Source organism: Strix uralensis, chromosome 3 (genome assembly GCF_047716275.1).
Source record: "Strix uralensis isolate ZFMK-TIS-50842 chromosome 3, bStrUra1, whole genome shotgun sequence".
NCBI lineage: Eukaryota > Metazoa > Chordata > Aves > Strigiformes > Strigidae > Strix > Strix uralensis.
This window is the reverse complement of record NC_133974.1, coordinates 97562464-97692819: the sequence shown is the minus strand read 5'-3', so window position 1 is coordinate 97692819 and position 130356 is coordinate 97562464. Positions and strand designations below refer to the sequence as shown.

General features: G+C 41.4%; 1 protein-coding gene across 1 annotated transcript; it reads right to left on the bottom strand.

The window, feature by feature from the left end:
• Positions 1-45830: 45830 nt before the first annotated feature.
• Positions 45831-126924, bottom strand: PLB1 (phospholipase B1). The gene is made up of 58 exons (XM_074864842.1): positions 126873-126924; positions 122514-122551; positions 121274-121337; positions 120732-120790; positions 119221-119261; positions 118316-118359; positions 117284-117371; positions 116693-116744; positions 115430-115516; positions 114884-114946; positions 113625-113707; positions 111064-111142; positions 110297-110401; positions 108680-108772; positions 102428-102496; positions 101528-101608; positions 100007-100073; positions 99226-99284; positions 98082-98155; positions 96704-96747; positions 95763-95871; positions 94780-94831; positions 92790-92870; positions 91406-91471; positions 90613-90713; positions 87755-87836; positions 87003-87107; positions 86251-86346; positions 85704-85775; positions 84997-85056; positions 84512-84572; positions 83738-83796; positions 81886-81953; positions 80805-80848; positions 79440-79548; positions 75648-75699; positions 75423-75503; positions 74259-74324; positions 73753-73853; positions 72781-72862; positions 72238-72342; positions 70571-70666; positions 69397-69468; positions 67472-67549; positions 65410-65470; positions 64674-64732; positions 62156-62214; positions 60912-60955; positions 59563-59662; positions 58146-58197; positions 56188-56268; positions 55014-55079; positions 54389-54483; positions 53133-53214; positions 51701-51805; positions 50516-50611; positions 46953-47027; positions 45831-46476 (listed from the first exon to the last, which is right to left on the bottom strand). The coding sequence occupies exons 1-58, from the start codon at positions 126919-126921 to the stop codon at positions 46255-46257; spliced, it is 4434 nt and encodes a 1477-aa protein (XP_074720943.1). The 5' UTR covers positions 126922-126924; the 3' UTR covers positions 45831-46254.
• Positions 126925-130356: the final 3432 nt, after the last annotated feature.

Genomic DNA, 130356 nt, shown 5'->3' with positions numbered 1-130356 from the left:
GCTGCGTGTAACCTGTGTGTCACCTCTTATTCTGCTGAAACAGCCTGTGAAAGCTCACAGTTTATTAAAAAAAAATCCGTCAGAATTGGAACAACAAGTGCTCTTTATAGCACAAATGCTGTTTATAGCCCTTTTCTAACACAGTTGTCAGAAGAACTCCTAAGCAACGTGGTTTATGTTTCATTGCGGCTGGACCTGCTAAGAGTACTTTTTTGGTGACTTCTGAAACGTTTGTTTTTTTAAGATGAGCTCTCTAAAGACGTGTTAGTTTACATACTTTTGTCAACATGCTTGCCTTGGATGGACAGAGAAGTGCTTTAAAATGTAGGTGGTGAAAACTTCTTGTGAACTGGGACAGCAGACAAATTACATATGTTGACAAAATTACAAAGTGCAGATGCTCTAGAAAAAACAGGCCACTTATATGCCTAAATATAGATGTTGATGTAGAAACTTCTCTCTCTGAGCTCGAACTTGAATTTTTCTATCGGTCCATACAAGCCAGCAAAATCCTGTCACCTTAAATAATTTCAAAACCCAGGTTTTTTATCTCTTGATTAGGAGAAAATGACTATGAGCAAAACAAAAGCAATTAGGACAAGGCGGGGCAATGATTAGGCGTCAGATGATGCTGGGTGTCCAGACAGTCAGGTAAAAGAACACCCTTTTGAAATACCTACACCATGATAATAAAGTTTCACTTGATACACTGAAAGAAGAGGAAGAAACTCCAGAAAAGAAAATTGATTTTGTATCTCCGTTTGTAGGGAGCATATATGGAAATGTAATTCCAACTCATCTGCTGAAAGCACGTACAGCTATCTTTTCTTATTTTTCAAATTCTGCTAGTAGTGAAAATCTAAAGTAAAAAAATCTTAAATATTTTTCTTTCATTTTTTGTCAAACTAGGAAAAATAATTATTCAGCTTTAAAAGGATCTTCCTTATCCCAGCTACTTTATTGCTGCCAAAACTAATAGATCCACAGTCCCTCCTGAGCTTTTAGGAATTGTCCCAGTTTCATTTCACACAACCGAACTGCCCTGAAGGTTATTTTAAGCCATCGCAACATCAGGTTCAGACATAATAATATTATCACAGAACATTCTGCATTGACAATGAAATGGGGATATGAAATTATCATCCACTGTAGCATAAAGGTAAAATTAATGTCTTCCAAAACTCCAGAAGATACTAAACTTTCAAATACACTGAGCAAAACGTAATTCCTTAACAACTGTTTTTACTAGGCATGTCAACATGTTCCAGAAACAATTCAGTGGCGTATCATAATAACAAAATAGTTTAGTAAGTGGAGATGCTGTGGAACAGAACAAGCTGCAAAAAACGTGTCACTTCTTTCCTTGTAGTTTCTGTGACAGTGTCTTATTTTATTTTACCACATCACATATGAACCCACATTGACCTGTATAACTTGTGTCACTGCACTATTGAGGATCTCTGGTAAATACATGAAGCTCATTTTTTCTACTCCATTTCACTACTTTTCTGTTTTCTCAGGTTTCTGAAAGATAATATCACAACGGGTCATACCATGAGGAAAGCCCACTGGTGCTGCCCTCAACGTCAGAAGTATGAGCCTTCACGGGATGCCTCACGGCTCCATCCCAGCTCATGCACGCCTTCCCTCCTTCTCCATCGCCCATGCGGTGGGAATGTGGCTGGGTGATGACCCAGCTCTATGTGGGTTGTCAAACGGGAGGATGGTCACCTCACTGCACTGCATAACCCCGTCAAGTTTGCTCCCCCCAGCCTTCATAGCTTGAGCAGGGAAACGAGGATGTGAGTTTCTCCCTCGGTGGGTAAAACGACAGTTCCTGTGGTTTATGTTGGCATAATCTCAGTACAGTAAAAAGAATTAAAAGATCAGAGAATGAGGCCCCTTGTCTTCTGTGATTCCAAAAGAAATAGTTAATGTGGACTGAATGCATTTTTGACCAAGGGGAGATGTTCAGTAATTTTTGGCCATTATACCATACACAAATAGAGGCCAAAGATAACTAACTGGTGATTCAAGTAGCAGGAGGAGCTGAACGTCGCTGATGCCTGTGGCAAATTCTCATTAATAATTCTCAACTTTCTAAACTTCCTTTCAGTTATTTTGAAATTTCCTCTTATGTCCACCAACATGGTTTTCCTTCTAACTTTCCCCTACTTGGTTTCAGTGTTATTTACCCTAAATACCCTGTGTGTCAACTTTCCTCTCCTTATCCGCATGCCATCTCAAGGTGTCCTTTAATTTGCACTGCTCTTCTGCTGAGTTTAGAAGATTTGAAGGACAGACGTTTCGAAAGAAGGTGGCAAAAAATTATATGTTAGTGTCATTCCCTGAACTGTGTCTCTCTAGACACAAGTTCTCACTTACACTGCTGCTGTGAATTTGAGGCTGTTGCATCTCCAGCTACAGAGCACTGTCTCAGCATCTCTGATGTTACCTACTATTTCCTAGTAACCTTATGTTGGTTCAGCCAGTACTTCTGCTACTCACTGCACTTTAAAGTTAGTGCACTACGTGCAGTTTTAAGTTATTTACTATGCCACTGTAACTTTCAAAAACCATGGCCCCAGCTACACTGCCCTCCTAGGTCTGTCATCAGTTACCTGCTAGACAGCACACGGCAGTCTTTGACAGCGTTATCCCATCACTGTAGCTTGTTCCTAATGTACTCTGTCACCTCTGCCTGCTGTAACTCAGGGCTGACTACAGCTGTTATGTGGATGGAAGGAGGAAGCCGGGAGGAGCCATGCGGTTAGTTTTCCAGCATGTAATTAGGAGCATATTCTGCCTGGGCAGCAATAGTTGAACAACCACTGCCTCCTCAGTGGCCTTCTTCAGTTTCTGACTTGAAACAGAAATCAGCGATCCAAATCAGTAATGTATTTTCTTAGGATAATTTGTTTACAAAATATTCACAGGTCCTGTTTCTTTAGTCAGAAATGGCAAGAATCTGTATCAAAGTAATCTCAAAATATACAATGACTGCAAATAAATTATCACTATTTTGTCCCAAAAGTTTAGATTCAGAGACAGGTGCAGAAAATCAAACAGATCCCACTCCATAGCACTTTATGACCCTTCTTCATTTCTCCGTATGTGCATTAAAGCTGGGTAAACAGTAGGTTTCATTATATCCTTTTAAGATTTAAAAAGCAAAAAATTACTCTTCTACGCCAAACTAAAAACCAAGACTTTCTCAAATTTCCTGACAAATTAAAGAAGGAGGAGAGTCCCAGACTAGCTGGTGGTTTGGGTTTGGAGGCATGTACCTAGGATATTGAAAACTCTTCTCTGAACTGCTGCATCCAAGGCAGGCCTCTTGGCATCACTGTTTGGAACTGCAACACTTTGTATAAATAATTAAATATCCACTGGGGCAGGGACTTGAGTCTGGATCTGTGTCGAGTGAATGTTCCTATCCTTCAACCATAGTGCTGGTCCACCTCTCTTGATGTAGCTATTATAGTCTGTAGAAATAGTTAAAAATTATTCCAACCAAAAGCGCAGGGTATTATTAAGGTAACACACTGTAAATATTCTACTTATATTTTACACTTATCTTTCCACTTCAAAGAGCTAATAGGTAAGTCAGATTCAGCCTCCCCAGACTCTTGTCATACATTTGCTCATCATTACCTGGGCAACTTTGGTGAGCTCTCAGTTTTAACTCTCACATTTATAAAATGGGGATAATAACATACATGAACCTTTCCAGGGAGTGAAGAGACATAACTGAAATATTTGAAACACATTATGAGATCTTTGGTTGATACACAAATGTATTTGCTATAATCATCAAAGCTTTAAGAATAGTATTTTTTGAAGAACAAGATTTTTTTGTAGATTAATACCGACCCTCGATTCCTGTGAATGTATTTATGCCCTCATTGCCTTTTATGCATACTTAAAAGACAGGGCAGGTCTAGATGTTCCCTTATTTTCTCTGGAATTAAAACAAGAAAACAGATTATTGATGTCAAGAACCAGTCCTGAAACAGTTTAAAAAAAATGGAATACAAATTTCAATCCAGTAAGTGTGACTTGGAAGTCTTATTTAGAAAAGAGCAGCTATCCCTACCCTATCCCTATAGCTCCCAGCTGGGTCAGAGAGCCTGGGCAAGATAAGCACTACCTGGAAGGCATGAGGGAACTTCCTGGGAGCCGCATGCAAAACAAGGACAAGGTGAGGCGTACCCAGTCGTACACATCACAGATTACTTCATCTCTTGGTGTCAGAACTGTTTAAAAGTGTGAGGAGGTTTTTTTTTTTTATTATATTTATTAGCATATGATACAATCTCAGTTCTCCCAGCAGCCTGTCCTACTGCCCACAAACTATCAGAAATACACAACACCTGCTGTGGCGTTATTCCCCAAGCGAGGAAGGGGGAAGGACTTCTGAGGCAAAACAAGGCAAATAATTTGGTCCTGCAGGATCTGCAGTTTAGGGAATGTCAATCAAGCTTACTATTCCTCTGCTTTGGAGAGAAAAATGTTCTTCTCCTCCTGTTTCCCAGGAAGGAACAGCTGTGAGAACTGAAAGTGTCTGCATCCATTTTCCTAAGTAAACACAGGAATATTTAGTTTCAGCAAAACCAGATGGTTTATGCCCTGTGAATATGCTGGCATTTGACACCAGCAGCCAGTGTTTCACAAAATGCGTGCAGAGCATTAGAAAGAATGCCTTTAAACTCAGGGACTCAACACAAAAAATGAAAGCTATGAAGGTAGTAATAACAGACTGACAAAAAACCCCCCAACCTTTATCCAGGGATCTCTGAATACTCTCTAAATATTATTAATCAGACTGCATAACAGTCCATGAAGTAATTAAATTTTGATAGACGTTTCTCAGAGAGGGTTACACTAAAGATGAGAAGGTAAATGAGTTCCTCCGGGTTATGCAGTGAGTCACAGTCTAGTCTCCTGCGTGCTCTGACCATCCACATGTCTATGTCTCTCTTCTTGCTAATGCATCTCTAGTGTGCTGTGTCCTCAGCCATATTCCCAGGACATGATTTTTAAATGTGAAACCATTACTGTTAATAGCACAGGGACAGGATTGCAGTGTATGCAGCATGCACTGCCATAGCTGGGACATCTGAGTGCTCTATGGGGAATTTATAATACGCTAAAGACATTTGTGAACAGCCCTCAAACCTCTTGCTAATGGCAGTTGCAATGGGTGTTAAGTGTCTGAAGATGCTTAATTATTGGGTGATTTTTATTGATTTGTGTTGTCATTGCTTAACATAACTCTGTAGTAACAAGGCATCTCTTTTCTACCAATCTGAAAGTGGTTTTCAACCACTCAATAATTAAACTATGTGATTCTGATAGGTACACTTTTTGTTGGACTACTGGGAGGCTGATGTGGTTCGCTCAAGATTACTCATAGCTTGGAGAGCGAGGCTACGGGGGCTTCAGGCCTTGCCGGTCACTGACGGCTGCAGCACGTGTTCCTGAGCCAAACCCAACCCTGCTGACTCCCCGTCATCTGCTGCATGTAAAAATAGGCTTGGGAAGGATTTCTTTTTCCTTGCAATTTCAGAGTGAACCTGCTCACAAAAGCACATCAGTTTTCTGGATCACTTAGTGAAATGCATATTTACTGTCAATCACTAGGTATTGCTCCAAAGTCCTACAGCTGTAAACCCTGAAGTGTGTCCTGGTTGCAGGACGCAGCAGAGATCTAAAATGTCTCCTCAGGTGTTGGTTTCCTTCGGTTTCCAGGAGAGAAGCTGTGTTGTGCTCTGGTTCATCCCATCGTCTGCATGACAGAGGGTGTGCCACTGAGCACACCTGCCCTGCAGTTGAGGCAATGCTATAATTTAATATACTTCATGATCAGCATTTTAAGAGTTTGAATTTGCTATTTCTCCATTATGTAGTTACATAATAATAATAATAATAATTTAACTAACACAATGTACGTGGAGTTTTGCTGTTGCTTCTTATGTAAATGAGAGATATTTAGCAATATGTTACAAAATGGAAACATGTATTTCAGACTGAGATGTAAGAGGTTACTTCAGAAAAAATAAAAAGGAGCTGTTGGGAAAACCTATTTTATAAAGAAAGAGCTATTTAGTTACAACTCTTTATCCCATGGCTTATTCACTAATGTGGAAACTGCAGAGCTTCAAGGTGTTTAAATTAAAACGAACAAACAAACAAACAAACCCCACAGTATTTTCTGCCTTTTCAGAGAAACTCAGATACTTAATTTAGATTCAACAACTGAAATGATATACAAGTGAGGATTTGAGCCTGAATTTAGATAAAGTAACATGAATCACTAACAAAACATTGAGGAAATATCTAATCCTTAGGTACAAAAGAACATTTATTTTAGTTGTTGATCTGCTCATAAGAAGCAGATACTCTCTATATTTAAAGTACACTCCAGAAGAATTAAAAAGAAATTTAAAGTCAAATTTAGGTATCAAAATGTGTCAGATACCTCGATTTCTACCAAATTGTAACACATGCTGCTCATTCTTGTTAACTTATATGGTATTTTTATTATCTATCAGGTTCCAAAAATAGTTCATCTGCATACAGTATGCTCAGAAGAGCAGGAGCTGGGAGAGACCACATCCCCGTGACTACTAGTGAAGGGTCACACTGACAGCTTAAGCCTAGAGTCAGTAAAACCTAGACTTACTCTGAAAGTTTGGGTGGGCTTGGCTAAGAGGAGGCCATTAGCTGTCATACATGACTTTTGGGGGTGTACACTGTGGCTTCCCCCAGCGTGTATCCTGGGTCTGTGGAGACACACACGGCTGGGGCTGGCTACACAGCGCTTTCTCGGTGGTGGAAATGCTGGTGGAAGGTGGTCTCTCCAAGCGCCCGCTGTCCCTCGCCGCTGTGATTTGCCATCCCTGCAGTCCTGCTGTTGTGTTTGTGGAACTGCACTGTGAGCCAGATGTCCGCAGTGATCCAGATGAATAACAACTCCCTCTGGATCTTCAGAAATCACTAGTTTTAACCCACGTTGCTTTGAGTGATCTGGTGTGTAGCACATCTCCCAAACACACGTGTCTCAGACTGGCTGAGAAGACCGAGGACCGTGGTACGAGGATGAAACAGGCAGTGGCAAACGGTGGAGGGGTACTGGCTGGGCAGCCTCCCAAAGTGATGGTGTGGCATAGCTGTACCTGGCAGTGGGCTAGCGGAGAGGCTGCAGCCCTGAGCTGCTGCTCTCACATCCTACTGAGTCATAGCATGGCTTCAGATAAGCCATGTGCTTTATCGTGCCTCAGCCTGCCATCTGCAAATCAGTGATAACAAAATTTAAATAATTCAGAAGCATGTAGCAAGGCTTAATTGGGGTTTGTAATAAGTTTTGGACTCCTTACATGCTACAGTAGTGCAGCGTTTAAGGTATCGTTGTTACAGAGCGTGTTGCTAGTAGTGCCGTCTTCCTTTAATATTCTCAGCAAACTCGCTCTCTTCCTACTTTCATTATCAGCGCTCGGCTTTGGTGTCATTGTGTTGCTTGGACACCTTCTAATTTAAATTTCATATTTTGATTCCTGGGTGATAACTTCAAACACCAATTTTCTTCTGCTATGCTATACAGCCTTTTTCTCATTTTAATGAAGCCTAGCAACCATAAATGTAAATTGGCAATAACTACAGCCCATTAGACTATTGAAATCCCTGAAGATTTGAATTATTCACTATTAACAGGACTTGTATAATTATAGGTTAAGATATCACTTAGGCATTTAGCATACATCAGCTCCACTGTTAATTTTTAGCTCTTGATCTGTATTAGTAACCTCAGCTTGCTAAATTAAAGGATATGCCTCCAATTAGCCTAAATTTAACATTCAAGAACACATCTCTGGTGGGATGATGCTTATAAGTTTAGAACATCCAGGCAATTTCAGCTGAGGCTCTATCACAAGTGGAAGAGAAAACATTTTCTTATAAACTTCCATGACTTTCACAGGGACAGAAGTAAAAGAACAAAGCTGCATTTTGTGCAAGGCCCAAAGCTAAAAGGGTGACAGGCGTTGTAGTCCTCTGCCCCTGTAGGGACCCCAGAAAAAGCCTGTACCCAGAGCAGAGGCAGTTGGGTCACTGAATGAGACCCCGAGAAACCAAAATACAGAGTCCGGAGCTGTCTGACTCAGGTGACAATAAAATATTGAGATAGGTAGGGATAGAAAAAGAGAGAGCAGTTTAGCAAAAATTAGCAAAAAAACCCCCACCAGTCAACCAACCAACCAACCGACCAACCAACCGATCTTACTTTCTATAAGGGCCTTGCCTGTGTTTTCCATAGCAGGCCTGGGTAGGACACTTCTGTTCGAACACAGTATGTGTTAGGTATGTACTACAGTGCAGACAGTTACGTCACTTGTGCAATGCATGGTCCTTTCAGAGTTCAGTGGTCTATAAACAATGTTCTCCACAAGATGAGTTTTGGAGTTAAGCAGTGTAAATCCCTCATTCAAAGCTGAGCTCCTTTTTGGGGCTATCCCCAGGAATTTCAAAAATTAATTACTTTCTTGAGCATCTTCTTTCCAATTAAATGATCAGAAAAGCTAGTGTGACAGATAGTTAAAATTTCATATACTCATCAATTAAAATATGAGCACTTCCTAATCAGAATAAACTAATCGGCTGGTTAGTGATCTTGACATCAGGCTTTCAGCAAACACTGGGTAGTTTTAACTGTTTCCTGGGGTCAGAAATACTGCTGCAGTATCTTTGATAAGACTCAGCATTGGTCTTTTTCTTCTGCGAGCAGTGAGTTGACTTTCTGTTTGCTAAAGTATAAATTAGGTCTTTTGTTTTCTCTCCCATTCCAGGAAGGACACATTCCCAGTAATCATCTGTGTATTTTTCATACCGTTTGATACCTGCTTTAGATGATTAGCTTGCTCTGCGTAATCCTAGGGAGTCACACTTCCACTTCTGGCAAGTCCTTTTAAAATATGTAGCTAGGAAATGGTTTAGACTTTTGTGCAGATGATTATGAGACCATTCACATATGCTGGTCAGAAATTGGAGTGTAATCTTTTTGGTCTTGGCCAGCACTGAGAAAAGATACACCTTTTCACAGTGTCTTCTCACACATGCATAAATTCAATAAAATAAATTTCAGTAAACATCAGTGAGCTTGTTAATGAAGAGAAATGTAGTACACTTGGTAGCTGTATAATTGTGTCATAAGTCTAATTCAAAAAAGTGTGTCCATAGGAAAACTCTGGGTGGTAAGAAATCCTCTTGCTGGGAAATCTTATAAACTTATAATGGCAACTATTACAGAGAAGGGAGAAAGCAGTAAACTGGAAAATGCTATTAAAAATTGTAGTAGAATCCAATTATTCAAAGCTTAGTCATGACTCTCATACAGCAAAACTTGTTGCGAATTATGGATTTTATTGGAAACAACTGGAATCGAAAGATTATACTTCTAATACCTGACTTTGTTGTACCCAGAACAAATGAAAAGAAAAAAGAACATTTTTAGCTCACAGCACACTGAGGATTTTTCCAGTTTTCTTTCACCTAGGAGATTGAACTCTATCCTATAAAACCTTTTGTCATGTAAAACAGTCACTGTAGTGTGTATATCTTCATAGTCAGACCTCCAAAAATACGTAGGTGCCTCAGTCTTAAACAGTTCTTTCTGGCAATACCAGATTCCAAAACCATGATGCCCACAGTCACCCTATCAGCCTCTGAGTGAAGGCTTTGGTTGGTAAATCTCAGATTTGTTATGTCCTCCACGTGCTTGCAGTCCTGTTTCTGAGCATGTCCAGGGGTGGTTCAGCACAGGCAGTGCTGATACCTCAACGTCTCTGTTTCATGAATTTATCATTCCTTTGTCTGTATTGCTTGTCCCTGATGCCAGGATTATTTGTGTCCTATATAAACAAGATGCCGTTTAATATAAAATTCATTAACAGCTCTGAAAGTAAGGACCAAGGCTTAGGTGCCCTACTGCATGGCATGTTGCCCTAACCTCTTCTCTAAGCTCCACAACTCTGGCAGCCCAGCTGCCTACAGGCCAGCTTTACTGACAGGAGGAAACGTTTCCCTCTTTCTCAGACTATGCCATATGTTGGGGATTACAGCATGCCCTGAGCTATAATGACAGCTATATGCCATCATATATCTCGATCCCAAATCCCATTTCCTGGCTGCATGCTTTAGCTGATAGGTCGTTCTACAAAACTGGCCATCACCATCACAGCTCTGTTTTAAAGAGTAAATCCTCCTCTTGCTAAACATTTAGCTAAGGAGAGGAGCTGATAACCAGCATGCAAAAGGAGCAAGACCCCCAGCCTCCTGAGCAGGACAAGAATTCAGCAAGGTGCCAAGTACCTGACTTAAGCTGGCCCTGTTTTGAGCTGGGGGAATGGACTCAACGACCCCCAGATCCCGTGGAGCCTAAATTGTTCTCTGTACACCTCTGCATAGTACTACCTACAGAATAATTCAAGGCAGCTCCTTGGTTAGCATGTGGGATTTTTCATCATTCTTTGAAGGATGCTTATTCTACTCCTTGGTTGTAGGGGATGTCTGTACTCCTGTCTCGAGTGCTCTGAATCACCCTACATGGGCAGGGACCTACTACTCAGCCCTCACAATGCCTTAGTAGAATGGCATAAGCAGGCAATCTGGCCTCATCCTCTGCCTCTCCTTGTGCAGGTTTATCTCTGAACCCTTGCAGATTTTTCTTTAAAGCTGCCAAATGTTTAAGGAGTTTTGATTTCTCTCATCTACTCTGGAATTTTACCTTTAATTACTTAGAACAAAGACTTTTCCCACTCTAATTAAACACCTTTTGCCTCAAGTGTTGGCTATCTGTGTCTTCACACGATCATTTACTTCAAAGATTTTAAAAGCTTTCCCTTGCTTGCTCCAGATGACTTGCTAGTGACAACATTCATGTATTTAGTTCTTTTCTCTCATTAAGTCTGTGGATTTCCCAAATATTTATGGAATGTGATTTTACAGTTTTTTCTTTTTTTTTTTGCCTTTCCCTTTTCAACCCAAATACAAGAAAAAGTACAAAATAGGTGTTTCCATGTTTGACTTGAATTTTTTGGGTGAGGGAAGAGTGGAAGGGGTAAACGCAGAGCTCATTAAAATAGCGATGGCAACAGTCAGAAATACGGCAGGTACAGCACTGCTCAGTTTCTGTAATCCTTGAAGTCTGACCTTCTGCCCAGCCTTCCTGGGTACATCTACACTGTGAATTGGAAGAATGAGCAAAGCTATCAACAACGCGAGCTGGTAAGGCTTCCTCACACAGCATCACATAGATGCAGTCTAGCCACACCAGCCCATCCTCAGGCAAGAAAAATATTTCCTGCGGCTGGTTATGGCAGCCAGAGCCGGCAGCACACGAAGGAGAACCTGCTGTATGCAGGGTGCAGCCTGCCTGGTGCCCAGTTAGTATTTCACACTGTTTTCTTAAATCCCCTTTGTCCCAGCTGCACCCATACATTGATTAGTAAGGAGGTTAGAGCTGGCAGGAGTTACGTGGGGAAGTGCAAGAAGTCGTACAAATGTGTAAGTAAAAGTAGGACAAGGACTAATTTTTGTCATGTTTTTGAACTTCCCAGGGTGTTGCTTTTCTCGTTATACCACCTCTGCTAGTGGGTGAATTGCATTGGTGCAGGCTTTCTCTAAAGGAGCAGGCCTGGTCCTCCCTCTCGGATGGGCTGGTGTCCTGCTACTGACTTCTGAACTGGGTGAGAGTCAGACCAGTGTGTGGCTGGGGAAGGGGAGGTTTTGGAAAACAAATTATACTTTGTTAAGTGGTTAGAAAACATACTGACTTAAATAAGCACCTAGCTCCTGTTTACACTTGAAAATTTTGTCATGCTGGTGTAGTTATGCCAGTAAACTCCTCCTACATAATTAGAGTACTTTTTCCCTGTAAAATGTATTCCAGTTTGGCAAGCGATATAAGCCATAACATCAAAACTACTTTATTTTGCTGGTATAATTATGTCTACGCTAGGGCTTTGTTGAAGTAGTTATGTCATAAAAATCACCCCCCACAACACAAAGCCTTCAAGTGTAAACTGAAATCTTAAACCTTGTCTACCCAGCCAGATATTACTGTGCTTTAATACAGTTATGGAAAATCAAAGTAGGTTTGTTAGAACGTGCTGACCACAACTGAATAGTCAGCAGAGACAAAGTTAAATCCCATTCGGCATCATTTAGCTAACCATGTATCCGGTGTGGTATAATCTAATTTGATTTTTGCATAGCTGTGGTTGAACAGGGACCATTCAACCTGTCTTAAACTATATCATGTATTAATAGGGCCAGGGTGAAATTTGCTTTATTTCAGCTTATTTTTCACTAGCTTTACCGACATATTTCTTCTGACATACATTACTTTGGTTGTCATCTCAGTTAAGTGTATTAAGAGTCATTCTTCCTTTTAGGTTTTTCATATTTGTTTTCCATCTTTTTGATACCATGAACTGTAAGCATATCTAAGGTACCAACGAGAAAGAAATGCCTGTCACTTTGATGGATATTCCACAGGACCTTTAAATACAGACTCCCTAAAATTTTTTGAGTTGTTTAAATTAAACTATTTGCAAGCATTAACATAGTAGATTATCAATACAAATGACATTAATATTTCTTCTTAGCTGAGCATCACTTTCTAAAGGATGTCATTAGGCACACTCAGATTAGTTTTCCCCAGTAGACTGTAATTCAGCCTTGCGTTTCTAATAGTCTACCACATTTTAATTATTTTTCTTTCATATGAGTGTTGCTAGGTTTCCTCAAAGATGCAAATGCTGCCCTTCAGAAAACAATGACACAAATGTTTATAATTGGCAAGGCTGAGACCTGAAGAAGTCACAGAAAGTTACTTATTAGAACCTGTGGAAAAACAATACTATCTTACACATACAGTGTGAGTTTCAGTCCCTGCAAATCCAAAGTCCATCTGTTAATGAAGGCCTGGAACCAGATTTGCCCTAGAATCAGTCACAGTTTGTTACTGAATTCAGAGGAAGTAGATTTAGGCCTACACTAAATAAAGGAGAAACCTTATTTATCTCTGAGATGCAATTAATTCTGCAGTGTGATGAGCTCTGCTTACTTTACAGATTTTGAGAATGCCCATGATCATGCGTTAAGTACTAGCTAACAGTGTGATAGCTGAACAGTTTATTGGCAGCAGCCAAAGCAGTAAATGCAGAAGCTACATCCTGATGATACCACTGGCAAATATGACTAGACAATGTAATTAACCAAGCTGGAATTAAATTAGGGCATTGTATCTTTATTACAGAAAATACCAGGGGATTCCTACTTGCCACAGATAGGGCTTGTGCCTCATCCCAGGCAGGTACTATTGCTCCTTATGCATTTGTACAGTGCCTGGCAAAGAGAGTCTGTCATGTTACTGTGACCTCTGTAGGACTTTATGTGAAAATAATCCTCTGAGAGATCACTGCCACCAGCATTGAAAGCTACAAAAAGGACAAGCTTAAAGGCCAAACCAGGGACCAGGTGTGCAGTGGAGCCTTCGATCATGGGATACTCAGCAGACACAGTGGCTGAGGTTTTCAGAGAACTGGGAGAGGTCAGACACTTTAATGTATTTTAGTATTGTTTTTTGACTGCAAGAACAGTGAAAGACTAGTGGCCGCTATTCCACTTCAGGCCACAGAACCTCATATGAAAATAATGACGTTCTTGCTTCGCTACTCAAGCAAACAGACCCAAGAGCATTTTTCTAAAACCAAACAAAAGTGATGCAAATGCAATTTTAATGCTGGCACTGAGCCAACATGTATACTGCACCCACTGCTTCTGCTTTGGTGGCAGGCTGAAATCAAAGTATATATAGGCCTACATAGCTGTTTGAGGTCAGTCCTGCCAGGCTAACAGTAGGGTTTTCTCCGACCATCTATTTACCATCTATCAGTGTCATCAATATCACCACAGTAGAATATCATCTCCTTTTTGCTATAAGCGTTTGTTGTTATCCCCTGCAGCACCAATTGATTTCCCAGTAGAGATAATGATAAATAACACCTATAGCAGTGATATAACGCACCTGCAATTTTCCAAGAGAGGATGTAAAGAATGATGCCTGTGAAAAGCAGGAACTTTCTTCTTCAAAGAATACTGTGTAATTTTGGTAAATAGTTTTAAAAAGTATAATTTAAGTGAAGAAGTGGGAACTAGGCAATTCAAAAGATTCATTAGTGGTTACATATCTTTCACCTCCAGGCTACTGCATGAGTCTAGACCAGGTGAGTAGTAACTGAAAGTTGTTACTACCTGGCAGCCAAGGGGAGAAGAGGAGGTGGTGCTTCCCACTTGGGTTTTTCATGAACTGCTGACAATACAAAGACCTAGGACTGAACAATGTACACAGATTAATCATCTCTTTCAACTCTAATCTGGGAATAATCCCTTTCGATCGGGGTGGAGAAGCAATTGCCCTGCATGGGAAGCTAGCCTCACTGTGGCCCTTTCTGTACCTGTAGTATGAAAAATGAGTACAGGCAGACCTGCAGCCAGTCCAAAGGACCCAAACGCTGACTAGTCATTGATTTCAGAGTAATTACCATCACGCTGCAGAGGAGTTGACCCAACAGGGTTTATATACATTGATGTCAGCCTGAAGATTTTTATGAGCACCACATATATTTCTTAAATATGACTACTGTAGATTAATTGTCCCATCTTTTAAAGTTATGAAATATGCTTCTCAAATTAACTCCCTTGGATTTTTTCCACTCTCTTACTATAACAGATTTCAAACTTCCACATTAATTTTACAGCACACAGGAGCAAAACACATAGGTTTTACAGTGCTTTATGGTATTTTTGCTGGAAAAGTACTTTTAAAGTTGGGGGGTTTTTTTCTCTCTCTCTTTTTTCTGTGCATGCATTCATTAATCCAGTCTCGAATTCTGATATTTTTGTCCTTCTCAACCTTTGGTAGAGATGAATAGGACATACCGCAGTACTCACAGAATAGCCATCTCACTGCAAACTTGTAATTGCCTCTATAAATCACATAACCTGTTCTCCTGCTAATGTGAGGTATGTGTTCCCAACAAATGATATACTGGGTATAATTGGTATTAAACTCTTAAGACAAAAACCTAAGAAAAATGACACCTGTTGGTACATATTACAAGACACAGACAGAACACCTTTTTTAACTATCTTGAAGGAAGAAGCACGGTTGCATTCTCATTGCATAATAACAGCCATTTCTACCGCTCTGTGGCACATGAACAACAATGAACAGACTGTGTGATTAATTAAATTAACTAATTAAAACCTTCTCCAACCTGATTGAGTATTTAGTTAGTCAAAGCAGTTGTTTACTTCCTATATGTCAAAGCAACAGGGGTTACTATAATTAATTAAAAGTAATAGTAAATAATTTGGACAGTAAAAGCTTTATGAATGTTTGTTGAATGTTTGAAGAACGGATTAAAAAAACCCGAACTCCTCTAAACGTGAACAAAACTCCATGTTTCCCTGCCCTTAGTTTCTGGATGCGAGCCGTAATGCCCCAGTGGTTCAGGTCTGCTCCAGTGTGGGTGAGAAGAGGGGACATGAAACTCGCATGACGAGGGCCACAAGCCAAACTCCCTGCTTGCAGCACACCTCTGAAACACACATGCTGGCAGAGTCACGGGGGTGTTTTCAGTGCTGTAGGGCACCCGAAGACAAGCTGGGGAAAGAGCCTGGGCAAACGGAGGATTTGCATCTCCCCATGGAGAATGTGGGGTGATGACAGACCTGACACGTTCCACAGCTTAAGGCTGGCTCGTGGTCTGCGCTGTGATCAACCCCAACAGCACAAGTCAGCACAGCAAACAGCACCATGTTTGCCTTTTGGTATCCTTAATCAAGATGCTCCAACATCCCTTTTCCATCTTTGCAACTGCCATTACTATTTCATATTAATGTAGTGCCACACATCTTTTCACCTGCCTAGAGCCTTTAACACACAAAACATACAAAATAAAAACCTGAAGTGTCTCATCCTAGCCACGGTGGTAAGCAGCTTCTCATCAATTACATGGTATTTTTTCAGCATAGAAATATTTATTTGGGGGAGAGGTACAGGGACCTATTGATCTACTGACTTCAGTGTTAAATAATCTGTCTGATCACACTTAACCTCCCTAAAGCTTCTTTATTGCTGACTACCCTACTTTTTCAGTAGCTTAGCAGCCTGGCCTCCTGATAGGGCATTTACTCAAGTAACTTGCAACTTCTCCAAATGGTGTTTTCTCTTGCAAATGCCCATCTTGTTGATGAGCAATTCCATGCTCATTAGTGACTCTGGCTTCACAGTAGACCAACTATATGCTCTGTGTACTTTAAGAAGATCTGGTGTTTTTGACTGGGGCTGTGAATAAAATTGACTGAAACATAGAACTGACTTTGGCTTCAGGGAAGAAAGTTCACTCAGGTAAAATTTTGATGATCATAATGGAGGGGAAAGTAAATTTTGCCTGGGTTGAATTTCAGTTTGGAAGAAAGGCAAATCAAGAACATGCAAAGGCTTGAAGAATAATTCCATAAACAGAAAAGGTACTTTATCTGATAAACGTTCACATTAATTTTTTTATCCAGTCTCATTCAAAAGAAGTTAATTTCTCTGATGCCAACAGATTGTGTTAAGATTAGTTCTGAACCCCTGGAGAAAGTTGTTGTGGTTGGCTGTCTCTGTTTCTGAGCCACAACTGAATCCACAATGAGGAGAGGAGGACAAAAGAGGGATTTTGCAGCACAACAGCACACAAGAGCCTACAATCCTGTGAGGGGACTGATGGAGGGGCAGGTCCCAGGAGAAGGGAAGGCATCTCCAGCTGCCTGTCAGGGGAGGTCTGAGATGGAGGAAGAGGTCCTTCTTTCAACGTTTGGTGTGAACAGAAGATCCTTACAGCCAGCTGGCCAAATGCTTATTGCAGAGAGCTTCTCTTCCAGAAAAACGGTCCTAGCTGTGGCCTTACCATAAAAGATACATGAAAAAATAACAAGAATAGTGGGGAACATACATGGGGATTAAAGAGGGAGAGCTGGGATATAATTCTGATTAGCCTGTCACTTTATTCTGTTTTTCCCTTTGCTCTTCCTGAAGTTCTCCACTATTTTTCCTTCTCCCTCTCTCTTATTCACACTGTGTTTGAGAAATCATTCCTCTCCATGGACTACAACAGGCTTTGGATCAAACCCTACAACACATTTGCAACTTGTTAAATTTTTAAATGGACTTGCTTCACAATCATTGTGCCATATTTTGCTTCTTCAGATGAAACAATGACAAAATTGGATCATTTGGCCTAATTCCAAAGAAGAGCTAATACTCTACCCTTGTCAGAACTAGTATGCCAGCTCACCTTTTTAGTCCTTTAGAAAGCTGGGCTCCTCTAAGCCCAAGTTTTCACTGCTGTTATGTGGCCAGATTTTACAATACAATAAATTGCTTGCTCCTAGAGAGAATCATGATCACAGAAATACAGTGAATTCTTTATTTTCTCTGGAAGATGTCTCTGAAAAAAAAAAAAAAACCATTTTATAGAACCTGATGTGACTGATTTAGTGTTATTTTATAGAAATATATGGATTCTCTATGACGGCTCACTTTTAAGAATGTTTACTTTTTGAATAGTGATCACTATAGAACTATCACTATGAATTCAGGCAAAGGAAGCTTGTGGTTCACAGTCCCCCTTGCCTACAGGAGTACTCATCCCCAGTACATTGAAAGCATTAGGTGAGTTTAAATTTATGGCTCATCAAAACCCATTCAACTTTTGGTAAGGAAAAGGTTTTTCTCTCTTGATTTAACCTAGTAAGTAACCATAAAGAAGCAAACAAGGGGGAAGAATGACTCGGAATAAGCTTATCTGCAGCAAACACTCAAAGATTGTTAAAATGCTGTGCCAGGATTATTGATCTGAAGATAAAGTTGGCATAAAGAAACAATATGCATGTCAATGTGGTGAACAGTGAGGTTAAAAAAATGAATTGAAGAACCTTGCCTGTATGTACAAGATGGTGGGCTAGTGTAGCCTCAAACCCATGAGTGTGAAAAAGATTTGAGGTTTAAGTGGATAATGAGTCCCTGAGCTAGTGCTTTGGACAAAGCCATTTAATCAATTAAATTAGAAAAATCCTAAGTTGTTTGTTTTGGATTGTTTTGTTGTTTTTTTTTTTTCCCTACAGAATCAATCAGTACTAAAACACTGAACCTACCTTTAGACACCAAAATTGCCTCAGTCTCAGAGAAACTAAGTGCCCACAACTGTAATGTATTGGCTACTTCTGTAGCTCTGCCAGGGAAACCTCATTGACAGGGGTTAGGCAAGGCTCCAGCTCAGTGGTTCTCAAGACAGGATTATAATAAATACACAGGGATTTCAATACCCCCTTCTTACTTTCCTTCCCCTTTTCTTATTGGCTTTGCTGTCAGAGACCTTCACCCTGTAACCCTTGTTACCTTGAACATAGACTTCAGAATAAATGCATCCAGCCCCCATGAATCCCAAGGGAACAGGATTCATTCCCTCCCCAGTGATAACAATCTTAAAGTAGGATTCTCTAGGACATTGCCAGAAAAACAAAACAACACAACATCAAATACCCTACAAAGGGCACACTGCAAGTGGATCGAGTGAGCAGGGGAACACACGTCAGCGACAAATGATTCTCGTGCCTATAACAATTCCTCCTAACTGTCTGCACATCTGTCATGCTGTCTCTCTCTTTATATTTGCTAGCAGCTTTATAAATATCTGGGCCACTAAGCAGATTTTCTCTTCAAAACCTGTGGCCCAAATTCTTAGGAACACATTATGGTCCCTAAAAGGACAGAGGAGTGTGTGTGCATGCACGTGTTTACATGTTTGTTTAAAAAGCAGAGCCGATGAGCTAAATTATGATGCCTTTGCATAAGAATCAGTGGAAATTTGCTTGAATAAGAGCAAGAGCACCTACAGATTTCTGTTTTTTTTCTGATCAGAAGCTGCTCTGCACTCAACGTACCTTATATTGGTTATTTTTGTCAAAAATATAAATAGTACAAGTTAGGGGTTTATGCCTAGAAGCCAGCAGCCGCGTCCTCTGCCTCCTCAGGTTCAGAATGCATCTTGTTACGGAAGACTGCAGCTCAGCTTTTTAATTGTTCAGCCATACAGAGGAGAATAAAAAATAGTTAAGTGTTTCTGAACCCTAGTCTTACATTGGCTGTCGGTTTTCTGAAGAGCATCTTTTTATCCTGGAATACAGTCCAAAACAGTAAGAAACTGCACAGCACAGCATCAGGTACAGGAGCATCTAAAACTGGATGGTTTTAGAAAGACAAACTGTGTATTTCAATTTGATTGAGAACATCCTATGGACGTTGGAGTGAAAGGTTTTCTTATATTGACAGCACAGGCTGGGAGCTCACTCTCCTGGTTCCATTCCCTGGCCTTAGCTAGCAACCCCTAGCACCACCTTGGACAGACTAATTACCTCCTGGTTACATTTAGGAAAATCAGGTGAATGGCTTTCCAACGCTTTTTTTGAGAATTCTCTATGATGTGAAATGATTAAATCAGGATTAATGGGGCTTCTAAAAATACATACTTGTTCAGCCACAGGTTGTTTGGTCCAATGCAGGAATTACCAGGTTAAATTATACAACGTAAGCAGGAGTTCAGTGTGGATGATCGTAACAGTCCCTGCTGGATTTAATCTCCATGAATTAACTCATGAGAGCTGATAAATGCAGTGGGACAGCTTGTGCGATTACCGATTCCAGCTCCTGCCCCCTCTTTTCAAAACATTTGTGAAGCAGGTCCCAAGCCATAGCCGTAGCGGTTTACAGCCCGCACTGCAGCCCTCATGGAGTGCACCATCAATACATTGCTGCTTGGATACAGGGCAATGAAAGGCAACAAAAGGGGCTACATATTTTATTATTCAAGAATATCTGCATTTTGGATATGAATGTAAGGATAAGCAAATCATCAGGATGGAAGCTGAAAATCAAGGGGGTCAGAACAGACATTTCCTGTCTCTATAATTTGGGACTTCTTGCGCTATTTTTTTTTTTCTTATTTGCTTTGAAGCCTCAGACACCGATCATTATTGAAGTCCAGATGAAAACCTTGAGACTAATGGCTCAAACCAGCAAGACAAACCCTATTATTTAAAATATGATACATTAGGAGAGATCTTTGTGTGTTGCTGACAGAGTATCTGACCTCGTTGAAAGAAACTTTTTTCAGTGTGAGCTTTTAGGCTCAACCATCTATCAAAAGTAGAGCACCCAATACTGTCTTAAGGCAGTGGTAAAGGTTTCATGCAACTTCAGTGACTGAACCCATCGGCACTGCTCTTATTCCATTCACCCAGCACAATGAGTCAACTGATCGCATTTAGGAATTTGCTGTACACCTGTAATTTATTATGCTGTCGTCTTGGGGAGAAGTGTTGTTGAAGAAGAATGACATAGTCCTTCCTTTATAATTTATTGTCCCAATAAAATTAATCACCCAACCTCCAGCTCCTAGAAAACTCCACAGAGGAAATCAAATTCTAAAGATGATCCATTCTTATCAGTGGCAAATGGAGTAAAAAGTGAATCATGGATGTCATGGTTTAACCCCAGCTGGCAGTTAAGCACCACACAGCTACTTGCTTGCTCTGCCCCTCCCCCCCACAAAGAATGGGGAGTGAGAAGCAGGGGAAAAAAAAGTAAAACTTGTGGGTTGAGATAAAGACAGTTTAATAGGACAGAAAAGGAAAATAAAATAATAATAAAATATAGAAAACAAGCGATGCACAATGCAATTGCTCACCACTTGCTGACCGATGCCTAACCAATTCCTAAGCCGCGGTGTCTCCCAGCCAACTCCACCCAGTTTACATACTGGGCATGACATCATATGGTATGGAATACCCCTTTCGCTCATTTGGGTCAGCTGTCCTTGCTGTGTCCCCTCCCAGCTTCTTGTGCACTCCCAGCCTTGCTGGCAGAGCAGTATGAGAAGCTGAAAAGTCCTTGACTTACTTAGTATAAATACTGCTTAGGAACAACTAAAGCATCAGTATGTTATCAATGTTATTCTCATCCTAAATGGAAAACACAGCACTGTACCAGCTACTAGGAAGAAAATTAACTTTATTCCAGCTGAAACCAGGACAACTGCACAGGCCTCGATGCAAAATACAAATGACCTTGGAGTGGCAAACTTTAAAAGGGACAGGTGCCATTATAGTGGGGGTCTGCTACAGGCCACATGACCAGAAAGATGCAGCAGATGAGGCCCTCTATAGACAGATAGGAGCAGCCTCACGTTCACAACCTCTGGTCCTCATGGGGGACTTTTAACCACCCTGATATCTGTTGGGAGGGACAACACAGCAGGGCATAAGCAATCCAGGAGGTTCCTGGAATGCATTGATGATAACTTCCTTCTCCAAGTGATAGAGGAGCCAACAAGGAGAGGCTATGCTGGATCTTGTTCTCACCAACAAGGAGGGGCTGGTGGGGAATGTGAAGCTCAAGGGCAGCCTTGGCTGCAGTGACCATGAAATGGTGGAATTCAGGACCCTTAGGGTAGCAAGGAGGGTGCACAGCAAGCTTGCTACCCCGGACTTCAAGAGAGCAGATTTCGGCCTCTTCAGGAATCTGCCTGGTGGAGTACCATGGGGAAGAGCCCTGGAGGGAAGAGGGGCCCAAGCAAGATGGTTAATATTCAAGGATTACCTCCTCCAAGCTCGGGAGCGATGCATCCTGACAAAGAGGAAGTTTGGTAAGAACACCAGGAGGCCTTCATGGATGAACAAGGAGCTCCTGGATAAGCTCAAACATAAAAAGGAGGCCTGCAGAGGGTGGAAGCAAGGACAGGTAGCTTGGGAGGAATACAGAGAAACTGTCCAAGCAGCCAGGGATCAGGTTAGGAAGGCCAAAGCCCTGTTAGAATTAAATCTTGCTAGGGATGTCGAAAGCAACAAGTAAAGCTTCTATAGATATGTCAGTGATAAAAGGAAGACTAGGGAAAGTGCGAGCCCGCTCCAGAAGGAAACGGGAAACCTGGTTACCCAGGATATGGAGAAGGCTTGGGAACTCAATAACTTTTTTGCCTCAGTCTTCAGTGACAAGTGCTCCAGCCACACCACCCAAGTAGCAGAAGGCAAAGGCAGGGCCCGGGAGAATGAAGAACCACCCACTGTAGGAGGTCAGGTTCGAGACCATCTAAGGAACCTGAAAGTGCAGAATTCCATGGGACCTGATCAGATGCCTCCATGGGTCCTGAGGGAGCTGGCAGCTGTAGTGGCTCAGCCACTATCCATCATATTCGAGAAGTCATGGCAGATCAGTGAAGTTCCCACTGACTGGAAAAGGGGAAACATGACTCCTGTTTTTAAAAAGGGAAAAGGAAGACCCAGGAAACCACAGGCCAGTCAGTCTCACCTCTGTGTCCAGCAAGATCATGGAGCAAATCCTCCTGGAAACTATACTAGGGCACATGGAAAACAAGGATGTGATCGGTAACAGCCATATGGCTTCACTAAGAGCAAATCATGCCTGACAAATCTGGTGGCCTTCTATGATGGGGTTACAGCATTGGTGAATAAGGGAAGAGCCACTAATGTCATCTACCTGGACTTGTGCAAAGCATTTGACACTGTCCCTCATGATATCCTTGTCTCTGAATTGGAGACAAATGGATTTGATGGATGGACCGCTTGGTGGATAAGGAATTGGCTGGATGGTCGCACTCAAAGAGTTGCCGTCAACAGCTCCATGTCCAAATGGAGAGTAGAGATGAATGGTGTTCCTCAGAGGTTGGTACTGGGTCCGGTGATGTTCAACATCTTTGTTGGCAATGCAGGCAGTGGGATTGAGCGCACCCTCAGCAAGGTTGCCAACAACACCAGAAGGACCTTGACAGGCTTGAGAAGTGAGCCTGTGCAAACCTCATGAAGTTCAACAAGGCCAAGTGCAAGGTCCTGCACATGGGTCGGGACAATCTCAAGCACAAAAACAGGCTGGGTGATGCATGGATTCAGAGCAGCCCTGCAGAGGAGGAGTCGGAGGTGTTGGTTGATGAGAAGCTCAACATGACCTGGCAATGTGCACTTGCAGCCCAGAAAGCCAACTGCATCCTGGGCTGCATCAAGAGAAGTGTGGCCAGCAGGTCGAGGGAGGTGATTCTTCCCTTTTACTCCCGTCTTGTGAGACCCCACCTGGAGTACTGTGTTGAGCTCTGGGGCCCCCAACATAAGGAAGACATGGACCTGCTCCAGCAAGTCCAAAGGAGGGCCACAAAGATAATCAGGGGGCTGGAGCACCTCTCCTGTGAAGACAGCCTGAGAGAGTTGGGGTTGTTCGGCCTGGAGAAGAGAAAGCTCCAGGGAGACCTTATAGCAGCCTTCCAGTACCTAAAAGGGGGGATGCAGGGAAAGCTGGAGAGGGACTTTTTACAAGGACATGTAGTGATAGGAAAAGGGATAATGGCTTTAAACTGAAATAGGGTAGATTTAGATTAAATGTAAGGAAGAAGTTCTTTACTGTGAGGGTGGTGAGACATGGGAACAGGTTGCCCAGAGAGATTGTGGCTGCCCCCTCCCTGGAAGTGTTCAAGGCCAGGTTGGACGGGGCTTTGAGCAACCTGGTCTAGTGGAAGGTGTCCCTGCCTGTGGCAGGGGGGTTGGAACTAGATGATATTTAAGGTCCCTTCCAACCCAAACCATTCTATAATTCTATGATTCTATTTTTCACAGAAGACTTGAAGATGAGTAGATGGAAAAGGTTGTATTGATTTGGAAGCACCCACACACTTAAGTATTTTTTGTTTTCATGTAATTTGCAGTTGTTCCAGGATGCAAGGAGTCATCTACCCAGGACAACTGTGATCTAAATAAGGGAGATACACAGTTGCATGCCAGTGACTTCTTTCACAGGACTGACAAGTCAGAAAATCCAATCCAGCATTTGCTTTGAGTTTGGCACCCATTAAAAAGCCACCTCCCAAGGAAATGTATGATACCAAGCCATGATCTTGCATGGAAGGTGGGGGGAAACTCTCAAAAAATTTCAGGGCATGCAATTGCTTTGCAACACAGGGCACCACTCCACCACCATGGCTATTGCAAGGAACCAGGTAAAAATGCAAGAGATTATGAAGGTTTTTAGGCTAGTGGGCAGAGCTGTGAATGAATGCCGGGGTGGTTTGTCCTAAGCCATTGTATCCATGAAGCTCGGTGTACAGGGGTAGGTTTGCCAGGACCTAGGAAGACTGTACTCGCCTTCCCATAGCACACACACTCTGTGACTCAACGGGAAAGTGGCTGCACAGCTGAACGGCTTCTCCCATCGCTCCATCAGGCAATGGTGTGCTTTACACTGATGTGCAAAGCCCATAACTCCTTCCGATATGGATTTTACTACTCCATTCAAGGGTTAGCAAAGTAAGACATGGAAACTCACAGAATCATAGAATCATCATCTAGGTTGGAAAAGACCTTGAAGATCATCTAGTCCAACCATTAACCTAACACTGACCATTCCCAACTACACCATATCCCTCAGCGCTATGTCAACCCCCCTCTTGAACACCTCCAGGGATGGGGACTCCACCACTGCCCTGGGCAGCCCATTCCAACGCCTAACAACCCATTCTGTAAAGAAATACTTCCTAATATCCAGTCTAAACCTTCCCTGGCACAACTTGAGGCCATTACCTCTTGTCTTATTATATATATATATATATATATGTTACTTCATTAAAGAGACTCATCCCGTTCTCTGCAACCTCCTTTCAGGTAGTTGTAGAGAGCAATGAGGTCTCCCCTCAGCCTCCTCTTCTCCAAACTAAACAACCCCAGTTCCCTCAGCTGCTCCTTTTAAGACCTGTGCTCCAGACCCTTCACCAGCTTCGTTGCCCTTCTCTGGACACGCTCGAGTAATTCAATGTCCTTTTTGTAGTGAGGGGCCCAAAACTGAACACAGGAATCGAGGTGTGGCCTCACCAGTGCCGAGTACAGGGGTAAGATCACTTCCCTGTCCCTGCTGGCCACGCTATTTCTGACACAAGCCAGGATGCCATTGGCCTTCTTGGCCACCTGGGCACTCTGCTGGCTCATGTTCAGCCGGCTGTCAATCAACACCCCCAGGTCCCTCTCTGACTGACAGCTCTCCAGCCACTCCTCCCCAAGCCTGTAGCGCTGCTGGGGGTTGTTGTGTCTGAAGTGCAGCACCCGGCATTTGGCCTTATTGAAACTCCTACAGTTGGCCTTAGCCCATCGCTCCAGCCTGTCCAGGTCTCTCTGCAGACCCTCCCTACCCTCGAGCCGATCAACACTCCCACCCAACTTGGTGTCATCTGCAAACTTACCGAGGGTGCACTCGGTCCCCTCGTCTAGATCATCAATAAAGATGTTAAACAGGAGTGGCCCCAAAACCGAGCCCTGGGGGACACCACTCGTGACTGGCCACCAGCCGGATTTAACTCCGTTCACCACCACTCTTTGGGCCTGGCCATCCAGCCAGTTTTTTACCCAGCAAAGCGTGTGCCCATCCAAGCCATGAGCAGCCAGTTTCGCCAGGAGAATGCTGTGGGAAACGGTGTCAAAGACCTTACTAAAGTCAAGGTAAACAACATCCACAGCCTTTCCCTCATCCAATAAGCAGGTCGCCCTGTCGTAGAAGGAGATCAGGTTTGTCAAGCAGGACCTGCCTTTCATAAACCCATGCTGACTGGGCCTGATCATCTGGTTGTCCCACATGTGTTATGTGATGGTACTCAGGATGAGCTGCTCCATCAGCTTCCCGGGCACCGACGTCAAGCTGACAGGCCTGTAATTTCCTGGATCATCCTTCCGACCCTTCTTATAGATGGGCGTCACATTGGCCAATTTCCAATCTGTCGGGACCTCCCCGGTCAGCCAGGACTGCTGGTAAATGATGGAAAGTGGCTTGGTGAGCACCCCAGCCAGGTCCTTCAGCATCCTTGGGTGTATCCCATCTGGTCCCATAGACTTGTGTATGTCTATGTGATGCAGTAGGTCACTATCTCCTCCTGGATTGTGGGGGGGTCATTCTCCCAGTCTCTGTCTTCTGGCTGAGGAGGCTGGATTCCCTCAGTACAACTAGTCTTGGTATTAAAGACTGAGGCAACAAACTAAACAGCCTTAAAAACTTTCCAGTGCCTCACAGTTAGTGTGAAAGAGTTCTGAAGAAAAAAAATGAGTGCCAGAAATTTGAACTCCCACTACCTGTTAGAGCCAAATCCAGACCAGCACTATAAGAGAAAGCTTAAGACTATTCAGCTGAGTGAACAGGGAATATAATTTTCGGAAGTCTTTAGAGTATATGAAGAAATCAATAGCACCATCCTAACTTTGCCACTAACTCGCTATGGTTAGGGCACTTAAACTCTCCATTCTCCCTTATTCCTGCCCATAAAGTGAAGACAATACTAATGACTGCTCTTATTACAGAAATACTGGAAGATTTAATGAGCTAATGTTTTTTCCAACGCTGGAAGTATGTAAAGTACTCAGCAAATGCTGAATGTTATCACCAGCGCTGGAGCAGTGGTGGATAGCAAGAGTGCCCACACTTATAGATAAGGAGGACATAGGAAAAAGATGTTTCATGAGAGATGGAACCAAAATTGAAACTGGTACAATTTCTACAAGCCAGTTATAGTATCATGATTGCATGGTCCAGCACTCACTTAAAAACCCAGACATTGTAGAGTCACACAAGCTATTTGTGGCTTTTCACAATCAAGAGAGTGACTCCCTCATCTCCACAAATACATCTCACTGTTGCTCCTACTGGTTCTTCACTTACAATTTGCCATTATGTAATTTAAATTCTCTATGCCAGGGACAATGAATTAATTCAAAGGTCTTATGGAGGAGAGATTTACAGACTTGGTTGATAAATGCTGTGCCTAGGCTGGCTTTCCACAGCAGATTAACAGATGAAAGCTACCAAAAATGATTATAAAGTACAGGGTAAAAAAACTCAGGTAGTATAAAAGTACCTTCAGTTGGCTGGGGATGACTTATACTTTGAGGATCTGGCCATAAACTAAGACGAATCTTGCCAACAGAGCTCTTCCTCAGCAACTGTCTATCTTACAGAAGCCAGTGCAATCCCAAGTAATTTTCTCTATTAAATCCCTCTTCTAGCTCAGGAGTCCTTCCTTTTACAGCATCACTGGAAAAGTGTGCCCAACAGTATCAGAACCACCTGTAAAAGTAATTTAACTTCCCAGATTGATGGTTAGTATTTCAATTTGTGCACTATGCTTATCAAAGAAGCTTGAGACCCAGCTACAATTCATAAGGAAACATATTTTTCAAAACCATCTGAGCTGACATGTTTACCAAAGAACACTATCTGACTCACTGAAATCAAGATCCTCTTCAGCAATGAAAACCATTGGAAAAATAGGCTTTGTGTTTTGCCCAGGACGTCAAATGATGAAACACAGACTGATAACCAGCAGCCTAAACCCACAGCATAGTAGGTACCAGCAGTTAGTTTTGTCCTTGTAGACATCTTAAACATGTTCATAGTTTTGCTCATTTCATTGATTCCATTAAGATCAGACTATTCACATCAGTAAACATACATATTTGGTCAAATAGGCTTTTATGATAAGATTTTGCCCTGCACTGGAGTTTGCAAAACAGCACTGCTACCAGAGCATGCAGCTCTCTGCCATCAGCTGCTACATATCTATTAATCCATTTTACCATATAACCTTTGCTCGCAGTGCTTGCATCTTCACTCTAGTCTGGATTAAAATTGTACATCATTCATACCCCTATGGCTGAAATCCCTTATGTGTTTACAGCAATTTAAAAAAAAAAATATAAGCATTAGTTGGAGAAAGGTGCAGTTGATGTGTTGGGGGTCCTTCCCCCTCCACATACACATCTGATGCTTTTATCTTGAAACACACCATTTGCTCACCCCAACACAAGTCCACTTTCCCCTGTCATATGTACTTTATTTTTGCATACCCCAGACCTGGCCCCCTCTCCCTGAGTGCTTCCCCACCTGCCTGCTGCCTCCTTCATCTGGCCCTCTACCTTCACCCCCAATACCTGTGTGCACACAGACATTACCTTTCTTCCTGATACCCCTATCATAACACACAGGCCCCCAGTAAGGTGGTAAGTGATGGCAACTGTCATGGGAAGGTGGCCAAGACACAGATAGAAATAGATGCTAGTGCTCCTCCACAATATGGCTCATGTTTATGGTTTGGGTTGTGGTCTCTAAGGAGCCCAGCAGAATAAAATTTTTTCTTGCTACTCAGTTCATTGTAGCATTTAATTTCATTAGGTTTATAGCTTTCATAAAAAAATGTATTGCTAAACCTAGATGAAAAAAAATATATAGTACATACAGAAAATATATCCTATAGGAACCTTTCAGCATCATTTCCAGGTACCATATTTTTCTGATTATAAAACCACCCCTTCGCATCCCCATCCGTGCCAGGTGACATGACACAAGCCCAACATAGTAACATCAAGGAATTGATCTGCTCCCATCTTTCCTGCCACCAGCTGTATTACAGTCATTTACTTAAAAGCAACTTTGGAATACAAGTATTTTGACCTCAAGTACTTTGAACCATCTCCAGGCAACCCTCCTTGCAGGATCAGGTGAATATAGTCCCATTTCCACCATGACATGAGGAATAATGTTATTTGATCTCAGTCTTTTTATCTTTCCTAATGCTTTTGTCTCTTTTGCCTACTCCTCCTGTTACCTGGTGTACAATATGTTCCTTAAGAGATCCAAGGTGCATTGTCTCAGGGAAATGGCAATTAATTATTAAACCTGTCTCTGTAACAGTCTTCCAGGTGTTGAGACAATCTGTAAGCTAAGCACTGATGTTTATCTCTGTAACACAGAACTACTGCATGAAACATGGCAGCCAAACTGCTGCACAAGCCTTTTTATTTTTTATTTTTTGGAATTTCCTTACAGTGGAAAAGTGTCTTTTTTGCAGAAAAAACAGAATTTCTCTGTAGTTAAATCCTCCCTTCTGTCCTCTTCTGGACAGGCATGTGTCACCATGCAAAACCTCACACTGATTTTAGTACTGTACTTATCACTTTTGCTGCATAAACAGTCAGGAGCTGGAAACCTTGAGCCAGGTTTAGATCCATCACCTGCCATTTGCATGCCAGTGGATTTCTTGCAGGGTTACACATGCCTACAGGTCATCTGGCTACTTTTAAGATTGTCCCTGGAAGGGGAAATGTGGTTGGCAAGGGCTGAGGATCTGCTGCTAGCAAAAAAAAACCCCAAATGGTAAGGTAAGATTTTTGTGCCCTGCAGTTGTCAGATGAACCTTTGGTGACTACATCTCCTGAGATTCACAAACCAGGAGAGCAGGCAGCCCGAGAAGATGGCTAAAACCCAACTGCACTATGTCAGTTTGGTGGACTCCAGTGAAACAGCACCAGTTGCCTTTCCTTCCTAGCAGGAACAATGAAGAAAGCCCAAATGTCCTTTCGAGCTCTATTGTGCCACTGTTTGAAATGAAACAGGTGCAAAATTAGTGCATTAAGACTGAACAAGATTTTACAAGGCAGTGGCAGAGAAATATACGGCGAAGTGCCAAAGCCAGCAGGATTACGGAAAGGTGCTGCCCTGAAAATGGCTTCATGGATGGGAAACATTCATTAGTACATTCTGCCTTTATTGCTATTACTATTATTGTTTTATGGTCTGTAGTAACACACTAAAAATCCCTCTAAGGGATCTAAAGCTATTGTCCCAATCACTGTGCAAATAACATAAAAAAAGCAAGTAATTCAGCAAGCACTAACACAAGAGTCCAGGTTTCTTACATCTTGTGGTCACTTGTAGGTACAAACTGAGGCACTTTTTTAATACTTATTAATGCATCCCCCCTTATGAATTTTGGTATCTAATAAGATGCTAATTTATCTGTTACCTTTCTTCCTGACACATGACTTCAGGGTTCCTCTCTGCTCCAGCTAGCTGCCTACTTGCACAAAACTTGTAGGAATTCAATTAGCTTTGAGCCCACTCTCCATCAGCCAAATTAAATCAACTGGTTTATTCAACAGTTATCTGAGGACGTACAGAGCATGATCACCTAAGTCTCATTTCCTGAGGAAACCAGACTTGCAATTCCTACTTCTAAAAGCTAATTACTTGCAATGGATGCATGAAATAAATGCGAAGATAGGAAGAGAAGAAGATGGCAGAAAGGCTGAAGATAGGTAATAAGAAACCAATCATGCTGTTGTGCAAGAAAATGAACATTAGTCACAATCCAATGCTGACAGCTGGCACCAGCTTTGCAATCTGGCAAGGCATCTAAAGGAAGCATAGGCAGTCAGGAGGAAGGTGGCAAGGTCGGGTTTTGTCCCAGATCTTCTCAAATGTGTAAGGCAGAGTGAAGGGAAACTCCACTTGAGGGAAAGTTAACTAGTAGGAGGTGGATGAACAAACATGGTTACGTCAAATAAGCAGGGACCAGCTGTTTACCCCCAGATTCAGCTGTGCTTATCCAAGGAGACTGACCTGTCTCCAGCCTTGCCCCTGTGGCTAGGAGTTCATCCCTATGCTACCCCAGGAGCTCGTCTTCCAGCTGAGCAGCTCATGAAAATACTCCTCCTGCTTCAGCCGAAGTGGAGCAAGGGGAAGCTTACCTTATAAATCCAGCTTGTTCTGACAGGAGCAGGTTGAGAGGTGCTCCTGTGGGCAGGTCAAGAGGGGCAGTAAGCCTTTTCAATGCCATAGCTGTTTGCAAAGGGGTGTCTGTCCATGTCCTCCACAGGGCAACTGATCTTGGGGAGGGACTGCGTTTTCAGGTGCCTTCTTTATGAAAGGGCAACACCTGGGTTTTCAGTGTGGGGAAGGGGAGGGGAGTCAGCTGTGTGTTGAGAGACAACATGTTTCTGTCACTGTCTGTGTGATGGGAGACATCTAGGCTCTCCACCTTCCCTCATGGGCAGGTACTGGAGGTTTGGATGGAAAGAAAACCTGAATTTAAAAAAATGTGCTTACTCTGTTGCATGTTTTGGCTGATGTGGGTCTAGTGAGAAGCAGCAGACTACAGGTGCTAGTGGCTGAGAGGTGGGATATGTAGGCTGTGATGACGAAGAAAGGCAGAGACAATACAAGGGAGTACCAGGTTCTGTGGAGGTAGGGCTACTCACCGGTTCCATTGTTTCATATATCCATAAGGCAATGTCGAATTTTACATTTGGTCATTTGGAGCCAAGCCTGGAATAGATAAATGTGAGAATTATTAGCTGAAGCTGTGACAAATCAGACATATGCTCGGCCTCTAGAAAACCTTCTGCTCCTCTACCTGCATCAAGAGCAGGAGATGGCAGACTTAGCAGCTCTCTCCTGGCAGAGGTACCTTGTTCCAGGAGGGTTTTTTTCCACTGGCTAAGCTCGATGCTTTAAGGCCCGTGAAGGCTTTAAAGCTACTTACAGATTGCAAAGTGACCTTTTTTAGGCTTCCAACACTGAGGCTGACTCATGTGAACTGAGAGACCCTGAACACAGAGAGCAAATTCTCTTTCATATTTCTCAACTGTCGCATAATCATTAGTTATAAATAATAAATGTCACATGGCTTGCAAAATATATATCCAACCTATTTAAGAATACTCAATGCTTATGATGAGCTTTTTATCTTAAACTATTTTTGGTCTCAACTGGTGTTTTCAGCCCTTGACTGCAGGACTACCTATGGGAGGGAAGGAGAAAGGTAAATACCATATATTATACTCCTAAATGTGAAGACAAGAGATGGGGGTAAGCAAAAGGTAGATCTTAGACAAGAACCCAGGAGGAATGAGGATGGACTCGTGCATGCAGCAGCCATCATGGTTGCAGTGCTTTGCAGAAAGGCTGTGCTTGCTGGCTGCCAGACATTAGGGCAGGAATATTCCCTGCAAGCTCCAGCCTTACCATCTGGCCCATAGCTCCGCTCCCAGCCCCTGGGAAAGGACAGGAGGCAGAGTGGATCCCCATTCTTTCCAGATGAGCCCCAACACTGACTGCTGTGCACGTCTGCAAGTCAGGCAGGGGATGCATAGCTTGGCTCCATGTGAACACAACACGATTTGTCTCTCCTCACCAGTTCACTAAACTCACATTTCCTAGGCCTCTGCTAGTGCAGTTCAGGCTGAAAAATCATCTTCGTAATGGCCGAGTTTGTTTGCTTTCTTTGAGGATGTTTATTTAATATCTCTTCACTAATGAGTCGGGCTTTTTCTATGATCCACAAGACATCAATATTGCATGTGCTCAGATACCTAAAGCACATATACTAAGCACTGTGTATTTCAAACAGCAAGTGTTTTGTTAACAACAGCTACTAAACAAGCTAGGGAGCAGCCTAAACTTCTCGAGTCAAAGCGAGATCAAAGCGTGCAAAGGTTAATTGGCAAAATGCCACAGGAGCCATTCTGCAGTGGGAATTTATCATTTACAAGCGTACCAGTAAAAGACTGCTTTAATCACTAGATTAGACTAAGTACTTGCAAATTTTCGTACACTAAACCACTATTTTTTTCTACTTTAGTACCAAAAAAACCTCCCTTCTTAAACACAGAAACACATGATCGGATTCCTATAAAAGTCTTTCCCCCCCAAGAAAAGCATTAATATTATAAATAACGCTACAGATATCTCTGGAGGATAAGGGGGAAGAATTCACCTCTTCCATTCCTCCTCCCTGCCCCACTTTGTGCTTCCCATAGCTATTTGCCTGGAGCCACTTGCCCCATTTGCCTGTACTGCCCTCTGGTTTATTTCCTCCCCTTCCTGTGAGAAAACAGGCATTGCCCCATGCTGACCCACAGCTCAAGGACCCTGAGGGTGTTCTCCAAACACAGAAATCCCCTGATGCCCTCCCTGGTGCCCCTGCATACCTCACTCGCCCAGTACCCTCTTTGGACAACGCCTTTGCAAAAATGGAGGGTGGTAGCATTGGGGGAGCCCCTCCAAACACATGTCCCCAATGCCAAGGACACACCACCCAGAGGGTCCCCCCACAGCCAGGGGAAGCTGCTGCAGGAGTGAGGCAGAGAGCCTGGCTCAAAGCCTGCTGAAAATGGTATGTTAAATATTCTATTGTGCACTTAAATGGTATTTATAGACACCATCAATCACACAGGTCCTAAATGCATTAAACTGAGATTCATTTAAAGACCAGTGTTCTTCCAGACTCCTAAAAACAGCTCAGAAAAATGAAATCATTATAGCCCTCACCTAAATCTTACAGCTTCAAGTAGGTTTCTGATGCTCAGCAGGGCTTGGTTTACACTCAGCCTCATCCCCCACTACTGGTATCCATCACAGAGGTGAGCACAAGCAACAGCAAATAAGCTCAGATTGACCTTTTGTATTACAGCAAGCAGGCCTCATGTTACCCTTACCTTCATAAAATCAAGATTCAGTTCAGAGCTAGTATAGAATAAGCTAGAATCAGCCCCAAAACCTGCAGAACTGGTAAAAATCAAAACACAGCACAGAGACACAGCCCCACCTCCAAGCCAAAGTGAACTGCTGACCTCTTGCACCGCTTTTAAACTCTAACCTCCATGCGGCTCTGACCATAATTGGGCACAGCTGGGCTCCCTCCGCTTGCCTCCAGCCAGGAGGAAGTCTGAAGCACCAAACAGAAAACATATGTGAACTACAGACCTTGCTAAATGAGCTGTTAGCAGCATTTTTCATTCCTGATGTGGTGGCATTTTAGGCAGCATTAGAGTGTTTGCAGGGGTGCAGTTTCTTGGGCAAACACTTGCTTTTTGGTTATTTGAACATAATTTATGCAGCTGGAGCAGATGTCCTATAGCCGAGGACAGAGGGATAGCAGCAGGCAGTACCGGTATACTAACATCATGAAGAGTGATAGACACAGTACCTCAAGCAGGCAGTGGATGCATGTATCATCATCCTGCTTTGAGTCTTAAGCCTAAAATGAGTTATTTAACCTCCAGCTTCAGGTTTTCCTGGCTACTCATGTTTTTATTTGCATTTATCAATTCATCAGTGATGCTTGCAAAAGTAAGGTAGCACTTACAAGCCATTCCCAAAGAGAAGAAGCATTTTACATTCCGAGTTTTACTAGAGCAATGGTACTAGAAGCAGAAATGAGGCACAAGTTAGTGCGACTTGTTGCAGGAATGCTGCTGCTTATTCCCTGCATAACTAACCTCCAAGGGCAGAGGAATATTGAACACCATGTAGTCCACTGATTTGCTTACACATGCAAAACCTCCACTGCAAATTTAAGCAACATCTATACCTATCATGCAACAGGGTAAACTGTGATGCAGCTTGCTTTTTCTTCATTACTATAATTAGGTTCTGTCTTTTTGTCCCTTTCTTTTTTTGGTGTTAACTGTTCTGCAGAAAGTCAAACCACAGGCAGCTTCTACAAACCAATCCAATTAGCTAAGATTGTGGGCAGATTAAGATTTAAGACTCCTCAGAGATGGCTGGATGGAAATCCTTTAAATTAGTTCTTATTCAAAAACGCACAAACAAGAATGGAGGATAGCAGCACGTTTAACTTGGGGACTGGTGGGTGGAGACCACCAGATAATTAAAGGTCTCTCCTTTTATTATCACCCTTAGAAAAGGGAGGGCCAGATAAGCCAGGATGTAACCCATTAATGACAAGGACATGTATGTAGGTCACTGTCATATGGAAAGATGCAGAGCAGAACCTGAGCAGCAAACTACACGCAGTGCCCCCAATCAAAGAAGAAACTGGGGACACCTTCAAAAAGAGCTCTGGCCACAGATCAGGGAACAGCAAGAAGCCCCCAGTCCAAAGGAAAACACTGTGCCCAGCTTTATTCTCCCTCTGGATGGACAGATGGCCATCTTGGCTGCTGTCAGGAGAGAGCGGATGAAAAAATCTTTGAGGAAGAATTCCTAGGATTTTGTAGGGCTAAAAATAGGAAGGGCAAACAGGTGCGGGGGATATGCAGACAGCTGCATGTACATTGTGAGTGATTTCTTCTGCTTGGTCCTGCTCTTACTTGTGTTCTTTCATCCAGAAAAAAGAGAGTCAAAGAAAGGAGAAGGGAACAAAGATTTCTCTCCTAAGGCACAAAACACAAATGAGGCAGACAGCAGGGTGGATGCAAAGGTTTCAGACATTCATTTCTGGGAACGGGTTAGGAGAGATCTGAATCCAGCTTCAGCAGGGTGACTCATCAGCTAGTCTGCATCTCCGGTTGAATAGCTTCTATAGCTCTTGGAAATAAAAGTTGCCAGCATATAAATGCCCATAAAGTGGGCACGGTAGACTTAGAAATGATTGTATGAGATCATCCTGGAGGATCAGCTACCCGTCGGGTGTCAGTAAGGGTCAGAAATGCTGACAGTCATTTCTCCGCTGCTTTCTAGTGATGACTGTTGAGATCCACGTGACTCCAGAAGGCACCATGGTTGTCTCCTGCTAGTCAGTTCCCTTGATTATATGGTGTCACAAAGCAGTAATATATGACTATTTCCCTGGACCATGAGGTGGGTATTTCAGGACACAGTATTTTAAATAACTATTTATACAGTAACAGCTCGCTGCAATGGAGTCATCAAGCGTTTCTGAGGTTACTTAGTACCACAGAAAAACAGAACAAGAAACCACCTGAGCTCCCTAAACTATGGCCTGGGTACCACAGGGTGCCACAAACCCCACAGAAGTGACAAGGGCTCAGCACAGCACTAGGAGCTGCTTTGGGTGCTAGCAACCCACATTTTGGCAAATCTTTGATCTGAACAGCTTGAATATTGGGGGAGGACCATAACACTGCAAACATCTCAATTGCATCAGGTCTTCGGGCATCATCGGAGTGGTACTGTTGTATCCGGTAGTTCTGCCACTACCAGCTCTGAGCAAAATGGTACCAGTTTATCAGGAATATTTGCCACCAACAGGGCTAACTAGAGGGTAACACCACTCATGTGTGAATGGTGACTTTGAAATGTGTCTTTTTTTCACAATGGAATAAAATCTGGATGTTGCAAAACCCTGAAAAATAATTGTTTAGGATCGATCATAATACAGAAGGAATTTTTTTAAATCTGTTTGTGGAGTTTTTGTGTTGTTATGAAAACAAAGATTTCACATGGAAAAAGGAAATGTTTTATTCTAAAAAGTCCCCAAAAGTGAAAGCAGGACACTTCAGCACCATTCCAAATTCGCAAATCATGTATTTCTTTGGAACTGTATTTTTCTTTACTGGACTGCAGTGCTGTAATTGGTTATTGCTTTTCTGTCCAATTCTAATCAGTATAGCAATATCCAACAAGGGTGTGCTGAAAAATTCTATCACATATATCAGCAAAAAATTATTTATAATGTATTTGTAATGACAAAAGACTGAGGTCACTAAATGTAGTTTATTTCACCCTGGGGGGCCAATATGGGAGAGCAGCAGAAGGCTGGTTAGTGGGCACCAGTTGAGCCTATGCTAGAAGAACTGCAGGAAGAGCTATACTATCAAATCTCTTCTAGTAAGCAGTGGCCAATATCAAAATATTAGATTAGGGGCAGGGTGGTCATTTTGAGAAACTTTGTGTTTTAAAATGGCTGGGCAAGCAGCAGGTTGAGAGAGAGCAGGAAAACAAAACCAGGGTTCCAGTATTAGCAAGTCAAATTGTGAACTGACGTCAGGAATGCTGTGATGATTAGATCATGAATTTCACAATATTTGGTGCCATTTTCTACAGCCCTTGCTTCTGCAGCTCTTTAATTACATGAAAATCCCTATTCTTGTTTAAAAGTAAAAGATGTTTCCAGCCTTGAAAGTTTAAAAAACATTAACCAAGCACTCCAAGTGAAAAAAGTAAATAAAAAAAGCACATGAAACTAATTATTAAAACCCCCCAAACTCTCAGGGTTTCCTAGCAGACAGCTCATGATGTGTGATGGTCTGAGTTGAGCTGATAGCTGCCAGCTGCTCAACTGAAGAAAATTTGGTTTTCTTGAGGGAGAGGTGACTAGGAGGGAGTATCTGTTTTTAAAAGATAAGAGAGTAAAATATGGTGTCTGTCTGGTTGGAAGGAAGAGCTGTAGTTTTCATGTGGTTTTTTGTGTGAGAGATGGAGCTAGGAGAAACACTAAAAGTGGATCCTAGCTAAATCTTTAATGACAATCTTTACACTTGCTCCTTACCTCTTTGTCTGTGCTTCTTAAATACCATTTCAGAAGTTTTCAAATACCTGGGAAATGCATCACTAACTGGGATGTATATACATGTGTGTGTTTTAAATGCCTGCAGGCCTTTAGCCACCTAAGGCCTTGTAAGAAGCAACAGCCACAACATGCAAGTTACAAAGTAAGAATGTAGCTGCCACAAACCCATCTCTAATCTTCCTTTAATTACACGGGTGAGCAGGGCCTTAACGCTGAGACAGCTCCACACTGCCGTGTGCTCCAGCAAGCATAAAGGAAGAAGCAGCAGCACCTGATGATACAGGACTGTACAGTACGGAGGGTGAAATGAAGGCTATAATTAGGAAACCACTTTATTGTGAAGCAAGTGGTCTAATGAAAGCAGCTGATGGGACCAGCTGACTGCATCTATATTGACAATAGCCTGCTAGCATCATTAGTATCTGTCATCCTTTCCCCACCCCTCTCCAGCACATCTCTGAACGTATAAAGTAAGGTAATCTCCCCGCACTATAGACCAAAATCCTTAGTTAAATTGCTCAGCTGAGATCTGTCCGAACTCATGCGTTATGATGGCCACTATGCCAGGCGGCAGAATTTCACCTCTGGGCACACCTATGGCAAACAGCCAAGAAAGGATGGCTGCATCCTACTCCTTCACGCATGCTCCCTCATGCACAAAGGACATAAACAATATACAGAAAATACAACTAGGCAGTAGTAGATGCAGAAGAGCAGACTAGGCTAAACCTCAGCAGAAAGTTGGATAACAACAAATGCAAGGCACTTACACAGAACTCTTCTCTTCACAGAGCTCAAAACACCCTTACACACTTCAGTGAATTCATCACTCCTGGCTCTTGTGAGGAAGGGGTCAAAGTCCAATTACGTGAGCCCAGCCAAGAAGACTGGCGTAGAGAAAGAGAGCAACGTGCTTGTTCAAGGCCTGACACATGAACAGAAAATGAGTCTGCTAATTTTCAGTGCTTAATTCTGAAAAATTTAGCTTACATGCCTCAAAAAGACCTTTGGAGGTCCCTAATCCATCTGTCCCTCATGTCTGGTACCCTATACTTTCTTCCTCTCCCAGACTATTTTGCACAGTTTGGCTTGGAGAAGCTAACAACTTCCCTGTGTATGCTGACTGGACTAGCCTCTTGCTTTTCAGCTTAGCTGTTAATGCAACTGGAAATACACACAGGAAGAAGCTTGCCCTTTTGCTGCCCTTGACGCACCTAGTCTGAGCCTACAGGATTTCAGATCTCCAGGGCTCTCTGTCTAGTAGCTTGTAAAAGCATTCTGAATTTACTACTCTTTTAACCAGCAAAGAAAATAAATCTTTCTTGCCATAAATGCTAATGTTGATGCACTGAGAAATTCAAAGGCAGGCTACAGAGAGAAACATTCCCCATGCGATGATTAAAGTGCCAGTTCATGAAAGCTGACGTCAGCGCGTGCTTTCAGGGTGGCAGAGCACTTTGCATTTATCCTCTCCTTGTTTGTGCTCCATCTGGATGGGCTCCAGTGGAAAAAAAAAAAAAAAAAAGAGAGAAAAGGAGAAGCTAATGCCTTTCTAATACATTTCTGAATTCCTTCAGTTTCATGCAGGGAGCAGGCTCTGAAGCACCTAACTTGTGCTTGACCAGTTCAATGAGATAAAAGAAACCGAAGGCAGCTGGTGCTCGTAGCCGGACTAAGTTATAATTAGATTGTCATAGCAAACAGTCAGTTGGGGCAGCTCCAAGGAGGACCGAAGGAGAGCACACTGGTAAGTAACATCATCTCAGGATTCAATAATTTGCAAAGGCAACACTGTTTCCCATCAAGTGGATTCATTTCTGCTCACAACTCCTTTCATATAAAGTCAGCATGGTTCAAAACCCAAAAAAGCTGCATGAGTAAGCTACAGGTTTCTGCTAAAAACGATCTGACTGGAGGACGCCCAAGAGCAGTTCCCCAACTCCATGGTATTGTTCCCAGGTTAGAGGATAGGCAGGGTGGATACTAGGCTTCCTACTGAAGCAGATCTCCCTTCCCTGGGATGGGGCAGCACAGGGAATGCTGCATGCTCCCCCCTTCCTCATGTCCCCTTAGAGCAGTGGCACCACCAGTTAGGTCAGAGCAGTTTGTTCAAAGTGTGAGCACTCCAGTGGAGATGCTGGCTGCTGGGAGGCAGCCTTATGTGGAAAGGAAAAATACCTTTCCCTGCCCCCCACCCCCCCTTCTTCTTTTTTCTTTTTCCTTTTTTTTTTTTTTTTGTTGTTTTTTTTGTTGTTGTTGTTGGTTTTTTTTTTTTCCTTCTAATTCTGGGCTGCTGTTGGAGTCAGTGCGAAACGCTTACCCTATCAATCTGGTCACACACAATGTTGCAACTGCGGCAATAATTACATTGCAGGGTTTCTCACTGAAGATGGCTACTGATAATTTGGTTTTAGAGCTACACACTGTTACTGTCAGGCAGCGTGGATGATGACTCTGCACGACAGTGGTTTTGGTCTGTGGTCACTCTCATAGCTGGCATGGTTACTTGGTACAAACAGCTTGTGTTGATCAATACAGGAGCTAAATCTGCAGTGAAGCTGCCTCTCAAGCACTGAAATAACAGCTTTGAATTTACTGGAACATGCCAATGCTTTAGAGTTAGTTCCCATTTCAAAAATCAAGATGGCAAGATAAAAGTTTAAAAGGTTCCAAATCAGTAATATTTTTCAACTACATGGTTTCAGCTGGAAAATAAGTCAAAAGGCAGGCATCCTGCACTTCTGAATATTCTGAAACTAAACTGTCTTTGAAATAACATTCTGAAATGAAAAAATTCACTTTAGGTCCACTTTTCCCCATCTTTTCCACCAAGTAAAAAATGAAAGACAGACAGACCAACGGTGCCAGGAAAAAATTTCCATTTCAGCAATGTAATTTCTTCTCAGTAGGATTTTTTTTTTTTCCTATTCTGAAGGACATACCTTCACCATCTAACAGGTCTGAGATCAGATCCCCGAAAGTCCTGACCCTTCCTACTCCGAGCAGTATGCAAGGATGCCTTCAGAGCTAGGCAAGGAGAGGGTGCAACCTGCAGCCTTGCATCTTGCAGGCTGGAGGTAGAACCCACGAGCTAATTACTGGGTGTGGGTAATGCAAGTGGGAGCATGATGGGAGAGCAGTGGATGTCTCTCTCCTCTCCATTCCCCACCCTACGATAATCACAGCCTGGGCCTCTGCCAAAGTGCTGCTGAGTGCTCAGCGCCCCTGTATGAATACTGAGCATCAGGGCAGACTGGATCCTCAGTGACCTGGGCGCCCCAGAGTTTGCTGCTCCCCACTTGTACAGACTGCCAATGTTTTGCTGTATCTGCATTCAAACTGAGGGAAAAAACAGGCATAAAATTGGCACAGCTACCAGTCTAGCGATGCTAGCGATTGTGTGATAAGTTGTATAGTGGTTGCACAACTGGGCTGTGTCTGTGGAGCCAGGACTTCTGGGTTTAATTTCCTGCTCAGTCACTGACTCGTCACATAGCCCAGGGCACATCACTTCACCTCTCTGCACATAAATTTAATCATCTTTAGTTGGGGGGTAATAAGACTATCGCACAGGAATGTTAGGACACAAATTACCCTCATAAATATCTGTAAAATGTTTTAAAGGATGCTTCAACAAAGGCATTGACTATTTCATTGTTGAATAAGTAACAGTCAGGGGAATGTCCTAATTGCCAGGCTGGCTTATTTACTTACCTTGTACTAGAGATTTCTGGCAGCTGTACCAAAAGGATGGCTCAGGTAGGGGAAAGGGTGAAGAGGTTGTTCAACTAGTGCAGCAGGAGCAGCAGCAAGAAAAGGTCAGCTCATGCCACAAAACAAGTACGTGATAGATAAATGTTATGCCAAAGGCTGAGGCATTTGCGTCATTTTCAGCCCAGATGCACAAAAAGCTTATGTAGATGATACAGTGATGGAATACGGATGTCTAATCCTGTTAAACATGGTCCAGGAAGTCCCATATCATTGCTTCAGAATGCATGGTCAACTCTGTTTTCAGATTTAAAAAGCATTTAGATACCTGAAGTTCGCTTTTGTACCTTCCCAGAGGTGTTATCTTCTTGCCTACACTGAGCATCTCCCTGTCTGTCCTCCACCTGAGGCTGTCTGGGATTCACAGCCTAGGTGTGTCAGCGCCTCAGATCCCCAGAGGGTCTGTGAGGAATACTCAGGGATGTTATATGATTCATCTAATCACTCAGTTTTGCTGTGGAACTTAAGGAGCTGCTGCACTCCAGGCCCTAGAGGCTGTATTTGCAGATAGGTGAGCTTTCAGAGGGTCCCAAAGTCTGCACTGAAATAATACAAGATGGTTGCTGAGAGAGCTAAGCAGAGAGCAAGGCTTAGAAATTTTCAGAAGATGCACCACTGATTTCTGCTGTCTAATCTATCCCACCTGTGTCCTCTCCACTTATTCCTAACTCCTGTGTTTTACTTGGATCTGAAAGACAATTCAGAGGATACCTGTAGGCAACCTGGCAAGTGCAGGTAAATCCCTGGTGGGTGGAGAGCTGCTCAACTGGCCAGTTTCTGTGACTTAACAGGAGGTACTGACTGCAAAACTGACTTGATGCAAGAGCACGGAGAGTACTTTGTGCTTCATCTGCCCACTGTGAAGCTGTTACACATATTTTTCTGAGACGCCCAAGGCCCAGCTCCCCTGCTGTTGTTAAATTGAACAGCAGCCCTGGCTGCTGGTTTACTTTGGGGATTATCTCCTCTCACAACCTAAGCCCATTGGGGCCCTCACGTGGTGCTTCCAGTCACCTAAGCAACATAAATGGTTTTAAGCTAAAGGGTTTTCCTTCATGGTTAATTTTTAACACTAAAAGGAATTTAAAAAAATCCTTGATGGTTACAATACAGACACTTTAAACCTATCAGGTCACTTCTGTTCTTCACAGCCACCATCATTTTACACCGATGAGAAAGCACTCTTAGATGTTTGGAAGCAGCTGGTTTCTCCAGCTGAAATAACTCATTCCAGGATCAGCCTGTGGATCAGTGTCAGAAATTCCCGACTGCCTCTCACTGAACCATGTCCCTGCAGCACCACTACTCTAAAAGCATTATTAAACCATCCTTGTAAGGAAACAGAAGGCCTGGAGAATACAAGCACTGAAAAATATTCATGGATGCCATACTCCATCCGACAGAGGACATGAGCACATTTCTGTACTTGACTTCTACAAATCCTGCTGAAAGCCTGCAATTAGGGAAAACCCACACAGTTCAGTGAATGAAGTTTTTTCAGTAAAATCCACATAACTTAATCTAGATATGACTGCATAATGAGTAGCAGTTACATAGGTCACAAATGGAAAGACATAAGGGAACTTCTTCCAGTCTCTAGCCAGTGAGTAGTTCCAACCACCCCTTAAATAAGCTTTCCTGTGTTTTGTTGGATTTCTTTCTAAAATTGCTCAAGCCATGGGCTCTCTGCCTTTTTCCTTGGGCGACCATTCTCTCTGATGATCAAAACAGAACAATTTTTGCACTAGGAGGTTCATCCAAAGCAGCTAAAGTTAGAAAGATTCCCCCCCCAGTCAGGTGAGGCAAACTGACCCTAGATGAAACTTTTTTATGCCATTTGACCTTATAAAGCAAAATGCAGACATTGTACCATGACAAGAGAGAGGTCCATCAGCAGCAACAAAGGAGACCAGAACTTGAACTCGACTGCTGCCAACAGTTGTCAGGTTCCATCACTTCCCTGTTTGAAGAACAGATTACTTCTCAAGACTAGGCAACAGTACAACATTTACCCCCAATGCCCTTCATAACCACCTGAGCGGGCAGCAAGGCCAGTACTCTCAAAGGCCCTTTGGACAGTGACTGCTCATGCGGCCTGAGCTGCAGCTCTTCTCCAGAGAAAGAACCCACAAAGCCTGTTTTCTTGGGATGTTAAGAAATCACTGTACACAGAAGAGATAGTTTTCTGTGTTGCACGAGACCGCCATTGGCCTAAGCAAAATCCTGGGCTAAGATGACATCCATTTCATGCATTTTTCTATACAGAATTGAAGTTCCTCCTAAGCCCCTCTGCTTTTGTGCATCAGTAGGCAATCTGGTCTACTCAGTGGTCCAGTGAGGAAAATGTCACGAAGGCATTTGAAACCAAGAGCACGTTATTAAAGAAAAAAGGGGGAATGGATAACTGACAGACAGAATGTACAGATTACTTTCTGATTTAATGTGACACTGAATGCAGTCAGACTAAGATCCAGACCTAATCATTTGTCATTCACTCCAGCTTAATGTTACCTCTGCTTAATGAGCACAGAGGGAACATGCAGCAGTAATATCTTCAGTGAAGTAATTTTGCTTATGGAGCAGCTGCAAACTGCATGATTCTTGATGTTTTTTTAAATGCTAGTGCAGTTTGTCACATACTTCAGTCTACACAAGAAAGATGCCAGAAGATATTTCCATAGACTAATTAAGCAGCCCACCAGCTCATGCTCCAGCTCCTATGTGCTCCTACTGTAGTAGTGCAGTAGAGCTACACCACAGCTACAGAAGCCAGGGGAAAAGTCTCCTGCTGCAGAAATAGCACAGGGCCAATAAAATTTAAGCTCAATGGCTTCTCAGTTCCCAAAAGTATCAGTAAAGGCAGCATACCTTTCAGAGCTGAATGCTATAAGGAACTGGGAATCTGCAGTCCAAAGTGGAATCACCCTGGCTCCTACACAAGAATTATTTACACTCTAGTATCCTTCAGGATGCTGGAGGATCAAAGAGCCATCTTTCCCCCCAGTTCCCAACTGGCTGCACCTCTTCTGTCTTGGCTTTCAGTAGTCCAGAACAAAATTTAGCTAAGTGGGGAAAGGGGATGTCTAGTTATTGTAGCAGGGGGCACCAGCATGAAATTCAAGATGCACTTGTACCCATCTCTAGACAGAACAAACCTGATGTGAGAATCTGCAATATTTTGTACTTCTAACTCATGCTCTAGCACCCCCCTCCGCCCCGCTTTCTGCATGCACACATGATTTAGAAAGGTAAATCAGCACTGAACTACTGTTTTGAGTTGCCTTTGAAATACCCAGTATTGATTAAATCTTCTGCAGAGAACTGTATCTTCTTACTCCTTCTCAAGCCAAGGGCTGTATGAGCAGTGTCTATCCAAGCTCCCAGGAGGGAAGAAGGACCAGAAGAACAACATTTAGGGATGAGAGGAGATTGTAGGCTTCACAATCCACTGGGATATTTGCTTAGGTTCCTCACTTGTGAGGCTTACATTTTACAAAGTGTCTGAGGTGAAGGTGCGGTAGAACAGACTGGAATACAGTAAATCTTGTCTCCTGCACTGCATGTTTGAGGCTGTGTTTGGTTCCATTTACTGAGCTAAATAAATACCGGCAGCTGGGATATCAGGTAGATAGTTAATGACCCACAGTGAAGACAGGGACAGAAAGAGCAGCAGAGATGCCTGTACTGCACTGAAACAAGATGCAGGTGCTTCTGTTTTGCATTCTAAATATATACCCACTTGGGGCTGCATGTAGAGTTCCCAGACACAGATCTATGGATAAGATTTAGGCAAACAGAAGTCCTACTAGTAATGGCCCAAGCTTTAAGTGCAGGTCAAAGGAGAGGTGAGTAGAGCTACAAACCCTGAAACCTGACTCTACAACTTGTATTTTACCCACTTCTTTTGATCTTAGCAAGGACAATGACAGGAATGAAATAGAAAAAGGAGGAGTCTGAATACCTTCTGTGTGCATAATGAGTAGGTTTAGGAACCCCAGAACACTTTATTCCCTGAAACATTTTAATTTTCTGTTCATTTGTATTTCTGGAGTGGAAATGCAGTGCACCTCACAAAAAAAAAAAAAAGAAAAATCACACCACTGCAAACCATGCTTTGCCTTCAAGTAAAAATCAAAATTTGAAGTATTTGATGTAGGAAATAACAAAGATATTGGAAAACAAGATCACAGGAAACCTGTGAAGTATCCTCTGTACTAGTAGATCATATGAATTGACCTACAACTATAAAAAAAGGAATGTCTAATTTCCAGGAATGACCTCTTCTGAACTCCTGATAAGAATTTTGAAAAAACTTAGCAAATTCTTCCTTGGAAACCAGCCATGGAGACTCCAGTCTGAGACCTGAACACACCACAGATCCTATGGGAAAGGTTCAGCCAGGCTAGGTTGCCAACCAGGTATCTCATTTTTGTTTGACCCCTTACTGCATGCTAGTGAAGAAATTCCTTCCCCACAGAGAGAGTCATTCTGGAACCAGCTGCTGTATAGCAGTGGGCAGGAGGATACAGGACTGCCCTGGGCTATTTAGCTCTGGAGGAGAAGTGATGCACATGACCCAGTTCCAGGTCCAGTCCCAGACAAATGGAGGCTGGAGTTCAAGGCAGTGGAGAAGGTGCAGTTATTCTAGCTGTGCTGCACAGCACTGCACCAGGGATGCCACCACATAGATGGATGGTCCAAGTTGCTCAGAGGTTGACTTAAAGTTGTTTCCACAGCATTGTACTTTCCTGTGTAGAACAACCTTAGCAACTTCAACTCAATGGTCTTGCTGGAATCGAACATATGAAATTGCAACTTTTCTTTTTTATTTCACCTTGTTATTGGGGAGTACCAGGTCATGATTATGGACTTGTATCTAACATTTTATATACAGTTTTATAAGAAAAAGGGCATATAGATGCACAATTAAGGTGCCAGATGCATGAACAAGTTTATCACTTCATGCAAGCAATTGACATCCTGAGTAATATTCATGAAATAGAGAATTGAATCCCAGAATGAAAAAGCTTTAACACTTCGGACATCATCCTCCACTTGACTGATCTGCAGAAGCTAACTCTACAGTACATTTCTGATCAAGATTATTGCGCCCAAAAATCTCTGGCTAACCAAGAAGCTTCATTTATATCCCAAAGTTTTTTTATTCTGCTACTCTCTGCATCTCACCAGAGAGCAGCCTCAGCAGAGACAGATGTTTGTTCCACTTGCTTTACAGAGATGTCGTTTTAATGTTCTTTTCTGTGTCAGTCTCAAGTTGGTGCCTCTTGGCTCTTCTTCCTGACACAAGCCAGATGAGTAAAGAACCTGCCAGGACTCCAGCTACTGCAGCCACAATGACAGCCCAGTAGGGGACTGAAAGTTCAGTTTTCTCCAAGTTGAGATCTGAATTTCTGAATCCACTGTTTCTCAGTGTAGAAAAAAAGGGTTTCTCCTACAAAGGGAGAGCAAAGGTTTTAGTGACCACAGACCACTCAACAGGCAGCATTCAGACAATAGGCCATCACCCCTTCCCAGAGAGGAACTGTCAATCTTAGACTATCAGCTGTTTCTGCCTTCTGTCTATTTTAGCTCAGACTCTTTCCTGCCCTATTGCCTGAAAGTTCCTAGAACAAGAAAAGGAGCCATCTCAGAGTGTGCTGGCATCATTTCCAAATTTGTTTGTTGCAGACAACTAAATGGAAATATGTAGACTCATTAAAACTGGCTTAAATGAGAGGCTTTCCACTGCAGTGAGGATAATTTTTTTTGCATTAAATTTTAAGTAGATTTCCCTGTGTGTAACAAAACAGAAGTATATTTTAGCTATTTAAAGCCTTCACAAAGATACTATTTTAAAGAATTTTACCAATAAGAAGAGAAAAATAGAAGTGGTTAATGGAGAGTATGGACATCTCGGCCTTTACTTACTGGGTTTGGACACTTGAGTTTTGATCTGTCATGGGTAAAGCTGTTGTAAGTCTGCTTTTCACCAACTGGCTCCAACTGAAGAAGAGAAAAGCAATAGTAAACATAACGATTTTTTTTCCTCCTCAGACTCTCCTGACTTGGGTGGTTACAACTTTTTATCCAATCTTTTGATGGTTGCAGCTATGAAGAAATGTGGTAGAAGGTGCATCACAGTTTCCAAACATTTTAACACTCATGAACTGAAGACATTGAGATTCTGATGTAGTGACTGCACAAAAACTCCCTCAGGAAGCAAGGAACATGAGAAGCCTTTCCTCCTTTTGCACTGAGTGGAGAAAATAACTCTGAATACCACATACTTTAAATATTCTGCTAAAACAAAGTGGTTCACTATACACCCAGTTCTCCCACGTACACATCTCAAATGACAGTATAAACTACAACGAAAAAAACCCCAACATATGACAGATGTTAGTCATGTACTTAGTACTGAAAGAAAGATGCTTAGGTGTCACGGTGATGGAATTGACTTCAGAAATGATGTAGAGTTATAGAGACGGGACAAGACAGTGTCAACCTTTGCAGTCTTCACTCAGACACGAAACTCCCTGGGAGTTTTAGCTGAGGCTAAGTTCACAAGATTGCAAGAAGCGAGTTAAATAGAGCTTTTTATACTATCAGTTGTCAGCTAAGTTGCAGTAGCTGACCATAGGCTCGCCCCAAGTCCATTTCAAACTCAAAATATGTCTAGGCTAATGGCATAGCACTTGTAGTTGGCTAGGCGTGCACATACCATCGGTTACCATAGTTGAGCTAACAAGTAGAGGCTTGCTCAGTCATGTTAACTGAAGCATTTACAACTGTGTATGGACATGCTTGAAGCAATGATTTCAGGACTGGCCCACGGAGAACTGCGGAGTTGTCATCCAGCACTTCTGGGAATACAGTATAGAGGAATGCTGTTGCTTCTGCTATTGTCCATATGTGCATTTACTGTCCTCAAGCGATTAAGAGAGTTTAAGTGATTACATTGAAGAGAAACAATACCACAACAAGCCCAACACAATGCAGAGAAAAATTCTATTCATGAGATTCCCATATGGAAGCACTGGGAATACTTTCTAGTTCAGTTTATAAAAAAGAAAAAAATAGAAAAAGAAAAAAAAAGAAGTAGAGCCTGAAAAATGAAAAGAGAGATATGAACCATGGCAAAATGTGACTAGAGAAGGAAAGAAAGCTAACAAGTGGAGAGAAGATGAGAAGCAAAAGAGAATGCCAAGTTGTACTGATTGTTGTGAGTCCTGGTGGACTCGTATATGAGTCCTAAATCACTTGGCCTGCCTGCCAGCTAACATTGGACTGAATTTGGTAGTTTTATTTCATCTTAAAGGGAACAGCTCAAATTATGATGTGGTTATTTGTAAGATGTGTGGCTCATATCCTGTAGCATTCTGTCTGGAGTACGACTGGTTATTTGTAGATAATTGTAATATTCCCTGTGCCAGGCCACTTGGTAAGGAGTCTGGCACAGAGCCCAGACAAAGGATGATAAGGTACAAAATTTTGTAGCCAGCCATGCTTGCTTCATCTCTATGTGATCTATTCCTCAGGAGCATTAGCTTCTGAGCTTTGAAGATGACCCTATCCCCATGTCTATGAGTGTACAGGGCAACTTCTGGAAGAAACATACAGCTATTCTAGAGCATGTGGCAAACATGGAGGCAGGACACAAGCTAAACACACCATCCATGTGCTCTTCTCCTGGGCCAGGGGACCAATGAGGTGGATTTGGCACCAGTGGGGGCCCCTTAAGACTTCAAAGTCCTCTGACTTCAGAGAGCAGGAGCATGCTTTGCTTTGCATGAAGCAAAAAGGGCAAAGAACATCATGATGAGGGAGAGGCTCCTTAAGCCATCCCCATCCCTGCATGCCCACGCAGTGGCCAGGCACAGGCTGGCCTTTTATGTGTACTGACAAGAATCCATGTCATTTGGCCATAAGCCTACAGCCTGCTGAGCTTTTCAGGGAACAGGGAAACAATACAGCCTTACAGTAAGCTTGCACAGCCTCGCCGTACATGGGCTGTGAGTGAAAAGCATGGATGTGTTACAAGAACTAGATTTAAATAGTAAGCAGTGAAATCTGCAGTTGGCATAGACCGACAGATTTCTATGGAAGGGAATAGTTGCACTTCACATCAGCAAGAACCTGATCCCCGTCACCCCAGTAGAAATCTTTGTGTCAGTATCCTTACATGCGTAGGAAATGAGTGACAGTCTGGACAGAATAAAACTCTGATGACATAGAAAAAGGACTGATGGTGATTCAGAAATGAGTAATGGCCAGCAGGAACACCACGTGGCAACAGAAACCCAATTTAAGGCTACCATATGTCCAGGTACTGTCTCTTTTTCTTCTCAAAACCTGAAGCCACGCTCAATTTGAATGTTTTCTACATTTGCCTGGGGTTTCTGGGCCACCATTAGCCCTGTTAGAGCTACTGCACATGGAAGCCTAACAGACTGCTGTCAGCTGGAGTCGTGGTCAGGGAAGCCTGACAGAAAACAGGCACATTTGCTGTGCATGCACAAATCAATTACTCAGAGCATGTGCATGCACTGTACAGCTACTGCTTTCTGTAACCCTGGACCTACAGCTCATATGCTATACTGGGCAGCTGCACAGATTTCTGCCCTGCATTTCCCAGTTCCAGTTCATTCTGGAGTATTGTGTAAGTTTCTTATCTTGCTCAAACTTTTTTAAACTGAAAAGAAATTCCCCTCCATATATGCTTGTTTCTTGTACAAACCAGGATACAGGATTTCTGCTACCACAAAGTGTTTGGGTACTGCTGTTTGAGACAAGAGGAGGAAATGTCACTGTGGCATGAAAATGCCATAGTCTTCCTTACACCATGGGAAACATCACAGTTCTGAAAGCAACTGTGACCTTGGAGTTATCAAGTCCAGCATATGCCTCTTCCAGCACTATTCAAAAGCTATCATTTCCCCCAAATGACAGAAGGAATATGACTGCAAGCAGAGGCATCATAGGTGTGATTTCAGCCCCCCATTAGTTTCAGTGAATCTACTAGAATTGCTTCAGATACTAGAGTGGGTGGTACAACATGTCCACACTATTAATGGCAGCAAAAATTCAATCACATGTATGTTTTCCTGATAAATCTAGCAGAATTCACTGAAGAAGGGCAAGCTCATTCAACAGACATTTTTAGGAAACCTACAGGACTGTTTAACTAGGCTGATTTTTTGCTTTAATGCAAGTTATTTACCAAATGAGAAGGGAATCTTTCATTACACTAAGACTCTCAGGATTTCATTTTGAAAGAGCAAGAGACTTACACTGTTTTATGCAACATGAATGCTTTGGATCGTGTTCCTAAGAAATGCAGGCTGAGAAGGGTCTCAGAGTTGAGCAGCCCCCCACTTGTTAGAATATCAATTTTATTTCTTGCTTACTGTTTTGTTTCAGACACCTTTCCCATGATTTTTTGTAGGGACTGCTACCACAAACACATAGGGATCTAGGTCACAACCTCTTACCATATTATTCCAGAGAGCCATGGCCATCTCAGCATAGCCTCTTACACTGAAATGAAAGCAGTCTGCCGCAAAGAAACTCAGATCTGGCTTGTCATTCTGTGATAAAAGCAAAAATGTATTTCTCAGCCCATTTCAGCCTTTGAGATCTGACATATTCTATCTAATAATGCACTGTACTTGGCATACCCACTTCACAAATTTGGTACCTTCCTAAAGGCAATATGCTTCTATTTTGACACTGCAAATGAAACTAAGGTACTCCTAACTGTGGGCTGGCTACTGCATCTTGAGACCTTCTGTGTAATGCAGCTTGCTCAACTTTAAACAGCGATTTTCATAACAAACTTAAATTTGTCATTAAACCAACAGTCATAACTCTTATGTGGACTCTGCCATTAACCCACACTCCACCTTGCACAGAACTGACAGAAAACTGGTTGCTTATTCTTGTCTGTTAAACTTCCACAACTCAGAATTACATCCTTTCAGGTGTTGAAATTTTGCTGAATTTCAGGCAGCATTAAAAACTGTGGCGTTACCCAGTTGTGAGAAATGTCTGTCTTAGGGAAAATTTGCCTCATCGATATCAATATGGTAACCATTCTTTGGACTTGAAGCTGCCAGAATGAAATGGGGGTGCTAAGACAAAAGAATCAGTATTATGCAAAACTGGGTGGTTTTGACCAGGATTCATGCTGAATATTTGTATCCCTAAATATACAGCATATATAATGCTAAGGCTGGAGAAGAGAGGGATAATCAGTGTTTGGCTTCAAAAGTTGCTTCCTGTTTCCAGGCTGGGATGAGCCAGGCATGCAAGTGCCAGTCTCTGTGTGAAGGAAACCTGAACGAACTCCATAACCTAGACCAGAAGAAAATTGTGGTGAATGCCAGCCAAGCCCCCAACAGGGGAAGCAAGAGGGGAACCAACATGCAGTTTAGATGAAGAAAGAGGGTGCTTAGGATTAATGTGTGCACACTACAAATTATTCCTAAAACCATTTTGATTCAGAGGCAGCACAGTCTTTCCTGTCTTTTCCTCTGTCACTCTTTTTGCAGGTTCTATCCTGTGCTGCTAAGACTGTCCAAAGAGAAGAAAACACAATTCTCATGGCATGGATCTTACTGACTTAGAGAAATCAAGATACTGGTCCCTACATAATAGGAAAGAAAACCAGAACTTACGCTATCCAGGGGTAACAAAGTGTTTCGGAAAAACGGCTGCATGACAACTGCAAAGTCCTCACGCTCTTCATACCGACCGCTGTTGATCAGCTGTAAGGCTTCAGCCTGTATGGAGTTTCACGGTTGGAAACAGAAAAGTTACTTACAAGGTTCATCTAACATTTGGCAGCTATCAAAAACATGCATATTACACTTCTTTCAATTTAGGAAGTCATAAATGATTAGTATAAATACAGCTGAATAGTATAAAGCAGTCCAGAGAACGGCTAAGAAAATAATTTGGTTCATGATGAGATTTTCATGAGGAAAATGCACAGAAGCTAGGATAATTTGAAATGTGAAGTTGTTTAATTTAAAAAAATCTTCATACCTTACTTACAAAATCAGTGCTGCACAATCACAGCGAAATTCAAATTCACAGAGAATTAAAAAAAGTAATAAGGCCAAAATTCTTAGAATTGACGAGTTCAGAAGGCCAACTTGAGCTGAAGTGACTTGATTTTTCAGAAAGGTATGCTTGAAGTAAAATAAAACTTAAGCATTGAAAAATCACCTGCTACTTGAGAACTATGGCAATAGACATTCACACAGATAATAAAAACATCTCCTTGTTACTTCCCAGCTCATGGGTATAAATTCTAATGCTCCTGGTCACATCTCAAAACCTTCCTAACCTAACTTCCTTAGTTAAGGAAAACGTCCCCCTGGGTCGGTTTATACAACTATTTTCCAAGATGGATTTTTTGAGCGTTGTCAGACTCATTGAACAACAACCACTGCTAGAGCCAGGAGGGAGGGCTGGAGAACATAATGTGAACTGATACAGTAATTCCTGTATTCAAAGGATGGAATGATCAAAGAACCTTCTGATCCAATAGCTATTTATAACCTTTGTTAAATTTGAGTGAATCTTATGCCTGAGGCTATGAAAAGTTACTCTCAGATAGCAAGTTGACCCATGGTAAGCTATCTGTGTGCACACTTTCAGCCCATGGCAAAAGAAAGGAATATCAGGTTGGTTTAGTTAATTTTCTCTGGTAAGAGTTTCCACAAAACAGCTGATGCAAGGTGATTTGTCATCCTTGCAGTGATGTTAATTCATGTGAGCTATTAGTTGGATTCATAACGGACAAACACGTATCAACAGAACAGCCATCATCAGGAATTCCTTTTCAGTTGTCAAAACAGCAACTGGAAGCAGAACTGGTCTCAATCTGCCTCCAGTTCAGAACTGACGTCAAATCATAAAGCAGTGTAGAAAGACTTGCTGCTAACTGGTTAGCTGGCTAGGGTTTTAGTTAGACTGTAGCCGAGCTGTTTCCTAGTCATCCCTCTCTGTCCTGCTGAGGATATGCATGAGAGGAAGGGCAGTAAGGGAAGCAGTATAAAAGGACACAAGGGAAGATGACCAGTTACAGAATCAAGGTATTACCTGAAAATCTCTGTTGACTCTCTTAATTTCTTGTAGTTCATCAGAATTTTCCTCAGGGTTTAAGAAACATGGGCAAACATTCCTTCAATGACAGAAATACTAGCATTAAAAGCCAACCTGAAATAGCCTATGCAGTTCTTCAGCAACATGTGTCTGTTTCAAGGAGCTCAGGATAGGTGCTCAAAGCTCACATGTTGAAGGAGAGTCACCTCGTTAGCTTACAAATGGACAGATACTTCAGAAAAAAAAATCCCTACTGATGTAGTTTTCAAAGTGAACACCTGTCACAGCTGGTAAGAGCTGCAGGATCCACAACTCTTGAGTTAGACCCAAATGTTTAGTATGCCACACATTAGCAGGAAATCACACATGTCTGAATAAAAAACCCCAACACCCTACACATAGGCTTACAGCAGATTTTCAGAAATCTGGGGGTTTAAAGATAGAAAAGACAAATTGTTTATGTAGTCTGCTGCCTTAGACCACTGTTTTAGTCTGTTACCCCTATATCAAGAGGTAATAACTTGTGCTTCACTGAAATGCATCCTCTAAGAACGTGCTTGGAATGAATATGAAGACATCAAGCAAGACAGTCAATTCATTATTTTCCCTTCTAGTGTGTTCCAATAGTTAATCACTTCTATTATTAAAAATCTGTGCCTAACTTCATTTGAATTCATTAGGCATCAGCTTCCAACCACTGGTCTTTGTTATACCTTTCTCTGCTAGACTAAAAAGCCTTTTCATGTCCATGCTGACTCCTGTAAAGGCACTGCTGCTTTCTAAAACAAGTCCCTCAATCTTCTTTGAATTAGGATTTTGGTCTCCTCCATTAGGTGTGAAAAGCAGTTCCTGGTTGTGCAACCTGCTGTATGCAGCCCAGACTGCACCACAGGTAATGCAGCACTGAATACAAGGAGAGGCATCAGGGATGTCAGCCTGTGCTGCTGAGCAGTGAATGGCTGGGTGAAAAAGGCTTTGAAGTTCAGTAGGATGGCAATTATATGGTGACCTGTGCTGTGACATGCTGCCTTAGAGCTGAGAAGACAGGCGACGACTCTGCTTTCTACAGGCGTATACCTTCTAGCTGAAGTATTGGAAGAAATAATAGAAAGTTGATGGGAACTAGCATCTCAGGTAAAGGCTGCGATGAAGGTAGCTTGGAAAGCTTGGTGTGGATGTCCTGCTGTAGAAGCAATATAGATTGATCCAAAAAAATAGCTCTTTAAAGGCAAAGACCTGTTTTGCTCACTTACTTTGATGTCAAAGCACACTCCGAAGAGCTTGCTGCAATCTGACGCAGTCCAGAAATCTCTAGTATCTCCACCATGTTGACAAAGACTCTTGGGAGCTGCAGAGATTATGATAACCAGACATACCAAATCACAGAACATGATACCACTACAAAGTGAGAAAGAAGTGCCATCCATAGGTCAGGGAGTCAGTGCAAACTGGCATGTGCAAGGATGATGTATAAAGGCAGGGAGAGGGAGACATACAGTGGATGTCAGCCAAAAAATTCCCAGCAGCTAGTACAAACTAGCTGAAACACTGCTTCACTCCCTGGGGCATTTCCACCTTCTCTAGGGTAAATGAAACCTTGTCCAGTTGGTTTAGCCATCAAAACTGGCAGGAAGGTTGTGCTATGTTTGGTCCACATCAAAAATACTGTGAAACACACAGTTTTCCTGAAACTGCAGCTCACTTTCTCAGAGTATTATCTAATACAGTTGTTGAAACGCAGTGCTGAGGAGCAGTCTGACTCCAGCTGTTTGGAAGATGACCTTGTACGAAACAGAATCACTGACAGTCTATCAGAGGTGAGAAAAACATTAGTGTGCTTGCCGGGATCATGCTTTCTAGGGTATCTTAAAAGCTTACCTCCTTATAGAAAATATCCAGAGTGTTCTGAAGGTGCTTTACATACTTTTGCACTGAATAGGTTTCCTGTGTAATTAGAAAAAAAATAAAACTTGGATCAGCTTTCTTTCAGGAACCAAGAAGTTTAACTGTTTCACCTGAACAAAGGAATCCACAGACTCTCTAGTTGCAAGGCAGTCCATGAAAAGATATACCAAATCAATGCTCCTTTTTGCCTTTATTGGCAGATATATTTTCAGATCAAGAGGCTTATTGCTACATGCACACATGTTATATAGTACTTGTGTTTCTATGCCACTAATATATTCCCTTAATCTCTGTAGAAAATCCTGAGGTATATAATAGTTCTTGGCAGAGTCTTTGCCTGATAAATGACTACATAAATCACATCTTTGGATTTCACATTGTCTTTTATGGGACCCAGACCAGACTAGTTTGTCTTATGAACAAAGAGATACTTTTTTTTTTTTTTTAAAAAAAAGTGCCAATCTGAAGAAATTGATATGGAGGCAGTGAGGCCCCACAAAACCTATAGGCAAAAATGACTTTGTGACTGTAGTTATAGAGGTGTAGCTGTGGGCACAAAGGCTCCAGGCAGCAACCTTTAAAGGGAAATGAACAAAACTGAGAGAACAGCCCCCGGTCATTTCAATGAGCTGGGGTCCAGACCCACAGTCTGTGCCACAGTAACTTTTCCAGAGGGGTAGACCACTCATAGCTAGATAAAAGACACCTTTTTTCACTATAAACTGATGTTATTTCTTTCAGTATCATTCTGAAGCAAGAATTAGGCATCCTCAGTAATCATTGCATGGAGATGCTTTCCAGAATAAAACTTCACTTGTGTCCCCATAACAACATGCCTAAGATACCATGCTGTCTTGATTGCTTTGTCCAGTTAAGCTGGGAGAGCTCTTCACTTTATCCTGGGTGTTTTGTTCAATGTGGGGCGGGTTGCTGGTGCTTAAGTAATGCATTACTCCAGAGCTACAGTGCCCCAATAGTAAAAGCTGTGCGCTTGTTTCTGATACAATACAGATGAAAGGAACAGAACCTCTAAGTGCTTTTTAAACAAAGAGGAACTTTGGCTCACTGAGAGGGAGAAAAGGTTACATTTCCAGGGCTGGTCACTTGCCAAGTGCCTGGGTGAGCATGCCTCATCAGAGATACAAACCTTGTCCAAGCAGTACTGGCATAGGTCGTTGCCTCCAACAAGGACAGTGATCAGCTTCCAATCTTCCTTGAAGTTAATTTTCTAGTGGCACATAAACAGATTGCAGTATCCATTGCTTAGGCATGCAGAGGTAACATTCACAAATGGGGCTAAAGGGGGTACAGACAGCATGGCAGAACAGAGAAAGGAGGCATGCTGAGTTAAGTTGGCAAAAGAAAAGCATCCGTCCAGGGGGAAAACGTGAACTGTTTGCTAGTCTAGCTGCAATTCACCTTGGCATTTGTAACGAAATTCCCTTCAGCAGACAAGATCTGTCAGGGTAGCTGAGCATGAAAATGCGTCTGTGGCAGCAAGTGTCCCTAAATGAATGTTAGCTTCAGGACAGCGATGGACAGGAGATTTGCCAGCCGCAGCTGAACACCGCAGGCAGCATGGGGATGAAGCAGTGTGGGAGTGGATGCTGGAGTGACTCATGGAGCTGTGGAACTGGAGCTGCTGGGGATCCCTGCCAGCTGGGCAAGTATTACCCCATGGCCAGGAGGGGCGAGGGGTGCCCCAGGGAACAGACAGCTGGATTAAAATAGAAGAGTCCAGGAGGCTGGTGACTTCACTGAGCTCATATAAGGGCAGCTGCAGCATCCACGTCACCACAAGCTAACAATAGGTGCTGCTGAGAGCTGGATCTCATCAAAACATTTTGTAATGTTCAGTACAAAGAAAGGAATCAAAGGCAACTATTTTTAGTGTGGTGCATTTACATAACAAACATCTGCGAAAGGATCCCACAAATAGAGGAAGGGCCTGGGAATCACCCACAGGTCTGAATTCTCCTCCTTAACCAGCACTTTGTTGGAAAGCCTTTTATGAAGGGGCAAAGTGTGGCAGGGACTTCCCCCTTCCCCTTTTTTAAAGATGCATAAAAAGCAGCAAATAAAACAAAGCTCTAGAGTCATGTACTATTTTATTGAAGAGCCATGCCAGCTCCCTTCGCTCTGCCAAACAATCAGTAATGCAGAGTAACTGACAGTGGGGCAAGCACTGCAGCATCCATCAAGAGTGCTGGCACGGAGAGACACATGCTTTGACAAATCCTGCTTATTCAGTACCTTCCTCTCTCATTCAGCCTGAGCCAAGGAGCACCAGGCACTCCCATTCCCTTACAGGGTGCTCTCCCTGAACCAACAGCTCACACCCAGACAGTCATCTGCTCAAATTCAGCCAACACTTGGAACAGGGCAGTCTTAGTTTTCTTCCAGATTTCCTCCCCCCACCCCAAACTGCAGCAACAACCACTGAGTTAAAAGCAAATCACACTTTTGATGCCCTTGGTAGCTCTCAGTGGAGCTAGCACAGCAGGCTGGTCCACAACGCTACCATTTCCCTAAAAGCTCATGGCATGACAGGGATTCTCCCAACCCTAAGGTTTCTGGCCACTGATTAATCACTTGCCTGTTCAGAACCAGAGTTTCAGAGGGCTTAATCTCCTGGGAAGACTTCAGTTGTCCTCCCTTCCTAGTATTGCCATTTTCCAAACTCAAGAGTGAATGATGTGATTCAGGTTGGTCACCAGGTGCCTGCTCCAGTGATTTTACACTCAGCCTTTATGACCTCTGCTTTGAATGCTGCTGCTCAACTAAGCAGTCCTGTGATCTCCCCAGAGGCTTTAAATGTCTCCTCTTCCTCACTAGCATCCTTACAGCTCCTGGCCACACTGTACCCTACATTAGTCTCTGCTTTGTGTGTTTGCACCTTACCTGCCTGGATTTGTACATGTTAATTATCATCTCCTAAAGGCTAATCCCTGGCACACACATTCATCTTGGAAAGCACACCAAGAGACAAGGACACTGACTTTTCTTCCATCAGTAAAGCACTCTTCGCTACTCAAGCATCCAGTCAACTGAAGTCATCTCCCAGAGACCACAGGAGCATTGAGGGGCAGACCAAGTTTCACTTACCGAGCTGCTTCTCATTAGCTCCACCAATTCATGTGCTTGGGCTGACATATTACTGCAGAGAGAGGACAGAAACATTTTAGATGCGTGCTCTGAAAGCACATCATATTCTTGCTCTCCGACTCCTCATTTGTGGGAATCTTACGATCAGCAGAAATGAGTACACAGAAAGTGATACCTCAAAAGCACGAGCATAGGAGGACCATGACCAGCAGCAATTGCATAAGTGAATAATCTGATCTGAAAGGGCTTCAGGTAGGGTGGTTGCCAAGTGGCAGGCAACTGGGATGAATTCTCATCTCACAGTTGGCTTAAGTGTGGGTTTTTTTGGAGAAACCCACTAATATCCAGATGCACAGAGACATTTAGTTGCATAACTCCCTTCAAAATCTAGTTGGGGGAGTTTGGTGCTTACACAGAAGCTGGGCACCTAACCAACCTTCCTGATCTGGCTTTAAATTCCTATGGCTTGTCTTATTGCTGCAAGATATTGCTTATACTGTGGAACTGCCAGCTTGGAGAGTTCAGCTCTAGGCAGGATGCAACATCCGCAGAGCAAAGCACAAACCATGCTGAGACACCAGCTGGAAACTTGAGCTCCTGATATTCTACCATGAGACTGTGCTTAAACTAATAAGCCCTGCCTCCCTCCAGCAGCTACACAAGTCTGGCTACATTAGTTTTACTCCCAGAACCATACCAATCACCCTGCATTGTTGGTCAGGGCACCCACAAATATTTAGTAGCTACACAGGCTTTGCCCGAAACTCTCTTGCAGTAAATTTAATGACTGTTAAGAGTGCCACAAAGTCTTGGAAACAAATTCCACAAGTATCCATAGAGCACACACAGCCTATGCAATACAAACTCTTACACATTTTGGTTCTTAACAGACTAGTAGAGCTTTTCTTCAGGAGGAGAAAGGAATTAAATCCCACCTGCTCATTCTGTTCTTTTTCTTTGCACTGCAAACATGGATAGTTTTTAATGCCATTAGGGTAGCAGTGGGCTTCTATTTGTTAGTTTGAGGCACACTCCCCAGAAATCAAGGAACAAAGGAGAGATGGTCATTAATTTTTTCTCATTACAGACCTGGCCTAATAGTGAATCAGGGACCTCCATACTGAAGGCTGAGCAGGAAAAGGTACTAGTAAAATTAGAAGTATAAGAAAGACATTGGTTCAGAAATTCTGGGTAGAGGTTAAATAGAGCAAGAAAGTTTCTCTTTGTCTCTAATTTAGAAAAAGATACAAATAAATCCCCCAAATACTAAATTTATATAAAGAACATCAGATCACAGAAACGTGCTCGGTACAAGTAGGTCACCAGTATTAACTCAACCTTACATGCGGTTCAAAGATAATCTGCCAGTCCATCAGTTCTCACCCCTTTGCCCTTTTTCAGTTGCAATTCTGCTTACCGTGCTGTGGCACCTCTCTCTGCAACATTGAACCCAGCTGTTTCCTTAGAGCTGCCAGTGGAGAAGCCAAAGAGGTTTGGATTGAATTTTTTCAAGATATCTTAAAAAAGAGAAAACACGGTGTTTAATCATCCACAGTACAACTGGCAGCGTGGCTTCCCACAGAAGTACAAGCCAACTGAGTGGTGAGAATACAGACCTAGGTTTTCCCGTGATTCACTGTGACCTTACAGAAGCTATAGACACACACCTGCCTTAGAGACTCCAGCTACTGTCCAAACTTCAGCACTGCAACTATTTCTCTCTGTGGCCTCAAAAAGCCAAAGTCTGGCAGCCCAGGAGATGCACAGGGCCCAGGCGGCTCACCAGTCTTGAGTCTGAGTGCCAGAGTAATCATAGTTACTTTCCTCCATGTACCAGGAGCAGATGTTCTGAATATGTCCCTCTACCTTCCACTCCTCCAGCTACCCATCAAGATAATATTTATTGCAGAGAAGTGAATTTTATTTACATTTCTAGATTTCATCAAAACCCTCAGCAGGGAAGTGTAACATCTGAAAACTGTTATTGTTCCTGTGTCTGTAGTGCTGTCTGAAACTTCTTTATAGAGTCTCATTTATAATGCATAAATGAAATGCACCTTCTATTTTTCTTTAAACACAGCAATGTGTGTGGTACAAGACAAAGCATATCAGATTTTATTACCAATGATGTCAGGTATTGTCAAACTGTGCCATGGTGTGGATCACATACAAATAGATGAACCATTGTGAATCAAATCCCCTCCAATTTATGGTCACACTGACCACTTAATGGTTTCTATGGAAACTTCAGGGACCGATTACACAGAACACTAAGACAAGAAATTTATAGTATTTTTAGATTTTTTTTTTCAGTGCAATGTAGCAACTTGAAATCATCAGGACGAACCATAACTTTGTCAACAACCTGTTCTAGATGGACCACTCATAGTTTTATAAACCTTCATTTGCTCACAGCCATTAGAGTCAGTCACTGAAAGCACAAAATTAAATAAGGGAGGAGCAGGTCTGCCATGAACTTCTGTCACCTTCAGCACATTTACTCCTAATCATTTCTGTCGAAAGGACAATACCATCACATGCAGGTCCTGTGATATGGAGGGGCTGAATCAACTTTACAGCTAGTCAGGTCAGTCTGGGTTTCAGCTGTGACTCACATGAACTGCTCATACCCACAGTATATGGGCATCCCCACTGTTCGCAAGGAAAGCACAACCATTTCCAGATGTTTCCTAGCATCCACTTAGACTACTTTCAGAGTAATATTAGCCTTTCATTTTTCTCACATTGATTTTCCAGGATACTCACTGGGTAAAGTAGCCTGGGTCTCCAGGGTCCCATCACCTCCCATACTACAAAGGGAAAGAACAAAATCACCAAGTAGGGTTAATCCTGCAGCCATCTGTCTTATTGTCACCATATGTTGCTGTAGCAGCCCAGGAAGGAGGAAAAAAAAAAAAACCCACAACAAAAAAAAACGACAACCCCCCCCCCCCCCCAAAAACCTCAAACAGGACTAAGGAGATAAACCACAAGAATTCAAGGAAAGTACTGAAAGGAGATTTCACATTAAATCAAGCAGCACATCAGCTAAGATAAAAGCTATGCCTCTAGACTGGGAATAGAGCGTACTGGGAGAACTGATGTTTCATATAGACATGCTGGGTTGTCCATCATAGAAAGGCATATTTCCTCACTGAAATTGCTCCATGTGACCTTCCTGAAACTACATTTGTGTGCAGTTATGCCTAGAAGAAAGACTGCATTAAGTGTTCATTAGCCACCTATCTGTGATTCTGCAATGTTGATTATGAAAAAAGCCTCTGTCTCTACCATTCAAAGCTTGCCTGTGCATAGCCAATATGTTCCTATACCACTTCTGGCAGGCCCTCCTTAAGGTATCTGTGCCTGCAGACACATATAAGGGTGGAAGAAAGGATGAAGAAAAGAACATATACATGCACTCAGGCTTATCAACCATACTTCTGTCCATACGAAGCAGGCAGTTTCCTTCCACTCTAGCATGGATACCAAGATTCACACCCACACTGACATGTATTGTCTTCGTCCACTTTGCAATAGCAAAGATGTTTGGGACATCTTCATTGAATATGCACGCTGTGTTCTCACCACGTTCATGTCAATCCACACTCACTCAGACTCTCTAGCATTAGACACTGTGTTAGATAATCACAGCGACAGCAATATTTTGAATAAACTCCAGAGAGACTAGCAAGAGGCTAAAAGAATTCACTCATATTAATACTCCAGTATTGTCAGACACACAGGACCATGCTTGTAGCAATCAGGTCTGGCTAAAAAAAAAAAAAGGCAACAAACCCCCCATGAAAACAAATACAAAAAACCCCTATAAGAATCACTCCCTTTCTCTTCCAGTCCTGACTCCTCCCATCCCCACGAAGCAGTACTTGCTCTCAGCATCCTACCCCTGCATTTACATACTTAAGTATGTAACTACACAACCAGGTGACCCACACTTTTAGCTGTGTCTGTGGACAAAAATAGAGAAAGAGAAAATTGAGCATTTTCACCTCCAGGAAAGTCCCCTCCAGTCTGTTTGTAGGTCAGTTGTTTTGGCTCCTACTGCAGTCTGGAAAGGATGGAAAGAATAATTTATAAAATACTGGAAAAGTGCTACAAGTTTAGGTAAGGGACATTGTGGTTTGAAAGTGCTGAAGCATTTTGGTAACTTTACATCCAGCCAAGCTTTTGCAATATCCCAGTATGACCTTATTCACCACCACACACTGGCCTCTGGGCAGTCCTGCATCTCCCATGCTTCAAATTCACAGGCTTCTCCTCATATACAAAAGCAGCTCATCTAGACTGTGGAGCATCAGAGGAGATATAGTCCAGACAGAAGGCATCAGACTGTAAGGTCAAGGACATAAGGCTTTAGAACTACTACTCTGATATTGTTATAGCAACCCAGTGGGACCCAGATTAACATCAACAGCTTTGCATGTGGATTTTTCTGATGAAAAATACTTCGTCCTGGCATTTCCTGAAGAAAAATTATTTTGAGAGACTTAATCCAGGAAAAAACCCCAAAAGACACTGATGAAAAATTCCCAGCCAGTTTTAGATGTAAATAAATCAGCAAAGGAGCTGGTTTTTAATCTGCCAAGAAAACAAATTTTTGGTGTAAAATCCACTTTTCATTTGCTGGACCCAGTCTGCTAGTCTAACACACAGACTTGATGAGGTGTAGGCAGGAATTTTTTGCCAATACAGATAAGCATGTTGGCATATCTATTGCTTTCATTATGCATTGGTGCTAAGAAGTCAGACAGATGCATTCTAGCCAATGACATGACTAAATTGTTCAATGTTTTATTAATCTACAACTGCATCTAGACTGAGGACAGCCTTCCTGCAGTGTGAACTTTAATGTATTTTAAATAAATAAATAAAGCCATCAGAACAAAGAATTCTGATGAATTAGAATAGCTCACAGGACTGGGACAGATCTCTAGCAAGGTGAGCACCCTGACTTGCATTCAGGACAGCAATTGTGAAAATGGGTTCTTCTGCAGCTTTATAGTTTCTTAGTGGTTTCACTTAATTTTTGTATTCTTCAAAAACTCATGGTATCAATTCAGCCATAAACACTAACTGCATTCAGGGCTCTTGTGGGAAATACCAGGAGGAAAATCAATGCTTTAGTGGACCAAGACAGATCTTTGCTGCTGCAGTACTTCTGTGCCAGGGATGGTTAGGCAGTACAAAGCGTGCACTGCTGCTGGCTGTACTGCACTTTGTGTGCAGGAGTGTGTGTATGTGTACACACGTGTGGAAAACACTCTGTCATTTTTTCTTCCCCACTCCAGCAACAAATCCCTTAATAAAAACCCCAATCACACTTTGTTGTGGCAATGGCAACTAATAGGAACTGCATGAATAATAACAGTATGAAAAACTGCCTTGCTCAGCTCTTGAGACAGGGTCCTCAAGCATCAGAGGCTGGCCCTTATGAGTAGGGCTCTCAGACATTTCATGTACTAAAACTATTAAAATGTAAAAGAAAAGAGATGTGTGCTACAGCACATGTCTAACACTAGATGTGGGGAAGGAAACCAAGCAATTAATTTTAAGAGTCATGGCAATGGATAGGAGGGAGATTTGCAGCGTCATTACTGAGGTCTTCTAAGAAAAGCTCAAAGCTCAGCGGCAGGGGAGAAAGCCAGGATTACATCAGGTCAAGCAAAATCTGTTTCAGAGCTAATGAGGAGGTGAAGACAGGCACACCTGCCTGTAGATAAGCCTGATCATTTAAGGGCTTCAGTCCCTTCAACTCCCTCTGAACTCAACAGGAGCTGAAGCTGCTAGAATGAGCACCGGTTTAGATCAGGAGTTAAAATTCATGGGAACTGTTGACACAAATGTTTGCTTTCATCCCGTGCCAGAACAATTCTGTAGTGCTGTGTAATTCTGGAACTTTTTCTCAGAAAACTTCGGTGCAGATCTGCAGTATTCCCTGCTATTCTTTTCTGGGCCCTTTCTTTTATGTGTCTACTCTTCTCAGTTTGCATTTCTTGGTACATGAAACACATCAGGGTTTTAACTGGAATATGCCTAAACCAGGAAGCAACATCTGAAAGCAAAATTCAGAAACACAAAAGTATCAGAGTTTTCTCAAGTCAGAAGCACTTTGTTCTGCAATCAATTATTTCCATTGGAATTTTCATCAAGATCCCTCATGGCACGAAAAAAGCCAATTGCTTGCTCTTGGTTTTTATGTCAGAAAAAACTATTCCTATAAGGCAGACATTTCGCTTTCCAAAAACTCTTGAATAAACTGTGTACAATAGAGAATGTGATCCCATTTCTGTTCTGGCCTGAATTATTCATTACTGGATTACACAGTTGCCGGTGTCACTCATATCCCTTCAGGCTATTTCTTTGCAAAGGGACAGAGGTAGATGAGTTTTGCTTTGCCAAGCCAAAGCAATTTTCTTTCTATCTGATGGTGACTGGACATGACCACATCTAGATAGAAATTGACAATTGCTCTTCTCATTTTAAACGTGGGAATACAGCAGTACTCACAGTTAGGGAATCTCCCAGTGCTCCTATGACTTTGATGTCAGCAGGTTGTAGCTCATGTACTAAAAAAAAAAAAAAAAGGAGGATTATTGATGACTAACACAAAATACTGTTTAACAGAATAAAGATGCAAGTCTTTGGTTCCAATCTGATGGCATTTTATAGACTTTTAGGGAGAACAAGCCTCAAGTACTGTGTGTCAACTAGGCAAAAGGATTAAACTTCTTGCCTTTGCTTGCAAGTATGTACCCAACCAGCATAGAAATAAATAGAACTTAAAACAGCTTAGGGAAAAAATGAAAACAGATATGCTTAGGGATGCATACATTCAATCTCTTTTAACTGGTTTTCGGACTTGGGTCATAGATCAATACTTCCTATCAGGAATCTCCCCGTAAAGCCTTCCAACTTCACACAGCACTCCTACTGCACTGCTTAACAGAGTAGGCTCACCAGGTAAGTCAAACTTGCTGAGCCACTAACCTACCTAGGCAATCTAATCTGCCATGTTGCTGTATATGACAAATTTGATCACATTTATCCACAGAGAGCACACCTGCTATGATGCAGAACTTACTGTGTATGGCAAGACAGACTTCTTTCCTTTGTTGCTAAATATACCAGCTTTTATTATTTGCTTTCCATCTAGGATGTTCAATACCAAGATCTTATTGTTTTTAAAAACAAAAGGTGAAAAATCTTTCCTATTTGTGATTTTAGCTTACAAGTTCTTTCTCACCTGATGTTGGGACGCGACTGGATGGAGCCTGCTCAGAACATGACAGGTTACTGCCCCAATTCTGAAATGGCAAGTCACAAAATTATTTCACCTTCTGGTTAGAAGGTAATATGAAATTCATATATGGTTTAATTATACAGTGAAGGGCAAAACCAAGTTAAGACATAGATCCCAATTTGGGGCTTATAAAGCTCAACAGTTCTTTCCTCTTCTTTATGGAATACTGTCCAAACATTAATTACTTTTGGTGAAATTTTCTAGCCAAAGCATAAAACCTTTCCAAAGGCAAAACATTTCATCTAGAAATATTGTTTATGACAAAGTTACATATGAAGGTTTATTTTTTTTCCCCCTCCTCTACAGCCTGGAGATTTTGTCCATGACCTAGAAGATGGTGTCTCCAGGTTTGAAGTCATGCTCTGTCTCAAAAGACATCAGATGTAAAAACAAACAAAACAAAAATCAACAATAAAATCCTCTGCAAAGTTATAATATTATATTAACGTATTATGTTATATTATTATTTCCCATGTACTTTGCTAGAAACCTATTATTTTCCCAGAAATTTTCAAGAAGGGCTTACTTTCACTGAATATGAAATTTGAAAAATTTATTGAAACTTTTGAAGCTTCAAAAAGAGAGCTGTCAGCCTCTTAATAATTGGACTTTACTGTACATTTGTAGGTGATATAATAGCTATTATGTTTATTCCACCAGTTGAAGAAATTGAGTCAACCACACATCGCAGAACTTCTTAGTTCACCAGCAAAACCAGCTGATGAATGTGCCACCCACACTTTTTGGTAGGGCGTAACAATATTAGCTAAGAAGGCAGCGAGGGACAAATTGTAATTGTTGTAATAGGCAGTCCCTGCAAGAGCAATGACATTTGCTTATGCTGATCTAAAAGACGGCCCTGCTTGGAGTGGGAGGTTGGACTAGGGATGTTGAAGTCCCTTCAAACGCTAACTATCCTATGATTGCACAGTTCTACCATTCAGAGGAAAACTACATGGACCAGTGGTCTTCAGAAAGCATGGTTAGTGTTGAAAACCATGAAGACAAATTAATCTGTTCTTGTAAAAAATGGTGCAATAGGCTCTGTCAGCCATCTAGTTAAAGGCTGGTTGCAGAGGCTAGAAAGGACAGCTGGGCTTATTTTTAGATCAGAGAGGAAACTGTTCCTTTACTCTCTCTACTGTTTCTTTCCTTTACCCCAACACCTCAAAAGCTATTGCTGTTGAGATTCAGTGGAAGTGCAGGAATTGCCCATTAAAAGTATAACTCTAGCTCCGCAGACAAAAATCCCATTACAATATTGCAAACTACAGCTTGCTGAAACAATAACAGCTGCTACTTTTTGTAACCCTGAAGGCACACAGAGAGTTTCATAATTTGGCTAGGCATGAGGACCCCCAGTATGCCGAAGTAGCCCAGCCCATTTTGACTGCCCTCTCCAACCACACTTAGTCTGCATGCCTGCAGCCACTTGTCAAGAGCAAATAACTGCCTCTTTCTTCAAGTCCTACACAAAGTTTGTTTCTGCAGTTTGTTTAATCAACCTTGTGGTAGTTGCTCAGTCATGGTAGAAAGTGAATCCTTTTGCAAACTGATTCCTATGATCTCTGTAGCTGGCCGCATATCCAATATGTAAAGGTGACTGCCCTCTACAGGCTAACCTTACTTGAGTACATGGAAGTACAGTGTCTCAAGAGAAGAACACATAAACCTTCCTCAGATCATTTGGGGGCTCAAGGTTCTAAGTTATCTTCTCCCTATTGTGAGGAACTTGCAATCTGCATTAATGATGCATCCCTGGTGACTTACTGTTGAGCAGTTTTGATACAATTGCACCAATTAATACAGTTCATTTTGTTTGGCTTTTAGGGAAGGAAGAGTTTAACATTTGTTTATGCAGGAAAAGATGCAATGCAAGATAGACTTCCCTTTCTGAAAACTGGTAATAGTCTATCTCACCTATAAATTCAGGATGATGTGTGAACAGTCACCAGATACAGCTTTGCAGAGTTTGCCTAAAATGCAGCAAAAATGCAACAATTACCTCTATTGGCTCGTTAGTGGGCTCAACAGGTGGGTGTGTGTAGTTGCTGTTCTTGTATGTTCCCAGGAATGGTTTGTTCTGGAGAAAGAGGAATACAAAAGTAAGAGAAAACAGGCAATAAACACATGGCACAGACCATAGCAAGTGATATCAAGACATCGTATCACCAAGAAATTAATTGCCTAAGCTGCAAAATGGGGATCTGGATTTTGAAACCATGCTCCTTCCTTAAAATTCAAAAGTAACATTTGTGTTTAGCACTGCATGGCAAAAGTGACATATGCCAGATCCTGATTGCAGTTTAACATTTCCCTCTCCTAACTTTCCACAAATTATTTAGATTTTATTAGATGTTTAGTCCTTTTCAAAAGACACTGATGTAAAGTCTAGAGAAACCTGGGCAGATCTTCCTCAGCAGAGAGGAGATGAAAAATCGATTACTGAAAGGATCACTCTTCCCTCCAAGAGAGTCTGTATAAATTGAATGGTTATTTTTGTTCCCTACTAATGCAACATGCATTCGGGAAAACAAGCACATTGTATAGGCTAAAAAAATTTCACTGGGATGACCACTTATCTCAATTAAGAGCAATTCCAGTATCTGTATGAGGAGGTCTTACAAAGCACTAAAATCAGAAGACATATTTAATTGATTAGAAGACCCACTGTTCTTTTATTTGCAGGGTTTTATCCTACTTCAAGTTGCCTCAATATAAGTAATTTTCCTTGGCTTGTTGGGCCCTTACAGTCTGGCACACCTGATATTTTCATAGAAATGACTACCTGAAGTAGGATTTTAAAACTGTAGTGAGAAACTGGGAATAAATAGAATTTGTGGGTGTCAATCTGAAATAAGTTACTACTTCCTTTAGTAACACAGAAGTGAAATCCCCTGGAACCAGTCTATTTATTCTTTTGTAGAACTGTTTCATAGTCTTTACCTCAGAGCTTTCTGAGCAGGGAAAGCTACTGGCACTTCTACCAATGACTTTTTCAGAGCACTGTGGGCTTACCATTTCTGAAAACAATGACCAGATATGCTTGCAAGGGACATAGAACTTTTCTAAGCCTACTTCTCAAAAGCAACATCTTTGAATAGGATTGGATGAAGGGAAGGAAGTTCAAAATCCACATTGTTTGGCACTGAAGAAGTTTCTAAGTGAATTTAAGCTTCCTGGAAAGAATACTGGGTAAAATGAAGTAGGATCAATTTCAGTGAATCTGAGGACTTTTGAAATAACTCAGATCATCTTTTTCTGACAGGATGGACACACAATATGGACAAAATCCTCCCATATGACTTGAAGGACTGTCTCCAGAACTGAGAGTACAACTCAGCTACCTGGTCTCTTCAGTTATTTGGCATCCTTGTTGAAACTGCTGAAGAAAGGGAGTCAGTTGCTGCTGACTGCAGTGGTCATGTCCACGTGCTGATACCTAGCAACTGTACTGCAAGTTCAGCAGTTTGTTTTATAGCTGTAGAAGCAGCTTCCAAAGAATCTGAAGTATCCCTGTTATGGATCAGGCCAGGAAAACCAACTTGCCACTAATTTAAGAGATAACAGATACTGGGGGTTTTCAGAGACACTGTGGTGCCCAAACCCCATTGATTCTGATGGGAAAGTTAATGCAGCATATTCTCTTTGCTGCTTAAGCTGCCTTTGTACTTCACAAACATAACAAAACACATCTGCTACAACTGAAAACACACAAATCACCATGTTGTCAGTCAGTATTCATGGCACAGTAAAAGGCCAAGGGACACCAGAGCAGGTGTATGAGAGCACCTGGTCATTCAGAGGTAAGCAGAGAACAAAAATTTTCAGTAAACTTTTTTCAGACATACTGAACCCCTGCTCTCTGCAGCAAGCACAAGCACATACAGCCAGCTGATACCCAGCTTCCACAACATGGGTAATACTTACCTGTGTTGGACAGTCGAGGACAATGTCAGCCATGAAATCAAATGAGTCAGCTTTCTGGTCTACAGGCTGTAACTAGAAAGATAGACAAAATCCCCTATTTTGTAACCATGTTGGCTCATCTTATATTTGTATAACAATTCTAATCCAAAGAATTGAAATATACCTTTCAAATTTATATATAGCTGCCTGTATTTACAGACCTTGATTTACCCAAGGCTGAAATGCATCTACTTCTCAGAAGAAACATGGCAACTGCATAACAAAACAGCAACTCTAGAAAGAAACTTAAAATGGGAAGTGGAAAGCTATACTGGATCAGTTTAAACTCCTGGAGGATTTTGGCAGGCACATGAAGTACCTTGGAATTTTGCCAGAAGGCAAGGTCATAAACTCTCTTCTCTTGCATAAAAGACAAGACACTAAGAGTCCCTCAATTTTTATAGCTAAGCTGCATGATGGCATCTCCAACAAAAGGCTGTTTATGCATAAAAGATTAAACCAAATTTAATTAGAGGTACTGCTTTATGACTGCAAGCAATCACGTCAGCTGTTAAGACATTACCCCAAAGTATGTAGAAGTTACTATCCAGGATCTGAGATACCGCCTCTGACTGCACGCATACTCCTACTGCACTGCAATGCTAAGTAAAATGATTGTGCTTAAGCAGCCTTTAATGACACATTTTTATTGAGCTTTACTCATTTCCAAAGGTAGTAAAACTAAACCGAATTAAAGCCACTTTAATTCCTAACGAGACATTCGCAACACATGGATTTAGAACAAACTTCTAAGTAATCCATTTAAATTGATGTATGCAGTTACAATCCTTTATTTGGTGGTTTCCCACATCAGCTCATAGAAGCATCATCCTTACTGAATACTGTCCTGCCTTTTGTGACAATGGGTGAAGTAGACTTGAAGTTGGTCAGCTGAAATCACAAATAACTGATCATGCACTTACAGCACCCCTCTCCTCCCCACACAGTTTAAAAAGCAAGAGATTCTAGGCTGAGAGTGGCGCCAGAAATTTGAGGGTATCTGCCTAGCAAAAAACAAAAAAACACAAGGTCTTGCATTATCCAGGCCTCCACTGAAATGGTTATTACAGAGATTATTTTATTAGTAGTCAGGTGTAGGTAAAGACCATATTATATGCAGAGCCTGTCACCTTACCATAGCATTCCAGAGAGCCTTGGCAAGCTGAGAATGGCCTTTCTGGCTTGGATGGAAGCAGTCAGGTGAAAAGTAGGAGACATCTGGATGCCCGTCCTACAAACAAAAGTGTAGGAGACATCTGAGTGCAGAAGAATCCACACAGCTCCAACTTGGGGTTACTGAGGCCAAATCAGAGACAGTAACAGGAGGTTCATGCTACTTGTTCTTGCTGCTCCAATGTGGTAACTCTCATGATTACCTGGTGGTACAAAGTGTACTTCAGCAGATCCATGAGCTACCAGAAATAGTTAGAGATGCTTACATGCATCCAAGGGTAGATCATAGAATGATTTGTGTTGGAAGAGACCTTAAAGATCATCTAGTTCCAACACCCCTGTCATGGGGAGGGACACCTTCCAGTAGACCAGGTTGTACACCAGTACAGTCTCCTTTCTGAGCAAAGCTGTACTTTAATACAGGTACTGGAGCATCTGAAGGAAATGGAGTGAGGAAATTTAAATATCTTGGCTTTCATGTGAGTATTGAGATGAGTAAGAGTTTAGGTCGCAGATGACTGAAACATTTTCTTGATCAGAGCAGTCCTTCCTCAAAACTTGAGCAGGTTTTGATTCAGTGTTGTTTGGGCCAGCTTATTAGAGAACTTTGCATCTATATGTGATCTTTTGTCAAGTTTAATGGCAGAATTTTCAGTTCAGGAACATCTGAATGTTGTGTGAGATAAGAAATAAAAACAGCATCCTGAGCTTTCTTAAAATCTGAACTAATGCATGTGAGACTATAAAAGAGTTTAGAAATATTTTGCTGCTTTTGTTTTTATTTCTGTGTTGCCTACCTCAGTACCAAAACCCCTAGTGATAACTTTTCATAGGAACCAACTTCAGAAACAAAACCCAAAACTAACCAAACAAACCCCCACCCCCCAAATCAAAGCCTGATTTTCCTGGGAAACTTTCAGCCAGTTTTCCAAATTTGTCCGTAGCAGCATCTTAACTTTTCAAACTTATCACTAGCTATTGCCAGCATTTTCAGGATCACTCTAGTTCAATTATACCAGAGTAATCCCTGCTCAATATTTTGCCCCATTTGCTCTTAGTTCCAGGTGAAATGAGGAAGCGCAGATGCATGTGAAAATAAAGTTTTCATTTCAGAGAAGGTTTGGGTCATTTCCTAGATTTATTGTTTATTGAGACTTACTATTCAAGTTACTGAAATAATTGCCAATAACAGTAAAAAGGGCTCACTACATAAAACTACTACTTCTACCAGATCATATGTAAACTTCTCTTTCTGTCAGACACAGAAGAATGAGTTATGGGACATGAAGAGGAGGTGATGCTGTAGTCTCCAGTGAGCAATATAAAGATGTTGTTTTAAGAACTGTAACTTAATATCTGTCTTTTATGAATCATCTTATATTTTCAGAAAGAAAAATACTTATGCACCCTTGAGAAAATACACAAACCAACCTCTTAATTCAGGTTTTGATTAAAACAGTAATTCATATGGGTAGCACAACATGTAAAAGAAAGAACTGCTAACTATATGAAGAAATCTGATGACCTATACCAAAAAGCAACAAGTTCTAATAAGAAAAAGCAGATAGCCTCTATAGGTTAGATACACACATGTAATCCTTTGCATGCAGAAGTCTTTTTAGACCATACCTGACCAAAAGGAATCTTGAGATTTTGGAGGAAAGGCTGGATGACCACTGTGAAATTTTCATGAGTATCATATCTGCCAGATTCCACTAATCTCTGAATGCCAAGCTGCAAGAAACAAAAAAATGACCACCAATAATCCATCAACATCTGTGCATCATAACTAGTTGGTTTTGTTTTGGGTTTTTTTCAGAGCCCAAGAATCAGAAGGAAGCTTTTACTTCTTAACTGAAATAGCCCCAGATATTGGCAAAAGGTGAGCCTTGCAAAGTGGCCAAGAAGGCTGGAACACAATACTCAAACTGTCTGTGGGGGACTGGATTTTGGTGACTGAACTCCCACCTATCCATCTGTACTAGAAAACAAAATTTTTCTGAAGAGCTTTGCTGCTGGTTTTGGTCATATGGTGTTTTGAGTAGCATCAAATTACCTCATGCTTCGCTCATAGGCCCATTTGGGTAAAATACTGCTATGATATGTTGCTTGGTAATCAAGAGCTCACCTCAATTGAAAATAAAGTAACTGCACCACTCTTGATAAACATACCTGGTAAGCTCTGGTGGCTTCCCTCACCATTGTTAAATTTGTTGAGTTTTCTTCTCCTGTGAGAACACAGCTACACAGATAACTGTGGGAGAAGTTAGAGGTGAAAACAGGAAGAGAGAGCGCGTTAGGGATCTGAGAATGCAGAAGTCACTATTTGCCACCCGATGCCCTCATGACATGGGAGTAACAAGGAAACCTGTACAGTTGTGTTTCTATGAAAATGTCTCATCGTCCTTGCCATCGTTCATCATTTCAACCATTAGTCTTATTTTCTGCCTCACAGGAATCATTTAATCTAAATCATTTTGGTTTCACCCCCAGGTATCAAAGTGATGTACACTGTACTATGATAGTTTGTCCCGTCCACTACACCCTGGCATCCAAAGGCCCTGCAGCCTGACAGAGGTGCATGCCAGTCCCTCTGGAACTAGAAAACAGATCTTTGAAATCTACTGGCTGCATTACCTCTGAGCTGATACCTTTCCAATCAACAATTCCATTTGCATTCCCAAGACACAGAATTTGTCCCTGTCTGGAGGGTCAGAAAAGAATGCAAATTGCCCATTGCAATAAAGCCTCTGAAACAGGAGAAACCTGTCTACTCTGAAAATACTTCACATTCCCTTAAAACACCTGAAAATCCAAATGTTTATGGACTTCAACCCCACCTTCAGGACCCCTGTATCAATAACTTTAACCCAAGCTCAGTGAGGTGCACATTATGTATCACAGGAAACCTTACAGTTCTAAACATGGACTAAACACACAGGTCCTTTGATGAAACACTTAGGTCAAAGCCAAGAGAAGGCAGCATTATGAGGCAGAGTGATGTCAGCACTGCATGTGATGTCCATAGGACTGTAGTGCTACCTTTGAACATCAGTTCAAATGATGAGGGAAGCATGGAATAGAACATGCTTTATCATCATGGACAGTAAATTCAGGTACAAAAGGAAGTCAAAAAAGCCTTACTCTGCCATGTAAGTGGGGCACTGAACTTGAGTATCCACAAACAACTGTCTCAGAGAGAGGACGTCTATCACTTCAACCAGGCTCACCAGAGCCTTTGGAACCTGAAAGGTAAGTCGGGTTTTAGCTTAGAAGGAACGGGCTACACAGCCCACAGTGCATTTATTTTACCCCGGAGTCCAGCCATTTAACACGCCTTCCCTTCCTCCATTGTTGGAAGAAAAAAAAAAAAGAAAAAAAAAGGCAACAAAAGCCCCCACCAAACTCCCCCAACTCAGCTTTTGATTCTTTTCCAACACCATGTTCCAGTGTTACTGTCATTTCACACTGCATCTCACTATTCTCAGATAGACAAGACAAAAGGAAATGCTTTTGTAGAAGTCAATGGAATATGTTTTTTCCAGAATGGAAAAAAAAACCCCACCAAAATCAAACAAACAGAAGAGCTAGCACCAGTCAGTCATGTACCAGCATGAGCTAGAATGCAAGGACAATTTCACAGCACTTGCCTGCTTGTGCAGAATATCAAGAGTTTCTTGAATCCTTCTGATGAAATTCACAGCTGAGTAGTGATCCTGATAGAAACAGAAGAGAAGAGATTACTGTTAAATGCAGACACAAGACATTTTGGTTGAGAGGCTGGAGAATCACATTGATTCACTTCCTTTTCTGCCACACAACACTGTGGTCTGTAGAATGGTTTTGCTTCTTTCTAGAGACCAGGGATATTAATCATATCAATTAATCTAAAATGTAGAAAGACTTGGTGAAATTTTGGATGTGAAATAAACCTTGTTGAGTAGCAGTATATTTAACCCAAATCCACCAGATACTTCAAGTAAAGATGCAGGAAGGAACCTCAACTGAATGCATGCTGAAGAGCATAAACGAAGCAGCCATAGGCATGCTCACAGCCAGCTGATAAGCTCTTGTAAAATTAGGTGAAATCTTTGCTAGCCAAGGTCATAGCTATAAATAAAGCTATAAAACTTGGCAGCAGCAGCAAAGATCCCTAGCGAGGCTCCTGCAGAAGCAGCAAGTTTCTCAAGCACAAGGGGTTACAGGAGAATTGAAATGCTCACAAGAATTCAGCATATTAAAGGCAAGAGAGTAAGAGCTGACAGAGAAAGGTGGCCTATCCCTGCCACCTGCCCACTCAACTCCCATGATCTCCTTATGGCAGCCCTAAAGGCTTCTCCATAATCCAGAGAAGCATAAAATTCAAATGATACTAAGCACTGCATCAACTTCCCTCATACATACCTCACCTGTTCCTAGCATCTCCCTACACTGTGAGTGATCACAATTGTAGGATTGGACTAGTGGTAGTTCAAAGCAGTATAATTCTTTCTTGGATGTTTAAAGAGGCTGTGCTAGCAGTAGAGCAGTTACCACATCAGAGGAGTGAAGCTTTTCTTCCCTTCCACTTCTTGCTCATGGTCAAAAGACAGTAGCAAAGACAGTGGTTCTTACTCTGGAGTAAGCCAGAGAGAACACAACCATTCTACTCTGTTGCTGGTAACTTTTTATATCAGGGCACTGTCAGCAGCAACCACCATCAAAACATACAGCAGCACATATCTCTGTGAAGGATCCATGGATTTCCCTTGACGTGTTCCTACACTGACATCACAGTCCCACTACAGTTTCAGTTAAGCAGTTCTACTACTCACAGGGTCTTTGCAATAGTTGCACAGATCGTTGCTTCCAATATTCACTGTTATGAGCTTCCAGTCAGCACTGAGGTCAATTCTCTGTGCAATAAAGAAGAAAATAATGAGCCTGAATTTCTTTGACACTGTGATATGCACATAGTATTGCTGCAGGAGGATCTATCATGTGATGCAACACCTGTTTCTTTTCATGCTGTAAGATTAAAGGAGTCCCAGACAACTTACAGGGTCAGTTTTCATTAGTCTCAGGAGATTTCTTGCTTGGGCTGGTAAGTGCCTGTGAAGAAGGACAACTAGTGAGTGAAAGAAACACCCTTACGGAGAGACCAACATTAACACTTTTCAGCTACCTTAAATCAAGTTGTCAGATATCAGAAGGGTTGAGTGAGGAAACAGTACAATCCTCATGTTTCCATGATCAAATTACAGGTTCATATCTTTGTGGAAAGTCAACATCAAGTTGAACTTGAATACTGATTTTACTAAAGTTCAGTAATTAATCTGGAACTGTAAGTTTAGCTTCTATTACAGGATGCTTAGCACCTAAAACAGCTGAAAAGCCAGACACAGCTACATGTTTGTAAGCAGATGGCCTGCTATCAATCTATTCTTCATGGACTAAAACAACAAGGGAATCTCAAGTCCCAATATTTAACCGACCCCTTGAGTGATGTTTGCGCATACACTACAACTCACCCCCTTGCAAAGCCGAAGTGTTTTAGAGGTCACTGTGCACATCTCCCTCATTTTTGTAGCCTGGACCCAGAGTCAATACTTAATTTTCAATTGTGTAAAACAGGTCTGCACACACTACCTTTCCAGAGGTAAAATCCAAGTAACTTTCAAAGTTACTCAGACAAGTTAAGACGACAGCCTTGCTGTTTTCCAATGGCCAAAGCGAGCACTCTTTCTGTTTTGCTTATATATACATACACAGATATATATGTGTGTGTGTACGTATATAAACTGCCATGAATTTTGAGTTACTTAGGCTGAACACTTCAACCTTGTTTGACTGCCCTGACACGTTGATCCTCAAATATGCATAGAAAAGAGAATGTGGTTGGAAAGCTTTGGCCTTCCAGGCAACTCTGTAGTACGGCATGAGCTGCATCTCCCTTCAGGCTCTTGTTAGAAACACTTCACTGACTGTCTATCATTTCTGGAAGCACATCAGCTGACATTAATAAGCATGACACTTGTTTTGTATGGCAACCAGAGCTTAGCTCTCCTTTGCAATGCTGTGTATCTCACCACCCTCCTCCAACTGAATACTGATCTAACACTAACCTAAGAGTATTTACTGGGGAATGAGCATTGTCATACATCTACTTGTGACATAGACACTGCTTGCATCTGATAGTTCTGTTCACTGTTACCCTTGTTCAATGTCATAACCTACTTATATGTCAAAGTTATCACAAGCCACAAGTGGTCACAATTTCCTTCTGTTCTTACTGTGGAAACCCCTAGGGTAGACCACTGACTTCAATATTGATCCAGAGGAAAACACCACTTATTGAGCTGACAGTCCACCACACCTTCGATTTCTCACGCAGTCACTGAAGTGCTGATGCATCCTGAGCCTACACAGTCAGTAAGATCTAACAACATCTTGAATGAAGCAGTGCCAGCAATCACCCATTTTTGAGCTGCAGTCTCCAGCAAATTTAGATCTTGATCAACAGAAACAGTTTGCTAATGGGAAATACATATATTCCCAGTTCCTATCACCTGTTCTCTGCTCTCAATCTTAAATTCTTAACCACTTTTTTTCCACATGAAATCAGAGATCTCAGCCAGGCTCTGCTCCAGTGACATGCTTCAGATCTATCCTTAACTCCAGTATGTACATAAGCACTTTGGCAATGAATGTCCATAGGTTTAGGAATGTTTGCCAAATAGGACCCGCATTGCTACATTGCCATCAAGTTCACTAAAGAGCTCTTCAAAGCAGCCACCAATTTCATTTTAAGAAACCCTTAATATCTGGTTTCCAAAATCTGGTAAGGGTGCAGAACTACCCGATTTCAGAAAGGCCCCAGCACTTCTGGAAAGCAGTTTCCAGATTAGCACCCAAAAGTGAGTCAGGCCAGGTAAAAATTCTGAAATACCAGCATTAGCTGGTGGACTATTTTTGCTCTCTGAATCACAGGAAAATGGGTATTTTTGGCTGATGAAGAACAAATGCTGGATTGCATCATCATTCCAGGACCAAACACCTAAGGCAGGAGAAACATTTCCTTATGTTGCAATACATTTCTATATTCAAGTAGGATGCATTAACCTTCTCAGATGCATCAAGACCCACAATGTGACAGAACTCCAAAAGAATCATTTCAAAGTTCAGGGATATTAGTGTAGTAGTTTACAGTACTTTACTTTTGCACAGCTTTCTACAGAGAGTTACAAAACAGGGAAACAACAGAAGACTAGCAGCAATCTGGGACAATTGTTGTCTGCATCTCTGCATTGCTGAAAGTTTACAAAATATGGTTGCAGAACATCGATAGCTCCACTTCATCATGTTTATGCAGTCCAGCTGTTTGCATGGTAAGAGAGAAGACTAATTGATATAGACGAAATAGACAATTTTTCATTAGACTAACATCCATCAACTCATTTCATACAGCTAACAAATAACTAATAGTAATGCCTCAGTTGCTGCTGATACAAACTGCTTTAAGTCATATTGGTGACTTAAGAGTTTGTGTATCCTGTTTCAAGTCCTTCACCACTCCAAAAAGCCTGTTTAGGTTTTAAATGATACAAAATACAAGACCTATCTCATTATTTTCTATAACAAGCAAAAGCTGAAGCTGATCTGGATATATGCCGCATATAGAAGTATGTTAATAAATTCTTATGTATGGCTGAATCAGAGCCATAGTCTTTTCATGTGTTTCACTGACATACACAGGTATGTTCAGTCATCACTAGGAAACAAAATCCCTTCTCTCAGGTATGGGGGGAGCTGTAGGATATGTCAGGGCACCTAGCAGGCTATTTCTCTGAGGAAATCCAAGCATTTACTGAGGTTGTTAGTATGAGTCAGAAGTTACTCAAGGCCTACAGAAAGGCAGTAAAAATACCTGCTGAATCCTAATGATCTTTGCTTAGATACAGCAAACTCAAACACCTTAACTTCTGAACTTCACTTATAAGTAAGACCTCTTTGGGAAGTAAGAGGAGTTTTTCTTTAAACAAATAAACAATCAAATTACGGTCTGGGTAATATCAACTAACAATGTCAAATCCAGGCATGGTCTGTCAGAACCTGTGCCCAAACTACGACTGAATTCCAGCAGCCATCTGTTTTGTTAATTAAACAGCACTGACTCTTTTAATAAGAAGCCAGGGATTTCTAGGATAAGCAGTATAGCAAAGCCCAACTCATGCAGCCTCCCAGGTGTGACTAAAAGCAAAGAGCCAAATTCAGATGCCTGCAAGACATTACAATTATTATTATATTGGCAGAACTGGCTGTAACTGCACCAGGTCTGCAATGCACAAAACCTCATATATGACCATCAGCAATTCTCCTTTCTTCAGATTCCAGACTGTGGCTAGTTTTTTCCTTTCTCTTGACCACTTTTACTTGTTTATCCAGAAGCCTGAGGCCAGAATTATGGAAGATTTAATCTAGTTTTTCTCCTATTATCTCTTTACCAGTTCACTACATGCTCATTTTCTGAAAACATCCGTGCTCTCAGGGATTTATTGACAGATAAATAGATAAATGAATAGATGTTGAAGAGGAAGGGTAGAAACCACAACCATCACAGAGTTTCTGCCAGTTTCTTGCTTGTGAATTTCATAACCAGGACTATTGGGTTCATTTGAAAGTTCAGCTATGAAATAAGCCTATACATTTAACATGTTTTGAGACAATTTTCAACTCTAACTAGGCTGGTTTTGTTTGCTGTTCAGAGCAAGTTGTGACAGCACATGAGACAGTTGAGAGGGAATTAGATGAAGCATCCGTCATCTGCAAATGAAAAACAAAAGGCTACATACTCAGCCTGTGCTCCAGGAACTGCCTGGTTAAGGAATGCATTCGAATCATTCTCACTCCCGGTGCCAATCGAATAGCCCACGATCGTAACATTGAACTCGCGAAAGATGTCTGAAAAAGAAAGATGGCAATGAAGGGAAAATGCCTACATCTGCTCCCTACCTACAGGGACTAGCACACACCAGTACTGCCACAGTTTTGCTCTCAGAGCACAGCACAGCTGCTGCAGCCTTCAGTCAACTAGGTACATCCAACATGCAGTGGCAAGAGGGATCACCAGCTGGCAGCAGCTCAAGACAGCAGTGTGCTTGCTGTGCCCTGCACTACCACTTGCAGATAAGATGAGCAGAATTGAAGACTATTGTGTGCAGTTATCTCTCGTGTTGTAGTGGTTAAAGCCTAAAATAAAATCTTCAGTCATATGATGTTGACTTGGCAAAGTGAACTGGAAGGGGGGCTTCAGCCCAGCAGAAGCTCACTTTCAGTAGAGGATCTGGGTCAGCTTCAGGGCTGTGCAAAATCTCATGCTACTGACAAATATGAAGAAAGCCTCACATGCATGGTTCTAATGAAATCCCACCACGTTCTCAATAACCTCCATAGTAGTTTCCAAAAGGAAGTTGACAGAGTAGCTTGCAGCTGAGAGTGAAAATGGCTGCATTGTAAACTATAAAAGCTACCTTAATCTCGAAGACTGAATTTAACCACATTTTAATGAAGGCTTTGTCAAATGTAATAAGCATCCAGTGAATCAATTAATTGCTTATTCTAATTATATTCTTGTTACACTTCGCTTATAATAATGGGCAACACACAGAAGGACACTTTACTAGCCCTCTTCAAATAGAAGTTTAATTTTACAGCTGATCCAAACTGAAACTCGAGTGGCTTTGCATTAACAATAGGCTGAGCTATGACAAGTTGCATGTTTCAGTGAAGAGAAAGTTAAAATGATTCCCCTCAGGTTACATGTACGAGTAGTCAGCTTTATTTACCAGAGAGGCCTAGTCTATGCAAACATCTCTTCTTGCAAAAAGCTGTAGTGGAATATTTATTAAAAGCGAATGTTAATTGCACCACAAGCATGGACATAGCAAGCTTATTTAGAAATTCAAATAACACTCAACAAGCAGTTGAGAAGGGAGAGGGAAGAGAACAGAAGGGAATTTCTAACTGCTTCTCAGCTTCACTGATGAAGCCAACTTTCTATTCTTTACTCCTAGGATATTGTTTCTTTGAAAGGCAGTTCTTGTTAATTACTCTAAACCAGCTTTGAGATACTTAAGAGCTCTCTGTAAACATATCAGGAATCTGCCCATCCCCTCTCTTAATTCTTGCCAGTTAGATCTAGCAAAGAATTTACTTACTAGGTAGAGTTGTCACATTCTCTAATGACGCATCTCCTCCAACACTAAAATGAGAAAGAGAAATCCCAGTCACTCATCTCTTAGCTGGACACTAAGCAAAGTGAAAACCTACCACACATCATGAGAAAAAGCAAAGGGTGATTAATTTGGTAACTATCAATCTATCAGATTATATCGAGAGGACAGAATTGGAAATGCTATTGGGGAGAATGGCTGAGGTTTCAGTGGTAAAGATGCTTTTCAGAAAGATTTAATGATTTTGCAGCTATACAGGGATATAATCAATCATTATGAAATGGCAGAAAAATGCTTGAGACAGCTACATACTCAAATGATCGAGCCCTAAAGTACTGCAGATTAGAAGGTTGACTTTGAGGCCAGTTCCAGCCTTGTTAAGCCACCCTAAGGCAGCACCACACAGTCAGCCCCTCGGTGACAAGGGAGCTATAGCAGCAGCTCCTCATTCTCTTCTCCTGCTTCCTGCACAGGGGTATGCTCTCTTCAGCTTTTCAGTTGGTGGGACACACTGAGGCCACACTCCAGCTTATGGAGGGACATTAGGACAGCACAGCACTGCTTCAGTCAATGTCAACTGAGCTACATCATCACACAAAAAAAAAAAAACAACAAAAAGACTTTTGTGACTGTGTGCTGCATGTGGTAAAAGCTGTCCGGTTAAACAGTTTTCCATGGCGCTACAAGAAGTTCAGAAATAGCAAACTTTGAGAGGAAGTCCCAAACCAACCAGTTCTGACTTGTTTGTTCCAGTGATTTTTCTCTGGTTTTGTAGATTTCTGACTTGCCATCCCACTATAAAAACACAAATCGTCACAAGCAGCCAAAGATGAAAGCATATGAAAAGTCAAAAGGCTAGCTTAAAATCCACAGAAAATGTTTTCAGCAATGAAGTCACCCTTATGACAAATCCTGGATCTTGATACATCTTCAAAAGAAGTTCTAGCAAGAAGCAACTTTTTTTTCCAACTTTCTGACAGCTGAAAGCCCCAAAACATATGGAAGAGAAAAATATCCTTTACAGGAGAGAATACACACCTCCTCATCACCTTGGCTGAAGACTTACCTCCAAGACAGTCCCCGGTATTCAGTGTCCAAATCCAGGAGATTATCTGAGGCAATTCCTGTACCAGCCTGGACATTATTTTTCATTAACCAAATGAAATTAAAGCACAATTACTAATACAATAGTCATTCATGCATAGTCATTTTATTTACTTTTGAATGCATCTCTTCAAAAGCTTTAGAAGGCATCTGGCTCTTCCCCAACCTTCCTCCTGAAGAATGCATCAATATCTTTCGTAATTATTTACAAGCATCGTATTATATATGACGCACAAAATATATGATGGAGTCGTGGAACAAAGGCTTTCTTCTCATGGGTCTAGACGAGCTGCATAACTCATTTACAGTTGCGTTACTCAGGAATGATGAGAACATCTTGAACAAACACATAAAGCTTTCTGGCTAATGATAATAAATACTATATGAACTCAACAGAGAAAACAAACATACCTCAGAAAGAAGCACCATAATACCTTTACACTGATTTGAAAAATATTGTGCTAAATCGAGAGACTTAGAGTAGTACTACAACAAGGAGGAAAGCATTCTCTACACTCCCTGAAGAAAGAGGCAAGCTAGCAACTACATCCCTCCTAAACCACCACCAGAATTCAGAAGCAGAGTGCCTGCCAGCTGTGATACTATAGTTTCATGCTAAATTTGGGTACAGGGTAGTACCTCAGTACAGCACAAGACCAGGCAGATTATTTGCTGCTACCTCAGATTAAACCATAACACTGCGTTTTCTTCTATGTATAAAAACTTTACTGAATTAATGGAAAACTGGTATTCAGAATAACTATGCACAGGCCAAATGCAGCTCTGAGACAGCAATGCACCACTGCACTTTCTATGAAAGCAGATTTTATTCTCAGTTCCTATAGACTATATTTAGAAGCAGAAACACCTGCAGGCTCCTAGATATTATAATATGGCAACCACAGCCATATACAGAATATCTTTCATTTGTCAATATTGCAAGTTTGCACTCAAATGCTTCTATTTCAGTAGCCTCCTGTGCGTAGGAGTTTTAGCAACATGCCTGCCAGAGAGTTGTAAAGGCTTCATGGTTTGTACACACAATGTCTTTGTTTTGTTGTTAAGACTCAGATTCAGAGAAACCTATGTTCCAGTTATGTCTTTCTGCCCAGTGTTTCCTTTGAGCTGGCTGTAGAGTTTCAGTCTGACCAGTATGAAAACACAAGGCAAAAAGACGTAATAAGAATATAGGATGTCTGGATCTTGAGACATATTCCTTCTAGGCTACCAAAGATAATCATCGCCAGCAAGAACTACTTCTTGATAAAGAAATTATCTATCAGTTAAAATGGGCACAATAAAAAGACTGAATATCTTTTGAAACGGATAAAGTCAGAGGGCTCTCACCCCCGTACATCCTTATCTCATTAATGCTAAAATGAATAAAATGCTATTATCCAACATCCCTTAGTCACACTCTGTTCCTGAAAGAACTGAGGAAAAAGAACAGGTTCACCAGTCTGCTCCTATTCAGAAAAACTTTGAAAAACCACAGTAACCTAGGGCTTGTGCTATGTCCCATTAGTTTCAACAGCATCTGATCTCTTCTGTCTCCAATTCAGCAAACTATTTCCGTACCTCTTTAAAGGATTTGCCTGTGTTTTTGCCTGAGTTCAAAATCATGTGAATATGTGTGTGGGGGGAACAGAGTGTTGGAGAACTGACACCTTCTTTCTTGTTCTAGTTGCTAGACCTATTATCATCCGTGAATGAATGGATCTTTGCTTCTAGGTACAACAGCTATTTCCCCTCCACAGGAGCAGGCACATGTTTGTAGTTTTACCAAGAGAACAGTAAAAACACCATCTCCTTACCGTCAAAGAATCCCCAAGGGCTGCTATAATTTTCACATCAGCTGGCTTTAGGGAATGCACTGCAAAGAAAAGAAATGCAGTTTAGGAAATAGCTATTCTTTTTCACCACTGTATACATGAAACATGCCATTGTGCATTCTGATGCTCAGACATAGTGTTTTTGCAATACCCAGGTGATAAAACAGGAGCTCTCTCCTGCTCATCTCATGTGGTTGTAGCAGTAGCATATGCACATTATTCAGCATCTCAATGGTTAACACTGCTACTGAAAAGACAGAATAGCAAAGAGCAAATAACAGTAAGTTGCAAACAGTATCCAGCACCGAGATGAAGGTACAACAATGCAGTATTAGACAAAGCAGGAACAACATATTAAAGCTGAAGAAGGCAGAGAAGGACTAAGAAGACAATATGAATTTATTTGAAAAACTGAATACTACTGTGTCCTAGACTAATATGCATGAAGCTGGATTTCCAGCTTCCTTCCCTAAGATTTAGGTGGTATCACTTATAGGCTACATCAGCACACAAATTTGAATTTTATCACAAGATACTTTGAAGTTCTCCACTGGAGGTGAGTTAAGTGCAGCTACTTGGAATGTTACCTCGCGTGTCAGTATGGCATTGTATCTATTAAGCAGCTGCTGAAAAACATGACATCTTTTCTGAGCAGTACTTTTCAGAGTCCAGCAGACATTTCAGCAAAAATAAATACTCATCTTGAAGTACAGTTGAAGGTAATACAGCCTCTTAACATAAAACAGGCAAGACTACCTGAAGTTGCAGGAGGGGAGGATGGAGACCGGTCCTCACATAGCAGCTGGCTTCCATAATTCTAGAGAGAACAAGAAAGCTGAATAGCATTTGGCTAGCAAATACAGTCAGTAGTAACTAGAATCTTCCTAGTAGAGGCCATGTGGATAAACCAGAGCCTGTTTAGCATGTAATTAACCAGACAGATCTCGGTTGCTCAATTCATTAGCCATATTCAGTATTTCCTAGATTAGAGTAGCATCCTGTACTGATAACTGTGCTGTCTAAGCATGTGTTCTTAACAGGTGTTTCTGGATGCATTTTGCCTAATTCAGGGAGTGCTTTCCTGCTTTTCCATGGCTGAGGCCATGCATTCAGCCTCCCAAACCCCTTTGGCAAAAGACTGATTTCACCTGTGGTCCACAGCATGACTCATCTGATTACTATACAGGAACAGATGCAGCAGAGTAACAGCAGGATGGTGATGTGGTGACGTTGACACTTACTGGAGTTTGGTTAGGGTACGTGTAATTACTGTTCTTATATGTCCTCAGGAATGGCTCAGCCTACAAAACAAGACAATCCAAGTCAATGCAAAGCATCAGAATACATGGAGATTTCCATTCCCCAATCTTCAATTCTCAGATGTCTGTAGATGATTAGCAGCTTGATGCAAATGAATCCCCGGAATTAAAAAAAAAAAAAAAAGGAAATGGCATTTTTAAAATCCATACAATAACAGTGTAAACCTGGGGCAATATTTTTACACAGCCAGAATTTACAGAATACACTCAGGACCCTGCTGTGTGTAATTAACAAGAAGCTTGTGGTCCCACTTCAAGGTAGTCCCAGTGACCTCTGCAGAGCTATGCTGACTGGCGCCATCATTGCTCTGTTTCCCCCAGTGACGCTCTATCATTCAGTGTAGATGCTTGGTGATCTTGACTAGGTAGTCCAAACACACTTCCCTCATGTTTTGACCAATCATGTGTGATGTGTGACTTGAGAAGCTTACTTCTAGGACAAGCTTGCCCTCCATCTCATGGGGGAGTGTTCATACCGCTACCGCTACTGGTGGCAGTGGCACAAACTATGTGGGGAAGAGTCAGATCCCCCTCATGGAGACAGCACTCCAGCCAGTTGGTAAAGGCTCACGTAGACTCCCAGCCATCCCTAGCACCTCCACATGAACACAGACACCCTTATAACTTACCTCACTTGGACATTTGAGAACAATCTCATCTTCTATTTGCTGATCATCTGTCTTCTCCCCTAAGGGTTCCAGCTGTGGGAAAAAGGGGGATGCACAGAAGAAATGTGAATGAGCATCAGAGAGCAATGGGTAACACTGTGGTACCAGCCGCTCAAAGCCACCTCTGCAGCACAGCAAGACAACTGCAGTGCCCTGCACCCGTGCTGGCAGCTACCTCCACGCACTGCTTCTTTGCATGCTGAAGAGCTTAATTCCCATACATTATGAACGTGGCCTGATGACCAATGTGACAGGCAGGCATCCTCTCCCTGAGAGAAGTCCCAACATCCCCAGCCTTAATATACCCCAAGATTTACTGGTTTGATATGACTGCTTCAGCAGTTCAGGTGACCTTTGTTCACACAATCACTCTTTTCCTTTGTAAACACAGTTAAGGGTTCAGAAGAAATAGGGCTAGCTACCTAGTAGCTCCCTGGGGGATATTTTTGCTGCCAAGGGCAGGACGGAGAGGACAAGGACTGACCAATACAACCTTTAAAAATCTTACCATGTTGTTCCACAAAGCACGTGCAGCCTGGGAATGAGCCTTCTGGCTGAAGTGGAAACAGTCTGGGGCAAAATATGAACTGTCTGGCAACCCCTCCTAGAGAACAAGACAGGTACTGTCAGAGGCAGTAAATATGCAACAAGCTGTGCATTATTCTCTCCCAGCAAAATATCCCAGCTGACTTCAAACTGAAGTACCTGCAAAGGCCTCTGAGGCCAAAAGAATTAAACTAGGCCAGAAGATGCTAGTAACTCAAAACTAAGACACCTTTTAAAGCTTTTTAATATAGCATTTACAAAGTAATAGGGAATACAGACCACTATGGGTACAGAATACCTGGGCACAGATACTAACTGCATTCTTTATTTCCCCTGAAATTCACTACAGTCTTTTGAAGCACATGAGTTTTCACTAAAAGTCATTTAACAAAGTACTGGAAGGGACTTTGTGATGTATGGGGGATAAGAGGGCACGTGCTCTCTGGCAAAGACTTTGAGCTAAATATCTACTGCATGGTTTTCTGATTGCAGTGGAGTGGACTCAGGGCCCCAAATTGTGTCTTCAGGGTCTGTATTCCTGTTGCCCATTACCTCCAAGTTATTCCATAAGCACTTTCTGCAATTTTGGATGTTATCTCAACCAAATATGATAATTACTAGGCCAGAAAACTTCTGGTCACATTTATAGCCAAGATAATTTTGTGGAATTGCACTAGGATTTAATGTAGGGACTGTTTTTTTGGTTGTTTTTACCTGTGTTTTTGGCATGTTCACATTCATCAGAAATGGCTGCATAACGACTGTGAAATCATCCGTAGTATCATACCTTCCACTCTCCACTAACTGGCGAGTTCTCTCCTAAAAAGTCAAAGAAAAGTTGTTCCTTCTTTTACATTCAGCTCCAGACCCTCTGTCCATTTACATCTCACCCAGGGGTTCCCACTCTCTAGTGCAGAAACCCAGGTGTGGCCATGGTTTCCATCTCACACAGGCAGCCAACGCAGCTGTCTTTTTGAGACATGCATCCCAGGCTTCTTTGCAGAGAGGCAGCCTGGGGATGGCTGCCTGACTGACATGGGCAGGCAACCTGCTCAGTAATTAGATTTTCTGTCAAAAAGATGTTCTTCCAGAACCACCGAAGCATTTTTGGTTTGGCTGACATCCCATGCCAGAAGTTTGTTCCTGAGTTATCATGTTCTTTGACTTAATCTGATCTCCAGCAAGATAAGTGATCAAAAAACTGCTGGCTCTCTTACATACTCTACTTTCTATGGCTCTTTAAGAACTTTTCTTCTCATCTGTTTTGTTGTTTTAGTGAATCAGAGTTGTAAAGATCTTGAGCCTGCTCCCATCTCCCCCTCACCTTTTTTTTTTTAAATCACAACTACAAATATGTCATTAAAATGAGTGAAAACTGTCCCCCACCTCCAAATAGTAACCTCTCTGTGGTCCCTTGATCAAGAGGAAGATGACATTAAACCTGTAACAAATGCCACATGCCTCACCTGGTACCTTCTGTTAAAGTAGACCAACTTCTTAAACTCACTGGAATTGTCCTCAGGTTTTATGACACAAGGGCACAGGATCCTGTGGGAGGACAACATGGCACTGAGATCTGCTCCTCTTTTTTCCCCCCTGCTCCCAAGCTGACAAGCTGCAGGGTTAAAAGCTTCTCCAAGGGGGATTTATTTGAAAGGCTGCTCAGTAGGAGCATTAGCTCTCACCTCTGAGTTTCTGCACAGTCCTGATTCTTGAGCAGAAACACATGTATTAGGGATAAATTCATGAACATAAAGTGAGGAAAAGGCTCCATGCAAGCAAAAACCATACTGGCTGCCCACAGCAAGGTTTTGGCATCAGGCGTGACCTCTGAGAGGAGAGTCCAGGACTGCCTGTGCTGGACACAGATGGTTCTAGCCAGCTTCAACAGACCAACCACAGGGCACAGCTGAGCCTGTCAGCCAAGATGGCAGTGCCTCTGTGAAAACCTGTTTAAGAAAGGGCAGAAAACACCAGAGAGGGACAAGAGGAGAGAACAGTGGGAATAAAGGAGAAGGTGTTCCATGGCAGAGCAGGCACTCCCCTGAAGGGACCGCAGCCTGTGGATGAGCCCATGCCAGAGCAGACACATGTCTGAAGGACCATGCCAGAGCACAGGACAAGAGTGAGAATGAAGGAGTGGCAGAGAGATACCACTGCATTGAGACCCCAACCCCCTGCACCACCTGTGACTCACTGAAGCGACTGAAGGTACCCTGTAGTAACAAGGAGGGAGGGAGAGATGCTTGGAGTGAATTTGAGCCTGGGAATGAGGGAGGATAGGTGTTTTAACTGTTTAACTTTTTTGTTTGTTAGTTTCCCAATACCTGAATCATTAATTAAATATTTATGCTAATGGACAATAAATTCAGTTAAGTTCCCCAAGTCAAGTCTGCTTTGCCTGCAATGGTACTTGGTAAGTGATTTCCCTGTCTTTATTTTGACCCATGCATTTTCTTGTTCACGTTCCTCTTGTTTTCTCCCCCATGCTGCTGGGATGGAGTGAACAAGTGGCTGTGTGGGTGCTTGGCTGCCACCTGGGGCCAACACACCAAAACCCATTCATAAGTACGCCTGCACAACGTGGTTTGCTTCAGCAGAACTATGCAAGCATTCTTCAAGACAGAGTTCCCACAAATTCGTTCTAATCAACTGAGACAAAAATTGCAGGATGTTTCACATGGAGGTTGACAGAGCACCAAAACAGACACCAAGACTGATGATGGAATCTCCACCCTTAGAGAGCCATTCCAACCTGAGCCATTTTAAGTTTCTGTGAACTTACGTTGGCCACCTTTATCCCTCCCTGAAGTTTTGATCCTTCTAGCACAAGAATTTTTTCTTCTGATGCTGCCTCTTCCTGGGCATGCCTCACTATTACTTGACAAATCCAAATAAGAAAAACATCTCCTTTTAAAAATCCTGTCATATGATCACAGTAAAGCATCCCCGAGAGATGTCTTTAGAGAAATACCTCCTATAGAGATGCAGTTGATACGTATAAAGTAAACACAGATCCCTACCACCTCTAAACTTGTCTTAATGGAGAGCAACTAAAAAACCAAGATTTTATTTCTACAGTACATCTCTATGAAAAGCAATAGAAACCTAATTTGTGTTTTTAAAAGTGTTTCAGTAACATAAGCAGGCAAAGTTAGTGGAGACATTCTCTTCTTAGGTTACTTGTTACAGATAAGCTTTCAAAATCAAAAGACTCCTTCAGGTCCTTCTTCATTCAGTAGCATGGTATTTATTATCGCACACAAGGTCTGCTTAGTACCCTGTAAACTTGGCTTTCTGCCAGACAGGCAAATGTTAAATTCAGCATGGCACCTGAAATGATGGGGAAAGGTTACAAGTATCTTGAGATAATCTAATCTTAAGGGCTCCACTAACTATCCTTGTCCAATGATTAGGGTCTTGAGATACACGTGTGCTCTAGCCAGTAACCTTTGTTAAAAAGAAAAAACACAACCAGTTATTGGAAGCACCAGCACTCTGAGTTTAAAAGGTAATTTTCCACTGACAGCCACCAGAGAGCCCTTAAATCAGAGCAAGAGCGTTGCATCTATGTTCCTCCTGTAAAACCACCTTTGATAGCTGTTGACACTCACAGGACAAGGTTATTCTGCCTGTCTGTCCAGAAAAGCAGAGATTTGCTTTTCTGAAACCAAGCAAGTCCTGCCAGGAGCAAGTCTTGGGGGACATGCTGGACCCTACCTGAGTCACCAGAAGCTCACTGAGGCACAGATCTGCCACCTCAGTGGCAGATTCACGCTGACCTGGAAGGATTGCTGAGCCACAGGGCAACAGGTGGTGTAATTAAGCATCCCAGACATCTACTTCAGAGACTAATTAACAATAAAACTAATAATCAGCAATGAGATTCCAGAGATCGGAAGCTACAGAAGAAAGAGGGAGAGTTTTAAGACTGTAGAAAAGCAAATCTGTAAATAAAGCTAGTTTATAGTGATCAACTAAGAAAAACCTGTGTCATAATCTCTTCTCTGTCTTTGCCCAGAGAGCACAGCTGAGCTCTGTCTGCTCTGGCTTGAACTCCCTTGCAGCATAAGTGATGAATCATTAAAATGGCACCTCCACAAAAAGTGGTAACAGTAGGGCTTACATACAGAGACAGTGACAGATAGACAGGTATTTCTAAATGCTGTGTTGAAATCAACATGTAGGTACATCTGCACACACAAAGGTGTTTGGTGGTCTCAAATACTAGAACATTTTCCCTTTAAGAAAAAAAGTTTCCCAAAAAGACCTTGCAGCCTTCTGTGAGCAACAGTGAGAGCTGTAACATAAATCATCTTCAAACCTCATAAGCAGCTTTGGGCAGGTATTGTTTTCTGATGCATGCAGCTCCCGGAGGCTTGCTATGGAAAGCACTGTCACCAGGTTCACAAACGCCCGTGGAACCTGCCAAGAGAATAAGAAAACCCATAGCCAACGACCGAGCAGAGTGCCATCTTTGCCCCTACACAGCCACAGCAGACCTCAGGTAGCAGCCTGCTGATTCACGCAGCTTGCATTATTTATAACAGAGGTGTTCAAAGTACTTTCTCAATAATTCATCCCCCACACATGCAATACTAAATTACAGCCCCTGACGGAGCTGCTTAGTTCTATTTTAAATGCTGATGGCTGGTCACTTGAAAATGATTACTTCAAAAATGTCCAAACAAGTTGTTACAGGTCTCAGCACGGCTCAGACACCTGTTAACTCTTCAAATACTCTCATCGTCCTCACCCTCATTTGGAATATCAGAATCTCTCTCAAAGACCACAAAAAATATACTTACTTGCAGTATAATGAGCAAGCAACGAATTTCCTAGCCATTGAATACCACATGTTTGTTCAAACCTGTTACAATACTTTTTGATGTCATTTGTCCACAGCACATCAGCTAGAACTGAGCACATCCTTATTCCTTCGATAAAATACTTCTCCAGCCCTTTCTGTCTGTCACAAATATTTTCCTGCAAACAAGCATCATACAGCAGTGCTCCGCAGATGGAAGCGAGGAACTAAATTCTCAATCAATAATCAGTGACTTTTTTACAAACAGAACACGATCCCCACTCCCACATACTAGAAAAAAATGTTTTACCTCTCTGTGAAGTATGTCCAAAGCTATTTGCAGATTGTAGGTGTAGTTTTCAGGAGAATATTGTACCTGTTGAAGCAAGAGGATTGAATTTTATAATCAGTTTACTCAAGCAGGTACAACAGTGACTGTCTCACAAGAAAAGATCCAGCAGCCACCGGATACCAGTGAGGGAGCAAATTCAGGGGGCCTCATGAGACATTACAATATCCTCCATCCCCAGGCTTGCTTGGGAGAGATCAGTTTGTGTAAAAGTAAGTTTGTTTCTGCTGTATGGAATATTAGCAACATACCTGCCACAAATAATAACTGGCAAAGCTTAGGCATTTATTTGGGAATGAAATCACTTTATATACTTGCCTCTCAGCAGTGAAATTTCCCTGTTCCATTTGAGTGGTTTAAACCCTTTAATTGTCTCAAGTAATCCAACTTTTATTTCTTCACTTGTGGAACTATTCAACAGTCAAATAAGCTTCCCTATGAGAAACACCTCTCATTTTCAGCCTTAATTCTCTTTGATTTAGTTTCAAGCAAAAGTTGTAGGCCCCACTGGCCTACTCTACAAAGATAGACAGCTACCTTATTTATTTCCTAAATCACAGCCTACCAAGAGCATTGTGGTTGGCGCTATTTGTAGCTGTGCAACATAAAGGAAGTATCACTGTGATCTTTGGATGCAGATGCATTATCTTCTTACCACTCACACTCCTGTGACTGCCATTTTGTGTCTGGGTCAGAAGCAGAAGGTAGGAATGGTTAATTTGCTCCTTGTTTTATAACCATCTTACTGTGTTGCTTTGCTGGTTTTCCCAAGCTGAAATTAATCATGCAGAATGAAAAGTATGTGCCCTGCTGCTTGTAAGACTCATCACTAAGTGAAGGATCTGCCCCAGCCTTTCATCTCCTCTATACTCACACATACCAAAGGCTATATACAGTATGTATATATATATAATAATATACATATAAAAAAATATACTATATTATATATATTGCATCAGCATGAGCTGTGGGTAGAACCATTTCCATAGCAGTGAGTAAGACTTAGCAGTGTGACTGTGCACAAGGCAAAGAAGAGCAAAAACCCTTGACCTTTTATCAACAGGTGATAAAGTGACTAGATAACAGAAAGTCATCTTAGTTATCTGCAAAACAATGTAGACACCATTATGTAATTTACACGTGTTCTAAAGTTATCACTTCATTTATCATAACATCAGGTTGAACAACCTGAAGGTCTCAGTACAGTTACATTCCAGAGCTGCACAAATAAGCCCTACCTTATTTTGGTCTCACCCACTGAGTTCTGCCCTCTCATTCACTGCAGTGCAGAGAGACCCTATGCCCAGGCTGGCCCAGCTCATGCTGCAGGCATCAGGGGACTTACTGGATTGTTGCAGAATTTGCATAGGTCATTTCCTCCTATGAAAAGTGTTATGAGCTTCCAGTCAGTCTGCAAATTTATTCTCTGCACACACAAGGAGATGGAATGAAAGTTAGTAATTTAAATTTAAAAAGAAAAAAAAGAAAGGTGAGGGGGCAGCAGGCAACACACTAAACACAAATTTAACATTTCTCATGTTACCTGGGTATAGTTCTCCAAGCATCCACAACAAAAATGAATTTGTAGTCATGACTGAAGATGTAGAAACTACTACGATCTAAGTAAGGTTTACAATATCAGTAGCACCATGCAAAATTATTTGCTTCAGAAAACTATTTCTCAAAATCCATCTGTATGCTTTTCTTAGTAATATCTTGTGTACACACTGAGTGACTCCTCCTGCAGTTCTAGGAATATATCTTCATTGCAAAAATGATGGTATATATTTTACTGTGTCATAAATAATGCAGCTATCCTGCTGGAAAACCCTGGTGGGCAATGTATTTTAGTCTTGCTGTGAGACAAACTGCAAAGAATAGAGGAGCAATATTAACTCTATCTAACAATACTGGTAAAAAATTATGGCACTTCTTGGTATGGAAGGATTTTGCAAAGGTATAGCTAATGCAAGGTATAGCTAATGCTAATGCTACTGTAAACATACACCTTCTTAGCTTTGAGGAAAGGTTCAGATATGCTTAGTACCATGTAGCGGATGTTGTACTCTATCTTAATGCTTCAATTTCAGTGCAAAATACCACTAATAAAAGCAGCAATAGTACATCAGCATCCAGTGATTTAGAAACATGTATCTTCAAAGGCAGAAGGCAACATATCCCAGCTAGTAAACACACTGTTCAGTAGTTTGGTCTCAAAATGTACTTAAAAGAGGGCAAAATTTTCTTCCTGCACTAAACAGGTGTTTTAAAACAAGAGAAAAAAAGGAGCTCTTAAATCAAAGATATATGACCTCTAATATGAACATTCTTTCTAGTTAGAAAGTTTATTAATTGGATAAAAGGTTTTTGCATTCATTTCTGTTGTGTTACATTTCCAAGCCAATAAATACGACAGAGTAGTACTTAGGAGCCTCAAATGGTTTGAATGAAAACCATCCAACCGCTTCATTGTTAGTTGCTATCCCTTTTAATCTCATTTCATATACAGCCATCAGAGTGAAATCTTTACGAGAAAGTGAACCAAAAAGGAAGGTACTGCAAATATTTTTGCCAATATGTATTCACCAGAGTATTTATACTAGACATTCACACACAGTTATCTTGAAGGTTGTTTGGCCACTTTCCAAATGCACAATTGGAAAGCCAAAATAATATCATGTAACTTAGGCCACAATTTACAAATAGCAAACATTCAAAGCACTAGTTGAGGTTAAAAATATGCAAGCAATCCTCAGCCTAATGTGTTTTACAGACTATTAGTCAAATAATTCTTAACAACAAGTGTGTAAGGCAAATATCAGCTGATGACTAAATGAAAGAAGGGAATAAATTGTTTTTAAAGAAAACAAGGACTTTCCTTACTTCACATGTTTACTCCACATGATTTGCCACTTGTTGTGAGCAAGCTTTTTATCCTAGCATGTATCATTACTGCTGCAAAAACAATGTGCTTACAGGACAGTTAACAGTACCACAGCAAAATCCTAGCAGAGAAAAAGTTCTGTTATCTTACAGGTTGAGAAGGCAAGCAATGGCCCTGAATCTACCAGCCACTTGTGGTAAAAATGATAAGAAGATAAAAATTATCTGGGTTTCACGGTAACTATCACATGCTGGTACAAATTAATTTAGGACAAAGCTATAGATTATTTTGTACTGACTCACACTCTGCACCGGGGAATATTACGCTGTGCACTGCTGTACCCATAGCTTTAGTGTTTGACACCCACTGTTGGCATCTGCTCTTGGTCTGTTAGAAACTAATGATGCCAAGTAACTCCATTCTTAAGATATTAATGACATGTTAAACTCACGGTATCATTCTTCATGCGGTCCACTAGTCTTCTAACCTGTGCAGGAACATCCCTAAAAATAAAAGAAAAATAAAATCATAAAAGTAAAATAATATATATAAAAAAGGAATCCTGCACAGACAGCAAGGCAAAGAGGAAAGCTGATGAACGGACATTCCTCACATAATGGCTAAAAAAACCTAGGAAAGTCCAATTTTCAGTGAACGAAAGGTATGATATCCAAAAAAGGCTATATTTTGAGACAGTGATGGCAAAAATGAGAAAACAATTAGCATCCAACAGGCATTTGACACTTTCAAGTGCTGTATAGTTACACTTTTATGTGCTATAGAGAAAATACAGTGTGCTACCACAAAATAAATGCACTTTGCTCCTTCCCAACATCAGACAGATGCTATTGATACACATATCACTGAAGCATCTGTGCGTGTATCAATGTTATTACATGACCTCAAGCCACTGAGGCATGTCTTATAAGAAGTGTTACCAAGAGAAAAAGATATGATACGAATTTCACTGAAGACTGAGTATAGTGGTCTCTAGTGAATTCCCAGCTCTGCCACAGACCAACCATAAGCAATCCACAATTTTCTCTTAGTTTCTCTACACGAACTCTTGGTCTTGCTGACAAGAGGGTTTGGATATACCTCCTATAAAATGGGGATATTTTTTCTCTGCCTCACAATAGGGATGTGAAGCTTTCCGAGAAGTGCTTGTAAAGTGCTTTGGGCTTCTTGGTTGAAAATACTAGAGAAAGCACTGCTTTTGCTTCTAAATTTATTTGATGTAGATTAGAAACACTGCAAAGTTCCCATCACATTTCTTGACCTTCATCCTAGAGATGGGCTAAAGAAATATATTTCTGTTTGCCTATCAGCCTTATTGCACTCCTGACGAAGTCCAGGGTTTGGGCCTTTTTTAGTTAGAACTGAGTTTTAAAGAAAAATCAACTTTCTATTAAAGTTAAAGAGTTTTCCTCTTACTCTGCAAGATCCCCTGCAACAGCTTGGTTGAGTGCAGCATTATCTGTAGTTTCTTTTCCAGTGCCAAGGGAATACCCTATCAGGGATGGGTTGAACTCACGAAGTATGTCTGCAGAAAAAGACAGCACCCTGAAATGTTGCTTACTGCAGCAGGTAGCAAATGAGGTTATAAAGACTGGACCTTAGTAAAAGACTGTTAAAAAGCTTTAAGAGATACCTATCAAAAAAATTAATCTTTAAGTATAATAAATGTGGAGATTCATCACCATATAATTATTTCCTTGCCTTCAAGATATCTGAATTTCATGAATTCAGATATCTCACGACCTAACACAATCTTGGCTCGCAACACCATTTTGCCTGGTAAGCGAGGCTGAGTAACCCTATGCTCAGTCAGGAGACTCTCATGCCGTCATACTCTAACTGCAGATGAGTTGGAATCAAATCCTTTAGCCTGATCTCCCCAGATGTATTAACCCAAAGACCCAAGATTCCCTTCTAGATCTTAGGTTACAAAGCAGCCTTACAAACACCCAGATCTAAAATGCCCTGACCTCTAAAAAGCATGTAAAATCTGATCTTGTAACATGATTCTGCTCCTGCCTAAAACAACTTTCCCATACAGTCAAAATAGTTTCTTTAGGCTATGATGTAAGATCTTTGCTTCATCTATCCCCAACACATTTTGGACAGAACTATAACCAACAGAAGAATACTGAAACAACCAAGCCCCTAGGAATTACAAAATACAGTTAAGTCATGCACAGCACATTACAGTCTGGTTGTTATGCAACTTTTACTCAGCACTGGACACTGAATAAAAGGGATTGGTTCTGTCATGTTACAAATTGTAAATCTTTCTTCATGTCTTCTTTTATAATAACAGCTGTTCCAATAAACAGCTCCAGATATTTATCAAGTTTACGGAAAAAGGCACTTACTTGCTAGTGTCGTGACTGTGCTTATGTTTTCATTTCCTCCAACACTGTTAAAAAGAAAGAATAAGAAAAAAAAAAATGTTCCAAGATACGATGGACTTGGTAAGGCAGTGGACTAAGTAAGAGAGCTCCCCCTTATGGGGTTTCTACCCATGCACACAGCACATTCTCTGGTGGTTGTACTAAGTCAAAGCAAGCTCTTCGTGTGCATACCAATGGGGTCACGAAATCAGAGACTCTGTCATAATCATAATAATCATATTAAAAGCCCTGTACACTAGATGCCCTTTCAGTTCTCTCACGTGTTTTGGCATACGTTCAAACCTAACTGAAAGAAATGAGAATTTTTAAAAGCTGCCATCTTTGCTATTGTCCCTATTAAAATATTTATTACTTCCATTTTCAGTTAACAAATCCTTTGTATCCATAACAACAAGTTCTAAAAGCATATATTTCAGAGCGATAAGTATATTCAATACCTTTCGCCCTCCATTTCACTCAACTGGAAGAATACTACTAGGCTGGTAAAAGTCACCATATGTCTGTGTGCTCTTTGCTCTCCTTCATGCTGTAGAAAATGCTAGTATATTTTTTCCCCAAAAACGTCAGTAGATTATTACTAAAGATCAAAATATAAAAAGTTGGATTTAGAACACCTCTGTAGTATCCATTTAATTCTTACCCACTTGAGCTGCAGTGGCTCAGGTGGGTAGGAAACGATGAACAGAAAATCAGCCTGACAGGTTTGGTGTTAAATCATACAGTTGTAGAATAACAAGTGAACATGATTGCCTTTTTTCAGAGTGACTTTTTGACCTGTCTAATAAAACGCTGCATATGTAAAAGTGTGTACTAACTCATAATTCATAAACTGTTCTGCATGATGTAAGCAATAGTGGGAAAGGGTCAAGGCAATCCTTCATACTGTGTATGAAACAGCAGCAGCAAAAAAGATCCCATTTTGATTTTTTGTAGACCGCTGATTTTAAATGAGATAAATGGGTGACATGGGCAACAGAGGGGAAGAGCAGGCAGGATATGGAAAGAGCAGGGACAGAAATGCAGAACGCGCAAGTGGTGCTGGCATCTAGAAGTCCCCTTAGCAATAGCTACAACAGTGAGAGGAGAAGAGACCATCTTAACAAGGACCCTGTTTCATCCGCGTATCCAGGCCTATTCCAGCTATGCTATGTTGTACTCTAGATAGCCACTAGTTTGAATATTTTATTTATCATGAGTAATAGCACAACCATGTGCCTCCAAGCAAAACAAAATAAAATTCACTCTCCACAAGCCTCCATTTGCTACAAGAACAACTATACATATCAAAACCCAAGAAAATGGATTCCGTCCCACTGTGGGGAAAATTCCTGGGACTCACCTCCAAGAAACACCTCGGTATTGAGTGAGGACATCCAGAACATCATGGGGTTTGGATGCTGCCCCATTACCTGCCTGGAAGTAGAAGAGGAGAGGAGTTCACCTTCAGAAAATAAGGATTTCTACAGTAATTAGTTCTCTGACTGATCTTAGAGAAAATAATTAAAGAGTATATTAATGAAGCAAGCTACGTTGTCTTCCCCAAATATCACAGATCCTTGTTCTCAGGAGGATCGAGGGCTGAGAGTATTTTAACTCTGCTCCAGTGCATTACCTTCTTCTATTAACTTCTTGATTAGATCAAGTGGGGAAAAAATTGGTTGAGAATGTTCAAATATTCATATAATTCTACATTTACATAAGGAATAAATAAGATAGCAATGGTCCTGAATGAATAATTTATAGTGTTCCTCACATTAAAAAGTGGCATGGTGATTTTACATCTTCCCTCCCCCAGTTTCCCCAAGAAAGGAGACTACAAGGATTTAATGTTGTAATTAGCACAGAACACATAAGAAACATGAATTAGGATATAAGCAGTGAAGCAGTTGTCACTGATTGCAGAATCACAGCCAGTCTAGGTGTAACGAGTTTACATAGTTCCAGGAATAGCGTTAAAAAAATTCTCAAGAAAAGTTACACTTGACATACCTGATGATCTATTGCAATTGTACTCAAATATTTAGTTAGTATAAGTAGACATGGCTTTATAGGCCTTGGTATTATCATATACATCTATACACAATTAGCTGCAGAATTTTTTCTGTTTACGCTGCTTACTAATAGCTTTGAAGGCCAATACCTCAGGAGTTGCCTAGAATCAGTAAAGAAAAGCAATCGTTGCAAGACCACTCTAGCAGGCTGGTTTTGTCGTTGCCCGATCAAATCGTGCATCTCTTCTGTGTGGCACTCTTGTGAATGTTAAATGGGAACTGTACACTCAGATTAGACTCATGATCTGATTGCCAGTCAGTCAAGGTGGAGAATGGAAAAGAATATGTGAAGAATGTGTTTGGCTCAATAGGGTGTAACTTTATGTATTCTATTTCTAGGGTTAAAAATTCAGAAGTGCTTTTTCATTGCTTGGTTTAACAAGTATGGCTATGCTTTAACAAGTAACTGGCTATCCAGTGATCTTTACTTACTGTGAGTGAATCTCCCAGGGCACCAATCACCCGAATATCTGCTGGTTTTAAATTATGAACTAATAAATAAAAAATAAAGGTAGTGTAAGGGAGAGAGGAAAGAAAACTTAAAATTGTGATGATTATCCAAAATTTTCCTTAGACTAAGCATAAAGCATTGCAAAGACAGTATTTTAATATTCATGACAGCATCATCTCAGAATGACAGACACAGACAGTTATCAAATCAGAAATTATTCTTGGTGCCATAGCTGGGTATTAGCTACAGCAACAAGGGAGGCACTAAGATTTCAGTCTTGCATCTGTGTTTACTCAAATTCCTTTTAACAAGTGGAAGCAACTGAAAAGCAGGCACAGCTCCAGTGCCAGCACAGGGTAGAAATTTGGGGACCATCACAGCTTCTGAGGGAAGACAAAACCCACCTGGGGACAGAATTCCATGTGGCTTTTTGCACCCCAGACTGCACTGACAAGAGCCCCTACTCCATACACATACAGTTTTCCCATCCCAGCAACTAAAGTACCCAACTACCTCCTGTCTTTTCCACTGTCACTTCTTTGTACATGGAAGGTGCAGTTGCATAAGCTTTCACCATCCTTGAGGGAAAACTTGCATCTTGTTATACAACTACTTATGTTGTTCCAAAAAGAAACTTAAAAGCCACGGTCAATAGAGTGCACTGCTTCAAATAAAAGCGTACCTTCCTAACTAAACCCAGTTCCTGTTCTCCTTCTATCATCAAATGAAGTAGCTCTATAATAAAATTGCATAGGACTGTACCTGAAACCGGAACTGTATCAGAGGGACCCCGGTCAAAACAAGGAATATTTGTTCCATAACTCCTCTCCTGCAAAGACAGACAGGGCAAGACTTCACATCAGACTAACTATACTCTGATTGTAATAAACCATTTCTGTCTCAGAGCATTGGATTAATGAATTTCCTGTCTTCAGGCCATGCCTACAACTGCCCTTTGAAGGCAGGCACAAGCTCAGACTGCTCAGAAGTCACGTGGCCAGATTAGTGCAGCACAGCTCTTGCCTAACAGTGGGGCCAGTTATTTCAGACTCTGTGCCGTGCTGCATTCAGCTATGCAACATTTTGTGCGGCCATACTCTGAGCTAGGTGAGTTCACATCTTTTTGTGAGAAACTGAACATCCCTGGAATATCCCAGTATGAAATCATATCTTTGTCATCAGGCCATGAGCTTGACTTCTCCACATGCAGCCCTCTACGTGCAGCCAGAGATTTGCCCTCCTGGCTCTTCGGGGTTGCAGCCTACCGACAGAAATATCCCCAAGGTCTGCTGTTAGTGAAGGCTGACCATCTGTATACCAGAGCACACCATCGCACAAGACCCAAGGACATGTGTTTGCCCCAAATCTCATTACAGAACTCCTTAAGTAGCTTAACTTGCCTAAGGAAAAGATACTTGTGTGTCTTGTCCCATTGCTCCATTTTGTTTTTTTATTTAAAAAAAACCCAAAACCAACATATAACACAGTGTTGCTTCTTGCCTCCTACACCACAGCTACTACCAAAAATCAGAGTGGTAGGTACCATTGCCCCATGCAGAGGTCTATACACCCTGAGTAACTAACAAAACAGATGGCATTATATTAAAATGAGAGGAGAAAGTATATTATTATTCTAATGACGTACAGGCCATTTTGAGTGCAGATGTGGTCTAGACACTGTGTTCTGGGGCATGAAAATGAGAATTATCACCTCCCTCTGTAGCTGCGTGGGAACACCAAGTTCTGTTCACAATCAGAGTACCATGACTTAAAAAAAAAAAAAAAAAAAACCAACAAAAAAACCCCCATGGCTGTTTATCTCTGCACATCTAATCTGCAACTATCTCACAAAAAAGAAAAATTAAAAAATCCATTGTTCTTCAGTTTTACTATGGCGTAAATGAGATTAAATTAGACCCACACAGTGGTGTCATACTGATCTGATCTAGTTTCCTCCATGGTAGGACTAAAGGGTCCCATTTTCACTATCCTCTTATCCCAGGGAAATTAACATTGTTATCCAGATGTTTTACAAAGGTTCTTAACAGTGAAGGCAAGACTTACTTTAGGCTGTCTGAACACATCTACCTTAAATCACACTCTACAAAATCCACCAAGGAGAAAATGTGCTATTAAGCATCTGACTATTTAGTCAAGCATGGACAACTTTGTATTTAGTTTTCCCGGGTAGCACTGTTTAATTAGTCTGCAACACACTCTCACCCACCTGCCCCACTCCCTGAAATACACCCTGTCTATATGATGCAAACATTCCTACTATACCTGAGGTGTTTCTTTGGTGTTTGATGTCTCCAGGGCAGATGAGTAGTTACTATTTCTATATGTGAACAAATATGGATTTTCCTGCAGAGTGAAGAGAGTATGTTTAACAATGCTAGTGGAAACACAGTCAGCCGATGTTAAAGTCTTCTGGCTAGATTTTCCAAGAGAAGAAAATCTTTACAGTATTAATTTTTGGATGAACATTGCACTAGTGAAGTAAACTGGGTTAGACCTGAAAATTAAGCCCTGGTATGCTCTAGACACAGCACCACCTCTTGCCTTAAACCTAACATCAAACAAAACACAAATTCAATTTCTTTGATGTTTTAATTGCTGTTCAGTGAAGCTTTTGGATGCCAGTAATATTTTATCACTATCAAATTATTGAAGTCAGAGCTTAAATGCAAAAACATTCAAGAACCTGTTCTTTTGAACACAGGATGCTCAGACCCTGAAGATACTACTGGGGTATTGACAGCTCCAGGGACTAAAATAGTTAAACCTGACAGCAGACAGAGTCAAATCACAGAAAGACTAAATTATATAAAATACATAGATTAATTTTTATTGCTGACACAGATTTTAATACCGATAATGAACCCCTGATAACCACAATTAATAAATTCAGATTAGCTAGTTATATTTTGAATAAAAAAAATCTGATACAGCAAGATGATTTAACTAAATTGTGTCAAAAGTTCTTGTTTTCAGAGTTTCATCTTTATAAAATAAAGAGTCTGTGTCAATGAACTTTAAGAACACTATAAATTTTTAACAGTGCAATATATTGGGCAAGTTCAATTCCCAAGAACTTCAGAAAACAACAACAACAGTATTTGAAAACTTGGAAATTCTGCAAAGGGTAAATAAAATCTCATAGCAATAAGGAAACCCTTTTACCTGAGATGGACACTGGACCTGAAGCATTTTTGTGACACCGTAAGGCTGCTTCTGTCCAACTGGCTCCATCTGGAAAGGGAGAGAACAGAGAAATTGTACACATGCTGTGTGGGGAAGGGAGAGCAGCAGAAACTCAAAAGCTCTAGTGCCTGTAGTTTTCCATCAAGTCCATATATATATTTAAAAACTTGTTTTGCTTATGATAAATATTTATTTATGTATGACATACCACATGTATACCTACAAAAGCAAGGAACAGGGCCTCTCACATGATCAGACTGTCATCCCATCATCATTAAAACAACCATCCACACATTAACTCTGCTCTTGGAAATGTCGATCCTGTAAGTGTTTTTCCCACAAGGCACTGATCTTATACCACAGTATTCTACTGCTTGCAATCAAGTTGCTATTTATCAGCTCAACCACAGTAACTGTAGACATGCTCTAGAAGAGCATAGCTTAAACCATCCTCATGATTAGTTTTCCTCCCTTTATGGTTATGAAGTTTAAACTTAACTGCAATTTGCAAGCCAGTTTTACTTCCCAGATGGTCTGGGTATAAGAAAGCAAAGGGTGGGTTGCCACAGCTCAGCTGCCAGGTAACAACTCCTTGCGCAGCCTGTCCATCCTCTCAGGCCTCATCCACCACATTTTTTGTCTTCTCCCAGGCTGTGAAACTCTTGAGCAAGTCACACTTGGAAGTTTATGGTTTACAGTTTTCATATAAAAGTATAAAGAAACATACAAGCTTTTGTGTGGGAGGAAAAGCAACTTTGAGTGGATTGAAACTCTGAAGTAAAAAAGGTGTTACTGAAACTCCTTGGAAAATGCAGTTTTGACTCAGATTGTACACTGGAGGCTTGGGTAAATCCACATCGCTTTACCTCAGAAGCAATAATAATAATAAAAATCTGTAAAAATACAAAATCCCTAATATAAGTGGAAAACTAAAAATCTTCGTTTTGGTAATACATTCAGCTGCATTAACTCCTTTTCTTCTGTCTTATGAACTCTAACTTTATGTACTCCCTCTACTGCAAATTCTTTTTTCAGCAAAGTCAGAAACATGGAATATAACACATTAAGGTCACACACCAATCCTCTGGTGGCTGTAGCCTGTGCTACTAAACGCTTGCTAATTTATCCCACCTTCCAGAACTGTTTCTTTATCTACATTTTCATAAGTGTTAGACAACATCAAAAAGGTGCCCTTCAACTCCGCATAAAATATTTATAATTGCTTGATAATATTTATATTTGTTGGCCATCTTCTAACAAGATAGAGAATGCATTGTTGTTAATGAAAAATCATGAAATGATTCAAAACTCAATACTGACAGCACAAAGTGGTAAATACCACAAAGAATCACTTCACCTGTTCAGGCACCTTGCTGGGTGCTAATTAAATTGCAGTCACAGCCAAAAGAGTTGGCCACAGATTTAGATTCCTCAGTGAGTGTCTGCTCAGCTTGCACCAGCAGCAGCAGCTGCCAGAAGCAGCAGACTACAAAAGAAACAGGATTGAAGGGACTGGAAAACACAACAACAACAGGCTTGACGTCACTGATACATTCTAGGCAGGAATGTTATACTCTATTTTGGTTGTTCCATCAATGAAAATAATGGGAAAATTCAGAGAATAGAGAAGAGGCTTACAGAGTTGATATTTTTTGAAAGAAGCATTTGAAGAAACAGAGTCAGTGCTTTTTTTGAGAGGAATAAAAGGAACGCCCTGAAACGTGCAAAAATAATGAAACTCAGAGGAAAGATACATTGGAAGCTGGTACTCTCCTATCCTCCTAGGACAAAACAAAGTATCTATTTAATGACATTCTTAAAAGAAAATATTCTTCTTCCAGCACAGAATCATCCCACAGAACATGGGACAACAGTGGTATATCTTGGCTAGGAATGAATTTCAAACAAGTCTTAGACACTTTTATGTTGTTGGGAGTTGGGTGATGAGAACGAATTTCTCCAGAAGGCAATTCATTCCAGACAGTTGAGGGACGCTGTTCTCCCAGTAAACACTGACAACTCCCATGCAGCAGAACTGCAAGGTCCTGGGCACGAAATTGGGCACCAAGTCAGCACTGTGGTCAGTCAAAACCTCCCCTGAATTCCAGCATATCTGTCATGCAGGCTGGTTAGCGTGCTGGTCTGCTCTGATACTGCAGCAGTCAGTGTAAACCCCTGCACACAGAAGAGAGGCACAGGCAGCCTCCTGCAGTGCTGTTCCCATTCAGGTTCTTGCCTGGTTTCAGTTTCTCTCATAGTTGCAGGGTAGGTTTTTTTGTGGTCTTTTCTGTTACACAAGAGAATGCCAAACACAAGAGCAAGAGCTTCTTGTCTAAGTTCTTTACACACATGAAAGGAGCTTTGTCCCCAGATATATTTTCAGGGGTAAAATTGTAGGCATTTGCCAAAATTAATCAATCAGTCTCTCTGTGGTAAACATCAAAGCTGTCCAAGTAAACAATCAACCTCTCTCAGCTTTTCCTAGATACCCAATGTAATTTAGCTGACTGTTGTCTGATGTGCTCAGCATATGAGCCACATTGCTCCTAGATAGCTAGAAATGTTTTGGTAAAATATCCAGCCATACCTAGGAAAAGTTGTAGCACCTGCTAGCTCAGCTTCTTCTCAGCCAGTCTGAAGTGCAGCTCTACTGCCAGTTGCCACTAGATTTTCAAGGTTTTGCCCTTTGGCCAATAAGCAGGTAATCATTCCAAGAAAGAGGCTGGTACCAAGCCTCAAAACAGGGTAAGGGCAGCCTAGCAGACAACAGTAGGAGGGAAACACTCTGAATGCTGTTCTGTGGCACCACCTCATTCTGCTGTGTTTGCTGCTCAACAAGTCATGATCTTGATTTCCTATCAGTTCCCAATACTGCATCGTGAGTTGGTTTGTTTCTTTTTTGAAGCAGTTAAACTATTAACTGGACTTCCCAGTAGAACTAGAGTGACCTTTACCAGGTGAGGACACCTGCCAGTGCTTTTTATGCTGAAAGCATCTTTATTACCATCTGTTTTTACATCATGGCAGAATACCATCACAAGCCAACAAGGAACCTACCCAGAGAGGTGCCTTTCTGATGATTGCATCTGTACTAAGAAAGTTCCACTAAATCAAAGAGGAGGCAGGAAAACAGGAAGAAAGGAATTATGAAGGGAATACTACCATTCCTGTAGTATCCCTTCAAACCAGTAGCAAGATAGGGTTTTGCCACATTTTTCTCTCCCACCAGATCACTTAGGCTGTTCCCTCACACTGAGGAAAAACTCTGAAATAAAGCAAAGTTGGTATTTGCCTCCTTTATGACAATTCTCCAGTTCTGGTGGCTCCCCAGCATGCTCACTGCCTGAGTCTGGGTAACTGGCCCTAATGCAGCCATCCTTAAAAGTACCACTTCATTTTGCTTTTAGTTTTTCACTTCTGCTGTTTCCACAAAATGCTCTGAGCAGTTAAAGTGACAAGAATAGAGTAATACACCAAAGAATGGGATGCTCAAGAAGAGAGCCCAGGAGAACAAATCAAGTCTGTGCAGAAAAAGGTTAGAGACAGAAAAATGAAGCAGAGGGAAAGAAGAAGGGTCTTCTGTTGGCAGAAGCTGCAAATAAAAAAAAATAATCTAAAGGGACAAAAGGAATTTGTTGCAAGGTAAGTGTAAGAATTTGAGAGGACAGGAAAGAGAAATCAGTGCTGAGTTGACTGAGTGTGTCTGCATGATTTATTAAACTTCAGGAGATAAACCCTGGCCCTCTCCCCTTCTACACAGCCTGCATTTGGAGAAGGCAATATACCTGTTTCACACTGGGAATGATACCATCACAACTACTTGCAAGGAATATTCAAGATGCCTAGTATTGGATTCTGCATAAATTGAAATCTAAGGAGCCGGACAGTAAGAGGCCATAGAAAACAAAAAAAACACCAACCCCCCCCCCCCCCCCAAAAAAAAAAAAAAAAGAGCTACAGTCTAGACTTGGGGAAAAAAAAAGAAAGTGAAGCCCATTAGAAGCACATGAACTCTTCTAATTGCCAAGTCTGATAAAAGAAAAGGATATTACTCAAAGCTGCAGGTCAGTTTCCCACTGATAAGCCCTAGAAAACATATTCATTCAGGCTGATCTATTGCCACAGTTAGGTGGATCTCCAACAGCTTTAGTTTCAGTTGTCCCCAAACATTTCCTTCTGGAGAGGCATAAAATAGGCTGGCAAACTGGTGGCACTGTGGTCCTTCTCCAGTCAGAATCATGACTTTTCTGCACTACCTGAAAACATATTCAGCATTACATTTCAAAAATTTGCTGATGGAAAAATCCATGCTGAGCAGATGTAAAGGGCCACTTTTCAGAGCAAATTGGATGTTCATACTTTGCGTGGTTTGCTCCCAACTAGCTTCAATATTTATAATGATTAGTATCTGAGGAGGATATGCCACTGCTTTCTAGTGTCTTACAGATCATGTTTAGGTGATGGTGATTGTGTGATCTAGGTAAAGATCTCCAACGCTGATGGGGACACTGAGACATGGGCTGTTAAAGTAACTTGCTCAGCTTCTTTACAGAAAACTGCTAGAAACAGAGAGACTGTTCAATTCATACTTCAGGAACCTGACTTTCAGTGTTTGCTTTGCTCATTTGACTAATGACACTAATTGCCTAGTGGGACTAAGGCAAAACAATGATAAAGAAGCCAACGTGTATCTTATTATGGCATCTATTTTATGATTGAAGAACTGAGGTAGGAACTTTGACATCATGATAAGGAATGTCACAGATAACAACAAAGGAGATAACTGGATGCAACTTGGTTGTTCCAAGGTTAGAGCTTCAGCAGCTGATCAATTTTTAACTCTTTGGCTCCTACTAAAGTCCTACTAACTTTAACTAAAAGATAACATCTTTTAATAAAGTGACTATATGATTTTTCTAGCTATATCATCTGGTTGGGTAAAAGCCTCTTCCTGCAAATCCTGCTTCTTTAAATTATCAGAGCTACAACAGCATTACTACTGCCAAAATTAGCATAAAAGGAAACAAGAACATGCCAATCTGCTTGGATTTATTTTTAAATGTGGTTAAAGGCAGTTGCATTATAGACATTTTTTCCTTCATGCTTAGGATAATTTGGACAGACACAGGAATAGTAGGTGCTCTCAAATGAAAATCTAACATGTGGACTGCAAAACAAGCAAAAAAGTCTTTTATCTTTAATCTAACTTAATTGGCCATTGCAGATTCTTTTTAATTAAAAAAAAGTAGGTGTATAAGAAGGTTATTAGTAAAAAAAAGCAGAAAATTTTGAAAGTTGCTAAGTCAGAACGAATAGTAAAATCAACATCTTATCCAAAAACACTGATATCAGGGCATATCCAAATATAATATGCACTAAGCAGTAACATCCTACTTTGCTCTGGTGAGTCCAAAACCACTTGCCTGCTTTTTTGTCTCATTCATATTGAAAAGCAGCTCCCATTTCTTCACTTGCCCCCATCACCAATTTAAAAATGCAAACCCCTCCAGCTGTACATACATCCACTCAGTCACACTCACAAATGCTGTGTCAGCAGCTCAAATCTGAAGAAGGAAACAGCCTCCTACAGAATTGGTCATCGTGTTCAAGGTCAAGCGGGTCTTTCAGACACCCTCTTCCACCCATTAGAAGGCACAATTTGTTGTCTTTCCTCAGCTGGGTAGGACATCGAGCTCTTGAGGGAGTAACAGGAGCTCCTCAAGGCTATCTATCACCTTTTTACTATGAGCAACAGCAGCAGAAGAATGATGGTTAAGGAGGAGATAACATTATGAGGCTCATTAGTAAAGAGGGGGTATGAATACAGAACAGAGTAGACAGAAGAATATAATCGCTATAATCTCAGGTTAGAACGAGCCTCAGTTGTCACTGTGCAACACTGTCACAGAGGTAAGACTAGCAAAAGAAGGGTCTGTCACAGCTCATTTACTCCCTCAGACTTCCCCAAGTGGCTACTTTGGAAACCTTTCTAAAAAACTCTTGATAGTAAGTAGGAGCCACAGAACAGCAAGAGATTTGTCTTTGGAATGTAGGGCATTTAGCATTATTTGAGTTCAGTCTCTCTGCACGGTGGAGGATAGCAGTCATGGGATGTTTCTTTCCTATATTCTTCCTTCCCCCACCTCCTCACTACTCAAAGCCTAGTTAGTGTGGAGTTGTTACCAGGCATCTGTACTTAGTCCAGTAAGCAAAATTGTCTGTGGTATTCACCATGTTGTTCCAGAGACCCACAGCCATGAAAATATATTCTTCTTCCAGAGTTTCCACTTGTGTCTTTGATGTGGTAATGAAGCCATCCCTGCCCTGAAAGAGAAAGCATTTCAACCCTGAGAAAACACTTAGAGAGTATGGAAAGATGAAATATTCAGCCACAAAAGGTCTTGATCTGTAAAATAATATTCATATACAAAAGAATATCAATATCTGGTACTCTCATTAAGCCACTTGTTGCTGATCTCAGTTACTGCTGGTGTGTCAAGACAGAACAGATGCTGTTCTTGTAAGTGATTGTTGTATCTACCACTGTAAGGGACTGCACATCAACCAGACAAGACCAGAGCAACAGCAAAGCATGATCACAATAATGACATACCAGAGATCAAGGAGGCTCAGAGATGTGATCACATGAGTGATTTGGAATAAACAACACTTCTTCTAGCTAACACATGCATTTAAAAAGTGGAAGCATGCAGAATTTGTCTTAAGAGATCATGCTTATTTTTAAATGGAAGTAACTGTTCGAAGAGTTTGGAAGATTATACGTGGTGGCCTGCAGCTGTACCACAAATCAGAAGAAATAAAGAATCCACCTATGACATAAGATGGCATTTAAGGCAATAACAGACCAATTTACTAAGAAAAAAAAGTAATGCCATGAAAGTTAAAAGTCTGCCATTTGCATATGGACCAGCCATCAACAAAACAAGCCTGGCATAAGATGACCCAGCAGCAAAGGAAGATTTTGCAACATAGCAGACCCCAACCTTCCTGGAAGACAAATTTCTTCTCCCAGTTCACTTTGTTCTGATACTGAGCTGAGGGGAGCAATGGAATTACCAGAAATTCAAGGAGCTATTATGATGCCCAGGAACCAGACCATGACTCACCACCACCTGTTTTACAAATAACCACCTAATGTTATGTGTTGGATTTTGATACCTTGCTCTGAGTGAACCATTATCTAAGAAGTAATATTTTCCCTCTTCATTGCCAGGTCTCAGACAACCTTGACCTTTGAACTTCCCTTTAAAGATCACTTACAACAAAATCATGTCTGACATCCCAGGCAACCCTATCTACATACATTCCCCACTGACTATACCAGTACAAAATCTGGACAAAATTCATTCACAGGTTCCCAGACTGCATTAATCTCATTTCAAGGAGCTAACTCTACTTTCCAACAGTTTACAAGACCTTTATTTTTTTCCCTCCTACCCATTTTTAAATGCTTCTTGTTACCCACTTTTTACTTTTGTTGCTTAACACACATGAGCATACTCAGGGATGAATATGCTGATGACTACAAAGATATGGAAAAATTAGCAGCACTGACAATTGCCAGACACTTGTGACAGAGGTGCTGTGACTTGATTTCTCCAGGAACATTCCATTCAAATAACAGAGGGTCTCCGACTGATGCTGTGTGAAGCCCATGCTCCACTCTCAGGACCTCAGTGTTCGTTCCTGAGGTGTGTTCTGCATGTGCCTGGCTACCCTTGTTTTCTAGCATTACACACAGCCTAGACAGGCAAGAGCCAGCTGAATGTTGCACTCAATCTCAGGAGATACCATCCAGAAAGAATGAAGCAACTTGAGTTTACTCACTCGTCTGAGCAGCAGATTTCTTCCTTGTAGAGAAGGCTGAAGAACGACAGTGAAGTCATCCTTTTGATTAAACCTCTCAGACTCCATCAGTTTTTCCCAAGCATCCTGAATAGACAGCCATTTAATCAGATGAGTATTATCAGGTAAAGAGTGTAATAACATATGTGCAATTCGTCAGGGTTTAAAGTGAACTAAGATTATCCCCATCCCTAATAAACCACAATAATAAAATTCTGTAATCCAGAACAAGGACAGTAATTTAATGTTATCTTCTTACATAATAATTGTAAGCTCGTTGTAGTTATAAGAAAGCTACACTGATTTACTCTAATTTACTCTTTGAAAGACCAGCAAACTTAAGGCAGCAATGAAAAGTCAATGCTTATTGCCTCCCTGTCATTTTTAAAAGGAACTCCAGCACAACTGTCTTTGCTTAACAGAAAGTTTCCCTCTTCTAAATCATGTGTCAGGTTACTGGACAAGATGGATCATTTCTCTGATGGGATATGATAAACCCTAGGTTGCCAAAAGCTATATAGTCATCGGAAACTTCAAGAGATACTAAGATCACTCAGGTATAGAGAGAATTTATCTCCAATGTTCCCAATCTAAGAAATGGGGTCAGGATTGCTGTGGACATGTGGTAAAAAGACTCTTACTCAACTTCCTCACTGCTATCCCTCCCTTAAGTCCTCACTTTAGTCTAATCCAGAAAATGAATAGATGTATCTAGGAATGAGTGCCAAACAACACAGAAGATGCCATACCTGATAGGACCACCTCAATATGTTATCATCTAATATGGAGTGTTCACCAACACAATTGCACTGATTCCTGCTTGGATTGCTGCAGAAAAGAATGAAAAACATGAAAGACATTATGAACTTTTGATAAACAAGACAAATAGCATGAATGAACTCTTTTAAGGCACTGACATATCTTGAAGACTAAGTTGTTTCATATATTGAGAAAGCTACAGGGAACATCCTAATTTTTGATATAAACATAGAATGATATAAATGTCCACATCCAGAGCTTTGGATTGTTTCTTGATTTGGATTCAGATGACAAATATGCCAGACTTGGATTAGCATGGGGTCTCACAAGCTAGCAGCATGCTCAGGCTTAAAATAGCAGCTGCACTAGTTTTCAAACGTTTTCCCCTCTATAGCCATATAGGAGAATTGAATACACTCAGAATACTTTCACAGAAACTTTTGCTTTAGTATTTGGCAACAAGACCTGCATCTAGAAATGTGGAAGGAAGCTTAATGCTGCAAAAGCTTATATATCCTAAAGGATGGCCAGACATTGTCAGGCAGCTAACCAATCTCAGCCAAATTTCTGACCTGCAAGGTGAGATGTGCATACTGCATATTTCTGCAGCTAGTTGGAGAACTCAGACCTCCCAAGGCTATAGACAGGAACAATAAAAGATACATTTAAGATTAGTCTGGTTCCAGCAAAGATATATTCAGTGGAAAATGCCTGAGTGGACAGCAATCTGAGAAATCTTTTTGTGGGATTTGCAGATGTAAGCAGTAAGTACCTGTCAGGATTAGACTCTCTCTCCTTTTCACAGAACTCTAGCTAAACCTATAAAAATGGGAGTTGTCTGTTAAAGTGCTTTCATCACCACAGATCAGTGAAAGAAATATGAACTCAGGACCAGAATCTTACCCAAGCCTAACAGAAGAACCTCATAAAATAGATGAGGAGAGTTACATACCTAAAAATTGGGTTGACACACTACTTTTAGTGCAGACAACACTTCTAGTTAGTAAGAAACTAATAAAGGAAGAAACTTTAAATCCATATTATGTATCAAACATCAATGCCTAAAGTTAGGTACTGACATGGGACTGGGAGTGTCAGCCACTATTCTTTTAGACACTCGAGATTTCATCTTTTAGTATGGGCTTATGTTTTTCTTTCAAAGAGCAGTTCAAAATGAAGACTTGGTAGCCAAATGCTGAGGCCCTTATCTGGGACATGATCTGGGCCTGAGGCTGAGATGAACCCAGGAGTTTATGAAATAGTAAAGTACAAGTCTTGCAAGCTGGTGGAACTGTTCAGCCAGATAAACACAGCGACAAGAACATGCTGACGAGAAAGCAAATTGCCTTAAGTTGAAAAGGAAATATAAAAATTCCTCAGAGGAAAAGAAAATAGATCTATTTAATTTTATTTTTTAAAGGTCTTCAATATATGGAAAGGCCCATATTCCTAAATCCATCTTTTCCACATCTTATTCACCTGTCTCACATTTTCCCCCTTAGTGCCTGTGCAGGAGAAATAAGCTACAATGCTCCGTGCAGTTGCTTTTGACAAGGAAAGCTTCTCCTCTGCTTATACTGGTTGTTAAGCACGTGGTTACACAGCAGCCAGACCCCTTCCTTGACTAATGGAACATCTCCTGGGTTGTATACATGCAAAGCTTGTGAAACACTTCAGGATAACTATATTAGTACATATAGTGTCTTATGACACAGGAAAAAAAATTACTGTGGAGTAAAATGGAGTGGAATCTCATCAGCTGTAAACTACTCCATCATAACTGTCCATGTGCACACTCCTACTCCATACTAAATTGGGACATAAGCTACTCACACTTTTGTTAGAAGGTACTGAGAAAGGGAGATGGATGAAAGCATCTAAGCATGCAGTTACCATAAGGAACTGACAAGTTGGATGTTCTCCATCCTACCATCCCCTAAGACCACGTAGTAGCTTTCACATAGCCTATTAATGTGCTTTAAGTCCAGTTATTCCTTTTGTGACCATTGATACCTAGAAACTTAAACATTTAAAGAGCCTTCAGAGTTTTTGACTCAAGAGTTACAGGGCAGAAGTACCACTGACTAAAGAGCTGAGGGTGGGTAGATTGTGCAGTTTTGTGACTATAATCACAGTACTGGGTCTGGCTGGGATGGAGTTAACTTTCTTCATAGCAGCCCATATGGTGCTGTGTTTGGGAATTGTGGCTAAAACTGTTGATAACACACCAATGCTTTGGCTGTTGCTGAACAGTGCTTGTACAGCATCAAGGCTTTCTCTTTTTCCCCCCACTCTGGCCCAATATTTAAACATATGCTATCCAACTTGGCAGCATTAAAAGCACTTACTCTTCTTGGTAAAAATATGCCTTGCAGAGAGAGTTTATCAGAAACAAAATGGAGACCTAAAATATTTGACATACTTTTGTATTAAGGGCAGAAAAAACTGTTCAGAAGGCTCTATCTCAGTTATAAAGTCAGTATGTATACATAGCTATGTGTCTGAACACTAGCAGGAGACAGTGTCAAGAATTGAAAGAAACCTCTGTTACCTGACATTATTGTAATCTTGGCATGCAGGAGAGAAAGTTGTGAGTTCAGTGGAATCCACCAGATTTACAAAGGCCTTAGGAACCTACAGTAACAAAGTAAAAATTAATCATGTTATATTTGCAATTAAAGATCAGCAAGTAGTGATAACAGTAAGTTATGTCTACAACTTCACATGTGTTTCCTCTGGCCTGGGATTCTGTCTGCGTAAAATCAATAATCTAAGTCTTTGCCAGTTCTGCCCTGAACCCTACTCCTATGCCTGCCATCTAGAATAATGTTGATCATCATTCATGAAGTACTTGTGACCATGACTTCTTGACTGAAACCCAGCAATTCATTTTACATAACTGAAGTGGCCATCAGCCAACTAAATTGAACTCAAATGAACTAGGAACTGCCGTTTTTGTGGCAACGTACCAATGCAAAGCTGGGGATGAAATGTCCTGTATAATAGCACATGCACTCCTGCATCCCGCCTCACCTCTCCCCCAAGCAGAAAGCAGATTTCCATTTACATAATGATATTTCACTTTTACAAGTGCACATAAACAGATTCTGTAAATAATAGTGGAGAGACTCTGAAGAGAATGTGTGGGTGGAACTTCACCCATGCACAACATTTGTTGAAGTCAGTTTGAGAAAAACAAGTGGTTATGGCCTGATGCAATCAAATATTAGCAGGTTTAGAATATTCTTTAGCTCTTCAATCCAGCAAAACAAAATTCTTGGAAGATGCTATTGAAATACTTCAGATAAACAGTTAATAGTCTGTTTTAGCAGTGATATATCCTCATCCAGAAACCATCCTAGGTAAGTGGATAATTCTTAGCTCAGCCAGCTAGAAAACCTTTAGAAATGCTGAGATCTTAAAATGAACCCATAATAGGAAAAAAAGATTCATTATACATATTTTTAATGGGGTTTTTTTCTGGTCTGTAAAAGTCATCAGCAGGTAGTTAGAAGCCTGTATGCTGCTTAGGTAGCTCCACACATCCAGGAATTAGAAATCACTTAAGAAAACAAAGACTGAGTGGTACATCAGCTTGTGTTGCAAAACAAAGCAGTTACCCATCTGTCCTTTCTGTTTGCATGCATCAGCTTTTTAAAAGCAGGAATAAAACACTTAGTGACAAGGAATTGAGCCAATGAGACTGGTGTTCTAAGTCACCTGAACAGTGGTACAAGCCCTAGTCCAGTGAGGGAGACTGGAAAAATCAGCAACGGATTCAGGTATTCAAGGCTGATGAATAAATCTTACCTTTGTATACAAAAAATCCAAGACAGTTTTAAGTTGTTCCAGGTTGTGCAATATGCAGTTCTTCTGTAAATGAAATGAGAAATGCCATCAAAACTAGTAGAAAAAACAAAGTTACCAATTTGCCAAAAGTCACAAACCCTGTGTGCTGAGCTGTGTACTGAAGGGTTACTAACAACCACTATATTCTCGATTCAGCCTTAGCCAGCACCAAGAAAAAAACCCATGGAACATCTTGTAATTTAACTGCTTGTATTTTTTTTTTAATATATTAAGTTGTCTAAGACAGGGATGGGGAAGAAAAGTATCTTTAGACTTGCAGGTGGAAAAGGTATTCTGCTAAAGCATCTCAGACCTGGGATCGCAAATTAAGTACAGATGTTTATAAGTACAAAACACATCATGTGCCAGGAGCTTACATCACTGGATAGAGTCATTCCAACATCCTGGAACTAGCTACTCCTTTAGTTCACTATGGCAGAGAGCAGAGGTTGGGAAAGCTTCTTAACCACCTGCCTTGACTGCTAATCCACCCCATGAAAAGCTTACCAGTCGTGTGGAGGCACAGGAAGAACATGGGGTTTCAGCACTGAAAAACACTGTGATCAGTTTCCAGTCATTTTGGAAGTCCATCATCTGGGAGAAAAAAAAATAAAATTGAAGGAACAGGATGATAAGAGACCTATTTGCTATTTTCCTTTCTCACACAAGATTTGCTATGGCTTTAAATCAGCAAGACCAAGCAGTAGTCCATGGCCCAATCCTGGCCATCCTGACCATTTCCATTTGACAAGCCATCCAGCTTTTCTCTAGAAGAGACAGCAAATGGATGGTTAGGCAGCAAATGCTGCAATTAAAGCTGAACACGCACCTATAAAAAGCTCAGGATAGAGCCAGAGATTGATGCTACTGTCGGAGAAGATGGGCACACGCAACTTAGCACAGAGCTTGATGCTGCTTCTTTCCATCACTGTTGCAGCTTGCTGACAGGGTTAATGTTCCTGAACAGCTGAGATTGGGTCACACTAGTGGCATAAAGACTGGAACAAAAATCTGAGAGCTAAGCCCTGCTCAACTGTGCTATGTTTTTTAGGCAGTTCTCACCAATCCCAAAGAGCATTGGTTAGAACCACTCAGTTCCACAAAAATGTATGCTAAATCCATGTACAAACAGTCCAACGGATGTAGATCGAAGGGTCAATAGCAGAACCACCTTGGCAATCACATTTTCCCATTATGTCAAGACCATTTTACAAAATAACACACCTCAGCATTAAGAAAAATGAATGCATAAAACTCCAGGATGGGATTTACAAATCACTTGGCCACGAGTGAAAATTCAAGCTCTCACCAGCATCGACCACTGACATCAGCCAAAGCATATCTAGGCCTTTACTGTCCTTTTTGAAGATATGAACCTAAAGGACCAAGAGGAAACTGAAGAGGCAAATACTGAGAGTTATTATTTTTGTGTTCTTCTCAGAAACACTGGCACGGTTATGGAGTGTAGCTAGCAGAGGTCTCACATCCTTAACCAATAGAAAACAAACATACTGGCTTCCCTACCAAGCTCTTCAGCCACTCTGACAAATGTAAACCAGGTGGAATACTTTCAAGAACAAAACTCTGTACTCGAAAGGTACAGAATTGATTCTTATTTACAACAGAAAGACCAAAGTCTGTTAACCTAAATACATGGCATTTTTTTATTTTGAAGAGAGTTTTGAGCGCTGTTTAAAGTTTTTAATCACATTTCTCCCTTTTTCTTCTTCAACACCAAGCTCTCTGAATTGTCCTGTGTTTTAAACAAACCTGATTCTCTTTCATGAGCTTCACTATTTCTTCAGCTTGATGCAGGAGGTCTCTGAAAAGCAGAAAAGAAAAGAGAAACTATGAAGGCACCAGTAAGGGTAAAGCCTTGGCTGATTTTTACCTTTAACTCAAACAACATTTGAGACTTCAGGTGGGATTAATCTTTTCTCTCCTAAATGTGTTAAGATTAGACACTTGTCTGTGCTACACAGAGAGCCTCGGGTGATTAGCTCATATTCAAGCATCTCACTTTCAGACATGTGCACTTAGATGAAAACAGCAGACACAGCTTGGTAGTCACACCTCTAATTCTATTTGAGCCAGAAAATTTGTTTTGCAGCTATGAAGAGGGAGACCTGATGTTAAGTCAGGTGCTCCAGACCCCAAAGCACACAGTGGGCTTTGTTTCTCCTGCTGCTAAGAGGAGACAATTGAACCAGAGTGGCAGGGTCTGTCCCTGGAGTGTCTGTGCAGCCTCTGCCAGTACTGAACATATTCTGTGTCCAGTGAAGTGCTCCAGCACCAAAGGCTTCCATCCTGCACCTTGCCAGCTGGAAATCAACTGCCCAGCCAAAAACCCCTCAGACTTACATGGCTTGACGACTGTCTGGTGTCGCTCCCTTTGTGCCAGGGAGAGGAGACTGGTGTAGGACCGAGGGATTAAAACTGCTAATGAGAACTGAATGACATACACAGGTTAGGCGATTTCTGCATACAGGGGATTTCACTGTAAACACAACAGAACTAAAACAGCCAGAAAATGTGAAGTCTGAGTATCTCTTGGCAGGCATGAGATGTATGCCCAAGCCCCTCTGCAGCTGTTCTTGCTGGTTTTGCTACTCACTTTCTTAAGTGGAGGTTTGATGTCTGAGTTTTTCTCCAGACCCGGGTCAGAAACCTTCATCCCCATCTCTCATGACAGGCACAAGTAGTGTAGGTGGATTTAAATACAGGCAGATATCAAAATGAAGCTACAGGGAAGGGCTACCCAGAGACAGCCTGCTGAAGCTGCCAGGTTTTAAACCCCTTTCACAGGGAAATGGAGATGACATTAAGACACTAGGAAGAAGATTTGGAGGGAAGGACCCTGGAGCTATCCACTACTCAACTCAGCATTTCAGTGGACCTGAAGGTTTTACTTGCAACACCTTTCAAGCAAGTCAAGGTTGCCTTCAGAGCCAGCTGGAACCAGCTGATAGGTGATGAATTAACATATGTGGTGCATCTGTAGCAGCCCCAGTGTAAATCCTGAACACGTGGTAGTGGAAAGAGTACTGGACAGGCAAATCCACACAAGATTTCACTGGGCTAGCATGGGCAGCAAGCACACACCAGCAGGGATTGTGGCGTGGGTAGTAGTAGCAGCCCAAAAATCCCTGTGTAAGACTCTTGCAGCAGTCTGTCAGCACCCCTTCTTCACCACTATTTGTCTACTCGGACAGTCTTTAAAGCCAGCACAGATAACCCAGCCTGTCTGTACTCATGTCCCCCAAGTACAGGGGCTTCCCTTACATCCCTGCACTGTGCTTGTGCTGCACCTGCTCTGCAGCCCAGCAAGGTCCTGGAGCTCCTGCCAGCACGCTGTTCAATTTGCTTGAGTTTCAGTGTGACAGCAAGACACACCTGCTAAAGTTTCCACGCTTACTTCAAGAAGGCTCTTTCCTGTGCTATAGAAAGGGAAGAGAAAACAGGAAGTTGCTGTTACTACGTTTCTCAAAGAAAAATTATATTACAGCACAGCCCCTATTTCTTAGTAGCTATGCTACAGCTCAGAATGTGTATTCATGGCAGCTGCTGAAATTAAGAATGAGGCCTTTCTTTCCCCAAAATCATCATGTCATCAGCTACTGCAGCATAAGAACACAGTCTTAGATATCAATTTTTTGTGTCTCTGTACACTCTGCATGTTGCAGTAATTGTGCTTATGCATACATACAAGTAATGCAGGGACCTCTCTGTGTGCACCCACATACAAGTGGACACAGATGTTTGTGCAAACATTTAAAAAAATTAGTCTTTTAAAGTTTGTCTGTGCAGAGCCAAAAGAGCTATGCAGATGTGCATCTACAAGGTTTAGCCATACATTCACTCGATGATTTAGATCTGCTAAGGGGGCATGAAAGAAGAAAATGGGGTAAGGCTTGTCTATGAAGCACTGGAAATCATCCAACCAGAGGATTCCTGGGATCAGGACTCCTGGGTTCTTCCTTTGCTTTGATAAATTCCTGCCTTCTGGTCTCTAACTAGTGGATGATGATATTTACTACCTAGGATTTATCACGCAGCAATGATTCTTAATCAAGGTTATTGCAACTCTAAGGTAGTTCTGTATTTTGCATAAGTACAAAGAATTTCTGTTAACTAAGGACTGGGAAGGATCCAGTGTCTCAAATTCCTTTATATTTTGCATAGCCTTTCTCCTCCTCTCTACAAAACAATAATAAGACTTACTAGGGCCCAATTCCTGCACTGTGATACTGTATAAATTAGTATTATGGCACTTATCAATGCTAACAATTCCTTGTTACCTTTGGAGTAAATCCTCATGATGTACACCAGATCCTGGTGTCTGTGAACAAGCAAGCAATAAGATTAGCATTAAGCAAAGGGTAAACTAGCTCTACATGTGCTGTTCCCCTCCAGTATTCCACTCCTGTTATAGATGGCATTGTTTTCTACATACTCTTCACCATTGCACTGTAGTTATTCACAGATTTAAATTCTTTTCCAGGGCTTCCTTATTACAGCATATTTTCATAGTCTGGTAATCCTTTCTTAGTTACTGCTTTCATTAATGAATTTATTACATATGGCTTAAAATAAAATTTGAGTACTTGAACTCAAATTCAGTCAAATGAAAAGCTGTTCTAAACCACACTGCTCTGTATCTACTCATTTTCAATAAGGGACATGACCTGAAGTCATGTAGATAATTTACATGGATGGCACTCAGCCAGCATGGTGTCTGTTAAAAAAACCTTCAACATTAAACAGAAGAACTTCATTGATTTCAGAGAGCCTGAGGAGGAGACAGTAACAGATGCTTGCTCTAGGAAAGTAGACATTCCTTGAAAGAAAATAGTTTATATGTTTTTCTGTGGCATCATCCACAAGCAACAAAGACATTAGCACAAAAAAGATTTGTGCTAAAGGGCCATGCATCTGATACGGGTGAAACGCCTTTGCATTCAGGACAATTATTTTCTTCCATAGAGGGAGGTACTCACAAGGAGTCCAGGAGTGCTGATTTTCTAGTGGAAAGCTTTCATCCCAAGAAAAAGTATGCTGTCTTGATGAATACTACCTCAAATTTGAAAGTTGTCTTGTGATAAGGGAGAATCTCCTCCATTTCTTCGCATTGTAGCCCCTGCAATGGCTACCAATTTTTGCCCAATATACATTTCTACACTTCCTCAAAGCCTGAGAACTGTGGTTAAATGCTTTTAATTGGGCCTCAAATCTATTTCAGATATTCACTTCCAACTATTAAGATAAGCAAAGATAATCCAAATCTGATAGTATTAGAACAGGCAGGAGAACTTTACCCAGTGATTTATACATCAGAAGTATATCTTTGCGATTGTCCTACAGCCTCTGCCTTCTAGATAGGAAACCAGTCTCTACAGAAAACACTTCAACAGGATGGAAAATCTACTGCATTTCTCAATAATTTGTGGCGATCACCAAAATTGTACTTTTTTCCAGTTTGAATTTTCCCAGCTTCTTCTTCCAGTTATTTGACTTGTTATGCTCATTGCTAGGAAAATCCGAGCACTCTAATCAAATATCATGGTTCTCTGCAAGAGCACTGTGATCACATTTCCTCCTGCACGAAGTCAGCTGGCTATTTTTAGACTCAGGGCATACTGGAACACTGAACAGCAGGTATTTCCAGTCATTTTTCACCAGAAGCCTTTGATGCTTGCGGAAAGAATCAAGTTCTGAACGCCCTAACTGGGACCCCGAACTACCTCAGCTCACTTCATCATCACAACGGAGGAAATGGGTCACATTCAGCACACTTCCCGCTTGTACTTACTCTTTGCAAACTTCCTATTGCAGTGACTGTTTTAATGTCAGCTGGCCTCAAAGCATGAACTGCAGAAAAGCAAAACATGTCAGGTTAAAAAAGAGCAGTGACCTTGAAAGAAAATTACCAGTATACACCAATATACCAGTATACTAACACATAACAAAATTGATTAAAATATAAGAAGACTATACTGCTCTTTTTGACTGGCAGTTTTAAATCAGAGAGGATGAGAAACTTTACTCAGGTGTTCAGTAGATGCTTTGGGTACTTCAATGCACTGAAATGCTCAACCATCAGGCAAGAAGAGATCACAAAACACTGCTGTGAATGATTTAAGTAATAGCAGCATCCTCAACTAGCAACTGAAGAAACAAAGGTAGAAAAGTAATTATGAATAGAACAAAAAACTAGGGCATTTGTAGAGCCTACCTCCACTTCAGTCACATCCCACACATATGCATCCCCTCAAACAGCTGATTTCTCCTCCAGCCTATTCTCAAACAATTTTGGGAGGCAAAGCCTCTGCAAGGGTAATATCAAACACAAACCTGAAGATGAAGGGGTCTCAGGTAACATCGCCTGCTCACATGAAAACTGGAAGCTTCTTAGAGCCTTTGACATAAACAAATAAATATGGTTGACTGCTTAGCTCTAACAAGGAAATTTGTGGAAGGAGGGGTCCTATGGGCTCTGTTCTCACACAGTACCAAGCTCTTACTCATGTAACACAGTTTTAAAGAACAATTACACCTCTAGTAGAAATATATGGGAACACAGGTCTGGACAGCTGCACTGTCAAATCCACTCTTCCAAAACTTGACAATTTTTTGCTCAGTTTTCTTACTGATTGCCACAGAACTGGGCCTAAGCAAACAATGAAATGTGCTGAACACAACCTGTTACATCTATTGCTGCAAACAGTGAGTGCTTAATCTGGAAGAGGTCATAAGGACAGCTACTGCATATGCATCTTCACATGCCAAGGGGCACCCAATGGACACAACAAAAAGCTACATCTCCAATGTGCAACAGGAAAGGCAGAATGAACCAATTCTGGGTCCTTAGCATCTGGCAAAATTCCCAGGTTATCACGGAAAGCACTAAAGAGGGGGAAAAAAAGAGATACATTTGGGGCAAGGATGTGAGTAATGTTATTCACTCAGCATGAGAGACAGCTCAGTACCACTAGGAACATTATCTAATGCCCTCCTACATCTTGACTGCAGCTATGGCCCAACATCTAGTACTTTAAAGAGAGATAAAAGACAACCCCCCCAGGGTGACTTGGTCAGGCCTTCCCTCATCACTATGATCATGTTTGGTTAGCTGACCATCACTACTATGTGAAGGTGAAACCTGTATTGCGACAAGGGCTCCACAATCTGTATTGTGACACAGTCCCCATGCACCCCTTAGTCCCCAGTTGGAGGACTTTAATGGCGTGCATGCTTTGCACCATTATAGAGCAAGGGAGAGTTTAATCTTGTGTTTCTAAAAGAGCAACAGAACATCTAGGAACATGTGCTAACCACAACCGATCTACGTACAGGATAATAACAAACGTTGCTCGCAGAAACCTTTATTTCCTGATTAGGTACTGTAATCTTGCAGCTGCAATATCACATTGCTGAGTCATTTGCTTTGCATTTATTCTTTGCAGAAATGAACAGTTTAAAGCACCAAGCTGTATTTTTCCTTCTTCTGCCTGCCTCAGAGGAAGCAACAGCCAGAAAGGTGATAATAGGTATTGAGAAAAGGAAAAAAGATAAAGCTGTACTCATACTTTACCTTTAGTTTCTCCTGTTCTTCCAAATTATCTGCATTACCTTAAAAACATTAAAAGAATGAATTATGCTATTTTTTTACATTCGAAAAACACTTCAGAAGACTTAATGTACCTAAAAACAGAATTCTGAGAGGAGCAACCTTTCTCCTCTGCCCTATTTTTCCAAAGATGAGGCTCATCCCAACAACCAAATGTATTTTCTTAGTTTTTGTTATACTAGAATAAACTTCTAGTTATTATAAGCGGGTGAGATGTTGAAATTAGTGGATTACAATGAAGTCATACACACAGGTGATGGGCTGCTTGTGGATCTCCTCAACCAACCTCATCCTCCACAGGCCTTTTCTACCTGTTTTCCTCTTCAAAATGTTTCATATACCACTGTAGTCTTATTCTGTCAAAATTTAGAGTAATTTGAACATGTAGAAGGTGGAACTCCTTGAAAAGGAGCAATTCACATTAATCTACATCTCCCACAGTTAGAGCGCAACATCACACTGTTGTGAGTTTGCCATAGTGATACGAAACAGCTGCAATTTATTCTCTTAGTAGAGAGTGTTGACAGATGAAATAGCCTGTGGAGCCAGCAGTCAGGCCTGTAGCTAGTTCAGTAAACATTATTCTCTTTCCTTGAGTATACACTTGGATTTATACACATAGATTTTGATTTATCCTAAAATCTCCACAAACATAGCCACAAAGTCTGGGTCTGGATCCTCAGCTGAACTTCAAAGCGTTCTCACAGCTCTCTCTGCTTGCCACACTGAAGCCTTCAGTATCCAGAAAGTCTCATAATGAATCTTGCTGTGCTTAGAATAATTGTCCTTTAACATCCAGGAGCTACTTGTGGGATATTTAGTCCTGCTGCATACATCTGCTTGTACACCATTCTTTCCATGTCAAAGACAGAGTAAATGCAGAGCAAGCACGGCCCAGCAGGTGAGATATGCTTGGTACGCAGGGTAGCCAGCAGTCCTCACACTGCAGGGAGGTGATGTGCCCTGCAGGAGCAGGGGGCTCCGGGCAGCCCCTGTGGACATGGGTACCAGTGCACACAGAGGTCAGCATGGTGGCAGAAAGCCACTACTGCTCCCCATGACCCCCTCAGCCTGTCTCATGAGACACACTACATGACCTTCAATAACTGTCAGCAACTTCCATACATTTGGAGTTCTTCCCCCCACCTTGGGTTTCAGCCATTTGCAAATTTATATTATTTTTACTGTACTTAGTAGAAAATTGAGACAGTTGCTCTCTGGCTGTTGTGTGACATTTTATTTAAAATTTGTGCTTGTTCAATCCATGTTTGTAGATGATGCTTTACTCAGGACAATAACCAGAACCCCAGCTCTACTCTTTGAGATACTGGAGGCACGTACAATGAGGGACTTGTCTGCATCACACAAATCTGTTGCAGAAACTCAGTATGTCTGAGAATTTTAACACTAAATTTCAACTATATTTGAGAATAGATTCACAGGTTACACTGAGGGAGAAAGGGGGTCCAGTCCTAGTTTCCAGGATTGGGGATGTCAGAGGGGCTAGGAACGATCTCTCGATATTTCAAAGATTTAAGAACGGCTGTACTGTGTCAGACTGGAGGTCCATCTAATCTGGGATTCTGCCTCTGACAACATCCAAATGCAGATGCTTAGGGAAAGAATAAGGAAAATACAGTTATACTTCCATGCTCTATCCTCCCAACTATCTGTGCTGTTCGTCTCCCTAAACAAGCAATTATCTAATGTTGAAGAACTCCCAGAGACATTTAATTCATGAATTTGCCTATTTATTTTTCTAACTCTCTCACTTTCAGCTTCCCCCAAGTCCTGCGGCAAAGGTGCTTTATCACATAATTACATGTTGGAAAAAAGTACTTTCCTATTCATTAATAACTTGATCTATTTCCTTGTTGTTCTTGTAAAGAGTAGTCATTCCCCTGTTTCTACAACATTTACCATTTTGCGTATGTTTGTATGTCTTTATCATATACCTATCCATCCTTCTCCCAGGCTGAAGGGTCAGTCTATTTGATCTCATGTGGAAGTTGTTTTGTAAGTCTGAGCACTCTTCCCCTTTATACTCCTCCTAGGTTTTTCCACATCTTTTTTGAGATGAAAAGTCTTGACAATTGTCAAGGTTTGGGTGAACTATGGACCTATACACAGCAGCAGCAAAACGTTTTCTGTGCTGTGCTTTCCCTGACTCCTGAAATTGTTGTCTGCGTTTTGTCAACACTGAGCTGATGTCCTGATGTCTTCAGAGAGCTATGTTCTGTGACCAAGCAGTGTCTAATTTAGAGTTCACCGTAGCGTACATATAGCTAGAGTAAGTTTTCCCCATATGTATTACTTTTAAGTTTTCATTCTAAGCATCCTTAATAGTTTTGCATCAGCAAGCTTCTGAATATGCGGAGAGCCCATGTCCCAACACAGGTCAGTACATGCCTCTGCAGGTTCACTCTCCCCTCTTCTCAGAGTTTGAAAATTTGCAATCTGATTCTTCAGTCCCTGACTTTTACCCAGGGGCCCACAAAGATGTCCTCACCCTTATACCGTGACAGTTAGCTTCCTTAGGAGCTCTTACTCAAAAGATTTGTGGAAATCCAAATACATCCCATCTGAATAATCAATCCATGGGCATGTGCCCACTGTTACAGATTTTCTTGATCAATTCCAGAGAAGCTCCCCTGTTATATTTATGCCGAGTCAGTTCACTCTGTTCTTTATGCTGCTATCACCAATTTGCCTAGTGCAGAAGACAACCTTACTGCTTTTGTACAACTATTACCACTGCAGTTCCCCAGATTGTTCTAAAATGAAGCCCATTATAAAAACTTCTCACATTTGCCATCTTCCATTCCTGACACCAAGGCTGATTCAAGAAAGTCTCTGCCACAGTTAATACAATGGACACCACAGTTAATACAATGGACATGTTCATATTTCTACTTGGCTCACTCCCGTGGGTGGATAACATCTAATACTGGCAGTTCTTTTACTGTTTGTACTTAATTTGTTCAAGGATTTGACTGTTCCCACATTTGTCCCCTGTGCTGAAAGGCTCTGAGTGCAAGGCCATTTTTAAGCTCTTGTGCAGAGGACACCAAAGAAAACAGAAATTAATTTAGTTTTTCTGCTGGGCTTCAGCTTTCTTTTATACATCAGTCAGCCCTACAGATTGTCTCTTTCAGATGTATTTGAAAAAGGATTTATTGGTTTTTATTCCTTCAACAATGACTCATTGTTTCCCCTCAGATTCATTTTTGGCTTGGCTGATTAAATTTTAACCTCTTTAGTTTTCTAGAGTTTGCTTTGGATTTATGCTTTCCATAGGATGATTTTTTTTAACTCCTAGTACTCACAGTATTATAGTTACTCCCTTACTCTATCATTTAATAGTTCTAGTCTGTGGTTTTCATTTTCTCAACGTCACAAAAAAAAAAAAAGTAAAGTACTTTTCTGACAATTTTCCCAACATCTGGGAGAAAGATTCTATTCCTTCCTCTCTTGCTTTTATAGTTAACCTGTTTCAGCTAATAACTCTTACAGGCTGCTATCAACCAACATTTTTTTCCTGAATCAAATTTTCACAGGAACTGCAGTCACCATGCATCTTTTCCCCCAAAATAAAAAGCTCAGATGTGATGATTTCTTCTGTTTATTTTAGGAACCAAAATCTCCTAACAGTTAGTTATTTATCAGAGCAGTTTATAATCCTCTGAAGATATTTACCCTCACAACCTACTGGTAAGGTAAAGCGCTATTACTATTTCTCATTACTTTCTTACAGGCAGAGAGGGCTGAAGCACAGAGCCAATAGGGCCAAAACATACCTAGCATTTTAGTCCTAGAGCAACTACAAAAATGGCATCTGGCACCAAATGTGGACTTCACAGACCCAGTATAGGGAACAAAGGCTCCCCCCTACCCTGAAATTTGCAGAAAACTGAACAATGATGGCCTGAGTGCCAGGATGCTGCCTAACCCATTCACAAAATCACAATCACTGAAAAGAAGATGATCATAGATACGAATTCAGAGAAAACCCTTGCCTGAATTTCTGCACCATTTTGGGACAGATCTCACTGACGGTCTAATTATTTGATGACGTTTTTCTCAGAAAGCCTTAGTGCCTGCTTAAGATGCAGTCCATTCCCCGAACAGTGCAAACCAATGCATGTATCTTTATTGAAAATGATCAAACATACCCAAAATTACATGCAAGATCACAGTTCTACTCACAGATTTTCTTCATCCTGCTTCTAAGACTCCTGCTATACACCCACCTTGCAACAACTAAAAATATAGGTTCCTAAATACTGTGTAACTCAAATTTTCAAAAGGCCTTTCAAAACTTACCTTCTGAGGAGAGCAACTGAAGGAACAGCAGGCCTAACAATAGCTTCATGATAAGTACCTCTATGAATTGATAATCCTGGAGTGCTGTCTGTTAGACATTAAGGCTGTGAAGAAATAAATTCTCTTCTTTTTTCTCCTTTATATTTTAACAAGTTGATAACTCAGCAGCCATAAAATTTATTAGCCTCTTTACCTTTGGAAAGCAAAGCGACAATGGTATCTTATTTCAAAGACACTTGCAACCCCAGTTTATATATTGCCCCATCCAAGGGTCAAAGAAGTACAAGTGGCATGGCTTCTCTCACTTGTTCAGAGACAGCTGGCCACTTTTCAGGGGGACTCTTGGCAAATATGAGAACCTAGATCACATGAGTCAGCTTCCAGCAGGGTCAAGGCTCTTCCAGGCAATACATAACACACTCATTTGGCATTAGCCTGCCTCTACCAGAGAGGGAAGGAGCCTCTGTTCCTGAGGCAACAAGAGTAACCAAGCCCTATGTAACAGCCCACATCCACCCAAAGAGAAGCTTGTACTCTTCCTCTTATCTCCTTCCCAGCCTCTGCTCCTTCCTTGCCTTCAACCAGCCTCATGCTGTGCCTCTACCACTAGCTCCAGAACCATCAGCTCCTTCCTCAAGCTGATTTGACTCACTGCAAGTCCAAAAACCTAAGTCTGACAGGCTGCCAGAGGGGTGTGAAGAACATCAGACACAGCATAAAAGAGCACGGGAGGGTCATGATCTGAGCAGGAGAGCAAGCCTCCACCCAGAGCAGCAGTGAGCCATGGTGTAAGGCAGCACAGCTCTGCCTTGTGCTGGGAAACCCTGTCCTAAAGTGAGACAGTGTAAGGGATGTGTCACCTCTCCTGTCACCCAAGACCATAAAGTTCCTTGATAGTGAGAGAAGCAGCAGAGAGGCACCGAGGAAAACGACACAAACCCTTGACCATCACCAGTCCTGACAACAGGGATGTTAAGGACCACCTCTACAGCTTTAGCCCATGGGATGTCGGCAGTTCTCCTTCTGGGAAATGTTCCTTCACTGGGGTATGCCTCACTGGTATTTGCCAAGACAGAGCACTGGTGGACAAGCAGGATCAGTAACTCTGCCCTCATTCTGTCCACATCTCCAAAACCCTTGCTACAACACTACCACAAGAGTCCGATCACTCCTGCAGGTTCAAAGAGCATGCAGAAACACCAGTTAGACTGTGATACCGCACTCCCCAGTGAGGCTCTTCTATGCCTCAATTGCAGTGTCAGGATCAAACCCCTGAAGAGCAGCCTGCTGTCCTCACACAAAACACCAGAGTGCCCTCTGGTCTCTCCCGAGCCCATTGACACCCAGATAGAGCTCCTACATGAATAATGGGAAACTGCTTAACTAAATAACTTTAAATACTTAAACAAGCCACTGACACACCCATCTCAGGCAGTCTAACCCATCCTTCAAAGGGCTGTTTATTTTGGCTTTCTGTTTTTTCATGACCAAATTTTGACATTCTTTGAAGGAACATGTTGGATGTAGATCTTATGCCCACTTCACTTTTCAAAAAACAGGAATGTAATATTAATTCTGAACATAAACAGCTGTTGTTCAGAGTGACACACAAGGAGGAATCCACACAGACAGAGGAAAGCCTTCCTCCACCCCCTGAGTCTCCAACCTCATTCCAGCACAAATGTGCCATAGACCTCACCAGTGCGAGGAGCTGCTCACCTCAGACACAGCAGTGTGTTCAAGTCCAACAGAAACAAGCTCATTCCACTTGGGGGTCTCACAACCTGAAACATGGTTCAACACCCAGGCTCTTTTGACCAGTAAGATAATGAAAAATTAGAAGCTTGCTCACTGTCAGGGCACCACACCAGCCAGCAGCTCCCCTGCCTGGGATGAGCTGAAATAGAGCGCCCAGGCACATGGGCAGGATGAGGGAGGTCCCAGGTGAGGCTGGTCAGGACTCTTATCACCTGTTAGTCAAGGTGGCATTGCATAGTCTCAGCACGGATGGGTGTTACTTTTGGTGGGTTTTGTCATTACATACAAGGGTTTGTGGCTGCTTCGCTCCTCAACAGGAAGTTCTCATTATCAACAAGTCTGGAAAGCAGACTTCTTAATGAGCTGGAATTATTTGAAATCCCAGGAAGTCTCTTCCTCATTGTACACCAAGCAAAACATGGAAAGGAAGATAGCATTAATTCATACATTTGCCATAAACCACAGCTTCAAAAGTAAGAGTTTAGCCTTTAGACACCGTGACATGCTCCAGAAGGAAAACAGTGTTAACTGCAAGGCTTGTAAATCTTCTGTAAACACTCCTTCCCACCACCCAAGCATCAAAATAGCTCCTAGATTAAATAGCAAATAGCAAGTGGCAGCAAAGATCAAAGAAGTTTGCAAAAGAGTAAAGAGAGAATTTTCTCTTCAATGTAGAAGGTGTGAGAGACAAATTATAGCTTTTGCATTACTGCAAGGACAAAGCTAGATGCAGCCACAGAAGGCATGAAAAACTCCAGACCATGAGCCAACCCTCAGCTGATGGTATTTAGGAATACCCTAGGGAACTGCAGCCATGTGCTTTATTACCTAATGATCCACACAGAACATCTTGTGTCTTCCCTGAAGTGCCTGCTGCTGCTCAGGTGGGACGAGGAACTAGCTGGAGCTTGTAGCTAACCCTGCCTGAATTGTATGAATCTTCTTGTCACTTGCCCTGGATGGAGAAGGCTCATAACAACCGGCACAGAAAAGCTTTGTGTGGGAGTTGGTGGTGAAGAGCAGAAGTTTTGTGCCTTGGTACTTTCTCAGGCAAAGGACCTGTTTCACATGCCTAGGCCCAACAGTGCAAAACACTACAAAAACAAAAGTCAGGTCCTAGTTGCAGCTTTAAAGTAAGTAATACCCAAACAGATACTTAAGCATATGCACTAAAACATACTAGGCAAGCTTCTTGGCCCATTGCTACTTTTAGGTGGTTTATAATATACCTAGAGTTTCACCTCTTATAGCTGGTATGGAGATATGGCTGGGAAAGCCAAGGGTTTTTTATACTTTGTCAAAAAAGTTTTTCCTTATCTACTCACTTAAACAGAGTTCTTTCCTGCATTCCTTTTACTTATACAGAATATTGAAAACCAGAAACTATGACAACCTATCTAGGTCCTCACCTATAGGATCAGTGGTTTAAAATACAAATAATTAATCTATAGCTGCACATTAAAAGAAAAAAACCCACAAAACAGACACAAAACCTCATAGCACTCAACCACTCATCATTAAACCCAAGATGTTTGTCAACATAAGAACAACCTTTTACTAAGTGAGGGAAGTAGCTCAGTCAGCTGCTAACAAGCAGAGGCCATATATCAGAGGATAATGTAATTGCATCCACAAAGCTATCATATTACACTGGCATAGCAGAGGACTTGCTGTGGAAATAAAAAGCAGATTGATTCTCCATTTCATTTGAAGACACAGCCTGTCT

What these genes read in the sequence shown, in the direction of transcription:
- PLB1 (XM_074864842.1), bottom strand. Translation starts at nt 126,921, where the DNA reads ATGAAGCTATTGTTAGGCCTGCTGTTCCTTCAGTTGCTCTCCTCAGAA. An exon ending in GTTCCTGGAGCACAGGCTGA is followed by an intron (nt 75,700 to 79,439) that starts GTATGTAGCCTT and finishes CCTTCTTCACAG; the next exon opens with GCACTTACCAGCCCAAGCAA. An exon ending in TCAAGATTCCTTTTGGTCAG is followed by an intron (nt 70,667 to 72,237) that starts GTATGGTCTAAA and finishes TTTTGTTTGTAG; the next exon opens with GACGGGCATCCAGATGTCTC.